General features: G+C 41.9%; 2 protein-coding genes across 2 annotated transcripts; one reads left to right on the top strand and one right to left on the bottom strand.

Moving 5' to 3' along the window:
- The first annotated feature begins 47,094 nt into the window (after nucleotides 1-47,094).
- Nucleotides 47,095-81,789, top strand: MED14 (mediator complex subunit 14). Its single transcript, XM_021546150.3, has 31 exons — nucleotides 47,095-47,285; nucleotides 48,529-48,555; nucleotides 52,851-52,956; nucleotides 53,552-53,725; nucleotides 54,146-54,275; nucleotides 55,949-56,077; nucleotides 56,444-56,551; nucleotides 57,410-57,542; nucleotides 58,068-58,218; nucleotides 60,700-60,811; nucleotides 61,439-61,564; nucleotides 62,345-62,423; nucleotides 63,979-64,138; nucleotides 64,523-64,717; nucleotides 65,276-65,410; nucleotides 65,843-65,919; nucleotides 67,431-67,591; nucleotides 67,868-68,014; nucleotides 68,106-68,197; nucleotides 69,461-69,613; nucleotides 69,799-70,068; nucleotides 71,282-71,437; nucleotides 71,960-72,071; nucleotides 72,724-72,855; nucleotides 73,877-74,059; nucleotides 74,732-74,967; nucleotides 75,633-75,812; nucleotides 76,011-76,118; nucleotides 76,557-76,682; nucleotides 77,296-77,485; nucleotides 81,185-81,789. Exons 1-31 carry the CDS (start codon nucleotides 47,110-47,112, stop codon nucleotides 81,256-81,258), a joined length of 4,338 nt encoding a protein of 1,445 aa, XP_021401825.1. The 5' UTR covers nucleotides 47,095-47,109; the 3' UTR covers nucleotides 81,259-81,789.
- A 15,100-nt stretch (nucleotides 81,790-96,889) lies between these two features.
- On the bottom strand, nucleotides 96,890-107,977 carry ATP6AP2 (ATPase H+ transporting accessory protein 2). The gene is made up of 9 exons (XM_021552962.2): nucleotides 107,888-107,977; nucleotides 105,079-105,209; nucleotides 102,733-102,855; nucleotides 101,300-101,395; nucleotides 100,984-101,121; nucleotides 100,605-100,658; nucleotides 99,131-99,280; nucleotides 97,986-98,102; nucleotides 96,890-97,195 (listed from the first exon to the last, which is right to left on the bottom strand). The coding sequence occupies exons 1-9, from the start codon at nucleotides 107,964-107,966 to the stop codon at nucleotides 97,001-97,003; spliced, it is 1,083 nt and encodes a 360-aa protein (XP_021408637.1). The 5' UTR covers nucleotides 107,967-107,977; the 3' UTR covers nucleotides 96,890-97,000.
- Nucleotides 107,978-144,179: the final 36,202 nt, after the last annotated feature.

Genomic DNA, 144,179 nt, shown 5'->3' with positions numbered 1-144,179 from the left:
CAACAGTTCTTAAGGATTTTAATTCGTGACTACACATCAATACAAAAGACTAATTCCTTATTCTTCTCAGGTGGAGAACCCAACTGAAGTCCACAGATTAATGCCTCTAATAGTATTAATTTCACCAAGTAATAGTCGACTTTGAAGTTTTCCTTGAACCTTAATTCAAGGAATGTTACGAGTATCAAAACCATATGGCTGAAAGACTGGCAGACTGCACAGCTCCAGCCTCTACTTAGTGGGCTAAATCCATCATAAGTCTGTCTCTATTTCAAAGGACAGTGAGGCTCCTAACATAGCAAATAATACCCATTTCAGCTGTATCCATCTCGCTGGGTTGTAGCCACCTACAAATAGGGCACCTTGTCAGAGGTGGCTCCCTGGCATCTCTGGGCAGACCACGGGGACAGGCAGCACTCCCTGAGCACAGCTTGCCCCATTCCACCTTGGCCCTCCACAGCTGCTTTCCTTTCCCCAGTAGCTGCAGAGAAAAAGTGAATGGCTACGTAACTTTCAGCCTGACCATGTCAGGTGGAATAAAATTTGGTTCTCAACAAGTGGGGTGTCTGCCCAGACGTGAGTTTTGCAGCTGCAAGCAAGATGAGCAACAACCCTGTGTTTGTGGGGCCAGGTTTTGGTACCAAGGGGCTACAGGGGTGGCTTCTGTGAGAAGTTTCTGGAAGCTTCCCCTGTGTCCTGTGGAGTCAAAATCAGCTCTGAGACAGATGAGCTGGCCAGGGCTGAGTCCATCAGCAATGGTGGGAGCACCTCTGGCACAACTTAGTTAAGAGAGGGGGAAAAAACCCTGTAGCTCAACAGCAGCCAAAGAAGGAGTGAGGAGATGTGAGAGGAAGAGCACTGCAGACACCAAGGTCAGTGCAGAGGGAAGGCCAGGAGCTGCTCCAGGGGCTGGAGCTGGGATTCCCTGCAGACCATGGAGGGCACAGGGATGCAGAGATCCACCTGCAGCCCATGGAGGATCCCATGCTGGAAAGGTGGACACCCAGAGGAAGCTGAGACCCCATGGGAAGGTGCACTGGAGCAGGCTCCTGGCAGGAGCTGTGACCCCATGGAGAGAGGAGCCCACCCTGGAGCAGGTTTGCTGGCAGGACTTGTGACCCCATGGGGGACCCATGCTGGAGCAGACTGCAGTCCCAAAGGACTGCACCCTGAGGGATAGTCTCACAGGGGAGAAATTCATGAAGAACTGAAGCCTGTGGGAAAAACCCATGTTGGAGCAGGGGAGAGTTTGAGAAGTTCTCCCTCAGAGGAGGAAGAAGTGGTAGAGAAAATGTGCAGTGAACTGACTGCAGTCCCCATTTCCTATCCCTCTGCACTGCACAGGGGAGGAGGTAGAGAAGATCAGGAGTGAAGCTGAGCCCAGGAAGAAGGGAGGGGTGGGGTGAAAGTGATTTTTAAGTTTTGGGTTATTTCTCATTACCCTACTCTGATTTGATTGCTGATAAATTAACTTCCTGAAGTTGAGCCTGTTTTGCCCATGACAGTAACTGGTGAGTGACCTCTCCCTGTCCTTATCTCACACAAAACCTTCTGGCGTATTTTCTCTGTCCTGCCCAGCTGAGGAGGGGAGTGACAGAGTGGCATTGGTGGCACCAGGCACCCAGGCAGGGCAAGCCCACCACAGTTTCCCCCAGAAAGTGTGTCACAAAGTGCCTGGGCCACAGAAAGAGAAATGTGCTGCCCACAGCATCAGAGGTGCTCAGGGGGCAGATGGAATGACTGCTGCCTGTAGTGGGCTTCATGACAGCCACTGTTTCACCAGACATAGATGAGGTGCCACAGCAGCCAGCGAGAGAGAGATGGGGTGAGAAAAGAGATGTGATAATGAGAGTCTGACCACAAATGATTCTTTCCAGGAATGGTTTCTTTAACTTATCCTAAACAATGGGCTACACTGTCCAAGTATTACCTACATAGTACTTGAAAACCCTCATTCTAATAGCAAACAGCTGTTTGACTGAACCACATTTATGCCCTTTGCTTAGTGTTTGGGGATATTTGTGTGATTCCAGCTTTGGTCAGCTGTTCTTTTGGCTAATCTTCCAAGTGGGTGTCTGTCCTGCAGATGAAGATCCTCACTGCTCGACTTCACTATTGTTCATTTCTCTCCTTGAAATTAATTCATTTTATCAGGGAGTAGAAATTACAAGACAATCATTGCTTCGTGTGTAAATTGAAAATTTTCTGTCCAAATTGTTCTTGGGAGCAACACATAAATTTGTTCTTCAAATAATTGCTTAAAAATTTTCATGTGGACTCTGGAAATGCAGGGCTTATCACACTGCACACATTTTTCAGGTGTAGAGTCTTGGAGTTGCTCTGAGAATGCTAAATTTAGATGCTGATGGTGCTTGCAAGAACAAATAAATTACAGATTGGTTCTGTCTCATATATGTGAAGAATTCATCAAGATCATACCTGTGGTTTTTTTCAACTTCTACATGTGGCTGAACAGTTTTTGCATACTTTTAATGATGTGCAAAGGTCATCCTTCGAAGTTATACAGATGCTCTTAATGTCAAAATTTAGTATCAACTATTTTAAGCCATACCATTCTATCTTACTATCTGGGATAAGTACCTTAATAACTCATAACCCTCTGGAAAAGAGTTTTCTTAATCTCTATTTCTTTATTTTCCAGAAGGAATATTGTTTCCTAAGTATTTAATCTCATAGTGAAAGACCAAAATGGGAGGTGAGAAATTGAAGATTGCTTTTGTGATGCTACTAAAGTTAACTTGGAGCACATTTACAGAATTCATGTTATCTTCATATTATATGGAGAAAGCAACAGAAGCAGAGAAACAAGAAGGAATACATTGTTTCCTTCCTCATTTCCCTTTCTTGTGTTCTTGAAAGACAATCTAAATTTATGATTAATAATATTTACACTCATATTGGCTGGATACAAAAATGTGAAGTAAGAAAAAGTTGCTGGTTTTCAATGAATAATTTTTTGAATACCTCCAATTTCATATACCAGGACATGACATGCTGAATTTTGAATGTGCTAAAAAGCTCTGTTATTCTTGCTAAATCCATGATTTCTTTATCTGATGAAAGAAAAATACAAGCTAGAAGTTGTAGCTTATATAAAATCTGAAGGTTAATAAATATTACAATTACCTACATAAGTGTTTCCCACATAGCTGTAATACACCAGCATATTTTCCTCTCTTCTGACAAATCTCTTAAGGAAGCTTCTCTCACTAAAACCTACTGGGGAGTAAAGGGGAAAAAAATTACTTACCATTAAGTGCATTACTCACCTTCTATGAATGCAACATTTTAAAGCCAACCGTCTTGTACACACAAAAAAGAGTCTTTTTCTTGCCTAAGCAAACACCACATATTCACTTAGGAAACAACTGCATATTAGTGTGGAAATATCATTTAAAACACATAGCAAAAGAAAGTGTATAATCACCCTTGCAGCTTGTCACAAAGCACTCACTGCCTGATCAGCTCACCCAAGATGTGGAAAATTTCAAAGACAGGAAGCAACTTCTCCCAGATTCTCACTGCACTAATTAGTTTTGACTTGCTATTCCTTCCATGTATGCAGAGAACTTGGAATTCATAGAGATCCCTAGCACTGCAAGATGAACTAATCTGTAAATTCAGTTCCTTTGTACAGCAGAAATGGGTTATGTATTCAACACAAGCAAATTACAGTAAAAAGATGTATCCTATGGTAATCAAAATATGAGCTGTGTCAATTTTATTAGAAGTATTAAATAAATATGCAGAAGTGTTTAATGCAGTGGTACAACCACACAGCTGTTCACATAGGAATAAATGTGAAAAAACCCACACAGTCTTCAGTGCCTCCCTGTCATACATGTGTATGCAGTGTATTATCAAATGATGGACATATTGTCCATGCTTAATTAAAAACTAAGAAATGGCTGTAAAGTATGGTATGGCTTTTCTAGCACCTTAACAAGGCATAGATATATTGATTGTGGAACATCAGATAAAGGTAGTGTGGGTTATTTGCTGCAGCTATGAGGCTTGTGGGGAGAGGAAATAATTTTCTAACATGCTAACTGTCAGAGTTGAAGAATTCAGAAAATATCTCAGACACACAAAGCCCTTGTTCTGAAATAAAGGCAACAGATTCCAAAGATCTGGGGGTTGGACTGGATGATCTTTAAAGATCCCTTCCAACACAAACTATTCCGTGATTCTTTGAGTCTGTAAGATAAAGATGAATGGAGGATGGTGGTTCAGGGCTTAGATGGGTATGTACCAATTTGTTTACTTGGGTTAGTTATAGTGCTTAATAGTGCAGGTGATGGGACCCTGTGAAGAATGGGACTCCTCACTGCAGGAGAGAGGGGGATGCATGGGATATGGGGAAATTCCAGGCTTGCTCCCTCCTGGGGCAAAAAAATAGAGAGACTTGTACTCTATAACCTATACAGCATGGAGAGGTTAGCAGTGGAAAAGAGAGTTTATAAAATATAAAAAAAAATCTCTGAAAATCCTCTTATTTCTGGGTTTGTGCAGAGTTATAAATGAGTCCATAGTTACCAGGCTCTTCCTCAGGAGGTTCCCCCTGAGGGTCCAGACTAAAAGATTAGGACAAAATTACCCTTTTGAGAAACAACCACTGACTGCCAAGTAGGTGTTTCTTCCCCTACGGGCATTTTGTGTGAATTCTTCCTGAGTCACAATGTTATCTACTTTACTTTCTCTCAGTCATGCACTGGAGGAAACATGTCACATTCTTGGACGTTCAGGGATAGGATCCAAGACTGTTCTGCTGTAGTTGGTATTTCCTCTGCAGTGGTGATGGGCAGGAATTGCTGAGTCCCACATTGTTTGGCTGGGTGCAGTCTGGATGTGACTGGTTTACTTTAGACTGTGAGTTTTCTTCTGCTCACACCCTTGGTGGGAATGGAGAATGGTTTGAAGGCAAGGATGGACAGCTCTGCCCATCTTCCCAAGTAAAAGCTTCTCCTCTAAGGAATGTTAGAACTTAATGCTTTTCTGCATAGATTAGAAGGCAAGGTATGCAACAGTCAGAAGTCCTCACACTGTCTCTTTAAAATAAAACTTATTACTTTAAAGAGCTATTTCTGCTTGAGACTGAAAGTAAAACACAGGAGTTTGCTTAAAACCACCAGCTTCACTCCTGCTGTATTTTTGTCAATGGTGAATCTATGAGAACATTACATAACATGAAAAAAGTAACATGAAAAAAGTTCACCTTCCCAATAAGGAATGAGATAATGCAGGAGAAAAGCTCATAGTAAGTAACTAATTACAAGGGTAAGTATCTCTAATGCAACCAGCAAAGTTTGTTTCATTTTTCCTTATCCTGGAAAATTCATTCCAAGATCATAAAAGAAAATGCACCAGGTTTTGCCTTTTTATTAATAAAAGCATTAAAAAAGCATAATATTATGGACTTGCAGATGACAAAATTGCCTTTCTTAAGACAAAAAAGCTCAGAATTTTGGGTACTAGGGAAGAACAAACAAATAAACACACAAATAGACAAACAAACAAAAAACCCACAGCATGACTCTATATGCTGGAGCAGGGCTCTCAGTACCTTGGTCTGAAAGTGGATGAACATTTGAAAGATATAAGAAGTCTTAACAGATGGTATCTGGCTTGGAAAGAGGAATAGTATTATGAAAATATAAATGTTTAATATTTTATGCTGTGTTAGGAGTGCATTCCACTTTAAACAAAAATTCAAATGGTCTTCAACAAATGTGCAACAAACAGATCATGAAATCAAACTCAAATAATAGTTATAATTTTTAAAAATCATTCTCTGGATTCATTAATTGCCTCTAGGAAGGCTGTTGTATACATGCATATGTTTCTCATCCTTAAAGGCCAGTTTAAAGTGCTATGTTGAGAAAAGCTGCTTAATAAAGAAAAATATCTAGAAAAGAAAGGGTTAATCTTTTTCTTCTCTGTTGATAAAGATAATATCAAGACCTGAAAAATTTGGTTTCTGACAGTCTGACTGCTAAGATCATTCAGTCCCCAAAGCCCATGGGAAGATTATTCAGCCATGAGTGGACTGTGTCACTGGTTTCACATCTTATCTGTGAGGAGCCAGCTCGACTCATGAGCACTTGAAAAAACTGGAATGTGCTACAGGGATGCCAGAGTGACTCTTGAGTCTCCAATAGTTCTGCCACTGGGTTTTCCTGTCTGTGGTGTCAGGCTTGGGCTGTCTTAGGTAGTGGAGAGCTAGTGGCATAAGGAATATATCATGTGGATAATGGTGGTTCTATTAATCCTCTTTTTATTATAACCTAAACCCCATAGTATTATCTGACATGTGCTGAATGATTCCTGATCTGTTAATCTAACATTTAAAGGGATGATAAAAATAGTGTCTTGCTTTACAGGCATTCATTTATGGAAATAAACTTTACCTAGTGCACAAAAATTAGGGTGGATAATTCCAGGCTTACATTTCATACATCCCAGTTCTTAAAATTGATGTATTTTAAAATACAATATTAAGATGCTGTGATTCTATAACATGTTGTATTTGGTGGTTTTACTGAATCATTGCAGTAAATATTGCTTTAGGCAATTAAGTCTCCCAAGATAAAATTAGTCACTGAGCAACAAACTTTGCCTACAAAAACAAAATCAGATGTATTTAAAAGTATAATAGAGTTTGTGTTAAAGGTATAGAATGGTAGTTTTCTGATGCTTTATTGACTATTTTTATTCTGTTTGGAGTCTGGACATTTCAGAGGTTTTTGTAGGAAGCTTAGCACTGCAATGAGGGCCGAGCTAAGTCCCTGGCTCTTTGGGACTTCAGCTGCTTTGATTTTCAGATGTGACTTCCTGGGGACAATCTGGAGGACAAAGGTTTGGGTTCTGCATCAGGACCATGCTGCCTTTCAAATCTACCAGCCATGTCCAGGACATCCTGAGAACACCACTGACACAAAACCAGGAGAAGATTGTTATAAACTTGTTCTAAAGGGGTTACTTTTCATCCACTGACACATGAATGAGTGAATATTTTAAATTGTCATAGGTGAGCACTTAAACATGTTATTGGCCTTTGCTGGACAGTTTTATTAGTGACAATTTATGCTCTCTGCTATGAGCAATATAAATATGGCTTTTTTTTCTTTTCTTCAAGAATAACCATCTTTAGCATATGTTAGAAATGGGGTGACAAGTTAAGATAAGAACCAACAATTCTCAGTTTCTGTATGTGGTGAAAAACTCCAAACAGGCATCTTTGCTTTTAGCCTACTTTTGTCTGCCTACAAAGAACTTTGCTTGTCAAGAATTGTAGTACCTACTCTTCAAGTGGAAAGAATAGCTGGCCTCCAGCCTCCCACAGGGAGAGCTGAAAATTAAAAAGATCTTTTAGAGAACCTAAGAATGGCTTTAGCCCCTCCAGCAGCTGAATAAGGTTTTATAATAGAAGCGCAAATGCACGTGCTGCAACTCTCAGTGAAAAGCTGTCATGATACCACATTATTTGCAATCTAAACCTCAGCTTCTCCAGGCATTCTCCTGCACTTTATAAGTGACTCTGATGTACAAATAATTTCTGGGATAGCTCTTGATAATTCTTGACAAATATTTGAAAATTATAATCTCCTGTTATGAATGTGAATTAAATGGGTGTGCTGGGAGCTTTCCCCTCAGTGCACAGCAGAATGGGCAGGGGCTGTCTCAATAAGCCACAAAATTGTTAGCAGTGGCCATCACATGTAGGCAGGTGTGCACCTGGCTGCCTTGGCTCAGTCGAGTTGCTGGGTGCTGCTGGAGGTGGGGGCCTTTGTACATGCACATGGCAGCAGCTCCTGCCAGTGCCAAACCCCTCAGCGTGAGCAGCAGCAGCTTCTGAGCTTCTCTGCTGCCCAGAAGAAAGAGTCACTACTCAGGACACGTAGGTTTGTACTGCCAGGGCAGCATCAGCCACTGGATGTGTGTGCAGGTCAAGGAGCTGTGAATCCATCCCAGAGAGCTGTGAAGGCCACCACCCAAAAACCACGCTGGTCTTTCCAAGGAGATCTCATCACCCAATTCTTCCTGCATATTCTCCTCTTCCTGCAGTCCTGCTGGCTTCACTTTGCACTTGCTCTTCTCTTCTCTGACCTTCAGTGACACAATTTCCTCTCTCTATGTTCATGATAACTTTATCTCCCATTCTACCCTCGCCCTTGCTTTGCACCCTTCTGCCTCTACCCTGTGTGGTTCACTGGAGATGCCTTTTCTCTCTTTGGGTTCTCTTTCTTCACTCCTGCTGCCCTGGACTTTTAGTTTCTGATGTTCTTCTGTTCCCCCTGTGCCAGGAGAGGGGCAGTGCTGGAAAGGTGTGCATGTTGGAGAGGACAAGGGACAGTGAGCTTTCAGAATGATGTTTTCAGGATTGAGGCATTTAAAGCATATGTTTTGTATAGAGTCAGGAGTACCTCTATCCCCATTGCATGCTCCTACCTTGTCTTCTGTCCTGACAGTTTGAACTGGGCAAAATTTCCATTTATCCACATTGTTCATCCCATATATTCTCTGCCTGGTCCATCTGCAGTCTCTCCCTGGGCATGTGCACATGCAGCCAGAAGTTGAGGGAGCACAACGCAGTTTCCTGCTTGTCTGCCCCAGGGAGAAGAGAGGAGAAACTGTGACCAGAGTGACTGCACAGAGGATTCAGTCAATTCCCAGCCTCCCAGGCCTTCCCACTCCTCCCCTGTTCCAGGAACTCTCCAGCTGGCTTTGTGTTTACTTCTGCCTTCCCTGTGACATCTTCTTATAGTCTCAGTTCCTCTTTTGCAGGCTGGAGAGGATGTTATCTGCAGTTCTCATTTTCCTCTTCTGATGGACTGGGCATGCCTGGGCTCCTTCAGAGCTCTCATCCTGCCACAGCAATGAAAGATGATGCATTCACTGCTTCCCCTCGTTTATGCCATCCTTAACAACAACGACAACAACAACAAAATCCTTTCCATCCCAGCCTGGTTCCTCTGTGCAGTTCTCAGCTGACTTATTAGTAGGCCTGTGTTTGTCATTTGTGACATTGACTGCACAAAAACTGTAGGTGTAAATTTAATAAAAATACATCTGTAAACATTACAGCACTCAGCACCATGGTTTTATAAAATGTAAAGTAAAACTGGTTGTCCATATCGAGTTTTGGGTGGTAGCTAGCAGGGCTTTATTTCAAAAGGTTATGTTCCTTGATCCTTTTCCAGGTGAGACACTAAAGAAAAATACCCATGAAATTTCTGAAATTTCCTTTCTCTTCTCAAAGGAAGAGAAGAGGCATCTCAGTCTGTTGTGGTGCCCTGTTGTAACACTCTAACAGGATTTTTCAGAGCTAGATGAAAGAATGATAAATTGGTGACAGGAAGGGTCAGTCAGTTGCAGGGGGGAAAAAACCCCACAAACTTTGCCCTCCTGGCTACATTCATGGACTGGATGGCATTCCTGCTGCATGACAAATGTGCAGGCATCATCTCCCCAAGCTGGAAGAAGATACAGCAAGGATGTGGGAGAAACCAGAGGAAGCCAAGAGCATGATGGAAGGATTTAGGAAATTAACTCCTTCTTTAGGAAAGGATCTAGGCTACTGATAGGTATCCATAAGGGGAGTGGTGGTGAGGGAACCAAAGGTGCAAAACATGTCAGGAATGCTGAGGGGAGGCAGGACAGCAAGACATAGGATGCAGGCCCCCTAAAAGACTTGTGTAAGTTGGTTTCTAAAGGCTTACATGACCTTTTACAAGCCTTTAACATAGACACTGCTAAATCCACATTGCTCAAGCCTCCATGCTCTTGGTTTTGTCCTCTTCCTGTCTTTTCTGGGCTGTCTTTGATGCTTTGGTGTTAGAGGAGGAAAGCAGCCTTGTTTATGGCTTCCACCTTGCAGTATTGCTGCCCAGCATCTTTACTCCTCCACCAGTCCTGACAGCTTGTCCTGTCAATAGCCAGAGGTGCCATTTCTGGCACAATAATGGCGAACAACTGTAGTGGTGTGACAAAAAAAATGAGGTTTCTAGAGCTTTTGTTCCATTCACTCTTGAGAATCTCTGCATGGCATCCTGACCATCTGCCTGCATGAGCTTGGCAGAGCCCAGGTGAGTTGTGGGATTAAAGACCACACAGAATAAAATAAAACATCTCAGTTCCCAAGAAGTAGAACCTAAGGAGGGGCGTACAGCAGATGTAAAGAGTGCTGAAGATGCTTCAGCTGGATTTGAGCCTATTCTACTTCCCAGTACATAATGGATAAGTGGGAAGGCAGCTCACAGTGGATATGGAGTCATCATTAAAGCAAGGCTTGCAAGTTCAGCTTCTGCACATCTCTAAACAAGGGAGGGCAGCAGCTTTTTTGGTAGCTGAGTTCAGCTGTCTCACACATCCCTGTCTCACCCCTCCTCCCACTCCTGCATCCTGAGAAAGACAGAGCTGTGCTCCTCCAGAGGAAGCTGGGAAAGGAGGCAGGTTGATCATTAGGCTTTCCAGATTCTTTATTGTCAGACCCTCCAGAATCTCTCTTGAGCAGCAGTCCCTCCTGAGCAGCCTTTCTCCAAAATATCTTGGGAAAGCTTAAGATATGGAAGCAAAGCTATGGGAATGCATGGAAATACACCAGGTTGTGCCATCTACACTAAAGGATCCTTCAGGATGAGTTTGGCAGTTTCAGAATCATGCCTATCCTTGACAAAATAAGCCCAGAAAGGTTTTCTCAATTTTGTCTATCTCCCTTGAGAGGCTGAGTTCACTGTGGCAAGGCCAGTGCACGATGTTCCCTGGGGCTCTGAAAGAGTCCAGCACGCACATGCAAATGGCTTCTACTTTCAATCTGATGAAAATTCTGGAAAATGTCTACCCAAGTGATAGGCAACTGAAAATTAAGTTATAATGGACAGTTTCAGGCAATCATCATGTAAATGTCCATACTACTTGGCATATATCTACAAATAACATTTACATTTTAAGCTAACTGAAACAAAGTGCCTACTGGAAAAAAGTTCAGAAACAGGCAAGAAGCCCCTGAGAGCTGCACCAAGCTGGCCTAGTGGAACAACAGAAGATTTTCTTAAGCTTATTGGCAATTGACCCTAAAATAAAAAAGTTACAATCAATAGATTTTAGCAGTTTACAGACCACAATAGAAAAATAAGAAAAACTTTCTGTCTATGTGCTCAATTTCCTTGTTTACCACAAGGCTGTATCTTGAACAGTCACATTTCAGCTCTATTTTTAGGTAACATTCATGGAGAGGAACCACAGGATCCAGAGCTCCTATGAGCTGTGCGTTTCCCAGGGAGACCTCGGGAAGCAGCTGATGTCTTGTTTGCTCTTCCAAAGAGGGTGGCTCTGAGCTCCCTCTTTCCTGCCACAGCCTTCTGAGACAGCCAAAGGAGGGCATTTCTTCCCCACACCCTTTGGGATGTGTTGGGGCATCCTCACGGATGGACAGTGCTGCCAGCACTGACTCTGCGCCACATAATCCCAAAAACAACCTGCCAAGAGCTGCTGGATGAAGCAGAAATTGCATGCTGCAAACTAAGCCTAAAGTTTAATCATTCCTGAGGTAATGTACATAAGAAGGAAATGAAACTCCTCTCTAGAAAAGTGATATGTTTGCTTATTGTCTGAGGAACTAAATACTGTGAAAAGGAAAACAGAGTCTGTAAAGTGTTTTAGCTGGTTTTTGTGCAGCTCAAATAGCAAAGCCTTGCTTTTACTGACTATAGACATAATGATAGAAACCAGACTGAATTTAAAATGGAAGAGTTGGTATGATAATACCATAAAATTCAGTAATTCTGAAAATGAAAGCAAAACCCGTGAAGGATTTACATGAATCCTTAAAGGGACATTAGCTTCAAGAAAAACCCACTTCACTTTGTCAGCAAGCATTTCAGGAGCAGGAGGATTTAGTGCTGAGGAAGCACAGTTTATTTAAACTTTGCCTTCAGCAGCTGTAGAGGGGCTTGGAACATCCCCATGTCCCCTCAGGGGCTCCTGGATGAAGGGGGTGGGTTCGGTTCAGGAGCACAGGGGAGGTTCAGCTCTCATCACCCTGTTAAGAGGAATAATCTGGGGATGTTTATATTGCATAGCTAACACAAATAAATCAATATAGCAAACACTGCTTTCCCCTTACCCCTAAATGTGTTCATGGATCCTGTGCAGCACTTACAGATGTAAGGCAGAGCAGCTGTTTCCCCCTAATAATTTTCCATTTTCAGTCACACTTGACAAAACTGTGGCTTTTCTCTCCTCTTGGAAAGACTAATGTCTGATGTCTGCTCAAATTTACTGAGTAAATAAAACATCGGGTGATGCCCCTGTGTACATTTAGGAATGTAAAAAGTGGCAAAGTAGGATTGTTTGGGCTGCTCTAGACTAAGAGAAATCACTCCCATGGCATCCACCTCTGTGCTGCCTAAAGGCAACCAAAGGGCCTCTCTCTGAAAAGGCAACACATTTACCTTTGGACAGGTGAATCTCCTACCTTTTAGCTTTTATTCCATTTGCCCCCTTCAAAGGTAGACCAAAGATGATGATTTGCTAATAAGATTAGATTATAATTTTCACCTGTTAAATAAAACCTGTACAAATACAATATAATGGTTATAATTATGAAATATAATTTAGTATCATTATTATCAATATGTGAAAATGGAGCTGGAATAATTTCTAGTATGATCAGCAGCAGAGAACCCATGTATCAATGCTGAGTCTTCATAATGAAGATAAATTGCATTTAAATAGTTTCATGGATGCTTCAGCGTAGTAAAGCCAATTTGTTGTTTTTTTTCATCTTTGAAATAGTAAATTTCTGTTTGTACCTCTTACCTCTAAAATGAGTACATACAATAAGGATGTCCATGAAACACTGGGAATTACATAACAGTCAAAATTCAATGACTGCAGATTTACATTTGTTAAGTTCTTTTCGCATTGAGGTTTATCATTTAATGTTAACTTCTGGTGATCCCAAAATAATTCACAGCTTTTTAGGGTCTTCAATAGGGCATCAAAGCAGATCCCAGTGAGATGAAGAAAAACCACCTCACAGTAAAAGAAAACAACCATTGTTGTTACTACTAGATAACTAATTGTAGTTGATAGCTACCAGAAAAATGCTATCAACTACAATTAAACTTAGTATGATGTATGTAGATGCAATTTTTGCAAAAATATGGGCACCCCTACCTATTTTCATATATTTGGTTATAACACTCTTATAACTGGTATAGACCCCCAGATGTATTTTCCCTTTCCTGGTGGTGCTGTAGCTTGTCTGGTTTTGCACCTGACAAGCTGAAAGCATCTACATTCTAACCTTGTCCAGAAAGAAGATTGTACCAATTTATCTCAATCTTTTCTAAATGGAGTAGTTAAATTGATACGTTTGTGTGCGTGCAGCTGATGATGTTGATCTACACTTCTCTTCCAATTAATCTCTCTGGCAGTTGCAGCAAATCCTGCCTACCAACCAGTCCCTGAGCGTGCTTGGGAGGAGTTCAAAGACTGCAACTAGAAAAGGACTGGGCTGCAAACGAGCCAGAGCAGAAGTGAAACTGGAGTCCCAGTGTGTTTTGCTTATTGCTCAGACCTCCTTTGCAGTGCGACGTCTCCCCGTGCCCCAGATTAGGAAGTTTGTCACCAGGGACTGTCTGAAGCCTATTTGATAGACCACATTTTCTAATGCTGCTGGAATATATTGCTCTTTCCAGAGGTGCAGTGAAGAAATAAGTATTTGGCCTTATAGGACTCAAGCTTAATAACCCCCTTTAAACATAGCCATTCTCACCTTTCTCCTTAGGATTTAATTTGACCAACATTTAAGCATATGGGTTCTGATGCTCCCATCACTTTTAAGGGGTTCCTCTCACCACCAGCATCTTGTCCCTGTCCCTGGGCTCCCTGATTCACCAGGGTATTGCAGATATTTGTGCTGTTCCTCTGGCAAAATAAAAGGGAAGAAATAAAAAAGTTGCTTTTAACTGTATCTACTTTTCCATGTGGATGTAGAATCAATTTTGTCAGAGAGAGGAGGAGGCAGGATGGCTGAGAACAATGGCTGGGAGCAAGAGGAGAGGAGGACACCACCTTTCAGTGGCTGTGCTGATTTAGAGCATTTGTCAAGCTGCACACCCTTCAATTCAGCCTTTTATTTCACAGGATGATGTCTCCTCCTAAGGAATTCTTTGCTTATATTTGACATGTTGACTAAGTAATTCTAGTGGTGCCTCACCCTAGGAGCTGTGTGTGCCTGGGGCTGACTCTCACTGCCTGGGATGCCACACAGGACTCCTGGCTGCTGGGGTTCAGCCTCAGTAGTGTCAGATATTCAGTGACACCAAATGGGCACCGAGACTTTGCTGTGGACTGTCTGAAAGACAGGAGTAAACCCAAAGCTTATTTGTGCTTACCTGGGCCTGTAATTAAACCTCTAAAACACTCAAGTCTTAATCCAATCGAAAGTTTTTTGATTACAGCATTTAAAATTGTGCCTTCATTACAAACTCAGCAGGCCCAATTATTTTGCAATTATGAACATTAATAAGTGGTATAGGAAAATCAGGACAGCCTGGAGGATTTGAGGATGGCAACTGCTCCAGAAAAGGATGTGGATGTGTTGCTCAGGAGTGATCAGAAGCTGCTGCCAGGCAACGAGGGACCTGAGAGGAACCTCCTGGGATGAGGGGCAGGATCTAGATCATCTCATCTTCCAGAGGGAGCTGGGACTTGCAGGGGCCTCTCCACTGCAGGGATGCAGAGCAGGGAGAGGTGCTCTTTTCCTCAGGGCTGCCAGACAACCAAGCGCTGGCCAATGACTTTGGTTGAAGCTCTTTCAAGCTGCCTTTGTCACATACATAAAGATAAATTGGGACATCTCATTTAGCAAGAAAAAGGACTCAACCCATGGCCTTGTGTTGGTCTCCTTGGATCAGGGAAGAGAAGTTGTGGTGGTCATGAAAATAATCATGACAAAAGAAGCTTTTCTAACTCAGCATGGTGTTTATTCTTACTTGCCTTTTGTTGAAGCCTTATCTGAGAATCCTGGGATATGTTTTAGGCTTGACTTAACTAAGCTCTGGCTCTTGAAGGTAGTTTGCTCACAAGCTGCTGGGCTGGTCCATTGTTGGAGAAACAAGAAACAGGAGATTAAAAGAGATCACAGATTGCTGACTATTTCAAGTTACAGAAAATAATCAAATTAATCTCCTTTTATAATGCCAAGAATTAAAAGATGGTGCTAAAGCAACAGTTACTTGAAAAGATTATGGCTTAATCGTAAATTACTGTTAAGGGCACTAAGAAAACCACAATCCACTTTGGTTGAAGACAGCTCTGGTGATCACAGCTACTTCACTGCTCACGCTGGCTCTGTGTTGCCACTTTGAAGGCAGGTGGACTTTGAGGTGACAGCCTAGGCAAGGTTTGAGACATCTGTCTCCTGTCAGTGCAGTGTCTCCTGTCTGAAGCAGAAGAGGCAGTAGATGAGCAGGTAAAAGTCTCAGGGTTTTGAACTCTTCCTGTTATCTCTGCCTTAGAGAAGAAGGCTACCCATGCTTGATGGAAGCACATCTAGGACATTAACAAGCAGCATTTCAAATGAAATGCTCTCATGTTTAGGAGCTGGGAAGCACAAGTTCATGGTGAATGTAAAGTTACTGGAGTTGAACATGTTACTTCTCATCACCCAAGGTAAGGTAAGTTGTCCTGAGCAAGCTTCATCTGGAAGGTATTGAGCCTTGACAGAAAACTTCTCCCTGAAGGTTCAGCCAGAGCAGTCCCTGCCCCTTCCCACCCTTGTGGCCTCATCTTTGTCTTCCTGCCCTCCCCACCAGCATTCCTTAGATACTGATGTGAGCCAGACCAGCGAGACAAAAGGAGAGAAAGAAAATCCTTTCTTCTGAAGGGTGAGTTTAACTGGCTCCTAAGAAAACTCCCAGTGCCAGCAAGGAGGAGGAGGAGGAGGAGGAGGAGGAGGAGGAGGAGGAGGAGGAGGAGGAAGGGTGGGAACAGGTGCTGGGCACAGCAGAGGGGGAGTTTTGAGCTGCACCAAGTGGTTAGACAGGCTTTTGCTGTAATGTCAAACCACACCTGGAGTTACACCAGCACAGAGCTGGGCGCTCTGAGCATGTGGGACAGGTGACATGGCCTTCTGCCATTGCCCCACTTCATTGTCACACTGTTAGAGCAGTGGCCTTCCCATCCAAGGCTGGCATTCCCTGCAGCCTTAAAGGAAGTGTTCAATTACCAGGTGAACCCCGTGAGCTGCAAGGGTGGCCCTGGAAAGCTGAGACCTCTGTGCTGGACAGACAGCAGCTGGGTTCTTGCCAAACACAGCCAGAGATGTCAGATGAGAATTACAGAAATATGAAGCACATGGTGAGCAGAATGCCTGTGCAGTGCTGTGACTGAAAAGGCTGATGTGGAGGGACATTTTGGGATAAAACTGGTCTCTATGGACTTCAGACTTCTGCAGTATAGACAGCTGCAATGGCATGGCTGGCAAGGCTCCCTTTGGAGTCAACTGAAGAGGAGCAAGTCCTTTTAGGATGCAGTTCATCCCATCCTGGTGTAGATACACACAGCTAAAGGTGATAAATACTTCTCTGATATTTTAAAAAGCCTAAGTTATCCATATTTATTTATTTATTTATTCTCCATATCTCCAACTATTTTTAAATGAGAGGGTCGTGCCCTATGAGGGCCTGCTTTTTTCCATGAGACACTGCAGAAATCCTTTGGAGGGTTGCAGGAGTGCACACTTGGCCAGAAGAATCCCACTGTTTCTCTCCCAGGACCTGAAGGATGAGGAAATGTGAGTAACATATTTCTCCATGTTTGCAGAATCATAAGCAATTCCCCTCACAAAGCAATAACTAAAAATTGCATCAGACTCTGAGGGAAAAGTAGTGATGAAAGAAGGAACTGCATTCCATTCTCTGAAAACCAAAAAAGCTTTTGAAAGAAGAACAAAACTGCCACAAATTCAGCTTTATTCTGGACTGGGGTAGATATTTCTATGCAGTGTGATGCTGACCACAGAGCTGCCCCTTTGCAACTAAGCCGCGACACCTGTAATGATGTCTGTTTTGGTTTGTCTTGCCCTTAGCATCTTCAGATGTGTTCTTTTGTTTAACAAAATGTTATTTGGCCCACTCTAAAGCCAAAAGCAGGTGCTACTAGAATTTTTTCCTGAACATCAATCTACCTTTAAGGTTGTGTAAACCCTCAAAGCAATAATTGCTCAGAAATAGACTGGACTGTTCAGTGTGGATGCCCAGGACGCTGGGACAGAGTTTTGCCAGCTGTGAGGAACTGCCAAGACACCTCCTTCTCCTGGGGGTGAAGAGAGGCAGAGCTGCCCCTCTGCTGCCAGAAGAAACCCCTTGTGCAGACACAGACTGGCAGCACTGGCAGCACTCCTTCCCTCCAGGGGCTGCATCTCTCTGTAGCAATGAGGAACAAAAGTTGGTCCCTTTCCCTGCAGCAGGGATGTTTTGGCAACCGAGTGCACAGGTTGGGCTTTTGAGCAGCAGAAGTGGTACCTGTGTGCTTGACCTTGATGTCTGTGCATTTTATTTCTTTCAGCAAAAGGTTTTCACTTCTGATTTTGACTCACTCATTCTGGGGCTGCTGGTGATGGGCTCTTCAGCATATTAATGGGAATAAATGCTGCTCAGCGAGTCACACTTCATCACAGATTGCTAAACTTCCCTTGCATTATCTTACTAAATAATATGCATCTATTCAAATTACATTTATTCTTAATATATCTGAGATGCTGATGGAAGTGTAAAATAGATGTTTAACAACAAGTTCTTCTCCCTCCTTAAAGTTTGGTTTCATTTGCTGTTTTATTTAAATGAGGGGTCACAACTGGCCATTGAATAACAACATTTACTTGATTTTCTAAAAACCATGCCTTCCTGTAACATCTTTGAAAGGAGGCATGCATATACTGACAGGTCCTTTCTCTTTAAGAAGAATGCATATCCCTTTGCCTCTGCTTCTTCTTGGGATGAGAAAACGTGCAAAACACAATGCTGTCATTTAAACCAGGCTGCTAATACCTGATCCTGCAAGGGTTAAATGGTGTCATTGCAGTTTCACTTCCTCTCAGACAGAGAGAACTACACTGTATGAAATAATTTGTTTATATTCCTTTCCTGTTCCAGACAGAGCTAGCAAGCACGTTAATATGACCACTTGCATTCCTTTCACACAAAGCAATTTAAAATGAATTTTTTGAGCAAGTTTTCTTTTCTTCACCTCTCCTCTAAATGAAAGTGATCCTCAGAAAATTTTTGCATTAGGTAAGTAATTGGCCTGGATAAAAGCCTTTGCCTTCGAGAAGGATTTTCAAGTGTTTGGAGTGATAAACTCCATGTTTAGGGACCAGTAATCCAGCAGACTGCTGTGATTCTGTAAGTGGCAGACCTATTGTATAGATGTGCAAGTTCAGGTATGCATTTCAAGAGAATACATCTTGGCTGCTATTACACAGTCACTGGATAATGCAAAGAAAAATGCTTTTAAAAAAAAGTTTTATTAAATCTATGAGCCTGTTCGATCACAGAAAAATGACTGCTTAAAAAAAAGCTCATTGACAACAGCATGTGAAACCAGGCTATAGATAAATTCAGTATGAAGCACCTAAATGGGGACAAGAGGGAAAATCCAAGATGTACAAGGCTAATTCCAAACACTGGTGTACAATGCTCAGCCTTCTTGCTCAGGCTGTCATCTTCACTCAGTTGCACACGTAATGGTGACAAGATTAATGTCAAGCTACCAGAACTTTTTTAGGTTATTATAAGGAATGAAAGCAGGATAGAAGAGTCTGGGGAAAGGTATGGGAAGGGAAAAGAGACATGAGAAGCAGAAAGAAGGATTTCTTCTACTATACTAACCTTTTCTTCTCTGTAGTCTTCTTTGGGCAGCCTAGTCTTGCTCCTGGGAGATCTGCACAAGCTGTAATTTGACACAAATCCTTTTGCCTGACACTTTTATATTCCCTGCTGCCTTATTTCCTCTAGTCAAAACAAGCAGGAAACATGTCTGCAAGAATTACATGTGTATTTAAATGGTGCAGATGATGATCCTGTGGAGCAAATGGCATTGTTTCTTGACTCCACCACTCTTCTCCTTTGCCATGGTAGGTCATCCACATGTGCTCCTTCAATGCTGCTCCTCTCCCGCATTTTTTCCTCTGACTGCCTTGATATTATATCAGACAGTACCCTGGCCCAGGACAGCAGGCTGCCACTCAGTTTTTTTCTAGCAGGAATTTCACTGGAAGGTGGAAATTAACTGTGTGGCAGGACCAGAAAAAGCTTTTCAGGTAGAACAGAGGCATTGCACCAAAAGTTTCTTGCAAAGAAGAAACACTTGAGTATTCTTAATTCCAAGGAAACTGCTGGTAGTTTACATGGGTTGTTTGCCAAAGATTTATTATGCATGTGTATTTAAATAAAGGCCATGATATTTGCCTAGCAGCAGGAGGACATTAGTGTGTGACAATGCTGCCCTGCATCCATTCCCTGGGATCTGGCCAAAGCAACCTGCCCATGCAATGTATGAACAAAACTCCCCTGAGTTGACTTTTCTTAAACATGTCAACCCAAAACTTTCCTCTGTAGTTTATTGCAATGCTGTTATTCACCCTCATGCTCATTTTCTTAATTAATTTGCAAGAATCTGCCTTTCATGTGAATGATCTTAGCCTCTGAGGCTGAGGCAAGTAGGAATAGAGAGTCCTATTAGAGTTCTAGAGTCTCCTAATAGAGATGTGGCATGAGCTCAGTTCCTCCATCCTAGGAAGATGCTCCATGCTCCACAGGCACAGCCTAAAACTACTGAAGGAAGGGAAGTAATTATTAAAGTCCATTTCACATGATGATTCAATGGCTGAGAGAAACTCTGGGAGCTAAGAGGAACCCTGTAGAGGAGAAAACAGAGACACGGAAGGCTGATGATTTACACTTAGTATTTGAAAGACATATAAACAAATCCTAGTTAAGTCCTTCTGATAAGTGAATCACTGCCACCAGTTTTAAAATGTCAAATGATCCTAATGTTAAAAATGATTGCTGAGATGGCAGTTCTTTCCTAAATCTCTCTTTTCAGTTGCTCCATATCTCACCTTTGGAAGTGAAATTTTTCCATTAGCCTTGACTTGGAAATGAAAAATTGTGCACTTTGAAAACTCAATTTCAAACAATGCTACCCAACATAAAGTAGACTCTGTTCTTCTGAAAAATGTGTGGCTGCCTGGCATTTTCTAGCAAAGCTGCTGGCTTTATAATATTCAGTTTTACGATTCTGACAGGCTGGGAAAAATGTGCAAGGAGAAATACTTCGCAGATATTAGGGCTTAGGAAAAACTGCTCTCTATTTGGCAAAAGTTGATTTTCATTTTTTATGTTCAGAAACAAAGGAATTACTGGTGACACAGATACTCTCAAAGAGTTTGGAAACCATTCTTTCAGCTACAAATCACTATCTGATTTTATTAAAGGGATTATTCGGACACATCATACAGCTCCTGTGTAGGTACAACAGTACAAGTCTTGCATTCTGCAAGAGCTCTACTGCCATGAAGCCTGCAGCTCACCTGACCCACCACCACCTGGTCACCTGTGCTTGGGTTTGTGGCCCTGGAGCCAGGGGAAGGCAAACACTTGGGGTGTGGTGGAGACAGGAGCACAGCCCGAGCAGAATTATTTGCAGGCTTCGTGGTGATCAAAGCTCCAGAGAATGTGCTCTCCATGGCCTGGATAAGAGAGCTCCAAATGGAATTTTAAAGAATAAGGATTTTTTAAAGCTCCATGAATATTTGGGTGAAGGAGAGGAAGTGCTCTGGTTCCATGTCTCTGCAGTGGGAAGGGCTGGTTGCAGATGGTGACTCCACAGACTGAAAGTTTTGCCTGCAAACCCAGCTCTAGGTCAGCAGCTGGACTGTGGCTACCAGGCAAGCAGAACATTTGTAACAGAGCAGGTACCCTGGAGCAGGGATTGTCTCTGTGCCCTGCAGGCTCACTGAGCTGGGGAAGGTGAGGGTGAGAAATCACTCCCTGCTCTGCTGAACCTGATCAAAGTATTCCCAACTAATGGCTTGATAAAACAGGGGGGCTGAGAGAGACCAAAGGCTGATGGGGGTCCACTTTTAAAAATCACAAATCATTGCTCTCACAGCAGAGGGGTGTCTTTAAACTGTATTTTATACAAATCCCTTTTATAAATGGTTAAGGACAAGTGAACGACCAGTTCCTACCTAGGCAGCAACCTCCCTCTGGCACAGACCCATTTCATTTCTGCAAAGTGCTTAAGTACATGCTTAACTTTAACCACCTGAACTGTCCCACTGGAGCCACGGAGATGACTCATGAACTAAAGTTAGGCCCCTGCTTGCGTATCCTGCTGACTGTGGGCTTCTGCAGCATCTACTGCCAGATGTTTGGGAGAGGAAATGAAAGAAACTCTGTAGTGGACAGTTAAGGGAGTAATCAACTAACAGAGGAAATTTTGTACGGCTTCCAAATATCTGAAAAGTGATCTAACATGAGAGTTGATATTTTGGTAGTCCAGACATAGTTTTAAATAATTTTTAGTCCTATTCATGCCTTGATCTTTTATGTTTAGTCTCCTGGATTCTTCTCTAATGCTTCAGTCAGTCTGTCCACGCTGGGCTTTATCAACTTGGTGGTTTTATCCTGATTTAAATATGCATTAATATTCTTCATTAAATACAAAATTGTAGGGTAAGAAGGAAGAAAAATGCTATGCTCAATGGATGCAATGCTTCACTGTAGAAAGGCTAGAGCAGAAGATAGTGGGGGTATACCTACCATCCAGAGGTATACTCAGCATACCTCTACTTTTGCAACCTATACACTGGTTTTATTTTCTTTTTTTTCCTTACCAGCATACTCATCCTTCACTTGGATTTTTTTCCAAAAGCTCTTTATGAGAGCATGGCACAATCTCTGCACAAACAGCACAGTGCTGGGATAGAGTTAACAGGAGACTTCAGCCTGAAAATCAAACAACAATTTCCTATGGCACAAGCAGCACCCATCACAATAAGGTCTTTCACTGGGATTATACAACCCTGCACAATGCCCCACAGGGCAGCTCCCACAGCCAGAGCCCAGTGTTAAAGGCAACCCTTCCCAGAAACCCCACATTGCAGGATCCCTCTGGTGTATTCCCCATAGGACAGACCAGGAACCATCACTTGCAGGACCTTGTGCATTTTGTGAAATGCTGTTTTTCTAGCTCTGGGTTACGTGGAGGTTCAGAGAAAAGTGTTGCAGACTTGTGACAGGCTGTCACGGTCTGAGAGAGAGTGTGAGAGATTTATTAGGGGAATCTCCTTTGCCTCAAACACAGCTTTCTTTGAGAGCTGACCCTTCATTTCTTCCTGGTGGCACCTTCAAGGGCTCTAATTCCCCAGGTGACAGCAATAGAATAAAACTCACCATCTTTGTGTCACCATCTTTGTCACCAGTCTGGACTTAGCCCATTGCTTCCTGAAATTGCCCTGGACCATCTCAGATCCTACCTGGGGCAGGCTGGCTGAGCTGCTGTTCCATGTGCTGGCAGCTCCTTGCAGAGGTCAATCCCCAGCTGGGTCTCACACTTCCTTTAAAAGCAGGCTGCTCCAGCACAGCCCTGACAGTCTAGAAGGGGACTGGGCAGGAAGTCTTGTCTGGATAATGCATGGGGATGGGTGACTTTATTCTGGAATAAATTCCTCTGCAATGAAGGCATGCAGGACAATCCTTTATGTGATCACCAGCTTAGTTTTGAAAAGCAGTGGAGAAATAGCACACAAGTGGCCGCACTTGAAGTGAAATCGACTGCTTCAAATTCCTTCGGTGTGAGTCCTGCCTTTCTGTAACATCCATGGGAGCTCTGCCAGTGACTGCCCTTGTGCTACAGTTTCTCCCTTTGCATTAGCACCCAGCAAAGCCTGATCTCCACATCGACTCAGAAGATGCCACAGCACTGATTTCTAGTCTGAAAGAGCACGCAGAGGTGTTTTGAATATGTACCTTATTCTTAACTTTCATCCTATATGACAGCTACTTTTAGTTGTGTCATACCCTGTACAGTAAACCTCTCTTCCTTGCTAACTCTGGAAGGGAAACAAAGGCTTGTTGTTTCTCTGAAGTACTAGACCTACTCTTAATTTCCATCCAGAAAAGCCCTTCCAACATTAATTCTGTCCAGAAAAAGATCATAGATGGCAGTGGGTGAAACACTGACTGATATTTTAAGAAGTTTCTCTGCTGCTCTTCTAGCAGAGGAGCCAGGAAGGGTTAAAGTTCTAAATAACTAAACTGAATAACTAAAATTCTTCAGTCCCACTAGGTACCCCTAATACCTAAAAAGTCCTTAGGGTGTATATTTTTTAAAATTATTGCTCAGAAATCAGTCTCTTAAAAGCCTATATAACATGCACAGCCACCATCAGTGCTGTTCCACACTGAGTCTAGAATATAATTCAGGACAAAAATCAAGCACTCGGCTGGGCAAGGGCATTCAAGAAGGTCCTAAGCTGTTTTCTCTGGTGGGGAAGGAGGGTTTCTGCAGTATGTGATTCCTCTCTTTCGTGTCTTTTGAGCAGAGTTTGAGCAAGGAGCCATCCATCTGGGGCATTCTCGCCTCCCCCTGGGCAGCTGCTGTCAGGGCTGGCAGCTCTTGCACAGCAGCTTCTCCATCTGGGAAAGCAGAGTCCCCATTCTTGGTGCCAAGCTGTCAGTCTGCTTGGAGTTCTGCAGTCTGGGCTCACACTCCCAGGTAGGTGGGTCAATAACACTAAGAACTTCTATTAAAAACTACACCAAGGCTCATTAGTACACACCGATATGAAATTATTTTTGGGGCACATGACCATTCAAAATGTATAGCCTTGCATTTGGCACTGCCTTAGGTTCAGTCTGTGGAAGTACCCACGAAACCTGCAGAGCCACCATTGGTGTTACTTGTACTGGACCAGCAGCTCTCACCCTGCTGTGAGTGAGGAGGGAGGAAAGGGAAGGACACACAAACCCCTCAGCTCCTTGTGCAAAAAGCAGTTGCAGCCCAGCCCCTGGATTGGGCTGCTGTTGTGGATTTTCCCTGATGAGGCTCCTGTCCATGATGGCTTTCTGTGTGCTGCAGCAGGACACTTGCACTGATCTGTCTCACTGCTTGGCAAGAAGTGAGAATGCCTTCATAAAAACAGCTGCAGCTTTCTAAATAGTGCTGCAGCTCCTATTCTGGACTGCATCCTAAACCTTGCTGGGAGGTGGGTCCAGGGCAGCTGCTGTCCCTGTACCAGGTCCTGATGCCAGCTGGATCCTTGGCACTGAGGTCCCAAGGCACCTCCCTGGCCTTGGACACGCCCTGCCAGGGGAGTAGGTGGCATCATTTTGGGAACCTCCCCCTTATCTCAATTCCACAGGTTGTGACAGGGAGTTTAAATAACATTTGCCACTGTGGTTTGATCAACAAACCAAAGTGTTTCCAGTGGCCCCTCACCTTTAAGGAGGATTGGAAGAGTGATGTAGAGAGTCTGGGCTGTAGCCAGCTCCTTCCGTCCATTCAAAAAGGGGATTCTGGATTTGCATGGCAAATACTTGACTTGCAGGTAGGTTTAACCACAATATCTTCCCAACTCCAGCTCTTTGCTGCAGATATGTGACTTTGCTACTCTTTTCAGGCTCACTCTATTTTGGTTATTTAATATTACCATGTACATTTCTGGGTGAATTGTTTCATATATATTTCTGAGAAGAAAATTTGTTTTTATCAACGCATAGATGCATATAGCAAATTAAACTGGTAAATTAAAACTAGCATCATCTCATCCAAGTAAAGAGACAACATTACAAGACAGCTGTATTGTAAAAGTGCCTCGTAATACCCATTTCATTCTTGTAAACAATGCATCTCTTTAAATGTGGACTGCAAAAATCACACACAATACTTTGGTTCAGGAATCCACTGGCTGATTTTCTGAATCACTGTTTTTAATATAGGGGATGTGGGCGTCTAAAAAGCCTTCTATATATAAATCTGAAGAGCCATCTCATTCTGTTTCTGCAACTTATTTTTACCAGTTTCTCCTGATTCATTTTTTAGTGAATGCTGAGCATTTTAAGACTAAAGACTGAGCAAAAATGCTCTACATAGATCATTACAGTTTGCAGCTCCATGACTTCCCAAGAGGTTATTTTATCTCAAGCAGTGAGAAACAGCTCTCACTGCGTAAGAAATTATTCCATTGTGTAATATTATTCAAGCAATTAGAAATCATACTGTGTACAAAATACTGTATCTCTAGATAGCAATTTTGGGTGTTGTACCATGCCTACTTAAGTATGTAGCTACAGCAAAAGAAGTACTATGTTAACAATACAACCATTTTTAAATCAAAATACTAACAAATTCATAAAAACAACAATATACTGTAACTGAATTGCACTGTTTCATTTGCTTTAGACATCAAAATTCTCAGTTCCAGAGTCTTCTGGATTATTGATTTCTCCGTCATTTATAAATTCCTTATCTGGCCAAGGAGGGTGAGCAGTATTTTATAACATGGAGAAGATGTTCACAGGAAACAAGAGGTAACTTCCCTCTCCTTCCACAGCACTCCTGACTCTTAACTGCTCCAAAACACCCCAAACCTGGTCTCGCATTTTTCTTGGCTAGTACAACATACTGCCATAAGACTAAACAGAACATTTTAAAGCATTTCTGAAGACCTGTAGTCAGCCTTTTTTTTAGAAAATTAGATTGTGTCAGCATATTGACTTGAAGCATCATGTTAAACCCAGCTTTGCAAATTATACAGATGTGGGCTAAGAGGGCCAGAGCTTAGCAATTACCCAGCTCTTAGGGTAGATCTCTTTTATAGACAGAAGTAGAAAAAACTAATTTATTTTTGAAGTCAGCTAGGATGCTTTTATTGTTATTGGCTTCATTTTATAAGCTCCCAGGTACATTACAGTGCTATTGATGAAAAAAAAAGTGGCACAACATGCCAGTGAGGTGTGGAGCTGCAAAAGCATGATTAATACCTACCTAAAATTCACACACTCAGGGCCAGATGTGACCACAGGAGGAAGAGCTCCCATCCTGAAAGACCCTGGCATATGGCTGCTTAAAGAGGAAATGTTTTGAGTAAAGAAGCAGGGGATGTGTGCTGGTCCAGAGCTTGGAAACCCCCCACCAGCTCCTGCAGACAGCCCACCACCACACTCTGAGCTCAGGACCTCCCACCCCATGGCTGTAACTCCCTGCATCCCTGGCGAGGCAGGAGTTAAGTCTTAGTGCTCCTTCTCCACAGCTGTGAGCTTCAGATATTGCTGAAGGACCTCTCCCCACTCCCTGAAGTGGCCAGGCACTCTGGAGGGCTCGGGAGCACTGCAGGACTGGAGGATCCAGCACTGAAAGCATCCTCCAGCAGCACGGGACCAGTCGGGCCCAGGGATCCCAAGGTTTTGGGAGTCTCTTCAAGTTGTTGGCTGACACTGGGCCTCCTGCTATTCAACCATCCACAAAAGCCCCAGGGCTGGGGGGAAGGAAAGAGTGAGTGTGAGAGAGGAAGGAGAGCACAAACACCTCTGTACATAATGTCTGCATTTCATAAGACTTTCTGTTACCATGGCAATGAGCATGGTATAAATACCCAGACAGATCTCCCTTGTGGCAGTGCATTCTGCTGCTCCCATGCTGCAGGGCCTGTCTGTGTACAGACATTTTGATGGGCATCTGCAAACCCTCTCTGGTAAAACTGTCAATGATTTCGTTCAATCTCAAGCCTATAGTTCACTGAGCAAAAGTGCTCTTTCCACTTCATTCACCTCAACTTACTTTCTGGCTCCTACAAACAAGCAAATAAATTCTTTCAAAACTCCATAACGATGGAGTATTGCATCATCATTAATTTGTATTTAGGCTACATAATCTATAGGAAGAATAAACATTTTAGTTGCTTTAGTTATATCTGGAGTCAGACTCAGCACAAGCATTTCCAATAACAATTGAGTGTGATGAAAACTACTAATGCTGTTGAATTTTGAGTTGTAATGGAGTTATAACAGATACAGGTTAGCCATTGACAGAGAAGCATAGCCTTAAGCTGAGTGCAATAATTAAAAAATAAGTGCCTAGGTTTCATAACACAGAAACCCTTCAAATGATTTTTCCAGGATGGGCGCAGTGTTGCATGAGATGCCGATAGAAATAGGTGGATTTTGTTATAAAAATCAAGCATGATCCTTTGTATAGAATTTAAACATCTTATTTTAAGAGGTTCACTGCCCCCTAATTAATTTACAGACATGGCAATGGCAGTGACCAGATTTTCCAGGACATCTCCTTTCCATTCACTCCCCGCATTTTGAGTGTACTATTGAAAAGAGGAAAATTAAATGGCAGAAGGATATATATGTTCCTTTATATCACATCTATGCAGGAGGACAAACTACTTCAGAAGGAAAAAACCATGTCTTCATTTGGAAATGAGATTTGCTTTTATGCTGAGGAAACTCAGTCAAACTCAAATTCAAGCTAGAGCAAGAGAACTGGTATTTTTCACATAAATTAGCTGGGTAAATTACATATGGGAATCCCACATAGGTTAACCCAACCTGTTGTGTGGAGAACCAAATAAAAATGTCAAGCTGCCTGATTTTATCTTATGACAGTTAACAGAAGATCAAGCCAAAATGGAAATGAGAGAAATGTGCCTTGAAAGAAATCCATACTAGAATTAATTTCTTCCTGTATTCTTCCTGGTAACAAGCATGTAATATGGAAACAAATGGGGCTGGGAGCAGGAGGAGAGTCATGGAAAGCCAGGCAATGGGATGAAAGAAGCTTCCTGCTACCAACACTGCGTCGCTTCTGACACGTTGAAATTTTCCAGAGCAGCATTTATTCTCGCTTTATGCTCTGAATAATACAGAGAAGAGGCCAGTAGAGCCCAAATGTGAGGGAGGAGGAAAAAAGAGTAATTGTCCCTTTAGCATAACTGGGATGGGTTTGCACTTGAAACCATGAAGAGTAATTCTTTTTTAATCCCAGTTCCTCACCCTTTGAAAATGAATCTATGCTTCTTCCTCCAGTGAAAGTGTAATTTCCTCCATCTCCTCACTTTTTATTTCTAAGCCAAACAATTAGAACTAACAAGGAAGAGCAAGAGAGAGCACTAAAGGAGTTTGGAAAAGGAAAATCTGTGTTGGCAGTGAGAGCTCGTCAAGATGTACACTAATCACATTTTGTAACCGAGACAGTTCTAATAGAATTGTACTGTAATCCCATGTTAAACTGAATCAGAGCTCATACAACTCTTCACACTAAATAATGTCACGATCCTGCAGTACTTTTAAATTGAAAACTCTTCCAAGAACTGAGAAATTGGTTTGACCTTTCCTTGGACACAGGTGAGGTGATTCATGTAACGACTGGAGGGGGAAGGGGACTTTGCATGAGTCACTTCTGTTTGTTATATGACAAACACCTTCTCCTAACTATTTACTTCACCAACTTTCATTTCCATCTGCTGCCCTTTGACCATGACAGAACATGTCATCCCCAAGATGTGGCTTACATTTGCTACTTAGTGCTGAAATAGATTACAGAGGCTATTCAGTGGACCCAACCAACTTGAACAGAACAGGAAATTCTTGTTTGTGCTGAAAAAAAAACTTGTCAGCCACTGGCATGACTCTGGTTTGGGACCCATCATTGTGGATGAAGCCAATGGAGGTGCAAAAAAATGCATGAAAAATCGTTTGCTGATCAGCTGGTTCTTTCAGGCCCACTTCTAATAAAAAATATCCCAAAATAACAAATATGACCACTTCTAATAACAAAAATCCCACTTGGTTAGACGTGTAGTCTATCTAACTCAGCAACTCTTTATCCAATCTGGCCGAACCCAGATGCTTAGAAGAGTTTAGAAGCAGAGGACAAGCGTTTTTCCTCATTTCCCTTTTTTCTAGAAGTCAAGGACTTGCCTGTTCAAAGATTCCTGAGACAGATTTCCCATGCTTTTTTTTACAGGGACAAATATCTGCCTGCAAGGACTAGAATGCCCTGTATGCACTTTCCCATGCTGTTCTGAGGATCAGAGACAGCTCTTGCCAAAGGCAAATGCTCCTCTGTAACTCCAACTGTTCAACAAGTGATCCCAAGTGACTTGTGGGGACTTCCCCAAGCCATTTGCCTGATGACAGAGAGAGGGCTAGTGGAGGAAAAAAACCCCAAAATTCAACACTTAAAAAAAATTTTAGACAAGTACTACAATTTTAAAAATGTACATTTGGTGGATGATAAATAGAAAATACTAGGAATGGGCTGAAAGGTTACTTTTTAACATTTCCCTTCCATGTGAGCAGAATGATAATTCTGTCCTTGATGTGTCAATATCAGTTACAAACTGAGAGAATTCTTTCAAGATGGTTTTTTAGACTCTTAAATCAGAACACATGCACCAAGGTGCACGTACCATGGAGGCAGGAGCATTGTCACTTCCCTAAGAGTGACAGCATCACCGCTGTCTATCAGTGACACACTGTAAAAAGGTACAGTCTTCCATAAAAGCCTTCCCAGTAATTTTGGGAAGCTGCAGGCAGGATATCCTCTGATGTCACATACTCTGATGTGCCAACATCAAGGCCATAACCCTGAGGATGTCCCAGATATGGCCCTGTGTGAGCCTGGGAGCTGGACAAAGTTACTCTCTGCGGGCTTTGCACATCTATCAGAAAAGGGACGTGGAGCCCTGGAGTGTGTTACAGACAGGGTTACAAACAAGCAGACAGAGATGCAAGTCCTTCCTTTTCTCCATTCGATTTCGGGACTGTGGGTGAGTTGGGCATGCCCTGCCATGTTCTTTACAGCGAATAAAGGCATTTTTTCTTCTGCTGTTATCACTGAGAGGTGATATCCGTGTGACTGCTCTGCATTCAGCTGGCACCTCTGACAGTCTCGCCTGCACGCTGTCCACCAGCACTTGACAGTGGCCTGTAACCTCAGATTAAAGGCATGGCTCTGAGTGCCTGTGCATGCTGCTGCCCATGGATAGCTGCTCCATGCCTGCAGGAACGTTGTGGTAGCCAAGGAGACAATTCCTACAGGTAGATAAGCATATTCAGGTGATGATTTGGGGGGAAAAGTCAGGACATCCAGCAGAGCATCTGCAGCAAACTAGGACTATACTGATGGGGATTAATATGAGAAACATTTTGCCTAATGCCAGAAGAGATTTTAAATTGGACAGAGGAAAAAAAAAGATAAATATTTTTGCGAGATACTAAAACCTCAAAAAAAAAATAGCAATGATTATTTTGCAACTGGATCCATAAAAATTTACTCCATAATCCATGGAAATCTGGTACAGTTCTCTGCTTACTGTGGCATTACATCCCTTGGTATTAACTGGAGAAGCATCAGTGTATGTGTGCATATGAGTGTGACAGCACTCAGGAGGATAAGAATGGAGCTTTTTTTCTTTTTGACTGCATTTTAATGAATGAAAAATTAAAAAGTCAAAGCTTTGCCACGTGATATTCATCTCCACATTCGGCATCTGGGATTAATTCTGCAGGCTTGCTGTGTGTGGATGCCCCTCCACATCTTTAACACAGAGACCAGGAGTGCAGCATCCAGCCCAGGGTGCTGCTATGTCCTGCTTCCTGGGGATATTATCTCATCACTGCCAGGAAGAAAAACAAAACAAAAATCCAAGCAGGCATCTGCAGAATTGGCTTATAGACTTAACATTCAGGATAGATTACAGCAACACCTGACTACCAAACTATTGCATTTCCTAAATATTTAAGCAGACAATGCAAATAATTGCAGCTAAAACCATTTCTTTGTGAGAAAAGAATATGGAGAGACAGGCCAGGATCCTGTTTGGCTTATGCTGGGCATATTAAATTAATCTTAGCTGGTGTCGGTAAATCTGTCAATCCACAAGAGGGGGAAAATGCCTTAAAGGAAATCAGCAGAGCAGGAAAAAGGAAATCTGTATTCAGGACAGTGCTCTGGGTACTGGATTGCAGCAGTGATGGAGAGAGCGGAGGTGAAAAGGAGAAGCACATACTATTCCATATGCTGTCCTGATTATCAGGCAAGGTGGCTGAGGCACTGGGAGTTACTTGACTGGGAATAGGTGTGTAAATAGCAAGTAAATGTTATCTCTGATCCTTTTAAGGTTTCTAATAGCTTTTTTAGATTCAAATGCTGAGAAATGCACAAGGAAGCTGACAATAGTATGCCTGGAAAAGAGTGCAGAGCAGCCACCTCTGTCATTTCCATGGATGCTGTCTTCAACACAGGGACAATCCTTACCCAAAGGTGTGGTGGGCACTGACAGGGTGGTTTGCTAACACCACTTCTTTTCCTCTAGCTGAATAAGGGAGCATTTTAAAAAGCATTCAAGTGCAGTTCTGGTTGAGAAGCCAAATGTCTGAGTTAAATCCATGTAGTGCCAGACTTAATATCCCCTGCTGAGAGGCAGGGCCGTGTTTGCATAACTGTACAGGCTCCTGCACTGGAGCTGGACAGGAAAACTTATTTCAGAGTTACTAAATGCTGCACAAAGGTAAATATTTAGACATCTACGCATACAAATGCACACTTGATAGGCTTACAAATGTGCTTATGTAGTTAGGCACCTGCTCTTAAATCAGTGTGAACCTTAAGTAATGAAATTCTTCTGGAAATCCCACCAAGTGTGGTGTTTTGTCTTCCCCTTTCCATTCTATAAGATTCAGCCCATTGACTGTCACTGAGGCCTTATGTACCTATAGGGCTCAGTTCCCTCTGAAGATGGAATGGAGGCTTCTGCATCATGTAAAAACCTTTTAATTTCTATTGTTTTCAGCCACCTGAGAAGGAGATCGAATAGAAGATAAAGTGCAGAATCTCTAACAGGGCAGCACTTGTCTGGCTGCCCACATCAGCCTATGGCCACAACCCCCTTCCTCATCCCCTGCTTCAGGACTTTGTGGAGTCAGGAAGTTTTGTGCCTCAGGACTGTGAGGATGGACAGAAGATATCCAAGGCAAGGAAGGATCCAGAAAGGTGGTGGCATTCCCATGGTGACAAGGAGCACAGCTCCTGCATCAGTCCTGGCCATGGCCTGGTGTTACAGGCTCAAAACCACTTGGAAGGGCTGGAAATGTCCTGCACAGCCCTGGCACAAAATAAGCTCATGCAGTTTGCCAGAGATGTTGACCCCTCAGGTCCTACAGGGAGCAGTATTATCTGGAGGAATGGGGGACAATAATGTTTGACCTGACAGGGATGTTCACAAGTCATTCTGGAGGCTCCCAAATTCACAATAATGAGGTTTCTGGTGCAACTGCCCAGATTTTCCTTTTAATTTTCTCCTTCTTCTTGAGTTAACTTAGGTAACCTTGGACTTACACATATGCAATAAGCTCTAGACTCAGTCAGGTGGTTGACTGTGGCTGTCAACCACAGTCAGGTGACATCCTGGCCTACTTTATATGTGAACAGCATCTTGCAGCTGAATAAATGGTTGATTATGAGCAATCTCTGTAGAGCAATCTGTGGAGACTGATAGGCACACTATGCCTTCCTCACCACCTAAGGGATTTGCACTTGACCACAGTTACAAGTGTATTTATGAATTCCAAACTTTGTTATTGTAATTCCCTATTCCTGCATATACAATTGCCAAGTTTAAAGAGAAAATCAATTTACAACATCACATCTCAAAAGCACAGCCTGAAACCAACAATACCTCATCCTCTATATCCTATTCTTAACTCTGCTGCTACCCTGAATACTGAAAAAGAAACTGAAAAATCCTATTTTCCTTTCCTGTGCTTTTCAGGGGAGTGCATAATGTACCCAAAGGCTGGCTGCACTGTGTGTCATTTGGCTCTCCCACAACACCTCCAATGGTCAACTCTAAAGTTTGTGGCAGAGCAAACTTTTAGAAGAGAACAGGAACAAGCCACACGTGACTTGAAGAGAAATTGAAGACAATTTCTCTAGTTCTAATCCAGCTACTTATGGCTACTTATCATTTAGGAGGGATACCTAGACTCCCGTGATGAGTGCTAAAGAGCCACATATTTTTAAAAGGTGAGAGGAAACTGTACATATATAAAACACACAGGTATGGACACACATTTCCAAGCATTCTTTAAAAAGCTGCTCTATCTATCTTATACCATAATATACCTTATCCTCTGGACATATCACACAAAGGGAGGACTGCTGCAAGGTCAGGAGCACTGAGTACTAACTGCAAACACCACTGATAATTAAACCACTTTTTTTTTTTTTTTTTCAGAATTTGTCCATTTAATAACACATTTAATGCCTTTCTGCAATCAGTTGAATTCCAGCTGTATATGCCTCATTCTGAAAGGCAAAGCTGTCAGCATAATGGGCACATTTCATCTCTGAGGTGAGATGTGGCAAATCTCAAACGAGCATCAAAGTCCTTCCTGAACTGCAGAGTTCACCTCATGCTCCCATACAGAAAAGTCTCAGGGTCAGTGATGTGGCAAGGGGCCAGTGGCTCAGCAAGTGTCATCCATGGAGAAAAAGTCATACCTGAGAGGATACAACCAATACAAACTCTGAAACTCCCTTCCAGACTTGCTTTTCCAAAGGGAAGTTTCTCTTGCCTTACATTATCTGAAGCCCAGAAACTCAGTTGCACAGAGCTTTGAGGGCCCATTGATTGTTTTAAAAGGCTCCATTAAAGGTAATTATCAAAAGATTCATTATGGGGGAAAAAATTCTTGGGGATCTGAAATCTGAAAAAACAAAGGATAAAAGTCACAGGTTTAGTCTTCTGCCTTCATCCTTCTTGGAAGCCTCTACTGGCAAGGTCTGGAAATGCTTTTGATTATCTCCAAAAATGATAGGAGATGAAGGAACTCAGCACCTTGCACAATCAGGTACTTAATGTCCTTACCCTCCCTGGGGCTCTGCTGCTGACAGCAAATGAGCTGATAGCTCCTGCTGCTCCCACCAGCCTGGTTCTCTGTGTCATCCACCTACACACACACACACATTCATTCTCTCCCTCATGATTTATTCATTCAATTTATTTATTTATGTAGGTCATTTTCAGTAGTAGTTTTACAAATAATGGCAGAAGTGAAAAAAGAGCGAGACAGAAACAAAGTTAAGGAGAGGGCTGGTGGCACGCAGGGAATGGCACGGGGGGGGGGACTCTGCTCTGCTGGAAACAAGATGTACACTAGAGGACTGCTCCTCATTTTCTCCTGGGCAAATTCCAAGTGACATCAGCTTCACCAGCCTTTGCTCGACTCCGACTCCCACAGCCAATCCACCTGGTGCTCGTGCCCTGCTCCTTGGGCTTGCAGGGTCCTTCTGATTGCACTTGGTGTCTTTTGGAGCTCTGTGAAGGCACTTCTCCATTTCGAGACAACCGATTTGGTTTTTCAGGCATTTAGTCATTAACTGTGTTTTAAAGCTTTGGTCACAGGGGTCTTTGTAGTAAAGAACAGCCTATTTATATTGCCTAACCTATGTGCCTAAATTAGACTACTTCCCTTTATTTCCTTTTTATCCAACCTCTAAAGAAACTCCTTTTTCTACACTGAACCCACAGGAACTCCAGGGAAATCACCTTCCTAAGGATATAATCAGACATGGTAAGCTGATCTTAAGGCTTTCTGTCACTGAAAGAAGCAGTCTTGTTCCTTCACCTTGTGTGCTTTTTCCCATCTTCCTCCTCTTCCTTCCCCTAATCCTACCTGTTTCCCACCCATGTTTCCTTACTTTTGACACTTACATGACCCCTCTCTGAGCTGATTCAGCTCATTGAACTGACAGAAAATAAATCAAGAGAAGTAAAAAAAAAAAAAAAAAAAAAAGTGTTCTGATGGGTTAATGAGCTGCATCAGCTCAATGAATATGAAAGTCAGCCCAAGGGTGAGTCAGGATCATGTAGGAGGGAGTGTGAAGAGCAAGGAAGATTGACCCTTTTCACAGTGGAAAGTGATCAAAAGAGCTCAGTTTGTCTCCACTAATGGTATCCTTAGGTAGGAATATAAAGTAGATGCCTGGAAACAGACAGAATTTATCCTTGCTGCTCTGGCTCTGCAGTAATGAATTTATATTTCATTTTCTTTCCCTTCTACGCTCAGCTGGCATGTTCTAACACAATTCATAACCTGAGAGTGTTATAGAGACCCACTTCCAGCACAGCAGCTCTACACTGCTAAGAAAATCTGTCTCTCAGATGTTTCACAAATATAAGAAGCACTGAAAACCATTAGGTATCAACTATGACCTGCCCTGTTAGGGAGTATAGTGGAGAACCACACAAGGGGAGCTAAGAGCAGCACAGTTGTCAGACTGTGAAAGCCAAACTGTGACAGTGAAATGAAACCTTGGCTGCTCCATTTTTTGATACCTTCACACCAAGACTGGGCACTTTCCTCACGATACACTGTGCCAAGCATAAGGTACATAACATGTTCTGCTCAGAACGCTGTTAGTTTAGTGACACTGAATGTTCTGTGATATATTGAAGGTCAAAGAAAATAATCTCCTATTCCATAAATCTCTAAAGCACTGACTACACAAAGGGAAAAACATATACCAAAGCAAGACTTTTTACTTAATGAGCACAACCAATTCCCATTGTTCTTCCAAAACAAAGAGGACTTCTCCCTGTGTCTTTCACTTTGGATTAGTAATCCTTATCCAACAGGAGGAGAGCTCCTTTTCTTTTGATCTGTGGACATGAGCACCAAAGCAGCAATTACAGCAATTGTAGGTGTCCTCTTTGTTTTTAGAAAAGTAATTTTTGAATGCACATGTGGCATTCTCCTAGCAAGGTTCTGGAAATGCTTTTGTCACTTCTGCTTCTCCCATGGTGTAAGAAATTATGTGCTCTGTCCCAGACTTTCCTGTTCAGGCTGTGATGGAAGCACAAAGCAGAATGTGCATCAAAGGGTTACATGCCATGTGGAGACCTTCAAGGCCCTGAAAATGTAATCTCTATTCTGATTTTACTTCAACAAGTCTCTCAGCCTCTCTTCATGGGTTAAGAAGAAATATTTTCATTTCCTATCATCATTATCACTTTTTACATTCAGAACACATGCAGACAAATCCAGTCTGAACTACAGACATTAAAGTGGTGTTTGCTTGCCCTAGCAACAGTCTGTATGTCTTTTTTTAAAGAGTCCTTTTTGTAAGATTCCTTGAATCAGAGTCATCCAGTGATCTAACCAGTATACTAGCTAGCTTTCATCCCCATCAGTCATGACAAGTTATGGATTGCATTTCTCCTGCCTCAATTTAAAACTAGTCTGGCTTCCTAAAGTTCCTTCGTTTCTCTAACTTCCTTTTTTCTATGACTAACATTTGTTTTTCTGAGTTAAAATTTTTGATAGGCTTCTACCTACAGTCCAGGACTAGTGTAAATAGTGACTCTGGTTCTGTAGCAAGTTGGTTTCCTGTTGCAACATCACCCACACTAAGGAAACCACATCTGTTCAGAGACCCATTTTAAGAACAGTTATTTTTAGGCTGTAGAAGATTATCAGTCATTGAGACAAAGGGCTCAGGTGAGTCCTTAAAAAATTAGGAGATTAGGGAAAGCCTTCTGATATACTGAGATAGTGGAGGCAGATGGGAGAAATACCATTTGCAGGTTGCTCTGCTTAGAGGAATTAAATTAATCATTATTTCAAGATAGTATGAAAGTTTTTGTGTTTGAAAATGAAACAGTGCTCTGACAGGAAGGACTAAACAGATTAATGAGTGAAATTGTTGTGGTCTACAAGACAGGCTTTTTTACTTCAGGGTGGGCAGGGAGGATGACATCCCCCATCTTCAGTGCTCTTTGCCACTTCTCCTGCACATTCTGAATACTGTGATTTATGGCTCTTATCACTGGAGAGATGAATGCCCTGGCCAGGATGATCCCTGCCTGCTGCTCTGTGCTGTGAACACAGATGGACACCCCCAGTGCCTGTGTGTGTGCACAGGGGCTCTTGTCACATCTACCCGGGCTGGAGGCAGCTCAGAGCACGGCAGGTAAAATACCCAGAGCTGATAAACACCTGCCCAGTCATTCACCTGGTCCCTCCTCACCCCTCTCCAAGATGTGGAGATACAATTTGCCAGCACAGTGAAGCCCTGGCCACGATTTCCTCATGCAATGCAGTATTACAAACAAGGAGGTGATAAGATACAAACCTGAGTTGGGAACCTCTTCAAAAGGGAAACTTTGGGGTGAAATGAAGGGACAGCTCCAGATAAGAGCTCAGACTCAGCACTCTCTGGGGAAGTCTTCATTGTTTCCTGTCACATTTTAGACTGATAAATACCTCTTGTGCACAGGGATTTGTTGCTCTCTTCTGACTGGATTAGCTGCAATTAAGAGAGACCATCTTTGCATGGAGAAAAGCTCTGACCAGCTATTCTGGCAGCAGACATTTTGCACTACAGAACTACATGGTCTCTTTTTACCTGTTAGAAACAGATTGACCTACACTGCAGAAGGACACTGTTTGTACAGTATTAAAGGATCTATCCAGGGAGAGGTGCAGAATAATCAGCTTTTAAGTACATATTTCACTGATTTTTAGCAGCTTTTCCATGTACACAAATCCATCCCTAGAAATATTAGGTTTTTTATCTACATTCTAGCAAGTCAAAGGAACAGGAATTTGTTTTAGTTTTAATTCCTTATTTTATTCCAGAAAATCTTCACTTCTTATCTCTGGTATATATACTGGTATTTTATGTACTGTACCTCTGAATAGGGTTCTACAAGATGCTAAAGAGAAGGAGGATTTTTTATGTCTGTCTTTGTAAGAAAACATATTATACACTTATGAAAAAAGAAAGATCATCAAAAACACCGCTCTGTATTTCTCTCTGCTCCAGAGCAGCCTTAACACAAACTACTGATAAGTCTAGTTCATATGCTTGTGCAGGGAACAGGTTTCCAAAGACCTGTTCCAGAGAGCCCTGATTAGATAACACATAACAGAGAGAAACCATGGGCTAGAGGACTTTATTTTCATTTGCAGCTCATTAGAGGCAGTCCAGAGCTAACCTAAGCCTCCTGGCTGGGAGATACTGGATCAGGATAAAACCAGGCACAGACAAAATAGCACTGTTTACACTTGATACAGCTGTACCCTGAGTTCCCACACAATCAAAAAATGATAAGCCACCAAAGGAAGAGGCACTGTTTCAAAAGCCTCAAAACCCATGCACACAAATTGCTGCAGTCCAGCACTTGTGGGGGTTCCTGCACAATAAAGCTGGCCAAGAAAAGCACCCTTAGTCTATGGAGGTGACTTTACCCTCCTCCAGTTTCAGATGGGAAATGAGACCAAACTCTTCTCCTGCTGCAGAGTATGACGCAGCCAAGTGGTGGAGGCAGGTCTTAATCTGTTCCACCTAGACTAGTCTTAGGGCTCTCTTAAGCCAAATTAAGAATGCCACATTAAAGGGGGGGGAGAAAGAAGAGTGTCCATGTGTATCTAATATTGTTTCTAAATTCATTTTGTTAAATCAGGATGTGTTTTGTGAGCAAGGCTTATTGTCAGAAAGCTAATTCTTAATTAAAATGAGAAACAGAGTGGTGTCATCAATTACAAAGGAGACATGGGCTGAAACCACTGCTGAATTGTGTGATGCCTTCTAAAAATACCAGAATGCAAGGATTAGGTACAAGTGAGTTAATAAGGTGTTTCATTCTGAAGGCTGCTTAAAATTAGCTGTGAATGTACTTTTGCTTGTCCTAAATGTTTTGCAGAAAGACAGACTTTTTTTTTCTTTCTCTCTCAGTCTTCCTTTGAGCTGTCATACTCTGAGAAGTCTGGGTCTGTAGGCACTAGAGAGAGAGATATTGCTCTGTTGTTGCTCTTCTTTCCAATCTTGCTCTTAGGCCTGAAGGAATAGGTTCCAGTAAGTGACGTTCTGAGGTGAAGCACAGTCATTTCCCCACACAATTTGTTTTCTTTGCACTACAGTGCCATTGGGCACTGCTGTGCTTTCTGGTGAAAGCACATTTTCACAAAAAATGCCCACTTTCAGGATCAAATAATTTCCTATAAACCAACCAAACAAAAGATAGAAGGGGAATAGAAGGGGCTACAGCCCTCCTGAACCCCAATTTGAAAATAAAACATTGCTAGGATTTACTGATATTCTACTGTGTCTTCTGCATTCTACAGCTGTGCAGAAAGGTAACAGTTTTTAGCATTTTGCACAGCACTGCAACTAGCCACAGGCTATTAATTACTTCTGCAATCAGTAGGGCAGGGAGTCTTCCACGCTTAACTGTAAGCAGCATGGATTGTGGGCTACATGCAGTTCTCACGATGTGGTGTGTGCTCCACAAAAATCTCTAAACAACTCTCAGCCAGGTGTTGCCTGGCCCCATGCAAAGGATTTCCTGTCCCTCTGCCACAACAGGCTGTATTTGTTAGGTGTAAGGAGTTGGTGCTCCCAGGTGAACTACAATCCTTGAAGAGAGGCAATTCCATCCTCAACCTACAATTTCTGATCTTCCAAAACTGGCACTGGCCAAAACTGCTGCCTGCATGGAAGCTCCTATAGCATCTGAGAACAACCTGCACCTCTTGCCCATTAGCAAAATACCTTATAATCTACTAGAGGACCAGTATTCCTGCATTGCTACAGATATGGGTTTGTCTTTTTACCATACTCTTCAATTTTAAGGGACAATGAATAGTTGCTGGAGTTCACTAAGTCAACCAAGTTTGCAGCCACATTTAAACATGTGATCAGCTCTTCAGCCTGGAGCCAAAGCTGTTCTGGCATTCCCCGTTGTCAGAGCTGGCATCTTGGACCTTTGTGACACAGGCAGTGCTTAGATAAGCTTCTAACTGCTACAAAAAATGCTGGTTTATCCCTTCTGGGGAAAAAAAATATCCCAATCTAGAAGCTGTGCAAGAGGGAAGTTTCCTGGATAGCATCTTAGCCCAGAAACCTCCTTCACACCCAAAGTCTGAGCGGAGGATGGCAGCTCAGACACAATTCTGCATGTCCTTACTTCTGAGAGAGAGGGTCAGCATTTAAACCTCATCTGACCACAGCTGAGATCTACAAAGAATTTGCAATTAAGCATGTTCTGGTACCCACCTTTGTCTTTAGAGGAGCGTGAGAGTTTGCACTGTCTAAATGTATTAGCCAGCAGCAGTTAAACACAATCGAGCTGTCTACTTCTAAGGTCAGGACAGAATACTTCACAGCTGCAGTCCTTCTCCCACTGGGTATGACTAATCACATCTACTTCCCTGACATTCTCTCCATCTCTTTTAGGTGTTTGCACAGATAAATTCTTTTTGCCCCAAAGTGCTTTCATGTTGAAATAAGGGCTCACTTTGTATTTTTTTCGGCACACATGTATCTCTTTCAAATACTGAGTAACACCCAGGGATGGTTAGACAGGGAGAAATCACAGGGTTTGGAAGGTATTGTCAAATTGTTCAAGTCCAAGACTGAACAGTGCAATTCATCACTTTACCCCCTTGTGCCAGATTGCCAGATCAGGGGCTCTTTCTCCTTTGTTAGCTTTACAAAGATGTGGGGTTAAGAAAGGATATCACTGTTTTCCTCCCATTTCAGAATTGTGAACAAAGCATTTTTTATGCACAGAAAAAAAATGCATCTTCTATGGTTAAAATAGTAAATTGAGTTGTAATTAACTTAATCACAATAATAATGAAAATACAGTCTTTTGAGGATGGCATGGCTTTTAGCTGGCTTTAGTTCCAGTCTGACAGAAATAAATCAATTTAAAATTTACACTGGATATCAACATTGTTAGTAAAGAAGCCCCAAAAGAAGCTCAGAGTAATACAGCTATGTTCAGTATTAAAAAAAATAATCCATTTTGCCTTATAATAAGAAAGGGGACTTTTGTAAATTCAAGTAAAATCAAAGATTCTATTTTATGACTTGGAGAATGTTGCTTTTCTTAAGTTGTTCACAACACATAATTAGAACTGGGGTGTACTTTACTACGCACCACACAAGAGATTCTCTGTCTCACTAACCAGAGTGACTGATGGAGAGCTCTCAATCTGTTACCATAGGTCTCTTATCATTCAAAAAAACAGTTGTCAAACTTAATCCCACAGACAAAGCAGATCAAAAAAGAGACATAAAATTATAATTTTAAAACTTATAAGTTGGAGGCTTTTTCTTTTTTCAGTTGGTTCCCTTTGTGACCCTTTTAATAAACAGAAAAAAGCAGAACACATGTAGTAACTCACTACAAACCCTCTTCCTTTAACACACACACACACATACACACACACACAATTTTGCAAAGAATGCTTTATTTTTGGTGCAGTAAGTCCTGCACAAATCACAAAACAGTGATTTGTAACTTGAAGTACTGGACTGTCAACAAATTAAATTAATTTTAAAATACTTTTAATTAAAAAAATAATAGCTAATAAAGATACAGGACATAAAATCATTTATGATTAAAAGATCATTGATATTATTCTACTGGACCTTCAGCATAATGTTATAGAAAAAGTCTTACATTCATGCAAGTGTTATAAGGGAAAAGTCTAATCTTTTTTCAGTATTGGTATGTGTTTGACCTAATATTGACACATGGAATCTCATTAGAATTTAAATATATATCTTAACTTCTATTGAATTGTAAGCTCTGTAAGTTTATAATATGTAGCAGTGCAATTACTGATACTATATGTGGGAGCTCTCCCACACAATATCTGATTCTCTCATGTCTTCTGAAAAGAATGAAAGATATGAAACTCTTACTACATTTACATGGGCATTTGGATATAACACTGCTAAATGGCTCAACACTGTATGAATTAAATGATTAACAAGAAATCTTTGCACTATATTTGTGGTATTATTATTATTATTTTAAAAAAATATTTAAATGTCAAGTCCAGGAGGTGCCTGTGTGATTAAACATTTCTCTGATTTAAAATGGAATGACCATGCTCTGAGCCACACAAACACAGGACAGCTCAGAGCCTGCCTTGGAGAGCACAATATGGTCTGGGCTCCCTCGCACTGAACATTCACCCCAGGGCTCCAAGAACAGTAAATGTTTAACTTCCCTAGAAACAGAAAGTCATCTGCTGTCCTTCCCATTAGCTCTATAGCCCTGTCAGCTCCACAGTTAATAGCAAAAGGTTTTGATCAACCAACAAATCCCTTTCTGAAGTCAGGCTTCTGGGCTTCCAGTAGGGCTTTTTACACACAGAGGAGTGCAGTGACCTAGAATCGTGGAATCAGAATAAGCTGAATTGGAAGAGATGCATCAGGATCATCAAGTCCAACTCCTGGCCCAGCACAGCACACCCCAGGAGTCACATCATGTGCCTGAGAGCATTGTCCAAACACTTCTCAAGCTCTGGCAGGTTTGGTGCTATGACCACTGCCCTGGGAAGGCTGTTCCAGTGCCCAACCACGCTCTGGGGGAAGAACCTTTTTCTAATAACCTGCCTTAACCTCCCCTGACACAACTTCAGGCCATTTCCTTGAGTCCTGTCACTGGTCATGAGAGAGAAGAGATCTGTACCTGCACCTCCTCTTCCCCTCCTGAGGAAGTCATAACTGCAGTGAGGTCTCCCCCAGTCTCCTCTTCTCCAGGCTGAACAGACCAAGTGCCCTCAGCTGCTCCTCATATAGCCTCAGACCCTTCTCCATCCTCATGTCACACAGTGGGGCACACACTGCACCCAGCAGGAGCTGGCCAAGCTGATCCAGAGACTGGTGCAAAGCTGGGCCATCAGCCCCATCCCCTGTGTCCCTACCACACCCTCCTGCCAGGCAATCCCCTGCTTCCATGACAAGATGAGCCAGTCAGAGCTGCCCATCGAGATGGATGCTTTCCTGTGAGGGTGTGAGGCTCTGGCACAGGGTGAGCACAGAGGTTGTGGATGCCCCATCCCTGGAATGTTCAAAACCAGGTTGGATGGAGATCTGAGCAACATGCTCTAGGGAAAGATGTCCCTGCCCATGGCAGGGAGACTGGAACAAGATGATCTTTAAAGTCCCTTCCAATCCAAGCCATTCTATGATTGTGTGTATGGGCCAGCCAAGCCTGAACATCAGGTCACTCACAGGCTCCTCTGAGTGTCTGTGTGAGGGACTGTCTCCCTGCAGGAAAGCCTGAGGTCAGAGCCAAGGCTTGCATGAGACTTACCAGGCCTGTTCTCTTCCCATTGCTACGAGAAAATTTGTCACCAGGTTTAAATGGCAGAAGCTGGAACCTGCTGAATGAAGAGAATAAACATAAATAAAAATACAGTAGCTTTTGCAAGGAGCCCCCTCTACCCCAGAAATCTTGCTACTCTTTCCAGCACCCCACTGGCCCAGCTTTCTCCTTCATGCAGTTTTGCTTCTTCCACCTCAACAGATTTCTGGAACATACTTCCTGCTAAAGTTTTGAATTTAGGCACAATGCTCATCCTTCCTTGAAGTACTTATGTCAAAGAATGGTAGCACTGCCAAACTCAGAAAGGCTACAAGAAGCAGGAAACCTAAATATTTCTTTTACACTACTATTAAGTAGGCCAGTCAATTGTTTTTGAACTCCTAATGCTCATCTCCATCAGTTAAAACAACTGATATTGCCAAGTCTCTCAACAGCACAATTGCTTTGGGGATAAAACCCATAAGCCTTGAGCTTCTGAAATTCCTCTGTAGCTGCTCCTCCTTTCTTTGAAAACAGTATCAAGAGCTTCTCTTCTACAGAGCCTTGTGAGAGGAGAGCTCAGCACAATCGGTGCCACAGTGCTGATTAACTTCTCTCCAAGAAGTGTGGAGCAAGGCAGACACATTGAGGACTTCCACCTGCCCAACCAATGCTGGAAACTTCACCAAGAGCAGAGCTTTTCTGAGGAAGGATTCTAACTGCAGCAAAGTTAAACTGCATCAGAATTTCCTACCTGCTTTTTCATCAACAAAGTCTGAGCTTGTGCCACTGAAATCAATGGGAACTTAATTACAGACTAAATCAGAAGAGATGGAAAGAAAGGGGGAAAACAATTAAAAATCCTGTATTTCTAAGTTACAGTTCTTATAAAGAGCGTAATCAGATTCCTGTGCATGTAAGTCAGTATTTTCTCCATAAGTGCAGCTAGTTGGCCATAAAATGAGTACACTGCATTTATTCATGCATCTAGAGTGAAAAAAATAAAAGATTTTCATACATTTGGGAAAAAAAAAACAACTTTGAAATGGGCAGACAAGAACTTAAAATACATTAAGCCAATAACTTATATCACAACATGATCCAGAGAGTATTTATCATTCTATCCTTTATAGATCCTTCAGAGATTAATTTATATAATCAGAACAAATATTTCTTTCATCTGTATTGAAAAAAAAAACCCTCTCAACTAATAATAAAAAAAAACCACAGTAAAAAAACCAGCAAAGGTTAGGTATAAAAAAAGTTAGTGATTTTAGGAGTGAAAAATTCCCAGCCAACAAACATCATCCACCCCCATCTCAAAGGTTCATCTTACTGTGACTGGAGCAACCCACAAACCTCACATGGCTCTTAGCTGCAGCAATACTGCCCTTCCTACCTGGATGAATGATTGCTATTGTTATTATTAAACTAATCACACACATCTCAGGTTGAAAAATGCTTCCTTTACTATTTAACTTTTCTGGAAAGATATGTGTAAGAGGAGAGGTTTTTTTTTTAAAGTCTGCACTTCATACAAAAAAATAGGACCTCTCCTTCTTTTTATTAAACTTGGAGGAGTTTGGGTGTTTATTGTGTTTATTTCAGGGATTTCTTTGTAATCACAAGGCAAGAATTTATGATTTAACACTTGACTGAATTATGACAGAAAACACACAGGATTTATAGTTTCCCTACACAGTCCCCTTTGGTAACCACACCAGACATCAATCTTCAGCTGTTTACAGACCTCCCCTCTCCCTCCCTCCAGCAGTGCCGTTGATCTGTAAGACAGAAATATGAAAAAGTTCTCAGTGCTTTGTGTTTATCCCTGAATCCCACCGGATGCTCTGCTGCTCATGGCTCCCTTTGCCCTCTTTAACAATGACCTCAAAGGATGATGAGTGCTTCTCATCTGGATGGCCCCCAAATGTCCTGCACTTCCTGAGTCGTTAGGAAGGGACTGGCCAGCCTGGGGTCCAGCAGAGCCCACTGGTCCTTGACAGCCCCAAGTGCCACATCAAAGGCACTTTTGAGGCACCAAGCCTATAATCTGTTTCCCTTTACCCGGAACTTCAGTAACATCAGCAGATACGGGGGCAGGGAGGATCCTGTGAGCCTGGTGAGCCCTGAGGATCACCTGGAGTGCTGTGCCCAGCTCTGGGCTCCTCAGGACAGGACAGACTCGGAGCTGGAGCAGATCCAGTGGAGGGTGACAAAGATGATGGAGGGACTGGAGCGTCCCAGTGAGGAAAGGCTGAGGGAGCTGGGCCTCATCCCTGTCTGCCAGTGTCTGCAGGGAGGGTCAGGGGATGGACCAGGCTCTGCTCCGTGGGGTGGTGGGACAAGAGGCAACAGGCAGATTGATGCACAAAGTTCCACCTGAACGTGAGGAAGAATTTCTCTCCTGTGCAGTGACTGAGCACTGAACTGATTGTCCAGAGAAGGCATGGAGTCTCCCTCACTGGAGATACTCCAGACACATCTGGACACAATCCTGGGCCATGTGCTGTGGGTTGACTCTGCTTGATCAGGGAGGTGGGACCCGATGGCACATTGTGGTCCCCTCCAGCCTGACCCATCCTGGGATTCCCCGGTCCCGCGGCACAAGGGCAGCACCATCCCCCGTGTGTCTGTGTGTCCCGGTTTCCCTGCCCGTATCCCCGGTGTCCCTGTCCGTGTCCCTATGTCCGTGTCCCACTGCCCCTGTGTCCGTGTCCCGCTGTCCCTGCCTCCCTGCCCGTGTCCCTGTATCCGTGTCCCTCAGTCCCTGTGTCCCTGTCCGTGTCCCTCAGTCCCTGCCTCCCAGCCGTGTCCCTGTGTCCGTGTCCCTCAGTCCCTGCCCGTGTCCCTGTATCCGTGTCCCTGTGTCCCTGCCTCCCAGCCCGTGTCCCCGTGTCTGTGTCCCTCAGTCCCTGTGTCCCTGCCTCCCAGCCCGTGTCCCCATGTCCGTGTCCCTCAGTCCCTGTCCGTGTCCCTCAGTCCCTGTCCGTGTCCCTCAGTCCCTGCCCGTGTCCCTGTGTCCCTGCCTCCCTGCCCGTGTCCCTCAGTCTCTGTGTCCCTGCCCGTGTCCCTCAGTCCCTGCCTCCCTGCCCGTGTCCCTGTGTCCCTGCCTCCCTGCCCGTGTCCCTCAGTCCCTGCCTCCCTGCCCGTGTCCCTCAGTCCCTGTCCGTGTCCCTCAGTCCCTGTCCGTGTCCCTCAGTCCCTGCCCCCCAGCCCGTGTCCCTGTGTCCCTGCCTCCCTGCCCGTGTCCCTCAGTCCCTGCCTCCCAGCCCGTGTCCCCCTGTCTGTGTCCCTCAGTCTCTGTGTCCCTGCCCGTGTCCCTCAGTCCCTGTCCGTATCCCTCAGTCCCTGCCGTCCCTGCCCGTGTCCCTCAGTCCCTGCCTCCCTGCCCGTGTCCCTCAGTCCCTGTCCGTGTCCCTCAGTCCCTGCCGTCCCTGCCCGTGTCCCTCAGTCCCTGCCTCCCTGCCCGTGTCCCTCAGTCCCTGCCCGTGTCCCTCAGTCCCTGCCTCCCAGCCCGTGTCCCCCTGTCTGTGTCCCTCAGTCTCTGTGTCCCTGCCCGTGTCCCTCAGTCCCTGCCCGTGTCCCTCAGTCCCTGCCCCCCCCGTCCGTGTCCCTGTGTCCCTGCCTCCCGGCCCGAGTCCCGCCGCCCCCGCCGCGCGCGCGCTTCCCGGAACGGTTCCCCTTCCCGTTCGCTTCCGGTTCCGTGCCCCATGATGGCGGCGGCCCCTGCGCCCGGCGGGCTCTGAGCGCTGCGGAGCCGCCCCGCTCCCGCCGCGCCTTCCCCGCTCCGTCCGTGCGGGGCGCGCCGGGCGCGCTGCCGGCGCCGCCGGGAGCCGTTCCCGGGCTGCCGCGCGGCTCCTGCCCGGGGCCGAGGCGCCGCCGCCATGGCGCCGGTGCAGCTGGAGAGCGCCCAGCTGGTGCCGGCCGGCCCCGCGTCCGCCCCGGCCCCGCCGGCCCCCGGCGCCGTGACAGCCGCCGCCAGCCCCGGCTACCGCCTCAGCACCCTCATCGAGTTCCTCCTGCACCGCACCTACGCCGAGCTCACCGTGCTGGCCGACCTGTGAGTGCCGCGGATCGCTCCGTGCCCGGCTGGCCGCGCCGCCTCGCAGCATCCCGGGAGGATGCGAGGCCTCGCCAGGGATCTGTCCCGGAGCTCATCCGGGGCTGGAGTGGGGGGAGGTGGTCGCGGTTTCCCATTCATAAAATGATTTGGTTTTGAAGGAACCGTAAAGATCACCCAGTTCCAGCCCCCCTGCCGTGGGCAGGGACACCTTCCACTCACCGGGTTGTTGGGAGCCCCATCCAGCCTGGCCCTGAACCCTGCCAGGGATGGGGCAGCCACAGCTTCTCTGGGCAGCCTGTGCCAGTGCCTCACCAGCCGAACAGGGAAGAATTTTTTCCTGATATCTAGTCTAAACTTACTCTTTTTCCATTTGAACCCATTCCCTGTTCTCCTGCTCTCATAAATACCCTTGCCCAGCCTCCCACCCGGGTAGATGCCTGTGCAGGCAGGTTGGTTTCTGCATCAGGCTGTGTCCAGGGGCACAGCGAAGGCTGCTGAGAGATCTGTCCTAAGCAGAGAAAATTACTCTGAGAACTAAGAGCAGCTGCAGATTGGCTGATTAAATGCTTAACTTTGCCCCCAAGTTATTGCCAAAAAAACCCCAGTTTTTGGAGTGCTGGTAGTGATACCAAAATATGTGAAACTGGAATGTCTGAAACAGATATTTTCAGATGCTGCAACTCCTTGACTTACCTCTGTAGTTTTTAAAGTAACATGTGATTATTTTTGGGGAATAAGTTATTTACGTTTACTTAATGATTTGCTGTGCTGATGTTATTGTGTTTGAAGTGGCAAAACAAAGGGATGTTTTTGGGCCAAGAAAAACTTTCCTGAAAGCATTTGGGCTCTGAATAAACCTGTTTCCCTCTTTCTTTGTTTAACCATAGAGGTTCTTGTGGGGAAGAAGGCTCAGACTCTGGAAAGGACAAGGAATTTTAGAATTTTCGTTCACAGTGGAAAAAACTCCCAAAATATCAGTCAAGAAGTTGTTTCTGTACGTTTATGGCATGTGTAGAATAATTGATCTCAGCAGCCTTCATCAAACTTTTCAGTTAATTTGACCAGTTCCACTTTGCCTGGTACAGAGTAGTAACGGGTGATCCATGGTACTATTTTTTGTATACCTTGTAGTTGTGTAGAAGTTTCTGCAACTGAAGGTGTCTAACAAAATTTCTCACTGTCTGGAATGTAACAGAATGATATATAATACTTCTCTTTTTTCCCCCCTTCTTTCATATAGATTACCAAGAAAGACTGATATGGAAAGGTGAGTTATGATAAGAGAATCTGTAATAAATGTTAAAATACAGAACTTGATTAGGATGTTAATATTGATATACTGTTGTTAAATAAAATCTTTTTCACCTAAGTTTAGATTTTTTGCAAGAAAATAAGCTTTGTTTGTCTTGCTGTGCCTACCTAGTTTCAAGATTTTTTTCAGCATCAACAACAATATTGGGTTTTGTTGGTGTTTGTGTTTGTAGTCTTTGGGCTTTTTTTTGTTGCTATTATAGTAGATGAACTCTGTTAAGGGTATTTTTCTCTTCATGAATCTTGAAGCAATGAACTGACAGTAAAGCTGATGTGAAAGGGACTTTAGAATTTAAGTGGATTTTAGTTAATGTGATAAAGAAATGTTTTGTTCAGAAGAAGCAGTTCAACAATGACAACAAGTTAAAAACCTCTTTTCTGTATTTTTCCATGTTACCTGGTCTTTCTTATCATGAACACTGTTTTGTGCTCCTGTTCTATGTGGTTTTGAAATGTGAAAATTATTAGAGAGCAAATGTGTAAGAGACCAGACCTGCTGAGATGAAACAAATCCATTTACTTTCCTGTTTCTCTTAATAAATATTATTAAATTTGTCAGAATATTGTTCCCGTTATTTGTGCTGACATGTTAATTGACTTAAATTTCTTTAGAGAGATACAGAAGCTATGATATTTCTAAGAATCTTAATAAAGAATTCTGTGTATCAGGGTGATCATTAATTGTTATCTCAAATATTCCAAAGCTCTCATAACATGTGGAATTAATCCCATTTTCATGGACTCATAACCTGGAATGATTACTTGTACCCCTTTTCATTCTGCATAGTATTTTATTAAGAGAAACAGTGTGGGTGTTGATTTGGTTTAGTTTGGGTTTTAAATTATCACAGTATTTACTGAAGAAATTACTTCTGTCCTGGGTGTAGAGCTCCCTTGTGCTCATGGGCAGGCTTTTCCCATTTGATATTTAGCATTTCTAAGTCAAGTTGGATTCTACTTTGTTGGGCACATGGGTGTGGGGCAAAAAAAATCCTAATTGTTTAGAGAAAAGAAAATGAAACAACCGTCAATGTACAAAGAATGTCCTACGACTGAAATTAAATGTTGACATCCTTTTTAGCTTTGACTGAGAAATCCTCTTGGTGAAATGGATTTCCAGTTCTTGGAGGAGCTCATCTGTAGGAATATGGCTTAATTATCTGTATTTTCTCTAGCTTTGAGATGGCTGATGGATTCTGTAGTTGGGTTTCAAGCTCTGTTTCTTGGAGCTAGAGCCTGGTTACATGAAACATATACCCTCTAATAAAGTTCCCATAAACTATAACTGCTGTACTACAATACCTATTTAAAAGGTGCTGGGGTAAGAAAAACTGAAGGGAAATTATGCATCATAGTATAATATAGTGCTTTTTTTTTTAGGGCCATTTATTAGTTATCAATTGTAGGAATAAATAACTCTTGCATGAAAGTGGTTGGATTAAAAAAACATTAGTACTGTGGTGGAAAATTAATAGTGCTGAGTTTCGGGGGAAATCCAGGGGCTTTCTTCTTGGTGATGGAGACTTGAATTTTGCACAGTATTGTTGTCTTTTTCTGGTGACCTACTTCAGTCTTTGGCCACATCACTGTGTTTGTTTGTTTTCCTCACATCTAGCTAGTTTTTCACTGGTTTAGTTTGTAGCTGTTGTACCTTGGTCTTTCACACTTTTGAAAAGTGTCTGGTTCCATCTTCCCTACAATACCCCTTTAGATACTTGAAGATGTCAGTAGGATCTTGGTACAGCCTTTTCTTCTTAAGCAGGAGCAAATTCAGCTTTCCCAGCCCATCCTTGTATTCCACGTATTTCCTGCAAATGTAAATCCATCTTCTGGTCTCCCCCTGATCACAGAGCAGTTCATGCTATAGAAGGCAACTTGTTGATTTTTTTGGTGGTTTGTCCTTGGCAAATTTCTGATGATTGTTTCCAGACTAATTTTATGCTTGGTATTTAGCAGGATATAGCTTAGAGAAAGATTTGTCCTATGAAATTTTCTTAACTGAACTTAGGCAAAGTGACCTATAGGTCCCAAGATCCTCCTTTGCCTTGCTGAAGAAGGACATGGTGTTTGCCTTTTTGTTGTCATCAAAACCTTTGATCACTGTTGACTTTGAAAATGATAGAGAGCAACTTTACAGTGGCATGGATCATCTCCCTCAGAATCCTTGGATGCAACCCATCTATCCCAATGGACTTTTTTATGTCAAGCTTGTTTAAGTGGTCCTTTAACTTGATTTAATTCTACTGTAGCTAATGCTTTACTCCCCAGACTCAGCCATTAGACTGAAGGATCTTAAACCTGAGATCCAAATTTAGCAGTAAAGACCAAGGGTAAAAATTGCACTGAGCAACATGTTTGTTAGACAGATTTTTAATTTTTGTTTCTTGTTCTTTCCTGAAGTTTCATCTGCCTTGAATATTTATTTTTTGTGTAACCAGCATGAGGTCATGTACCTATAATGAAAGGCATTGTAGCAAATCTGAAGGCCTTTATGTTTTATTAGAGAAGTAGATTCCCAGTGCAGTTGTCATTCAGGGATGCTGGAGGTGGTTCTGGAAGCAGGGTTCTGTCAAATCAAAGTAACAAGTCTTCTCTAACTTCATTTAAGTGGTGTTAATGGAACAGTTGCCAGAATACTCTGTCTAGATTTGTCAATCATTTTCATTATTAAATCATTTTGCCTTTGGGGAGCTGTTTTTTAAAAATTTATTTTCAGTCACAGAACATAAATTTGAATTCTTCCTGCTATCATGCTGCTTTCACCATAGATGTTTGACATAACGACTGGATTTTACCAACTTCCATGTGGAGTTCGTCTGAGAGATTAGATTGCTGGCTTTCTAAAGTCTCAATGTACTCATCTTTCAAATCTCATACAGTTTTCCTGAATCTTTCAAAATTCTCAACATCTTGTTTTCATGGTGTGGTTTCTGTTAGAGCAGTGTGTACGTATAGCAGCTTGTCCACCACTTGAAATCTTAATATCAGGCTGAATGCCATTCCAAAACATGTGCTCTAGAACAGAGAGCGATACTGGCTTAATGCCCAAGTTCTTGGATGAGGTTCACAGTATGTAATGGGAGAAACAGGACCAGATGGTATTAGTTGTGCTTCTGGCCTTACATGTTCATCTGCTACAAGCAGATAATGCTTGCCCAAAAGAGTTAACCTCATTACAACTAGCTCTCTCAGCAGAATCAGGCTCTTTTTGTGTTATGAGTTTGTGTTTTACAGATTGGGATCAGAAGGAGATGCAGCTTCTGTTTGGTAAAGGCCAATATCTTATGCACTAATTAATGTTCTTTTTGTCCAAACGCTTCTGCTACTTTAGAAAACCGTATCAGAAAAACAGCTTACGTTTGGGTTTTTTCCAAACTAAGTAGAAAACCATGGTGAAATTAGTAAATTGAACACATAGAAAGGGAGGGAAACCTCTATAAACTGTTGATGCAGTGACATTTCAGAGTATATGGTATTACATATCTACACAGTAGATGTGTCTCGTCTGATGCATCTCCAATGTAGATCTGTAATAAAGCATGAAAATCTGCCTGTGCTCCTATTGCATTCTCTTTTACAAAACATAACTCTGAAGACATGCAGGCATACACTCCTTCATTTTGACTGGCTTGTACAAAAATGATGGGAGGAATACTATGAGTCAGTAAGTTCTTAACCTTAATTTCTTTGCAAGGCAGGAATGGAAAGCAGAGTTAAAGGATGGGGTTTTTGTGGTCTCTGCCACCACCCTGTTTCCATATTGTAGCATACTGTCTAAAGATATTGTAAAAATGCTAGAATGATATTTTGTTTAGTGTCTTATTTATTTGTTTGTTTATCTGTTTGTAGTGAATATAAGTGTATTGTTACTGTCAGGTCCTGTAATCCTTCGGTATGTTGCCTACTTTAAACTTAATCTTAAGCCTCAGGGAAATCCTATAAAAGGTGTAAAGATAATTTCGTTGAGCTCACTGTGGAATCGTTTCTCTTACAGTCAGTCATTAATTCCTATGAATCTGCTTTTTGTTTCCCCAGTCATGATTTGTTAGAATCCATGTATGTTGTTAGGTATTCAAAACGGAGACTTTATCCCCTATGCTCTTAATCAAACAAGCCACATACTACTGGTGCCTGCATTAACACAATTAGAAATTAGCATTACAGCTCTTTTTTTTTAATTGGTACACAGTTAAATTCCAGCTTTATTATATATCTAAACACTGGCTTAATGTGCCATTTATTTTTTTCCAGAAAAATAGAGATTGTGCAGTTTGCAAGTCGCACTCGTCAGCTGTTTGTTCGTTTGTTAGCCTTGGTCAAGTGGGCTAATAATGCTGGGAAGGTGGAAAAGTGTGCGGTAAGTCAGACACAGTCTGGCATGAAACAGGCTCTGAGGGATATGGGATATTGCTGCACCCTGACTTCTTCTTACTACAGAAATTTTAAAAAGAATTCCTGTTTAGAAATTGTATAATCTTGTTTTTTAACAGTTCATGTTTCCAAAAACTCATCTGTGGCATAAAGTGAAAGCTTGTCTGAACATAATGCCAGGAGCGATTGGGTTAAGATAACAGGACAGGGAAGATGGTGATCTGAGTGTGTTAGTTCTTATTATCACTTTCATGCTGATCTTGGATAAATAAGAATAAAGTCCAGAATGCTGCAGAAAAACAAGCCTCTGCTGATTACAAACAAGTATGGTTGCATTCCAGTAGCAATCAGCAGATAAAGAGCTGTGAGCTGTGCAGATCCCCCACGGCAGCAGGAAAGGCATGTAGATTTTAAGTGTCCTTGCATGTGAATGTAAGCAGTGGCCAGAATATTCATTCCTTCTTTGTTTTGTAAATGCAGTTGCTTGAATTGGAAGTGACAGATATACTGAATATAAAGGGCTATTGATTTGTGCATTTTTTTTATTTGCCTTTTTTTTTTTAACTCCTTGTCCTCTACAGATGATATCAAGTTTCTTAGATCAGCAAGCCATCCTGTTTGTGGACACTGCTGATCGTCTGGCATCGCTGGCTCGGGATGCTTTGGTTCATGCTCGGCTGCCCAGCTTTGCCATCCCATATGCAATTGATGTTCTGACAACTGGATCCTACCCTCGGCTGCCCACCTGCATTAGGGTAAGTAACTGCCATGTCTGGGGGTGTGGGAATCCCCTGTACAGCATCAAATGCACAGTAATCAAACTAATTGTCTGTGTGCAGATGGAGCTGTAGCTCAATACAGGCCTAGTGCCAAGTCTGTAGTGTCAGTTTCTCATGCAGAACACTTCCTGTTTGAACAAGTTATGCTTTCCCAGTAGAGCATTCCCTCCATTTATTTAGTTCCACCAAATTTAGTGATTTTATTCCGTGGTCAGTCTCGGGTAAAATGTAATCAGCTAGAAAGCAAATATGAGTGTAAGATATAAAAATTCACTGGGCAATGGCCTGTAGCATTTATATTTTCAGACTTCTGGCCTGGCTGGTTTTCACAGTTGCTGCTATGAATCTGTTATACGTATTTGAGATAGGTAGACTTGCTTGTGTTTGTTGTAACAGGATAAAATAATCCCTCCTGACCCAATAACAAAGAGTGAGAAGCAAACCACACTTCATCAGCTAAACCAGATCCTTCGCCATCGACTTGTGACTACAGATCTCCCTCCACAGCTGGCAAATCTTACAGTAGGTAAGAACTGCAATTTTTTTTTGAAGGCTACATTATTGCAGGCTGATATAAAGCTGCTGTTTTAATGCTAAAGCAAAGTTAAATGGTAGCTTGATTGAGACCATTAAGAATGCTTCATCTATTAAGACTGGATCCTGTCTCTTTATGACATCAAAATATGTGGGTTTTTTCCCTGTTTGAAAAATGAGAGTACTGATAAAATTGCTGAAATATTATTTATTTTCAAGAAGAAATCCTGTGCAGGTAATGCTACAATCTTTTAGACATTGTTTTGCTCTTTCAGCAGATGTTTTGTGAAACAGTCTTTGGGCTACTTCATCTTAATTTAATTTTAAAATTAGTTGAACTGTTATGTCTTTCTGCAGAAACTCTTTGAACTTGAGTTTAAACAAGTCACTCGATGTTACTTTTTTAAACTGTTTTGTTGTTCATGTTCAGGCACAGAATTTGTTCATATTTATGCATGCCCTTTTTTCAGTGGCTCACCACAGTGCAAATCTCTTAAACTGTTTTGAGATCTGTTTTCATTTAGCCCAAACATTTAAGACAACCTTCTGTACAGGAAGAATGGCTGTAAACTGGACTAGGTTATTGCAGATTCACAGAGAATAGGGTGGGAATGGACCTAGTCCATGCTTTTAACAAAGACAAGGTTAGCCATTTGTAAACCATTCCTGACAAACTTAGATCGAAGATGTTCCTGAAGCATCTTAGTGCTAGTTTTCTGTAGTCCCTGTGTGAGTGCTTGTAGTATCAGTTTTAGAGGTATTTTTGTCTAACAGAAGTATATATATGTAATTTGTCTGAGCTCTTAAGTTTTCAGTTAGCTAAACATTTCAATGACTATAATTCTCTGGTTTGGAGTTTGATTTGTTTTAAGAGCATGTCTGGGGTGCTCTTGAAAATGAAATTTCCTGGGTTAAATGGTTACTTTTTTGCAGGAATATTGCTAAATGTCTTTAATTGTAAAGGTATATAACGTAATTTATTAAATTATTGAGAAGGTTGACCTGCATGTCAGAATAAGGACTTGTACTTACTTGTTTGCTCTGCCTCTCATTCTTCTATGACCTTGCTTGCATAGTTTTAAAGTCCTTGTGGAACAGATAGCAGTGTTCACAGGTGTGAGGATGTACATGTCAATTAGATAAATAATGTGCATAAATTTTTGCTTGTTGTGTATATATAAATTCTGCAAAAGATTATCTTCCTCACATGAAAATGGATTTAAAATATTCTAATAAATGCTTTGCAGTGAGATGTGTTTTCAGGGCTGGATTTCAGCCTGGGCTGAGATCCATGTTCTGAATGTCATTTGAGTATTGCTGAAAGCATCCATTGTTGATAGTAGCAAAGAATAGGAATATTTCAGCCAGATGTTTTGTTGGTTAGGCTGGTAGTCGGCTCCGTGTTACTCTGTATTACAGAAGCACAAGTGTTAACAAGTTATTAGATTTAACAAGTTAGCTTCAGGACAGTTTGTACAGCTTTCAGCAGTGCTTATTGACATTGGGTCTGTTGCAGACTGTAAAATGTTCACAGTTGCACGGAAACATAAGCAACAGAGCAGAAATTATCAGGAAGTAATCCATTATGAGTGCCAGGAGCTACCACACTTATTTTTCAGGCATCTTAGGAGGCTGAGTGAAATAAAACATTCTTGTCTTCCTTAGCTAATGGCCGTGTGAAGTTCCGAGTTGAGGGTGAGTTTGAGGCCACCTTGACAGTGATGGGTGATGACCCTGACATCCCCTGGCGCCTTCTCAAGCTGGAAATTTTGGTTGAAGACAAGGAAACTGGTGGTAAAGAAAAACTCAAACCTTTACACTTTGTTTTTACCATGATATTCCTGTCTGACAGTGTATAAGTCTTGTTTATGCTGGGTTTTCTGCATAGCACCACTTAAGAGAATGAAGTTATATGTACTTGTCCTGTTTTGATACTTTATAGGCTTTTAATACCTTAACGAAGCTATACAGTGACAGTGTAGTAAAATGACTGACATTTCCAGAATAAACCAAGAATTTTGTTGTTTTGTTATAATATCTGGTATGGAAATTGCCCAGTACAGTTGAATCTCTTTTATTTTTAATTTATCAGTTTACTGAATTATTTTAAATACCTACTTTCCTAATGGCTAATGTGACTTATTTTTCATTTTGCTAAAGATGGTCGAGCCTTGGTTCACAGCATGCAGATCAACTTCATCCATCAGTTGGTCCAGTCCCGGCTGTTTGCTGATGAAAAGCCCCTTCAGGACATGTACAACTGCTTACGTATCCTTCTGAAAGGGGCTTCTGAGTTAGGTGTCTGGTGTAGCCTTGCTCTTAGTAGCTGCAAGTCAGGAAAGATGGATTCCCTGCTAAGCTTGGGGGAAATGTCTGAACACAAAGTTATGGTGGCCTTGAAATAAATGATGGCCTTGGAAGCTGTAATTCTCAGGTGCATGTCAAATTAAATTCTACACACTAAATCAGCAAAGGTGAAGGTGAGGTATTCAAGGCAGCAGGTTGTGTGGTAAGTCAGTGCAGCAGCAGCAGCTAATTTTGGAGGTGAAATACAGAGCTAACTTGGAAGTTCTGGGAGCTGGCATTCTTGCTACCGAGAGCAGCAGTAAAGTGCAGCTGATGAGGATGTGTTAACTCTATTGTATTTTTATGAATAATGAGAGGAGATACAGCATTTGCAGTGATTTTCCACTTGGAAAGGGCAGATTGCCTGACAACGTGAAATGGATTTCAGTGAAAGTCTTTCTGCAAAAAGAGTAAGTTTTTTTAGGGTGACCACTGGAGATGGGGGTTAGAGGTAGCTATAGGGTGAGTGGAATTTCTTTGTTAGTAATCATCTTTTCAGGAAAACATGATGGCAACCAGAAATCTGTAAAACTGGGCTGTGACTCTCTTGTCTATCAATCTGTCCTAGGCTAGAGTTTAGAAAACCACAAAAATAAACCCCTTTGAGAAATACTGGGTGCTGTTTATATGTCTTTATCTCTGGATTAGTACATTAGTGTGTTTTCAGACAGCGTCTTGTGTGACTTAGATGACAAAAGTGTTGATACAGTATACAGGAAAAGGTTTGTGTAGTACACAGACTTTCTGGACATCTTATATTCCCTTAGCTCCATGCATTAGACTCCTTCTGCCTGGCTCTTCAGCTGGAAGTCTTGCATTCACAAACACTAATGCTGATCCGAGAGCGCTGGGGTGACCTTGTGCAAGTGGAGCGGTACCATGCAGGGAAATGTCTGTCACTCTCTGTTTGGAAGTAAGTTCATTTCGAAAGGACTGTTAACAAACAATACATTAAATAACAGGAGGGATTGTATTTACCAAGTTTGAGCCATAATTTTCAGAATTCTGCTTTCTTTTTGATGCAAAACTCCTAAATTCTTGTTATTAAGTACTTGTGTTACATGATTTGCACATTAATGTACAGAAGAGCAGTGGATGCAGTTATAAATGAGTTTGTATTTACACAGATATCTAAAAATTGATTAGATCTCTGCCAGACTTCTACTGTATTTATTGCTTCTCCTGTATTTATAAAATTTTAAAAAGCAATCCAAGTACACTTCTGATTGTGTTAAATTTGCAGTCATCTAGAATTCTTCATGTAATTATAGTTTACCAACAGTTCTGCTTTAAAATGTCATCTAAAACAAATGCCTTTTTCAGTTCAACTGACATAATGTCGTTTTTAACCAGAGCACACAGAATCAAGGTTTAGCTACTGAAAAACATATTTTCTGTTCTTCTAGTTGTGTGGTTTAATTATTCTATTTATTTTAAGTCAACAGGTACTTGGCAGGAAAACAGGGACTGCATCTGTCCATAAGGTCACTATAAAAATTGATGAAACTGATGTCTCAAAACCCTTACAAATATCTCATGAGCCTCCACTGCCAGCCTGTGATTCCAAACTGATGGAAAGAGCCATGAAGGTAAAGGTTGCTTTGCAGGAGGCATCTAATTTTGTGAATCAAAAACTCAAGTACTTTACACTGTCAGTTTGTTCAACTTTGACTCTATTTAAGGGGCTGTTTCTAAGATTTCTAGTAAGCATTTGCTGTAGGTTGTGTAATGTTTATGTGAGGACCTCAAATTGTTGTTACAAATTATTGGCCTTGACTTAATCTTAAAAATTGCACTTACTTCACAGTGCATTATGCCACTTGTGAGATGGAATGGTGAGGCTGGGGGAAACAACAGCAACATATCAGTTATTATTAGGGTTTGGTTTGAAATGCTTTATAGAGACACAGTTCTTCCCTTTCCTGTCTTGGAGCTTCTCTGAAAATCAGCTTCCCCTTATCACTGGAGTTGGCTACCTAGCAGTGCTATGCACTTTAGAAAATCTTACATTATGATTTGGAAATCTTGTGCTGAAGAGCTGGTTTGTTTGTTACAAGTGTTGGGTGAAACTTAGTTTTACATTATCACTCACCAGATTATATTATGTGGCTTATCTGAATGTTTTAATTCCTGTATTTTAAAGTTGGGATTGTTGAAATTATCCAAAATGAGTAACTCTGGTCAACTTCCTGCTTGGATCATGCTTCACTAGGGATAATTCTAGATCTTGGTTAAAGATAGTTAAGAAAAATTCTGGGTATTATAATAAATCCTCCGCAAGTCCCTCAGCAAATGTGGCTTTGATATATCAGGATGTCTGTTTGTCATTATTTCTTTCAGAGTTTGGGTTTAGGAGAGTTAGTAAACTGGAGGGAATGATGTAGTCTTCACACTTTCAGTACAGTTTTTCCACAGGGAAAAGCTCCCCAGCTCAGATCTTTCACCTGTCTCACAGAACTTCCTACTGATGGTATCCTCCACCTCCTGTACATACGTTGTATTTCAGCCTCTTGGCCCATCATGTTACCTGTGCTGACAGACAAGTCTGTTTGGTGAAATAAGAACTACCAAGGTTTCAGCTACAGAGGGATGTGGGAAACCTAGTGAAGCATGGTAGCCTTCTACTCTACTTCTAGAGTAGGAATTCTACTGTTAATATAGTAAATATATTCTACATTTACTTATGTAGCTACTACATATAGAGTTGATTTAGTGAAGGTGCTGTATTTATGTGTAAATCTAAGAACATGCTCTTTATCTTCAGCATCTGCTGAAGATCCACAGCTGACACAGTCTAAGTTCACTGAATCAAGTCTGCAGCCTGTAGATTAAGATATGAGGCCACTGTAAATTTGAGATGTATCACAGTTAATGCTGTCTCCCTTTATGAGGACTTGCTCTGAGCTTAAAAAAATTATCAGCTGTGGTAAATACAGTGCTGTTGTAGTGTTTGAATAATGATTTCAGCTGTAATGACGTAGATGGCACACTGGGATTCTGTTTGTTTAAGATACTGTATAAAACAGTGGCACAAACAAACATGTTTGTCTGAGCAGGTTGCTCTGCATTAATCTACAGAAAATTGGATGGAGCTATAGAACATACAGTCACTTTAACCCATTGCAGCTGCTGAGGTGAAATGCTGTAGTGGATAAAGACATGATTTTTATGGCCTTATCTTGGAAAGCTTCTCTTTAGGGGAAGGTCTTTCTGGTATGCAAAAGCTTGCACTGAATATTGTATAATTCTGTGGTGCATGAACCTCTTCTGCATTTATCTCCTACGCTAGAATAAAAATTGAGTTTAATTCAGCTTGAATAGCTTTCAAAGCAATGTGAGGTTACCTAGAAAAAAGGTTTAGCTGTAATCTGGAGCTTTGCTTATGCAAAATATGTAAATAATGTGACTGGAATGTGAATGAATGTGAATGTAAATGCTTTAATTTAGATTGTACAAGTAAGTTACAGTGAATATAAGTGGTGGCATGAGCTTCAGCACTGGTAGAGCAACAGAATGTAGATGAAAGCCCCTAGATACTTCTGTATTCAGTAGGGCTGGCCATACTCAGTGTCTGTCCCTGCATTGTTGCCGTGTTATCAGGACTTAAACTTATGGGATTTCATGTTACAGCTGCATGTGTGTTTGTGTAGGGGCAATCATATCCTAATGAAGTGTTGCTTTGGGGTGTTACGTGTTTGGAGTCTTTTAGCTTAAACTAGTTACCAATGGCTGAGAAAAAAAAGCTAAGCTGAAAATGGACCAGCCTTGATCCAGAACAAGTAGGTCTGCAAGGGAGTGGCAGCAGTATAATTTGTGAAATGTCTTTTACACCTTCTTCTAATCTTAGCTCAAAACTCCTCCCACTGCCTCTGCACAGATAGAATCTCATGGTAGCTTGTTGTATTTTATAGTGCTCCAAATACTCAAGTTAATAGTCAATGTGGCCACCACAATACTAAGCAAATTATTTCTGAAGTGATTGTTTCATTAAGTACCTTTGTTCCAGTGTGCTAATGCAGAAGCTCTACACATCAAATATAAGCTTACTCAAGTATTTTTCTTTTTTACAGATTGACCACCTATCAATAGAAAAACTCCTAATAGACAGTGTCCATGCAAGATCTCATCAAAAACTCCAGGAGCTGAAAGCCATTCTTAAGAGCTACAATGTTAATGACAATTGTATGTGTTTTCTAATGAAGTTTTTCTGGTTCATTTGCAGTTGTGTCTAGGGATGGTTTCCTTTTCTCTTTATGTTTCTTGTTTTCATTAATTTAAATTTAAAAAACTAAAGTGAAACATGTTCAAAATTAACAAAACTTAACTTTGAATTATTCTGCATTGATAATTGTAAAATACCCATACATCTAAATGCATGTAATAAATGAAGCTGGTAGAACACTGTAGTCTGGTTTGAAGGATTAAAATTTACCTACTGTAAAAGTTGCTTGTGTTCAGAATTGAAAGCAAATATTTCACCATTTTGAACTAGTTTTGAATGAGACTTTCCTTAAACTGCTGTTAACTTTTGGGATTTAGATTGATAATTATGAAGCAGTGAGTTAAAAGATTAGTAATCTGAGGATTGGTAATCTTCAAATTTGGTCTGCCTTTTTTTGTTGGTTTGTCACAGAGAAATTCCTATATTCAGATTCCTCTCTATGTCAACACTATAATAATGTTCAAGTAAAGTTTGTTTCTCTAAAAATATACAGGTTTTTTGATTATAATTGGCTGAGTTTTAATGTAAGCTTGAATAATAATAAGCTTGAATTTTGAGTGAAATTATTTATACCATTTTTTGTTTAGCATTCATTGAGACGGCTCTCCCAACTCTTGTAATTCCAATATTGGAACCATGTGGTCGATCAGAGTGCCTGCATGTATTTGTTGATCTCCACTCTGGAATGTTTCAACTAATGCTGTATGGTGTTGGTAAGTAGGCACAAAACCAGGAAGTATTTCATATCTTGCAGGAATTCTGTGCTGTGAAGTAATTTTGTGGGAACAGTTCTGTCAGATCTGCAAAGTTTTGTGAGCAAATGAACCCCACACTTGGGTCAAAATCTGGGTATTGGAGTTAAGGAATAGAACAGAGGATCTTAGTGTTTAAGTGTCACAGTTCAGTTAACATTATTTTAAGAGGACAACAGAGTAATTATTGTTGGGAGTAATGCAGTTCATATTCTTTATGACTCATGGTTCCTGGCTTGGCTGTTAATGGATGGAATCATTTCACATGGATCTGAGTGAGAATTGTATGATGTGACCTTAAATATATTGAGTTACTTCTGTTCAAGTCTTAGCTTCAGGTTTCACATTGCTTGAGAAAAGAAAGGAAGTTATTTTAGTTTATTTGGTTAATAACAAGCATTACGGATCATCTGTTGGTACAAGGGACAACAATTACAAGTTGCACCAGAAGTTTCATCTCAACATGAGAAAGCAATTCTTTACAGAGAAATCAAACAATTCTTCTAACAACCCCCTGAGAGTTTTGGTGGAGTCTTTTGGGAGATGTTCAAGATGCAGTTAGATCATCTCATCTCTGTTCTCTTTCCCACAAAAGGCTGGACCAGGAGATCCCCTTTGAAGCCCGAACCTGGGCTGTTATATGATTATGAGATAATTTAGATGAGACACTTTCAGTGTAAGTTTGAAGTTTTGTTTGAAGAACTGGTGCTAAGACCATTTTCCCACCTGATGTTCTTGCAGATCAGCTGACACTCGATGACATAGAGAAGTCTGTTAATGATGATATGAAGCGAATCATTCCTTGGCTTCAGCAGCTCAAGTGAGTGACTTGTACAATTCACTTAGTTTGCATTTGTGTTCTGGATGAGGACATTTGCATGGCTTTGTGTTTTACACAGCAGGGGTTATAGGGGTTTCTCACTGTTGTAAGCAACCTTGAGTATTTGCCATCTCTTCTAAGCAGTGAAGAAAAGTCTGGTTTTGTTTGGAATTGATCCCATAGTCCTGCTTTAATTTTCCCCCTTATATGTAGCCTTATGCATTGCTGTGTGCACACTTTGCTTGAAGTCTTTTCACTTTTAAGTAGCACACCGCTTGCTTCCTGAGAATCTTTTTTCTGTTCATCTTCTATGTCCTTTATTCCACTGTGTTTCTACAGCTGAACTCTGCTTGTTTCTCAACAAGAATGATCTCACTTCTCACAATACAGAAGAAAAACCAGGAAGTAGCCTAGGATGATTTAAATAATACCTGTTTATCTTCTAGCACTTCAGCCCTTGCTGGTTTAAGTCTCTAATCTTCATTCCATAAAGCCCTGAGATTTAAGCACAAGATACATTTGGCTCCCATAAGAGGTTGTAGCAAATAATACAAACACAGTTTGCATCTGCATGAGAATTGAGTTCCACCTGCTCTGTCCTTTTGGAAATTCCCAGTGCTCTGAGTTAATTGCAGGGTGAAATCTCTATTTGAGGAATTCTGCTTCTAAAAGAAGCTTGATGATGCATGAAGCACTGGCACCCTGGAGAAACTAATCAACCTCCCTTTGTTATAAATAATGTACTTGAGATAATGGCTTGGGTAGTGCTGCAGTTTCTGAGGAAGCTCAGCAGTCCACAGAATGTCTTTTAGGACAGCTGTATCTGACATGTATCTGTGACAATAAATGTGGTGTGTTGTGATGGAGAGGTGCTGAGCAGCCACACTTCCCACTGCTGTTGTCAGTGGAAGTTTGTCTGAATACCCAAGCCATGCATTTTGGAGCCCCTTTCAAGCCTAACTTATCTCACTGGCCTTGCCACTGTAGGCAAAATCTGTTGGAGTGGGACAAAGTTTAATTCCAAACATGAGAATAAATTTGGTGTATTGCATGTAGCTCTTCATCTCCAAACTTACTCAGATGAATGAGTCTGTTTATAACATAGCTTAGAGTGACATCCAGCTTCAGTGATTTTTTTTTTACTGTATTGCTTAGCAGCATATGGGAGCAAAGATTTTTCTGTCTATACCAAAACATAATTGAAGATTCCAGATCGCTAAATAACTGCAATCTACATTTTTTAAATGTTTTCCTCCTGTGTTTTATAATGTTTGTAATTTCATATTGTAGTATATAAAAATTTATTCAGCAAATAATTTCAGGGCTTTTCATCTTGAACTAACAGCTGTCTGTTAAGCTGAAGACAAGATAGTGATAAGAAAATAAAAAGTAATGAAATTTTCTATGTGATTTTTCTTTATTTAAATTATGCTGCAGTGATAGATATTGGCTTAGAATATGACTGACTCTTAATTTGACACTAATACTCTACACTGCAGTGTATTTGAATCATAAAGCCAGTTTCATGGTACTAATACCTTTATTTCCATGCAAGGTTCTGGCTTGGACAGCAGCGCTGCAAACAGTCTATAAAACATCTGCCTACAGTGAGCAGTGAAACTCTTCAACTAGCTAATTATGCCAGCCACCCAGTGGGAAACCTTTCCAAACACAAACTGTTCATCAAACTCACCCGCCTTCCCCAGTACTACATTGTAAGTAACTGAGAAATGCTTCTGTCTTTTGCTCCCCGTCATGGATATCCCAGGCAGTTTGTTGTACTGTTAACTCTTCATATTAGCAACCAAGTGATTGATGTAATGCTTAATTCTCTCCTCCCTCCCTTCTCCTATGGGTTTGCTAAATCACTCAGGCTTGTACAGAAGAAGGCACATACAGATTTATTACTCAGCAACCTTCCCATTCTGTATGTTTCCTGAAAGGTTTGGTATTTCTTCTCTTTTTGGAAGCCTTTCCTAGCCACAGTATCAATACATTGAAAAAAACTAATGTCTGTTCTTTGAAAAGGAAAGGATAGGAACTGAATTAGACTTACTCTTAGCTTGAGAATCTTCTCGATTTGTTTTATCTAAATATAGGTTGTAGAAATGTTTGATGTTCCTGGCAACCCCACAGAACTAGAGTACAAGTACCATTTTCTGTCTGTGAGCTATGCTGAAGGAGATGACAGCCCTGCCACTGCACTTTTACTACAGCAGTTCAAACCAAACATTGAAGAGTTGGTACTGGACACAAAAAGTGGCAAACAAATGAAAAGTGGTGTCAAGCGCAAGGTACGTGTTCCAAAAGCCATTGGGGTGGTTACAGTGCATGAAAGCTCATCACAGTCTCTGAGCATCAATTCCAGCTTTAGTATCCATGTTTCCAGTGTTTGTATGGCTGAAATCTTACTTGTTGTGGTTCTTTGGACTGCTTCCTTAGGGAGATGCTGGGAAACTGTTTTGTAACAGTTGTCCTTCAGTTCATGCCAGGCCTTCTCTGCTGCTCTCAGAGCCAAGGCAGAGCTCTGTGCAGAGGAGTGTGTATATACTGTACATGCAGAGTGCTGCTATCTGTGTGATACACTTTGGGCTATGTGTAGATTTAGAAGGACTTGCAGAGGCTGATAAGAGTTACTTCTTGGGGCCAGGCTGACATGGCTTAGTAATCTACAAGTACTGTTTTAAGGACAGACTTTAACTGAATTGTTTCAGTCCTGAAGTGGATCCTTCCAGGAGTTTGTGCTCAGGGTGTGATTCATTTAACACTTAGATTAATTAGGTTATTCCCTGACATCTCTTTAAAGTGTTTACTCCAAATATGCACATCATTTGTCTTTATTTTAATTCTAGTTATCTGGAGATCCATGTTCCATAGAACACAAGAAACCAAAACGGTCGGGAGAAATGTGTGCCTTCAATAAAGTGCTAGCTCATATTGTAGCCATGTGTGACACAAATATGCCCTTTATAGGGCTTCGGATAGAGGTACGTATTAATTTTTTTTTTTCCTTCTTTCCCTCCCCTGCTCTTGATTCTGGTGTCTAGATGTGAGTATTTAGCAAATTTGTGGTCATGTGCTCACTCTGGAGTTCCCCTGCCAGCTAAGCCTGGGTGACTCAGTCTTCTGCGCTGTGTTGCTGTAGTCTAACTTGTTAGAGCTGCTTCTCTTAGTAGAAAGCACTGCAAAAAGCTTGAGAAGTTGAGGAAAAAGGGAAAATGAGGATGAAAGATATACTTGTGGGAAGGGTTGAGAAACAACTTTATACCAGATTGGCACAGACTGTTTTTTGGCTTTCCAGTGCTTGAGGATGTGAAACATCTGTCACCCTCAGGGGGAAATAAAAAAATCCTTGAAAATGTTACAGGTTTTTTGCTTGACTTTTTGCTTGGAATAACATTTTTCTTGTTCACTCCTAGTTATCCAATATGGACATTCCTCACCAGGGAGTACAAGTAGAAGGAGATGGCTTCAGCCATGCAATACGTTTGTTAAAGTAAGAGGATATTCTCTATGTTTTGTTTTATTACTGTTCATACATTTGAGAGAAAAAAAAGGTTTGTTTGGAGAGTAACAATAAGAATATCAGGATAGCAACAAGATTTTTGTTTTGGGGTTTTTTTCCTTTTTTTTTGGAGGGGTGTTATTACTGTGTGTCATGTACTTGAATGTGAAGCAGTGCTAGAGAAAGGGGAAAAATAGAGTAGACTAAGAGCCAACTACAATTCTTTTCTTTCATTAGCCTAAACTGAGGGGCTTTGAAAACAGTGTGACAGTTCTCAATCCTTAAATCCAGGCAGTGCTAAGGAAGAAGTGGTGATGATTCATGAAAATGCAATTTTAGATCAGATCAGAGGCCTACATACTCCATATGTTATTTGACAATTATGTGAAACTGCAGAGGAAAATCACAGGATTTCCAGAAAAGACAATTGCATGGTAAAGAGGTTGTAGAGGAAATATCTGAGAATCATACAGTAATTTAATAGGTTATTTAGGCCCAAGTGCAGGACTTTGCATTTGTTTTCATGGAACTTCATAAGGTTCCTGTTAACTTGTTCCTCCAGCCATCTGTGATCTCTCTGAAGGGCAGCCCTAACCTTCATCATGTTAAGTGCTCCCTTCAGTTTGTCATCATCTGCAAATTTACTATTCTTCTGTATCATATAGGCTACTGAAATAGTTATATTGAAATTCTTAATAGCAGGCCAATAGTACCTGCCTCTATGTTAACCCTGAGGAATGCCAGCCATAACCAGCCACTAACTGGACCTGCAACAAATAAAGTTTAAAGCAACAAGCCATAAACCCCAAAGACACCTCCTAGAGTAAAACCTTTGTAACTCCTGTTCTGCAGAAATGTAGAGTGACATAAAGGCACTGCTGTCAAATCAGGCCCTACCTTTTTAACTTTGCAAATGAGCAGAGAACTTGTGAACTGAAGTTAAGGGTGGAACATGGGATTTCTGGCTAGATCCTCAAGGAATTTGTAAAAGAGTTTGGCTTGTTTTTACTTAAGTTTTATTTGTCTGTCCCCTGTGCTCAATTCACACATTGGGATATGAATAAATTAGTGAGTACTAAGGGAACTGCCAGGTTGTTCATTGCATGTAGAACAAGCTTGTTCTAGAAGGCAAATAAATTCAGATAGCCAGAGAACTTAGTTATTTCCATGTTTTTTGGGTTATTTCTCTATGTAAGAGCTTTATATTGGTAAGCTCTTAGTTCACCAGGAGATAAGGACAATTCAGCAGATCCTTTAACAGTCTGTAATTTGCAGGTGTTGAATCCATATAAAAAGTGGTCTTAGCTCAGAGTGCTTTTGTGATACACTTACTACAGTCCTTGAAGAGGAATGGGTTATCTCGCTGTGCAGTCCAGCTGCCTCTGCTGTTGATTTGTTCATCCTTTCATGTCCAGACTTGGGAGTCCCTCAGGAAATACTAGAAGGTAGTATACTTGTGGAGCTGTACTGTGTCTAATGGAGATTGTTTTTGTCATGTACAGAATTCCTCCCTGTAAAGGTGTAAACGAGGAAACGCAGAAGGCTTTGGACCGATCTCTTCTTGATTGCACTTTCCGACTACAAGGTAGAAATAATCGCACGTGGGTGGCTGAGCTGGTGTTTGCAAACTGCCCACTGAACAGCACTTCATCCAGGGAACAAGGCAAGTTTGATTGAGAAATGCTGGTAAATTTTGTTTCTTTGTAGTTTACATTGTCTATTCCAGTAGTTTTAATGTCTTGGTTTAAATGGACAGCTGTCTCTTCCTAAGATTTCTGATAAACCAGTGTACGTTAATCAAAATTCTGGCTGCTGAGTTGATGCATTTTTGTTATTTCAATGTGTTTCCTGGTCACTTGCCACAGTTCACTCTCAGTCTGTACACCACAGCTCAGGAACCACTGGGTTGATCAGTATTTCCCATCTCCTCACACTGCAGGACCAACCCGTCACGTTTACCTGACGTATGAAAACCAGTTGTCTGAACCAGTTGGAGGTCGCAAGGTGGTCGAGATGTTCCTCAATGACTGGAACAGTATTGCTCGGCTGTACGAGTGTGTCCTGGAGTTTGCACGGTCCTTACCAGGTACAGAAATCACCTCCTTTTTGTCCAAATGATGGGCTTACAGATGACTGTGATTTTCTCACTCTGGCTCTCTTCCCTCCTCTCTTCACAGACATCCCGAACCACTTAAACATTTTTTCAGAAGTTCGGATCTACAACTACCGAAAACTTATCCTTTGTTACGGAACTACCAAGGGGAGCTCAGTGAGTAACTCCTAAATGGACTTCAAATGTATGATTGAAAACAGAATGGGTAGGCTTAGACTTCTCAGAATTTTGCTGCACAATTTTTCTTTGTAGTGGAACTAATATAGATGAATGTAGAAAAGAGAGGGTGCCACGTTGCTGATTTGCTGGGTTGCTAGAAGTTCAGTATTTTTGAGAATTTCTGTTAAATGCTTTATATTGTGGGAAGGACAGTTGTGTGCTTCTCAGTAATGAAAGCTGGTGTGGCAGCCTTTTTCTGAAAAACTTTGTGTAAGTATTGTTACTGCTCACTGCCATACTGGGATATATGGATGGATATGTGTAAGCTGAATGTCTAATTCTGCCTTAAAAGAGAGGACTCTAATAAAGTTTTAAATGTGGTGCTGTGCTTTCAATGAGGTCTTCATTGATTATTTTGTAGCAGTGCTGTTCTCCTGTTCAGAACTCTAGCTTCCTCTGTAGTATTTGAATTTACAACTTATTAATTACTTAAATAACTAGGTACTTGCTCACATCTTTGTGTTAGGTGCAAGGTAGAGGAAGAAGTAAGAGCATGGTTATTTCAGATTGAGAATGTAATTTTGTGTGCAGCTGATGCGAAGTAACTTGAAATTTGCTTTCTGTGAGCTTTGTGTGTTCATTTTCTAAGCTGAATTTCTTTTAAGTATTTTTATGTGCATTTTTGTGGGAAGTGTAGGAAAATATATATATATATATATATATATGTATACATACATACATATGTATGTTATCTATATGTAAGTAGCCAGAGCAGCAGTATGGACTTTGCATTTAACTTCCTTACATATTGTCCAGGACTCGTTTTTGTTAAGAAAACCAATCCACCTCCAGCAACTCACTAATCAGTTTTCCACACCATGAATCTCACAAGTTTAATTTTCTCTCTCTCACTTTGGCAGAAAATATTATTTTGCTTTTTGGTTGAGTTGCTGGTATAAGTGCCCAGTTCTGTAGTTGCCAACAATCCAGGCAGCTAAATTGATGTTAATCCTGAGAGTGCTTTTTCTTTTCTTCACAGCCTTAGCAGCTTTTGAGGAGGGTGAAATATGTATCTGTTGAGGTTTGATAGAAAATGGGGGGAAAAATTAAATCTGATCAACTTTCTTGTTATGTCTTACTATAACCTCTTAGATTAAAGGTTATTACAATCTGTAATATAAGAGTAGAATAAGTAAGTAAGTTATTACAACCTACTTGTTCTAGCTTCCAATGTTTATGTTTATGTTTGTGACATTGCAGATCAGCATCCAGTGGAACTCCATCCTCCAGAAGTTCCATATTTCACTGGGAACAGTTGGCCCAAACTCAGGTTGCAGTAACTGTCACAACACAATTCTGCACCAGCTCCAGGAGATGTTTAATAAAACACCAAACGTGGTGCAGTTGTTACAGGTAATGTTCTAAAAAACATCTGTCAAGAAAATTGCAGGACACTAGGGAGCTGAGTTCTGATTAAACTGAATCTCTTCAAGAGTGTTAGGATTGTCTATGAATCTCATTGCCAGGAAGCATCTAATTTTCCCTGACCTTTCCTTTTGGATAAGCTACCTGACCTCTCAATCTCCGCTCTCTCCCAGGTTTTGTTTGACACTCAGGCTCCACTAAACGCCATCAACAAACTCCCGACCGTGCCCATGCTGGGGCTGACCCAACGCACCAACACTGCCTACCAGTGCTTCTCCATCCTGCCCCAGTCCCCCACGCACATCAGGCTGGCCTTCAGGAACATGTACTGCATCGACATCTACTGCCGCAGCCGCGGCGTGGTGGCCATCCGCGACGGCGCCTACAGCCTCTTCGACAACAGCAAGATAGTGGAGGGCTTTTACCCCGCGCCCGGGCTAAAGGTGAGCACCCCCGTGTTCTCTGGCAGCTTGTAAATAAATGACCTTCTCACTTGGAAGCATGAATCTGAGGTGAAGAGCTTGGTGCAGGTTTTCTTTGTGGAGACCTGCAGTCCTTCCAAAATTCTGAGCATAGAAGTTTTTGATTTATTGGTAGATCTGTTAATTAATTTGCATTAAAACATTTCCTTTAAAACAAATAACATCAAGTGCTAGGCCATTTTTTAAATCTGTGTATTCAGGCATCATTTTGTTGAAACTTGAAGCTTTGTGTCTAGGCTGGATGTGTGCTCCAGGATTAGCCTCAACTGCTCCTCACAAACTGCTTTGTGTGGCAGTACAGTGCTCCTAAGTTGCGTGTGGGACAATAGTCCATGTCAGATGATTCTAGACAGAAACTTCTCTTTTAAAACAGTTCCCATCAGCATGTGGCAGGAGCTTGTGGCTTTCCTTCTAAATGCAGTGCTGGTTCACTCTTCCTTAAAAATGAATCTCTGTACACTGACAGAATACCTTAGGGCATCTTGTACCAGTGCTAGTTATGCTGAAATACTGTAAAATGGGCACCCTTTAAGAAACAGCTTAATTTGCTTTTTTTTTTTTTTCTGACAGTTGCAACTGAATATTGATTTTCTTGTATTACATTTAACTGATCCTGAACATCTGCCTCTTTAACAAATGCCAAATGAAGGGCTAATGGAAAAAAGAAGGAGATTGTAGATACAAGTGTAAAGTGGTAGAAGAGAATGGAAATGGGAAGGTAGAGGAGGAATTAATTCAAAAAAGTTGGCAGGTTCCTCTGAGTACAAGAGAATGCTGTGGAGCAGATGACTTAGATGTTCTTAACCAAACAGGGTCGTTGTAGGTTTAATACATCAGCCCTGTAGGTTCTGTATATTCAGGAGTTGTTCTGGAACAGGAATTTCCAAGTGTAGATTTTTCCTTATCTTTAAGGAGAGAAGAAAAATGTTGGTATTTCAATTTACTGGAAATATTTATTGTTATAGAGCCAAGTGTCTCTGTTTATTAATTGATATATATTGCAGGCTAACAATATTGTAATTAATGAACGTCCACTAGTATGTAGTTCCAGAGACTTGCCTATTTCCTATGTGCTGTAGCTGATAAAGGTAGTTTTAAAGCTTAGCAAATACTGCCTTCATTGTATAGTAAAATTTAAATGGGCAAACTGCTAACAAAACTGCTTTTTCCACAGACATTCCTGAACATGTTTGTTGACAGCAATCAGGATGCACGCAGACGATCTGTAAATGAAGATGATAACCCACCTTCTCCTATCGGAGGAGACATGATGGATTCTTTGATATCACAGCTCCAACCCCAGCAGCCACCACAGCAGCCACAACAACAGGTACCCTTCAGGCAAAATAAATGTTTATTGTCTTCCACAACAGTAGATTTCTAAGAACTTAACGTTCTAAAGGGATTAACAGTAACCAAATGGAAAGGGAGACTATAAGCCCACTCTGCTGTAGAATTCCCCTTCGGGCAAAATGTATTAATTTATTTTACATTTCTCGTTCCAGTGTAAACAGCCCATAGCATATGAACAGCAGCTTTAGAAGGTCACATGAGACTTGCTGCCTAGAAGCAAAGGACTGAGGGAGGGAAAACAACTGTTTAAGATAAAAGATGGGAGGGAGAGTCAGGAGGCTTTGCTGGTACAGGGTGGCAGATAAAGGGAGAGAGGTAAAGAGATATTATGTCTTTAGAAGAAACAGAAAAAAAAAGTAAGCACTGAACAAGATAGTATAGAAAATCAAACAACTGTGTGGATGAACCTGTAAGAGTTAAGCCTCATTAGTATTCTCCTGCATATACTTAACTTTTGTTTGGTACAAAAGTTTTCATTGTCCTGTGTTGACAATTTCAGCCATTTGCAAAACAGGCAGGAGCCTCAGGAGCGTATCCTCTCACCTCCCCACCCACCTCCTACCACAACACAGTGACACCCTCCCCATCCATGATGCACACACAGTCACCAGGTAGGATGGCTGGGAGCTGGTCTTTGTGTATGTGTGATTTTCTATTATTTGAGCTGTATTTAGCCCCACATTAGCCAAGAGAATGCAGTTTACACTCTGGGGGGGAAAAAAAGCGGGGTCCTGCTATGCATGTTTTGTAAAGTACATTTTGAAGCTAAAAAACCCCGTTAAGTAAAACTGTCATCTTTAGCTGTGTAATATTTGGGGCTATTTCATCATTACTGTTTATAAAATAAAAACAGTACTGTTTTGCTAAGACAAAAAACAGTACTGTTTTGCTAAGACAAAAACCTTGTTAATTTTCAATACCTGCTTTTTCAGAAGAGTTTTTTATCACCAAAGCTCTGCTGTTCTACAACAGCTCCCAGCTGTTGTAGAACAACAGCTAAAAATACTTAATTTTGGGCAGGGCTGGGCAGGGGGGAAATGCCATTCTTCAAGCCAGGTATCATGGGAAGTTTCCTTTGTGTGGTAAATCAACCTGAAAAATATAACAGTCACACATGTACAAAATAAAGTCATTGAGTGCAAAAACAAATTCTCTTGAATCTTGTTTGCTGTCTCCCTAAAAAGAAGGGAGCAGTTGATAGAAAAAAATTGGAACAGAAAGATGGGAAATGTGTATATCAAATGATGTGATGTCTTTGATCAGGAAATTTGCATGCTGCAAGCTCACCTAGTGGGGCTTTAAGAGCACCATCACCAGCATCCTTTGGTCCAACTCCTTCACCTTCCTCTCTTGGAATCACAATGGGACAAACAGCTAACTTTGCCAGCCCACATGGTGAGTTCTTTACTGGCAGGTATAGATGTAGTGACAGGGAGGGCAGATTTGCCTCTTAAAATTAAGTTTTTCAGAGCAGACTTAAGTTAATTGAGAAAAAAATCATGCTTTGTAATTGGCTCAAGTAGCTGTTTTCATATATGTGAGTGTTAATTGTTCACAACAGTCAAAAGTAGCTGCATGGCATGTCAAGGTGTTCCTAACATGTTAAAAATTGACTCTCAGTCACTCCTTTCTGCTTACTAATCTAGGGAAATTCAATGTGGTCTTGTAGCAGAACAGTGGCTGCAGCTTTTAATGAATATATTCTTTTGTTAGATTAGTTAGTGGGTTTTCACTGCTTACATTTCCTGGAAAAATAAGTGGAACAGGTTAGAAATTCACATACTTGCAATTTGGAAATGTTATCAAAGTCTGGCTGGTTTGACATATCTGTATGTGAGTAACATGCCTGTGGTTGTTTCCTTTATTAATTTGGTTGGTTTTTTTGGAAAGCTGCCAAAACAATCCTTTGTATAATCACAGTACGTTGGAAACTGTTCTATAGATCACAACAAATGAAGAGTGTTTTGACTATTGAGATGAACAAAGTGAGAAAGATGTACCACAGAGTAGGTTTAAGGTTCTGATCAGTCTGTATAGCAGAGATACCTTTGCAGCAATAACTGTAAGATACTGAATAAATAAGGAACTGGCTGGCTGAGGCTTCCTTTGCTAAGGACCAGTAGAAGTCCCATTCTGTAGGCAAGAGCTCCTTTTGGTTTAGAACCTATTACTTGTTGAACATGACAATTTTCCTTAACATTCTACTTTTTAAAAAATACAACCTGGAAACCCTTGAAATCTGTATCTTGATTTTTTACTCTCTGCCCCCACTTGTGTGTTTTGTATGGTTGTAAATATTGTGAAAGCTTGCAGGCACTTTTGTGTTTTACAGATTTTGGTAAGCCTCTTTTAGATTTCTCTATTAGAAAGCCTTTTACTTTCTAAAGAAATAATAATGGTCTTGTAACATCTGTAGGTACCATAGACCCAAGCTCACCATACACCATGATGTCACCCAGTCAGCGTGCAGGGAATTGGCCAGGATCTCCCCAGGTCTCTGGTCCATCACCAGCAGCACGGATGCCTGGAATGTCACCAGCCAACCCTTCCCTTCACTCACCTGTCCCTGATGCTTCTCATTCCCCACGAGCTGGAACAAGTAGGCTTCTTTATCAGTGTTACAACTGTGAAACACTCATGTTTAACACTTGTACTTGTGCTCTTTTTGGTAGTTTTTGTGTCAGTCTAACAGTCCTTACTGTCCTTGTGCAGTAAATGTCTAAGGAAATTAAGCCTTGATTCTGTCCTACTTCAGATCTTCAATAACAAATTATAAAAGTGAGCTAGAGCATACAGCATAAATGTCAGCAGGATTGATGATAGCTTTTGTTGCAGTGCAGAAATCAGTCTGAAATTATTGAACTCCATGACTAAGAGAAAAGTCTTCAGAGTGAAAGCAATGATAGGCACATTTGCCAGCCCAAATACTAACTTTTCACATAATAGATTTGTAATGCTGCTCTTGCACGACTGATTTAGCCATCTTTACATCCCATTGAGTTTGTTGTGCAAACCTGCTGTCTGCTGGCATGCTGCAGAAAGAGGAAAAGGGAGGAGGATTTTAATCTAACTGAGATTCTTTGCATGGGTTCAGGGTCAAAACTAATTCCCTGTCTGTCTGATGCCTATCACTAGGCAGGCAAACTCTTAAATAAGAAGGATTGAGCTTTGTCCCAGAGGACTTGTTGATGAATAGAGACAATTGAAGTGAATATCTGTCTCATATTTCAGCTTCAATCCTCCCTAACTGCAAGTCCTTGTGTCCCCACAGGTTCCCAAGTCATGCCCACAAGCATGCCTCCACCTCGGAAACTACCTCAGCGCTCTTGGGCTGCATCCATTCCTACAATCCTCACCCACAGTGCCTTGAATATTCTGCTCTTGCCCTCTCCTACCCCTGGGCTCGTGCCAGGACTAGCTGGCAGCTATCTGTGCTCCCCTCTTGAGCGATTCCTTGGGTCAGTGATTATGAGGAGGCATCTTCAGAGGATCATTCAACAGGAAACGGTACGCTTTCAGTTTGAAGGGACCTGTGGGTATGTGACTGCTCTGTGTCTTTCAAATCAGGCACAAACTGAAATGCTTCAAATAAAATAACTGTTCGCTGTTAGACTTGTGCTGTACTTCTGATTTTTGCCATCTAAAGTGTCAAAATTTAAAGAAATCATTTAATTCCACTTCTTTTCCACACAAAATAGATTTGGTCTGGGGAAATTGTGTAACTGTTAAAATAGCAAGTCTATGACCAAGTTTCAGATCTAAGTCTATGATCTAGATTTCAGATGCTGTGGGTTCCTTGGGTTTAACATGTCCATTGGGAGTTTACTGGAACAGCCATGGGATTACTGTGGGTAGCACTCCTTGGCAGGATTGCCAGAGAAGTGAGTTAGTAGTTAATGTTAACTACTCAGTTGGGAATGTTACCTTAGGGATTGGGACAGACAAATGTGCCTCTTCACTTCTGTGGCATGGATTCAGTGACAGAGAAAGAAACCAAATCTGGCATAAGCTTAATTCTCAAGGCAAATTTACCTGTATTAAAATATCATGTGTTTCTTTCTGGAAAGAGAGATTGATCTCTACACTTTTGGGAGAGAGTGAGAGAGAGTGTGTGTGTGAGTTCATTCCATTTAATGAATGACTAATTGACTGTGAATCTCCTTTTTATGCAGCTACAGTTAATAAACTCCAATGAACCAGGTGTCATTATGTTTAAGACTGAGGCACTGAAATGCAGGGTTGCTCTCAATCCCAAAACCAACCAGACCTTGCAGCTGAAAGTAACACCTGAAAATACAGGACAGTGGAAATCAGAGGAGTTGCAGGTTTTGGAGAAGTTCTTTGAAACAAGGGTATGTACTGAAATCAAGAGTGTTGATGTATTTGTGCATTGCTTTTAATGTCTGGTGTTGTTTTGAGTGATCCTGCCGACTTTCACTGGCATGTGTAAGAACTGCAAAATATAAAGTTGACAGCTGTGCATGCTGGTTGCATATTAAATTACATATTTATTATCTAAATAGGCACTACTAAATAGTGTCTTTCTTTAGGTTGCAGGACCACCTTTTAAAGCAAACACCCTGATAGCCTTCACAAAGTTACTCGGGGCTCCCACGCACATCCTCAGGGACTGTGTACACATCATGAAACTGGAGCTGGTAAGTCAGCTGTTCCATTTATTCAGTTCACCCAACTTTGATTGTTATATTTTAGAAAAAAGCTGATGTGTCTATCTACAAACACACAAATTACTCTAAATTTATACATAAGTTATTTAATGTTATTGGAGAAGTTTTCATTTTACTACTAGCTTTCCTGGAAATGCTCAAAATTTCTCATTTAAACTGATAACTTTAAGGAACTGCAGACACGTTACAACAGGCACATGTACAGATTGACTGGAATCTTTCTGATTGTGTTACTGTGCTCAGTTCTTTCAGAGTTACTCTGGTTTCTCTAAACTTGGCAACATCTGCATCTAAAGAGGCACATTCTGCTTTGTGGCACTTCCCAGTTCCATAGCTGTGTATGTCACTGACATTTGCATATGACACTGAACTTTGCTGTTCTTTCTCTGCGCTGCTCTCTCTGAACAGTTCCCTGACCAGGCAAGTCAGCTGAAATGGAACGTGCAGTTTTGTTTAACAATCCCTCCCAGCGCTCCACCAATTGCGCCTCCAGGAACACCCGCTGTTGTGCTGAAATCCAAAATGTTGTTTTTTGTAAGTAGAGCTATCTGTTTTAAAATTCTAACCCTGCATGTCTCTGAGATCATCACGAGTTCGTAGCAAAACATAAGCCCACTGTATTTGACAGCTGTAATAGCTAAAAGTGTTGTGCTGTTTGGAATCCTCAATTTGCTTGGATCTCTTTTGTAATGACTTCAGTTCGTATTCCTACTCTCCTTCCTACTAAAGCACAGCAATTTCTCGTGTTTCGTGTTCTTGGAGAGATGTTGACAATATATAAAGTTCAGTTCCCTCTGGGTTGCATCTTCAAGTGTTCCCCTTGTGGGTGTTTAGTTCTTCTTTGAGGCACTAACCACCTAGATCGGGTGACATGCACATTAGTGGTACTGGGAGAGGAGAGAGAGATGAGATGTTCAGAACAAATCTACCTTAGTGTTGTGCCCAAGGCAATGCTCACTGTGGGGTGCTTTTGAGAAGTCAATAGTCTCCACCTGGCTGATAATTTCTCTGTTACAGAATTGATGTCTGAAAACGGGGGGTGGAAGTGCATGCTGTCTGTAGGCCTGGAGTGTTTAACTGTATCAGAAGTTGCACTGAAGTACATGGTCATTCCATTTAACACTCTTTTTGGGTTGTTTCCCCACAGCTTCAGCTAACACAGAAAACAACAGTCCCACAGGAAGCTGTTAGTATTATTGTTCCAATTATTTATGATATGGCTTCGGGTACAACGCAACAGGCTGACATTCCCAGGCAGCAGAACTCTTCTGTTGCTGCTCCAATGATGGTTAGCAATATTCTAAAGAGGTTTGCTGAACTGAATTCACCACGACCAGGTACTGTACATGTCCAGTAGATATATTCTCTTCACCCAGACATCTGTGACAAATCTCCAGTGTAAAACTAAACCTCTCTTAAGTCTGAATTCTTCTTGGTTTCTATCTTACTTCTTTAGTGATTACAAACTCCTGATGTGACAGGCAATACATAACTTAATAGGAAGTACTGGCAACACAGCAGAAGGTTGCACTGATGATTCAGGCTGGGTTTTGCTGTTCTGCCCAAATGATAGAATGCACCCACCTCTTGTTGGCCCAACTCTTGCTGCTCAGTAAGAGTCACAATTTTTGACAAATGGGCCTAGAATGAGTCACAAGAAATATGCTATGGCCAAGTGTCAGTTTTCATGGTTAATTATGAAGTTACTTAGCTTAACAGTAGAATATAAAGGGATGTTAAAATAGTTGTCAGAACTTGTCCACGTGCTGTGAATGATTTAAAAGTAATTGCAGTGGTTGTATACTCCTTTGTCAGTGTGTCCACTAGCAGAGGTGCATACAGTTCTGTCCACCAGGTGTGCTGTGAAGTGTTTGAGCTAGGTTGTTCTGAGTGTTCATTGGCCTGTAGGTAGTGCACTGTGAGCAGCATTGTGCTTTGCTTTCCCTCTTGTTTGTCATACCTTTTATTTTTCTTTTATTATCTAAAACATGGAAGAACAGTAGCAGGTTCTTTGGGCAGCATGTTGTCTGTAAGCAGTGGTTTGGGGTCCTGGTACACAGATGGCTCATAAGAACAGTATCTTTCAGTTCTGAGGAAGAACATAATTTTTCAAGTAACCCAGTGAATAGATTGAAATTGTGAATCCAGAGGTTGAGTCTTATTTCTCTTTTGTATAATTATTCAACTTGTTGTTATGCAGTAATTTTAACTATGCTTGATGGATTATTTCAATTGGTAGAACATGAACAATGTTTACCTTAAATTGGTGTGGATATGCATACATTTCTGAAACTTGTGATGGGATTTAAATTAATATGCACTTTCTTTTTAACATGTAGTAATAGTGTAGGTAAATAGGAGAGAAAATAGCCTTGAGGGCATGTGGAGTTCCCTGTAGGAGTTCTGTATGTGGAAAGAGCTGTTGTTTGTATAGCAAAACAAGAGCTGTTGTTTGTATAGTTTATTTCAAAATACATTAAGTGAACTTCAGGTGTTGCTTTTGGAAGGTGCTTCCCCACAGAGTTCCCGTGGTGTGGGGAAGGGTAGGTTCTTGCTTTGCTGTTTGTTATTGCCCTGGGTTGTGCTTTAAAGTAAACCCTCCACAAAATACCACAGGCAGAGCAAGTAACTCTCAAAGCTGCTCTGGAGATGTGTGGTGAGATGTTTTCTGATGGCCACTAGATAGATCAAAATGGACAATTTTTGTTTGTCGTGCAAGTTTTGAAGCAGTTTTGGAATCCAGTACAGAGAGCAAAGTATAGACAGAGGGGGAAAAAGCCTAGGAAAAGCATTGGAGCTACAAGCAGAACCCTGTCCAGACCAAGGAAAATGTAGCTGGCTGAGCAGAGGAAATTTCTAGTAGTCCTTCCTCTAACTTCCAAAAGAAAGGATGAATCTGTATGATTTTATTTATTTCCACCATCACCCAGCAAAAGTAGGATCTTCCCTGAGGACACTTGAAATGCAATTTCCTCTGTTCTTATTGTCAAAACATACATTATTACAGCTGATCAAAGAGAGCAAGAATGCCTTCTTTTCTTGACTATTGAAAGGGAATAGGAGAGCCAACAGATACAAGTAGATAGCTGGGAGACTTTTCTTAAAACAGCAGTACGTGGGAGATCCCAGATGTGTGTCCTTTGTCGTGTGATGCTCCTTTCTCTTCTGCTGCTCCTGTGCTGTACCCAGGATTTTCCTGACTTTCCTGCCTGTTAGCTCTCTGCTGCACTAATTACAATCTGCTTGGTTAAGGGAATTTTTCACTGTTTGAGTCAGGAAAGGAGCAGGGCCTCCCATCGTGCACAGCTGATGTTACTGGCACTGTCGTTGTAACCTGGAATCAGTGTTGCCTTGTTCTGGCTGTATCTTTTTTTACCTTTCTCTCTTTGTGAGAAAGTATTTTGTATTCAGCTTAATTTTCCTCTTAATAAAATGGTAGTGCCTGAAAAGTAAGTTCTTTTGAAAGAGTTTTCTTTTCAGATCTGTGGGCAAACACATTCTGCTGTGTTTAACAGTAAAATGTTGACTCATTGTGAGTACACGTTGTCTAAGACCACTTTACCTATGCCTCTGTGGGAGAAAATACTTTACTTTGGGGAAATACTTGTATGAACTGAAAACAAGCCAATGCCCTGGAAAAATAAGTTTAAACTTGAGCTGTAATTCCAAAGCCTACAGTATGTAGTGGACATCAATCTGGTAAGGAAATTAAAGTCCCTATGGATGCTGGAGGTGACCCTTAGAGAGGAGCTCAAGGGACTCATGATGATTCTTAAAGCACTTCAAAACTAAACATTTTTCAGTTTCTGTTTTTCAGTGATGCAGAGGATGGTATTTAGCCCAGATTTTTAGCTTTGATATGATAATGACTCGCCCAAAATAATCTTGGGAATCCCTAGTCTGTCAGTTAAGATTAATGCATCCCAACAGGCTCTGCTCTTATCTCTGCTAACACTGTTGCTCCTTTAGCAGCAAAATTCAATGTCTTCTAATTGATATTTCTTGAAATATGCAGGAAAAATTCACCTCACAGTGACCAGGGTACAACAATGGCTACTAATTTTATTCTCTTAGTAGGAAATAGTAAATGAAAATCACAGCTGCCTGTTGCTTCATCTTTTGTTGTTCTTATTTAATGCTTTTGCTTCTGTTAGTTTTAACCTCTTTAAGCTATTCAGAACATGTGTTTTTTTGTCAACAAGTGCTATTTAAAACTTGGGGTAGCTGTGGCTGGTTTTTCCTCTCAGTATTGAATTTCAGCTGTTGGAAACAGAAGTCCACCTGCTCTGTATTTAATTTTGCAGTTTAGATGTCAAGGGTAGAGCCAGAGCAATTTGGTTGAAAGAAACAGATTCCTGACTGTTGCCCAGTCTTGGAATTAGAAATGTTTCCAAGACTAAGCTTAGGACAGAAAACATCTTCCAGCTGTTTCAGACTTGAGTCTTTCAAAATGCTTAGTTTCTGCTTGCAATCAGTAGAAATAAAACTTGAAAAAGTTGGGTTATTTTCTTCATAAGATGAGGTGCTCTTAATTAATAACATACAGAAAAAACTAGACCACAGTCCATTTGGAATCAGTTCTAGCATAGACTCAATCTGACATTCAAAAGCAATTAAAAGTTAAGAGCTACTTGCAATTCCATCACCAGCAAGGACAGTCCTGCTGGGAAAGCTGGAGTACTTCAGCTGGTAACTCCCACAAATCCCAATGTCCCTGGAGGCTGCTGGGTTTGGGAGTCACAGCCTCTGCACCCTGGGCTGTGCCCTGGGGGCTCAGTGAGGAGGGGCTGTGGGATGTAGGGCCAACCTGATTCTTTTCCCTGCTCCAGAGGGAGGAAGGGCTGTGGGGTGTGGGGCTAACCTGATTCTTTTCCCTGCTCCAGAGGGAGGAAGGGCTGTGGGGTGTGGGGCTAACCTGTCTTTTCCCTGCTCCAGAGGGAGGAAGGGGTGTGGGGCTAACCTGTCTTTTCCCTGCTCCAGAGGGAGGAAGGGCTGTCGGGGGCGCGGTGCTAACCTGTCTCTTTTCCCTGTTCCAGGTGAATGCACAATATTTGCAGCCGTTCGTGATTTGATGGTTAATCTTGCGCTGCCCCCTGGGGGGCGTCCCTAGACACTTTTAAAAGAAGGCTGAAAGTGAGACAAAACAGCAAAAAAAAAAAAAAAAAATTAAAAAAAAAATAAAGCCTTCAGTTAAAAGAGGACGTTTTAATTTTACCTTTTTTCCTAAGAGCTAACTATAAACTGGCAAACTTTCAGGGATGCACTTTCATCACATGAGTATCACCACGACTTTTGTATAGTGCTGTTGTATAGTGTGTTTTACTGGGAGACACTTCAGACTAGGTAATAGATTGAAGTATCAGCTTGCTGGTAATAGATTTAATATTCTGTTTTATACTATAAAGATTATGAAAATGCCAAACTTGTTTGTTTTTCTGTTTTTCTTATGTTTTGGTGTAATAGTCTTTTTTTAAGGCAGGTCTGTCATTTTTGAATACTGTAAAACTGTGACAAACTTTATATTGAAGCTGTATTTTAATATGACTGCTTTGAATCCTTAAACAATTTATTTGGGCTTGTTGTAAACATGTCCCCAAAAAGCAATATTTAATAAACTGGATTAAAAAAATCTTAAACTGGATGTTGTATCATCTTAAACTTTATTCCTCTGTAGCCACTGATCAGATCTCTTATGTTCACACTTCCTGCACTATCTCTGTATGTGATCTTGGTCACACACACACGTGCTGCTAACTTAAAAACCCAAACAAATCTTTATGTATTTATCTTCTGGGTTCCATTTGTTCCAAAACAGAGTAGAATAGAGTTTGTTCATTTTCCTGGTTGTAAAAATAACCAGTAACTACTTAAACTGGTGCTTCATTTCTTTCTTATACAAGGAACTACATCTTTTCTGTCCCAAAAATAAAGCTTTTAGTGGAAGAAAGTTTAGTGGAAGAAAGAACCTTTTGTCATCTGTGATGGTGTCTGTAATAACAGACTCTTGTCTTATTGTAGAGGCAGGTAAGGTAGAAGCTGGACCTCCTACCACAAAATTGGACAGGCTGATCCAAAAAAAGAAACAACCTCACACTTAACTACCTGAATTTGATATTTGTAGATAACTTGTCAGTAATGACTGAAGGCTCCTGTAATTGAATAAAATGTCCATCCTTAGGCATTACTCTGTCATTTAACCATTTGTCCTGATCAGTATTTTCAAATTTTTATGGAGTTGAAGTTTCCTGACTTCCTACAACAGTGACTTTCAGCTGTGTTGCCTCCCTGCCTTTGCAGAGCTCTGGCAGCTCCCTGTTCAGCTGAATGATACTTTAAACTAATTTTAAATATCTTTCAGTGAATGTACTCCAGCCTGCCTTGCTGTCTTCAAGGCTGCCCATTGCCCCTACGACTGTCACAGTGCTTCTTTCTCTGAACCTCTTGCTGCTAGAAATCACCTTTTGCTTGGTGCCCACCTCAGATTTCAGCCTTGGGCCTGTGGTGTGAGAGTGGGTTCTGTGTCACTGCTGCTCTCACCCCTGTGTATCTAACAGATGGTCATACAGCTCCTGCTCTGAACAACAAACTCATCCCCTGGAGTGAAAACCTGCAGTTTTTAAATGCTGCTGCTGCTCAGTTGGAAAGAGCCCGTATTTCTGCCTTTTTACAGCTAAACTGATATATTTTAAAATTGAGAGGTGGCACAAGGATGTCTGAAAAACACTATCTGTTATTCTGGTCACTGGCCTAGTTTTGAGGTGGGAGCATTCCCATGCCTAAAATCATCTTCCTGACCAGTACCTGCTGCCCATTGTGGGAAGGGGCAGGGGATGTTGAATGTGGTGGCAGCAGAGCTTCAGCACTTGGAAATAAAAGGGATGGGAGAGGCCTCCCCACAAGGCAGAGAAAACAAAACATGGAACTACTGACAGATGGTTATGGATTGACACTCCAATTTCCAGGTGATGGGAAGGTTGAATTTTGTTTTATATTATATACAGCACTCATACACCTAAAAAATTAAATTCTTAAGGTAAGCACTACTAGTAAAAGGATGCATTTCCCACTCACCAGAGACAATTGTTCCTTTCCATGCAATAACTGTATTTACAATTGCAGTTTTAAGTTTTGTTTTTCATGTATATTTACAAGTTCAGTTTTAAGTTTCATTTTCCATGTGTTCAGTCCCTTTTCCTGGCAGTCAGATGATGTGACCACCTGCTGCATTGGGACTATTTGTAGATTTCTTCCTTATGGTGGATTTCTTTGTCCATTTATTTCACTGAAAGTGCTGCAGTTACTCCACATCACTCAGTATTTCTAGAGGTTTCTAAGTTTCTTATGAAACCACCTGTGGGACAAGGATGAGTTAATGAATGATTGAATTATAGAGAGTAAAAATAGTTGTTCTGAGCTGATCCACACTTCTGGCTTGGAAATTTTAGCCAGGGTCAGATGGAAACACATTTTACGTGTCCAAAAAGCCATTTTCTAGCTTTCCAGATAACAAATACTGATCCTATTAAAGATTTCTTCAAGACAGAAAATAAGAAAGAGACTTTGAGCCCTGCAGATACTCAGACAAGGAGCAGAATCAAGGTGAGGTTCTGGGCGGTTTTGGTTTGAAACTAACTTTTAATTCTTTATTTCCACATTTGAGTGTTCCACGGATCACCTTTGAGTCTGAAGATGTTTTTGGTTTTTTTAACTGAGTTTACAAAAGCTGCAGGGAAATAAGCTCTTGATGATAAACTACTGAGACAAAACAAAGCTCCATAAAACCAGAAGCTGTTTTTCTTTACGAGCTGCAGTTTGTCTTTAGGCCTGTGCTCAGTTTCATCTGTCAATTGGAAGTTACTCTGGTTCGCAGGCATTTTAAAGCAAAATCTTCATATTACTAGGAGAATATTTGGGTCATTTTAATCAGATCTTTGATTAGTCTGTCAAAGGTGTCACTTCAGAAGTTGTGCTACACTGGCCATTTCAGTTCAAGTGATTGTAGTTGCTCCCCTGGCCCAAATTTTCCATCTACCGCAGAATTTCAGAGGTTTTTAAGGTAAGAATGTATTTCAATAAATTAACGTGTAATTGAAATGTATTAACCATATGAAGCATCGAGGCTGTAATTACCGAGCTGTGACTCTCTGTAACCCCATAATAGCGATGTAATTGAGACTTTCACATTTCGATTCAATCACGCTGACTTCAGCTACGCCACCCTTTTCCGGGGGTGCTCCAGCACCGCCGGGACTTTGCCGCTCAGCGGGCGGATCATTCTTTCAGGGAATGATTTTAAGGCTGAACTTTGGCTGCGGGAGCATCGCACGCCCGGGAAGCAGGTGCAGGGCTGCTCCCTCAGTGCTTTTCTGCCGCGTACTCCCAGCTCCTCACGTTCCTCCAGAGCACTCATCCCTTCTCTGGGAAATGATGAGGGCCTGGCAGGAAGCGTGCGGCGCTGCTCCGGGAGATAAGGGCTGGCTGGAGGCTGTGCAGAGCGGCACGGATGCGGCCGCTGCAATCCCTGCCCGTGAGAAGGAGCTCGCAGGGGCCTCCGGAGGTGCTGGAGGCAGAGCCCCTGGAGCAGGGCTGCTGGAGAGCCAGGCTGACAGCCAGCGCTGCGGGAAAACCTGCTCCTGCTACCCGGACAGGGCTCCCACAGCGGGGAGAGCATCGTGCTCAGCTGCTGGAACTCAGAATGTCTCTCAGACATTAAAGGTTCCAGGCCTTGGTCAGTGTAGTAGATAGGGACAGGCGAACGGAAGATCTCAAGATGTGACAGAAAGCAAAAACCCTTCCCCCTCACCCTGCAACATGTTATCTATTACCCCCAAGACATAACCACACCTAACCCAGTAGTTTTCCACTCCTTAACTAATCCCAGAAAACTCTACCTTCTCCCCCTAACGTAGCAAAGTCCCTCTAGGCTATTTAACCCCATGAAATAAAATAATAAACGCCATTTGACCATCCACCACATTGGTGTCTGTGCGTGTCAGTGGCCCAAGTGGCCCAGGCGAGGCTGGGCTGCCGTGCTGTTCCTTGCAACCAGGTCGCCTTGCCTTCCCCTGAAGGCAACAGTCAGAAGCATTTTAGACCCTGCCAGGCAGCTGCAAACAGCTGTGATTTTGAGTTTGAGCCATGGAATGAGTTACCAGCTTTGAAGGTGGAACAAGCAGTCACAAAGGGTTAGATAGTATAGTAAAAGTAGTTACAAAGTAGAGGGGGAATTTTTGTAGTATTGTACAGGGGGGTTTTTAATTTGTACATGGGGGTCAGAAGTTCTAAGATGGAGGAAAGTGGGCTGACCCTGTTCTTCCTCCTTCTTCTTCCTTACCTCCATATTCTTGGTGATGTTGGCACTCACAGATTGGTTTAGAGTAGAAAAGCATTTTGTAATATAGGTAGTAGGTATTGGGGAAAAACTGTAAACATGTAATACGTAATATATAAAAGATAGCAGCAGCCCTGGGCAGGGGGAGAGAAGAAGCAGTCGGGAGTCAGAGAGGATGTCAGGGTGTGTCTGTGCCTCTGCTTGAGCTGCTGAGCAAACACCAGCAGCTCGAGAAGAAAATCTTTTAGATAACTCACAATAAACTGCCTTGAGACCGGACAACAAGAGGTTGCAGAGTTTTTCTTTGGAAGCACGGGTTGGAGGAGAGACTTCACCACCACACAAGACCCCAGACCAAGCCCGGGGTTCTCACACTCAGCCTTGCCACGGACTGGCTGCACTCCTGCCATCCCCACCTCCACCTTTGGAAGGAATTCACTGAGGCTCCAGCGGTCAGAGCACCAGGGGTGTCACCTGCACCAGGGGGAGAGCCTGTCAGGAATTACATAAAAGGGGATGTGGATGCTCCAGGGTGGGAAGGGGTTGCTGACATCCCTACCCTGTGTTAGGGAAGGCAGCTCCCCGGGCAAGAAGGGGTCTCCTCCCTCTCCTGTGCGTCCCTCATGGATGTCTGACCCCCTCAGCTGATCAGAAACAGACAAGGAATCCTACCCACCCTCGGGAAACCTGCCCGAAGCACTCAAATCTCCACGCTGTCATGGCCTGGTGTGTGTGGCAGGGAGCCCCATGTCTGACCTGCAGCCCCCCAGCCCAGCAGCCTCCCGGCAGCACAAAGCTCCTTTCTGCATCTTCACTCTGAGCCTTCCCCCGTGAGGAGCACGCTGCTGAAAGCAGCCAGCAAGCTGGCAAAGCAGCGTTTAAAAGAGACAGAGAAAAACACTCCTGTCCTTTGGAGCTGATTTTGCAGCAGAAGGAGGGAGGGGGCTGCAGGCCAGGCTGGGCCTTGCTGTGCTTTCAGCACAGATCTCTGCGATGTCGGTCCCAAAAAGCAGGGACAGAGCCAGGCTGGCACAGGGCTGGGAGCTCTGCTGGTGCTGCTCTGCACTGGAGCTCCCACCTTGTGCTCGGGGTTACAGAGGAGAGGATAGGATAGGATAGGATAGGATAGGATAGGATAGGATAGGATAGGATAGGATAGGATAGGACTATTTCAGTTGGAGAGGACCTGCAAGGACCTTTTAGTCCAGCTGCCTGACCAATTCAGGGCCGACCAAAATTTAAATCACATTGTTAAGGTCATAATCCAAATGCCTCTTAAACATTAGCAGGCTTGGGGCATCGACCACCTCTGCAGGAAGCCTGTCCCAGCGTTTGACCATCCTCTCAGTAAAGAAATGCTTCCTGATGTCCAGTCTAAATGTCTCCTGGCAGTGTGGGTTTGAACCATTCCCACGCATCCTGTCCCTGGATCCCAGGGAGAAGAGCTCAACACCTCCCTCTCCATCTCCCCTCCTCAGGAAGCTGCAGGGAGCAATGAGGTCCCTCAGCCTCTCAGCCTCTTCTTCTCCAAAAGCGACAAGCCCAGAGTCTTCAACCACTCCCCACAGGACATTCCTCCCAGCCTTTTCACCAGCTTTGTTGCCCTCCTCTGGACACATTCAAGGATTTCAACATCCTTGTTAAACAGAGGGGCCCAGCACAGAGCACGGTGGGATAATCCCTGCTGGCACCTCTCTGTGCCATGCCTGGTGCACCCCGGGATGGGCTCTGCACTCCTGGATGCTGGAGCAGCCCTGACTCCCCCCAGTCCCTTTCTGCAGGGCTGCCTCCACCACTCCTCTCCCCCTTGTACTTACAAGGCCTCTGCTTGTGAAAATGCTGAGATGTTGTAGGAACTTGTCATGGTTTCCACACCCAGCTGGGAAACCACATTGCTCACCATGCATGTGCCCCCACAGAAGCCACTGCACAGCCTGACACTGGGATTATCCCACTGGTGCTGTGGAATAACACTTTGGTTTGCTGATCTGTGTAAACATCAGCCAGCAGGACAGATACATCTTGTTTACTTACATCTGTGCTCTGTCCTCCCATCAAAAGGAGGACAAGGACAAGGCAAAGAAAAGAGGTGTTTGTGTACATGTGCCATCAATGATCTTGAAGGAAAAAAAAGGAAAAATGGATGTATGCTTTAACTACTTGGACAGCCTATAAAGCTGACTGGTACCTAGGGATTTAGCTATGTGCAAATAGCTGTTTTGACAACAGTACTGTGTGAGAACTGAACTGTAGCTCCAAATACTACTGAGACATTCTCCCCCCACACTGAAGCAGCTGGTTAAGCCTAGCTCAGTCCTGCTTGGCTGTCACCTCAGTGCCCAGAGCAGAGCTGCCAGCTCCAAGCCGTGACCTAACCCATGTTTGAACCCAGCTCTACCCTTTCCACCTGCTTTGCTCTCAGCGGTCAAGCTTTCCAGTTCAGCTCTCAGTTTAGGTGCCAGGACACCACACCAGAAGCTGCTGAGTGGCTCTCCCAGCAGAGCAGCTGCTGTGGAGAAACAGCCCTTAAGCTCTCCATCATCACAGAGCTCCAGCAGCCAGGCAGGAGTCGGCTGAGAGCCCAAACTCAGACCTTGGCTTTTGCCAGGTGACTTGGCAGCCACAGTGGTCCCACATTAAGTTTTCTGCTTGGCAGGGGTCTCCAAAGGGTGTTTGGGTATGTTCTCCTCTGCCAGATAAAGTGGGCCAGGTAGGGGACTCGGGCTGCAGGACAGCAAGCTGGTTCCACGTGGGATGCTCCAGTGAGATCTCTGCACGCTGAAGTGGCTCAGGGTGGCTGTGGAAGTGTTTGGGTGGGAGTCAATCAGGGATGTTTGTCCCAAGGTCCCACACTGGCTCCTGTCCCTCGCACTTTGCACTGTAGTCCTTTTCACAAAGCTCCCTGATGAATGTACAGGCCTAATATGCACATTCAGGGTAGCTCTGGGTGCTTGGAAACAGTAAATTCCTTATGATTTCTGTGGGCTGGAATTTACCTTGGGAGCAACTGTTGAGCTGGGTAGTGCCTTTCCTTCCATGGTGTCTCACAGACAGGGACCAGGGCAATCTTTAGAAATAAATTAATTCTTTTCTATGCTCTAGGGTGCCCAGATCCATCCCCAGTTGGTCATAGTCAACTTGAATTTGTTTTAGATTTGAAAACATGCTTGGTAGCTGTGGAATCAGGTCTGTAAGTTGCTTTTCTTGACACACTTTTGCATTTGTTTTTCTGCTTTGTTTTGTTGCAGATGGGTGCCTTAAAAAAACCCAGAGTTTGCCTACACACCTCCTGCCTCTTGCACAGCTTGGCACAGCGTGGTACCATCCATGTGCAGCTCTTACCCAAGAGTCAGCTGCTCAAACAGGGAACGATTTATGAAGATTTTCAGGGATAATGTTGAAGGAATCAACCTTTTATTCAAACACACCATTGTTTGCAGCATGCAAATAGCACATCCTGGGCATCCTGGAAGAGGATTATTCCAGGTTGTTTAATTTATTTCAAATTCCAGTGGCATTCATGGTGGGGTGGTGACTGCAGACAGTTTGCTGAGGCCCGAGATGACCCATCAGCCATGTGGGTTTTGTTGTGCAGATTTAATTGGCTTGTGGGCAGATGAAAGTTTTGGGCAGACATCAGCAGAAAGTCACAGACGTGCCCCTGACCAGAGTATTTCCCAAGAGTCCTCTTTCCTTTCACAACACACAGCTCTGCTCAGCCCCACACTGTGCAGGGTGCTGGTGAGCTCAGCACAGTCAGGGCCCTGCAGGGACACTGCTGCAGCTCTTCCCTTCTCCCCAGGGCATTGGGGACCTCAGTGAGCTGCAGGTTCCTCAGAAATGGGAGTTTCTTCTTCCTCATGGCCAAAGGGATTTGGGAGGCAGACATGAGATACACTGTGTGCAGTGCAGAAGGTGCCACTGCTCAAACAGCTGCAAAAAGAAAAATAAAACAAGAGGTTCTGCTTTACATTCCATAAGAAATGTAGGACTGGCAGTGCCCTCCTATGTCTCCAAACCCAGATCCATTACAGGAAAATGCTGTAAAATGCTGTTTTATAGACTTGGCAGTCTGTGTCTTAATTACAGGCTTTTACCTAAACTCCCAATGCCTCCCTGAATCCCCAGGGAGGGAGGCTCGTGGAGATCCTCACTGCTCTGAGCTTTGTGGTGCACTACGGAAATAAAGTCAGCCAGAGAAAGCTGTGAGCATGAGGTGATATTTGTAAGGATCTATAAAATATCCTGCCCTTTCCCCATCTTTCTTAGTCCCTTTGGGCAGAGTTAGGACCAGAGTTAGGCAGCTGCTCTCAAGTTGTGATTTTAGAAGCATCTTGCTTCTTTCTTTGGCAGAAAGAGCAACAACAAAATCCACACAGCCACGGCTCTTTCGAAGACTGTTGTTAAAGTTAAGGAGTGGAAGGGGCAGAGGGAGGAGAGCAGCAGGGACTGCCCAGAGGTGCCCAGTGTCCTGCAGAGGGCTGGAGAGAGAGAGAAAGACCCTGGCTGCTTCTTCCCTCCTTCCCCATGGCCTCTCTCCCAGCCCTGGTGCTGGCACATCCTCCCTGCAACTGAGAGGGCACCAGAATATCTTTTTTCATCACTGTTTTCCTTCAGTGCTTTCCATACCTTCATTTTAAACTAAAGAGATCAAAGTCTTCCTTTGATTCTCTTCGCTTTTCCAGATTTTCCTCCCCATCTGAATTGCATGGGCATTCAAATAAATAAATAAAAATAACCTCCTCCATCCCATCCCTGATCTTTGCCAGGGTGTCCCATGCTGCCAATGCAGGCTCAGCCTAGTTCAGGGAGTGGCAGAGGCAGCTTAAAGTTGATGAAATTAAGATCACCTGAGCTGTGCAGGAACAGGTCAGCCCTGGAGTGAGGGATGTCCTGAGGAATAATGTCCTATGTAGGAATACTTATTTCCATCAGAATAGTCTTGTCCATTTGTGCTACTCTAACAGTGGCAGATTATAAAGGACTTTTTGAAGGATTGGAGTGCAGAGGCTATGATGCTTTGAAAAACAGAAACGTGGCCAAAGCCAAATTTTAACAGAGACCAGAGAGGAAGAGCTTGAGGGGAAAAAAATGGAGTTAAGAATGCATTTGTGTTTATTTTCCAGCTAAGATTAAGCTGCAATAAAATTTGTCATTATTTAAAGACTTCCACTTTTTAGACTATTTTCTCCTCTGCCAAATAGTTAATTTAGGCTACAGTAACCAATTACTCCTACACAGTGCTGGAAATTATGGCAAGTAGGACTTGTTTCACCACTTCCAACAATCTGAATATTTCAGCAGCTGTGGAATTTTTAAAGAATCAAGTCTGTGGCATGGAAGTGGCTGAACACAGGGTGGAAAGAAGAAATAAAGGTGATTCCTGTGCTGATGAATTCCTGGGGACCTCTGGGTTAACAGAAAAAAAAAATCAAACAAAGAAACAAAACAAGAAGAAAAACAAAACCAAACCAAACCATAACAAAAGGGAGGAAAAGGGAGCAGAGGAGGAAGCAAACTGCAGACTGGTTGTTTGTGCAGTTCCAGTCTGGACAGTGTGTCCCAGACAGGAAGCTGGTCTCATGACAAGATCATGACTCCAGTTGGGACATGTCAGAGGCTGCTTCCCAGAGCAGTGCTCCCGGGATGGAGTGGTTTGCCTGGCAGCTATCCCCTCACCAGGAGACTCCAGCTCTGCTCTGGGGTGGCCGGGGAGGCAGACTTGGAGGGAGCACTGATCTGAAATCACCTTCTAAAATGTCAGGCTTTTCAGCGCTCTTTGGGTGCTGGGGAAGTGTGAGGAGTCGGCCCCTCTGACTCCCCTTTAGTGCTGACTCCTCCATTCCCTTGGATAAAAGACAGGGACAGAGGTGAAGTTACAGTGACCCTTGTTACACTCTGTCACTGCTATTTGTGTCCTGCTTATTTTCCTAATTCACTTGTGCTTGATGGATTGATGGATTATTTTGGTTTTGAGGGACGTTTTTTTGGATTTGATGAATTATTTTGGTTTTTTTCCAGAAGAAACACACATCAAAGACAGCTTCTGGTCAGCATCACCTGTGGGATGATGGTTGCATAGGCACAGTTTTCCTGCAGATTTTTTTCTTAGACATCCTTTTTTAGGTGGATGTATTCCTATTCATCTTCTAAGTTTATAAATCCTCATTTTTACAAAATAGTGAGTGTACTTTTTTAAAATCTTCTTTAAAATATGGAAAGAGCTTAAAAATATTTCCACTTTTTATTAAAAGTACTGTTTTTAAGAGGGGGAGGAAGCTTCTCCCAAGGTTTCATTTGTAAAGACCCATATAACACTGGGTGTGTGTGCACACAAACATGCAGGAAGGAGATCAAAACCATTTCATATATAGAGAAAGCTTATCTTAGTTTGTGCTTTTTCCAGTTAAGCCTCCTCACCCCATCTGCTTCTCTGCATGACTGACAGCTGATTGCACTTCCTATTTCTAGCTTGTTTTCCTGTCAGGTTACCCAGAGCTGCTGCCACTTGGGTGCCACCAGGCTTCCCTGGGGAACACGACCCCATTCAGCCATGGAGCAGAGCCTCCCTGCTCCCAAGGAATCCCCACAGCCCAGGACACATCTCCCTGGAGATTTCCAGAGGGGAGAGCTGCACATTCACCAGCTGGCACAGGTGGATCAGACTCGTCTATCCCAAAGGAGTCAGAGGTGCTTTGGAGCTGGCAGCTCTGCTAAGGTAGCACTGGCAGCAGAATGTGGCTGCCTCTTGGCTCTTCAACCTGCAGAAAAGTTGGCATGGGCTCATGTAAAATAATTGGTACAGCTGTTTTTATGTATTTTTCCCTTTTTTCTTTTTTTTTCCTACAGCAGAGTCTAAAAGTGACAGAAATAGTTGAGAGCCAGCTTTTTTCTTTCCAAGCTGATGCTGTACCACAGTCAGGATTTTGATTGATCACCTGCTGTAGGGTGTGGTTGGAGCTCCCATTTAGCTCGCCAGTGTTCCAAATGCTCTCACTGATCACTAGGGTGTTGCAGCAGATTTTTTTTTATATCAATTTATTGGGTACTTGAACCATGCCATTGTAAAGAAGTATTTAAAACACAGGGGTTGATCAGGTGAGTAGATTGGCAGCACTGAAGTCACTGAAATCTTTGACTACAGTGCTGGCCATCAGCTACCAGCTAAAATACTTTGAATTTATTTATCTTAGCCACTGCTTCTGCGTCCCTGGCCTAATAAAAAGCATGTGCTCACTAGATTAAGGACATGTAAATTTGTCATCATAAATTCATGCACTGGAGCATAATTAAGTGGAATTGACTGCCTTTGTAATTTTGTGCAACCATCAATTTTGTTCCCCTTAGAAACATTTTAAATATTTTGTGATGAGTATTCATGCCAAGACCTTAGCTATGTATTTTTGTTGATGTTGGGTGACATCAACAACAATACTAAATTTGACTGCCAGAGTCCTTTAGTGTGAATCTATCCTTCAGCAACAAGAGGAATTTCTTTAAACTCTGAGAGCACACAAGCAAAGCAAATCCCTGTTTAGGGATGGGAATAGGTCTAGGTGCTGTCCTTAGCCAATACAGAGTAGAGATGCAGTACATGCCTTTTTGACCTATTCTAGAAAATATTTCATGAGATCTGTTACAGAGATTCAGGAGAATCTCTACACTTCCAGAGCACTGGAAGTCCCATGTGTTCCTGGTTTTAGACAGCCCCATCTCCTGCCTGCCACACACAGACACATCTGTGGCAGCTGCTTTTCCAGCAGTTCAGGTAGGAGAGGGCACTGGAGCAGACCCTGGCTGTTTGGGTTTGTGCCATGCACCAGTTTCTGCTCTGTTTATTTGAGAGGAGTGTGGTCACCTGGGCTTTCTGTCCCTGTCCCTCAGCCCTGGGCAGGCAGGACACGTTGCACAAGTCTGGGCAGAAACACCAGGGTGGTGATTTCACACCATGAGCTGTAGGAGCCCTTTAACATTCAGCTCCTCCACAGCAATGCTCGGCACTAGTGGCACAACAGGACAGGAAATAAACTTCTGTGGTCCCCATTTTTTTCTAGTTTCTTTTGTTGTGACAGATTTGAAATCTGATAGTTCCCCTTTCCATCTTCCTTGGTCTGGCTCCATTTCTGTCCTGTGATACTTGTGTGGAAATGTTCTCCCTGCTTCTACAGAGATGAAAATTCCTAGAAATATGGCTCAGGGCCTGCACAGGGGAAAATAAAAAATGCAGGAGCAAAAAAAAAAATTTTTTTTAGAGAACATTTTTGACTTTTAGCTCAAAGCACCCATTTCACCATAGCCAAAAACTGTGTCAGTATAGGATTCAGAATGTCGTTGTTTTGGAGGGTTTTTGTTTTGTTTTGAGGGATGCTTATCTCCTTACCTAGACTCTGGCAGTGTGCTTCTTAGATCCATGAAGGGTGACCTATAAATCTCAGCAATCACTTGCCAGGTTGCTCAACATTTGCATTTCAATGTGGTTTCTTCATTTCCACGTCCTTTTTTTAGACGTAACATTTACACATTTCAGATCTGCTTTAGGCTTCCCTTGCCTGTGTGTTGCTACAGCTGCAAGAACTCTGAAAGTTGCCATTCCTGCCACAGAGAAGTCTGGAAAGCTGATGCAGGCACAAAAGCTGATTATACCTCCCTCTGCCAGGTTTACACTTTGGGGCATTATCTAGAAAAAGCAGCATATACTGACTATTCAAAGACCCCTTTATTTGTATGGCTTATTTTCTCTTTTTAACCTAAGTATCAAAAGCAACTCTCAGTCTTCAGTTCTGACTTAGGATTCTTTCCTTCTTCAGAGATTTCAGCACTTCCTGAGAACAGGTTAGGTACACCCCAAGCCAAAGAATGGACAACATAAGACCAAGGTCTGAAGAAGAGCCCTTTGTGCCAGAGGGCAAGCTCCCACAGAAAAACTCTTTGGTGATCAGATCACTCCCCCTGCTGCAGTTGCATCCTAAATCCCACTGACAGCACTCCGTGGAGCCTGTCCCAGCCTGCTGAAAGCTGCTTGCTGCCAGATACTGCAAAACCACCCTCCTGCCCTCTCACTTTGGGCACACAGGATCCAAATACCAGCTGTTATTTTCCTTGCACCCCCTTCCTGCCTTGGCTTCTCCCTGTTTCTTCCTTCCTTCAATGGTTTCTCTGCTTTTGTCATAGTTCTGTGCACAAAACTTATGATTTTTACCATATCACATAAATCTTTTTACCATTTATAGTCTTGGAGCATTTTAAAGAGAACAATCAAGAGCAGGTCTGGTAGTGTTGATGGCATTTCATTCTAATTAACTTAATTCTAAGTATGAAAAGGCTATTCATGTAACTGCCTGTTTAATTGGCAGTTATGGACCAATATTGTTGTATAATAAAGTGTGTCTGGCTTTCCTAACTCAAACTGAAGTACAGGGGCTCTGGAGTGGTTCAGAATGCAGCCTGTGCTGCACAAAGCATTTGGTATTTAAGACACAGCACACATGACAGTGCTCAAAAGCACCTTTAGTACCAGCTGGAGGTACTAAGGAACAAATGTGGTACTAAAAGGAGAAGTGGGAATTGCAATTCACCCTTCAAAGTAGTGTAAAACCAGCTTTAAAAAGTAAAATAGAGCCTACAGCAGCAGCTGTGAGAGAACTGACACACAGAGACCATCTCAATGGCAGGTCCTGCATTTAAACAAATTCTACACTGCCAACTTCACACTGACTAAAATACAACTGTTAAATAGTTACCATTAATTACACAGTCCTTAAACAACCAGCTCCTGTAAAACTCTGTACCAGTATCTGAAGTGGACAGCTAATCTGATCAAACCTCTGAATCCACTGTTAGAGATGACAGAATTGTTATTTAGATAGTGCACTGGGAATATTTAGATACTGTATTAGCAATAAATCTAATCATAATCATTGACATAATCACCGTGTCCTACTTCTCACCTGGCTGAGAGCCTTCCCCTTGAACTACTCTGACACAGTGTATTAGATGTTCAGCAATTACATTCCTGTCTGAGAAACTGCCACTGCAACTCTTCCTTTCCATCAATCATCCAGATTAACTTTAAATACCATTAAAAGTAATTTCAAGTGATTGCAACATATACTGAATTGGATTTATTTGACTCAGGTAAACCTGCAATTTGCTCATTTTGACCTGAATCACTGTCCAGGATCTCCAAGACATGAACAATTTCAATGCCCCCAATTCAGACATTCCCAGTAAATGAAACTAATTCAGTGAGAACATCTTTTCTGGAAGTGGAACAATTATCTCCTAACAGCAAGGAAAGTTCAGCACATCAGAGAGCAAGACGATAAAAAAGTAGTTTCCATTCATGATGCTGAAGTCTGGAAGATCTTCTCTTACCACAAGAGCAAATGAGCTTCTAAGGAGGTAGTTCTAAAAAAGACCCAAGCCAGAGATCAACGATTTGCTTTAACTACACTCACTATCTGGTTTAGGAAAATCTACACAAGACTTTCTTTCTTTTGAAGGATAGTTTAAACCAAACTGCTGCAGCCTTAGGGCCACTGTCACACATCAGATGCAGCCACAGCTGCCCCAGTCACCTGAACAAATCCTGAACAGAAGGAGCCACACCTACAAAGCCACAAGGAATAAATGCACTCCAGAACAACTGTTCTTTGTTTTATTGAATGGTTGAAGCGGGACTATAATCCAGGTATATTTAAATCAAATGTTGGTCCACTCTTATCATCAAAAATAACTAATTTTTTAAATAATAATAACATTAACACAAATGGAAGGAACATGAAGCATCATAACAGGAACTTTCCAATGTAAGTGACATTAGACCACAACCAGACTGGTGCTACTGCAGGATTTACAGACTGCACTGTACAGACCAGCCACACCAGTTATTCAGCTCCCAGCCACTGAGGTTCAGGGGAAAGGATCCTTCTGTGTACAGCTCGCCTCTGAGCCATCAACATGAGATCAAAATGCCATTTATGCTATAGAGTCCTAGGCTGAGAGAAATATTTCTATATTTAGTATTTTACTGAAGAATATTTACTATCCTCTCTGAAGTTACATATAACCATTACAAATATTTACATCAAACATTTACAGCTGGTTCATAATATACAACACAACAATTTAGCTATAATTTTTGATCTTCCAGTGCAAAAGTTTCAAACAACATGTTGCTATCGTAATTTCAATTTATCTGGTTTGCACAGGCAAAGGCAGTACAGGGCATTTCAAAAACTCATGTTACAAGATAAAAAAAATGGAATGGTGTCACTTTAATAACAATTACTCCAGGGAGTGTTGTTTTGGTTTTTTTTAAACAAGCACATTTCAATTTCTAAATTCCATCTGGTGCTACTACTAACATTTAGAATAGTCTCAAAAGGGGGAAAAATTACTTAGAAATAAATACATCTTTAAGAAAACTTCCACAATTAACCATGTCAGGACATTTGTTTTCCACACAGGCTAAAGGAGACCTTGCTCTTCATCATCTTCCTGTGCTGAAATACAGTGCAGTTCAATCCATTCTTATCTTCTGATTTGTCATCCTATAAATAATGCTGTCATAGCCAGGATCCATGTTCCAGAGGTTGTAGGAGATAACTATCACAGCTAAAGCAAGACCTATCATCATCCACAGAACAATGTTGAAGATTACAGAGTAGTCGTAGTTATATGGATAGGCAAGGTTATATGGATTTTCAGTTTTACTCTGCAATAAAGAAAATATTTGTTACTTCAAAGCAAGCTTGCACACCAAACATCTTGACTCCATCCAAAGTCTGAGCAACCTAAATAAGAGAGATGCATTTTGTCTAGACTAATCTGATGTAAGGGCACAGAATGCAAAAAAGTGATTATGTGAGTGACATCAATGGACCCAAAAAGAAGAAGGTGGCAGGAAAATGAAATCCAAAGTGCTGAACCTGGGGCAGAACAACCCAGGTGACAGCACAGGCTGGGCACTGAGCAGCTGGGCAGCTGAAAGAGGGACTGGGGCTCCTGGAGGACAAGGGGAATAGGAGCCAACAGTACCTCTGGAATGACACAGGACAACTGCATCCTGGGCTGAGCCTGGAGTTCAGCCAAGGAAAAGATGTTTTCCCACAGCTGGGAGGCAGGACTTGCCTGCACTGGGGAGACAACACAGAAAGGCAAATTCTAATAAGGCACAAGGGAAAAAGTTTTCACCATGAAAGTGGTTAATGCTTTGGAGCAAGAGAGGCTGTGGGACTTCCAGGGATGGACTTTCCAAGAACTTGGCTGGACAAGAACCCTAGCTCCTGAATTAGTCCTGCTTTGAGCAGTAGGTTGGACTGGATGACTTCCAGAGCCCTCCTCAAGTGAAGTTACTGAATGACAAAGTGAAGATCAAGTAAGTAAGCTGCACCCACACCTAAGTCAGAGTCAGCATTTCAGTCCTTAAAGAAAAGTGATAGGTGAACTGATTTACTTTGGATCACTTCTAATAAATGAGAGGTAGTAAAATGTGGTTCTGCTACCTGTGAAGCCTGGAGAATTGAGCGAGTCTTCCTTGAGAGGGGAGAGTTAAACTCCTTCACAGCCACCACTTCTACTACTGCATTCCCACCATACAGATTAAACATCTCATCTGCAAACTGGAAAAGAAAGAGTGTTTTAATTAAAAGCCTACACTGTAGCCAGGAATTAAGCAGAGTTTTGTTAGCAAGATGTAGCAAAACAAAAGATGTCAGCTTCAGAAATAATTATGGAAAGCTATGGAAATTTACACTATTTTAGCATTTCTTTAAGTGTCAACCTTCCTCTGATTCACAGGGCCTTGTTCAAACCCCCAGTCAGTGTTCTGCAGACTGTGGCTTATGCCTGCTTTCTGGGCTGAAACTTACTCTGTCATCTCTTTTACAAAAGGCCCATCCCCACAGCATTTCTTAACTGTGTGTCTTCTCAGTTCCAACAACATATTTAAGTTCTCAAACTCCCACTGGGAAACTATGAACCTGAATATTTTCATCTGGCTCAAATGCTAATATGTCTAATATTTATATTTGCTTAAGGTCAAAGAGGCCAAAGAGCAATGCTTAGAGAAAACAAGTATTTGATTTAACAAATTGATCTTTTTGATTTTTTTCATCACTTTGGAAACTCTCAAAAGTGACTGATCTTAATAAAAGTTTAACTAATGATTATGTAAGACCTGCTGAAAAATTACTTTCTTGAGCACACTGATGGATAAACAGCAGTTATTTTGAAGTCTTAGAAATTTACATTTACATAGCTTTGTGGGCAAGGGTAAACTAACCACTGCATCTTGGGATAAAGATATTTCCAGATTTCCAAGAGCCTCTTTTTGTGAGACATTCTGGCGCTTTCAAATGCAAGGTGTTTGTTTAAGCAAAACAAACATATCAAGCCATGTTGATACAAGGTTTCAGTACACCCCTACTCCTTTATTCAAAATATCTAAACACATTGTAGAATTTTCTTACTTTCCAGAGAGGCAAACTGTAATATTCAATTTTGTAACTAAACAACACCATTTTAAAAACCAAACAACAAAAACAAGCATTAGGCAAGCAAGCACTAATGAAGTTACTTCTTTGTAGTTAAAGTAAAAACTATTTTCTTAGTATTATCATGAGTTTTGTTCATTAGGTAGGCAATATACCTTTTGCAAAGAGTCTACAAGAATTTGAGAAGCATCCTTGAACTGCTGAGAGTCTTCCCCATATCGTTTCCCAACCTCTTCCAAACCAGACAGTTCCAGGGAATAAAGGTCTGGAGAGTGATCTTTGGCTAAGTGCTTGTGTCGAGACAGCTTTGGCACAACATTGAGAGCAGAAAGAAATTAATTCATACACAGGTTACTTTTAAAAACACGTCGCACAAAATCAATTTACTTGGACTAAGCCAGTCTCACTTTTTACAGTCATATTCCATAATTAGGAAATTGAATTCTTGCCAACTTAACTAGAAGATGTTCATAATTTTCTTTTTTTTAATTCTACAGAAGAAAGCAGATGAACATTATATAGCATCTGTTCCTAACACGAGGTTACATCCACGTAAGGGAGTTGTACTAAAAAGAAACAGAATACTTATTGACATCAGAGTCTTCTTTCTGTAATTGCCATGAAAATAAAACTCACAAGAAAACAAAAACATAACTACAAGACTTAGATACTAGCATTCCCTTGTTTGAAGCAGGCCCTTGAAAAGCTCAGTAGGTTGCAGCTTCTACCTTGTGTTGTCCATGTACAAAAGTAGTTTATTTGAGAAGTATCATCCAATACTTCCAAAATTCAGAAAATCCAACCAACACAATCCAAATTATCTCAAAAAAGAGTAGTGACATTCTTGCACTTCTGCAGGTGAGAAGATGGAGCACTGATATTTGCCTGCACAAGACAACAGCCTCTGAAAACAAGGAATTTAATCCCATCTTCCCAGTTACTTAAACTGCAGCATTTCTAGCCTGCAAAACAAAACCAAGCTGTTCTACCTCTTTTTCTCAAGAGCCCCATTTCTCTCCACTAACCCTTTACCTAGTGTGAATTTTTGAATTTTTCCACAACTCTTTCTTTCACTTCAGTAGTTAGGGGTTTCAGATTAAAGGACACACAGAAAAAACCAAACCAAAATGAAACAAAAAGACCCTCACACCCACTAAAACAAACCCTAAACCACAGCAACAAGACAGCAGCTTCTTAGTAAAAAGATCCTCAGGATAAAAAGCTCACCCCTCCATTGGAGCATTTCTACCACCATCACTGTTCATGGCACAAAAGTCACTCCAGTCTTTTCAGATAAAGTGAGATTTTGAAGTAAAATGGTGGACAGGGCAAAGAATATGTTGTTAACTGCCATTATACTTCTCAAGTTAGACACCAAAGAAACCAAATTCTTCACTGAGTATTTCAGAATTATCCCTATTCTGACCAAACACAACACAAAAGAAAACTACAGATGATTAAGGTTCCCATTCACAACTGCAGTGATGAGGCTGATACAAATAGAATGCATTATTCAAACTGATGGAACCAGCTGATGACACTCTGGCTGCCATGTATCCTGGCTATGGCTTCTCTACTTTAAAGATCTCTGTGACACAAGACAGGGGAGAATGTTTCAAAACACCTTACCAGGCTTGCAATATCATGTAGGACTTGAAGTTCTGACAGAAAAAGCAAGTCAACCTGAGGGAAGAGGCAGAAACAAGTATTTCCTTTGATGAAACCCAAGTGAGGGAAGTCTTGTTTTGTTGCAAGTGTTTTATAGCAGTTGTCTGCTACAACATCAGAACATGCTAGAAGGAAATAACATTGCTCCAGCATCAAACCATAACACTCTTTTAGTACAGTTACTTAGAAAAAAATGTTTGAACTTAGTTTAGAAAAAATTAAGAGTGGCCTCTTAGGCAAAGTAAAAGGGAAGAAAAAGCAGGAAAGGAGAAAAGCACGAGCTAACTAAGAATATTAGAAAAAAAACCCATAGAAGCTCCCACGGATGAATGTGCCTTACCTCATTGTTCCTGCTGAGGGAGTTGAGAGGGAGGGAGCTGAGGATGGAGCTGTCCTGGAACAGGCGGTTCCGCAGCTGGCGCAGGGTGACAGAGAGATCCTCAAACACAACGTTGGCCTTGCCCACCATGTACACCCTCTGCAGGGACAGCCACGGGTTACTGGAGCACAGCCCCTGCTCAGATTCTCCAGCCACACACTAACAACCAGTCATGCCTGCAAGCTCCAGAATTTCAATTGGGTTTCCTCCAGCCACACAGGTGGAAGGAGGTTTCCCTGTTTGGGACACACGGAACCAGGAGTGAGGCAATACTCACTTCCTCACTGGGGGCCAGCTGCAACACCACGGGCGTCTCCTCAGAAAACAGAGTATGGATGGCATTTGCAACACTGTCCAGATTGAAAGGAACGGCCTGGAAGACAAAGTTTGGTCGGATTTTTGGGTTAAACAAGGGCTACTGATCTTAACTAAGAAAGAAAAGGGTATATATATTTCCAAAGTGATAGTAAGTCGTAAGAAGCTACGTGCGAAACAAAACATCACCTGTGTATCTATGAACAGGCATTTTATTTATGTGGCAAGACACAATATACTCTGAAGAATTCCAAGGGACCCTGATTGTGAATTAAAAGGATTATTTAAGCTTATCAGTCTTGTTTATCAGTAAAACAAGACCAATAAATATAGGAAAACAATCTCACTGCAAATGGAAAGTTATGAACGACAAAAAAATCATGGGTGAAAATATACCAGCAGAAAGACCAACTGCTGAAACAGAAAAAGACACATATAAAAAAACCTACTAAAATAGAAGAAATGTTAGCACAGTATAGTGTCATTACTGGCAAGCTAATAGAACTGTTAGTTTTTTAAAATAATTACTTGTGTGTTTTATTTAAAAGACACAGAATGGCACATTTCCATTCACTACTTAAAGTGGCAGAAGAGGCAACAGCATAGATTTAAACCCAGGAAATTTTAACTTAACACAAGAACAAATTTTTTTACTCCAAGGGTGGTAAAATACCGGCAGAGGTAGCCCAGAGGTCATGGAGTCTCCATTTGTGGAGATGCTCATATCCTGACTGAACACAGTGCTGGTCAGCCTGCTCTGGCTGATCCTGCTTGATCAGGGTGTTGGATGAGATGATCTCCAGAGCTCCCTTCTAACCTAAAGGATTCTCTATTGCTGTAAGAAGCCTGAGAAGCCTTAGCAAAGATAGATAGTGATAGGCAAATGTAAATGTTTGTGTTGATTTCTTCCTGATACAATATAACGGGATGGTGTTACTAAGTGCTGTATTTCAGTCAAGTACTTGAGGAAAACTCAAAAGACCACTCATTGGGTGATAGAGTACATAAAAAAATCAACTCCATATAAAATGTTATCACACACTCAGCTGAAGTAAAAAAATTAACAATTCTGATTTTAAAATATTAAGTTACCATGGGAATAAGTGGATTGGCACAAACATTAAAGTTAGCTGTCTTTCAAGGAGAACATGCCTTGGTCACACTAAGCATGTTGAACTGAACTCAACACAGGAAGCCCTGGGTGATCTCAAGAGCCTCCTACCTTGTACAGAATCCTGGCTAGGTTAGTGATCTGTCAGTTATGGGGATATGCAAACTTCAAGTGAAGTGGGAAACAAGTGAAGATCAGGGATTACAGCAGAGAATCGTGTACTTGTCATTAGACCACAGGAAAGTCCCAGGAATCACATGACAGTTCCAAATGTGGATACTCACATTCTCAATGGGGTAAGAAACCCCTTTCACAGGCAGCTTGTCCACGCCCTTCACTGTCACCAGCACAGTGGCTTGTGGCCGGTGAAACAGATCACCCACACCCAGCCCGGGCCAGGGGAGGTCCTAGTACAAAACAACAAAAACAGTTGTATCTCACAGGCAAAGGAAGAGTTCTTCCCACTATTAAAGCAAAACAACTTATTATCCTGTTAATGCCTCTGTGCAGGACAGCCTGATAGAAATTTAATGGGGAAGTAAGTTAACACTGCTTTCATTTTGAGTAATGCCTCCAGTCAACCATGAAGGAACTGTTAGTTTAAAAGGTGCCAGTAACTTCATAACAAAGTCTACACTAAGAAAACATTATATATAATGGATATGTGAGGAGTTAAATTATAAATTAAATTATAAATACTTAAGTCTGTATTTAGTGAGTGAACTTAAAAAAACCCACTAATATGTTTATATTTTCAGTACAAGAAAGAAAAAGGGTGAAAGGAAGGGGAAGAGAGGGATGTGTCAATCACAACGACACATAACTAATCTTAAATGTACAAATTTGCACAGAAATATAAAAAGATTTCTTAGTAGCTTACTACAATTACAAATCAGTGAGAATACAGTGGAGGCTACTGACTGGTTTATTCGGGCACAAAACAGAAATTCATCTGTCTAGAATAAAGACAAATAGATTTCCCCATTTGTGTAAATGACGTAACTGCCCTTTTTTTTTTTAAGCCAAATTAATTGCGTTTTAGAATTAAACATCATTGACACTATGATTTGTATCACCTCACAGAAACAAAGGAAAAACCCTTTAAAGCATCATCAGGGACAAAAATGGACTTTAGTTGTGTTTTCCTTTAACAAGGGAAGAATACTGAATGATTTTTTCTGAGAATTCCCAATGTAATGCACTAAGAATTCCAAATTCTCCACAGTGGCATTGCTGCACTGTCAGTTTATGCTCCTGGACTACATCTTTGATGTGAGCTGGAAGAGAAGTGCCTGGGCCCTGCAGCACTCTCCTTACCAGGGCTGGAAGCTGCCCACACAGTGACCTCTGCCTTATGGAAGCTTTCAGGAACTCTCAGTTCCAGGGTTGAGCTGAATAATCAAACACTTCTTCCCTCCCTGCTTCTAGGATTTGAATTAATAGTAACAGAGAACTATTTCTAAAGGATGCTACAGACCCACTGCAACAAATTAATCCCAAACTGTGGCAAAGGCACTGAGTGAGTACTGAAACACTTCCTTGATACCCATGACATATCTCTGGATGACCAAGATACCAAATGGACATAACAGGCCAAGCCCCACTGTTTTTCTGAGTGTCTTTGTATGCAACACACACAATATTATTCAATATATTGTTTTTTCCTGATAAAATAATCAACATTTACTCCTTAGTCATACTACTCATTCAAGTTTGTAACTAGTTTGATGACAAAAGTAGCAGAATTAATTGACAGCAAGGTATTTTCAAATTCCAAAACACAGGCTAAGCAGCCTTGCATTCAAACCAGCCTTATCAGACCTCTTCCCTAGTTGATGTATGGAAGAAATGAGAACTGGCTGCCCTTACCAGCACTGTGAGAATGCCTCAGGCTGCAGATTTCAGTATCTGGCTGCACACAGACACTGCCAAAGATATTTGGCTATTACACTTTCATCTACTGCTTCAACAGCCACTCATCCCTGCTGAAGCCCAGCAAATAAATTCAGTAGGCAAGATGGCATCAATCCAAGTGCTCCTGCTCATGTGTCCCATTTTAAACATTGCTAAAGTGGTATTTGAATGCTTAATGTGGAGAAACACTACCACAAATCACGTTTCCATGGTTTTGTATTATTTTCTAAGTAACCAACTTAGGTTATTCTAACCAACCAGAGTGATTCTAACTCTGCTCAGCAGATAGGCTTGCTGACCTGACAAAATGCCTGCCTTGCCAAGCCATTTCTCAGGCTTCAGATTACTCAGGAGAGAGCCCTACAGAGAGCTTGTGTGCAAGAAGTGACAGTGGTCCCACAGATTCTCAGTTTGTGACCATGGATGGGGGGATATGGCACACAGTCCAGGTCTCAGAGGAATTGAGGAGCAGCACTGGAAAGCCTCTGCAGGCTTCCTTCTACAGCTGGTGACTCAAATTAGCCAGCTAGCACAGCTTCTGGCTGCTCATACGACCCACACAGCTCTGTCCTGGAAACCACCTCTGTAAGTCATGCATTCCCCAAGACAAACAGGACAATGTTTTATATATTCCAGCACATGACAGGAAGATTTGCATCTTGAGTGAGCAGGTCTGCAGCTCTAGAGGCATTTCACAACCAAGACCTGGAACGTACTTCTTCAACAGAAAAGCCCATGGTCAGTGCAGCAACATCTGGGATCCGCTCGCCCGGGATCGGCCAACTTCCATCTCGGAAAATGACCGACTGAGGGGATCGCAAGACACTGAACTCGCCACCACAGACACCTAAAAACAGACATAAAAAGCTGTCAGAGCTCCTGCAAGCTCTTCCTTTACCTAAGGATCATATTTGACCTTTCATCCCTTCTTCCTCCCTCCCATGCCTATCAGTTTATGGAAAGCCAGGAATGAGAACGGCTCATTTGAATGCTCAGGAATACAAAATAAGGTTTCCATACAGCAATGACGAAGAATGAACAGATCCATATTAACAAAAGCAGGACAATTATTCAAACAACAGCAGAGCACAGTTCTGTGTAACAACTTACAAGCAGTCTCACAGTTCAGACCTGGTAAAGTGAACTCTCCATGGAGCCAGGCAGACTCCAAAATCCTGTTAAGCCCACAAAGCACCAACACAGCTCTGTTTGCTTCCACAACTGCTTGGCACAACACCTCTGCTCATGCAGGCAACAGCCAGAGTCACTGAGCCCAAAGCCAGGAAGTCCAGTGGAATTTGTCAGTGCTGGCTTAAACCAGGTAGTGCCAAGATAACCTGGCTCCTGCAGAACAGCTCTGGTGTCCCTCCTCTACATCCTCCACCTCATGACACCGTGAGATGTTTGTCTTCCCTGGATGCAGCACTGGACCTGAGCTGATTGTGAGGAGCCACAACCTACAACACTGGGTTTCCACTCCTCTAGGATGCCCCTTCACTCTCTTCCCCATTACCTTGCACAGCAAAGTTCACTAAAAGCATATTTCTAAACTGTTCTATGATAACAGCAATTTACTGCATCATAAAGTCAGAAAGGACTCCACAGAAATAAGATAAGGGCTTGTTCCAACCTGGCTTCCTATCTTAAAGTCACTTAGGCATGGCTGCAATACACCAAAATTTATCTAAATAAATTTTGAAACTTCTTTGGTGTATATAAGCAGTAACATGCACCATGCACAAAATTTCAGGCATATGCTCCCCAGTCAGCAATTTGAGTAGGTTGCCACCAGAAAACTGATTTGATACAAGAAAATCGAGCAATAGAGTAATAACTATTTGCAGGCCTGTATGTTCAAGTACAATGAATCTGACTGCATACCTCAAAATTACATGACTAAGATAACTGTCTAAAGGAAAGAGAAGTATTTATTCATATGATCACTGAAAATTGGTTACCAATCCAAGCAGTGATATAAAAGTTTTCCAGGGCATCTACAAATCTAAAGGCTATTTACAAAAACAATGCAACAGTAAACTGATGTGTTGTACAGCTAAAAACTTCCCTAATATTAAATTAACTAATGTGACCTTGAAGATGCTGTTCCAAAGCCTGGCTCATGCATATAAATGTTGACAGTAAATCTGAGCTATGTTATGATAAACACACCAAAGGACAAAGTTCTGAGATGCAGGCTGCAAAGGGGGGCAAAAGGAAGGAAAGAGGACAAACCGAGTGATATTCATGGAGTAGATTCAAGAATTTATTTAAATTTATGTGTTCCTTGGGTGCCTGCTACCAATTTTAATGGTGGCTCAACCCACATTTTGAAGGGCAGGAATGTTTCCAGACCAATTTCTTTAAGTAAGAATTTACAAAATGGCTACAAATCCATAGGATTTCACATGCTGCTCTCCACAAGGCTGCTACAGTCACATTACTTAGGGCAAACTAGCTTACCTAGGACAATATTGCTCAGGTGGATAAAATCAGAGCATTAACCCTTCACAACTGAATTTCCCTCACTAGACTTGTTTCAAGATTACAACTATTAAAACTAAATTTGTAATTGGGAACACCAGCAGATTCCCTCCAATTGTCTATGGAATAGCAAACCTAATTCCTACACTGCCAAAGCTGTACCTCAGGTTCTCAAAAGCCTTTATGAACCTGGAAGGCTAAAGAACATTGAGTAGGAAATATTTACAGGGCCTGGAAGTGCCATCACGAGCTTGACTCAGAGGGGGTAACAGTGACCACAGAAACACCTCAGCAAAACGTGAAAATTCATATAAAATAACAAAATCATGTGTGTCTATCACAGAACCATCAGAGTTGGAAGAGACTTATAAGACTATGGAGTCCAACTATCAACCCAGTAGTGCCAGGTCCAGATGCCTCTTCAACACCTCCAGGGATGGTGACCCCATCACCTCCCTGGCCAACCTATTCCAATGCCTCACTCTGGCAGGGAAAAAGTGTTTCTGGTCTCTGATCTGAATCCCTCTGTCTCAGCTTACAGAATTGGATTTTCATGTAATTTGTACACCTTATAAATTAATTTAATTAAGTAACACACTACATATAATTATACATATGCATTATAAAAATACACTAAATACTGTCAAAACTTATGTAATAATTTAGTGTCATAATTACAAAATTAATTTTATATAACGAATTTACACAATAAAATCATAGAAACGTATAATTTAGTATAAAGCAGCCCTTGTATTGAAAGGGACCGGATAAAAGGGTTCGAGCACCGTCTCTGGAGGTGGATGGGGGTGGGGCAGGGAGCTGCAGCACAGTGACAGCCCCTCACTGGCACCCCTCGGTCCCGAACCTGGCACCCACAGACACAGAGAGCCCCCTCAGCGCCACCCCTCGGTCCTGAACCTGGCACCCACAGAGAGCCCCCCTCACCCTTCCCCTCACCTTTCCCTCCCCAGCACCGCGGCCCGGCCGCTTTCCCGCAATCTCCCCCTGCAGACAGCCCTCCCCGGCCCGTCCCCGCTCACCCACCGGCGACCCAGGCCGCTGCCAGCAGCGCCGCCAGCCGCAGGCCCCGGCCGGCCCCGCCGCGCCGCCCCATGACCGCCATCAGCCGCCGCCGCCGCGCCGCCGACAGCACCCCGCCCGCCGCCTGACGGACAGCCACAACAGCCAATCGTCGAGCGGGATGCACGATGAGTGGGCGGGACTCGGCAGAGCGGACCAATCGCCGGAGCGGAGCAGTCAGCTGTCCAGCTGAGGGCGGAGTCTCTGTTTGAGTGGCGTTCTCGCTTGGCCAATCAGATTGCCAGAGGTCCTGCACCATTTTCCTCCCCGCGCTGTAAACCCAGAGGCAGCGGTGAGGAGGCGGAGCCAAGTGTCAGCGTATTCAGCCAATCGGAGAGCGAGGAGTAGGGGTTGGCTCCGCCCACTCCGTAAGCCTGACAGCGAGGGGCGGGGCAACGCTGTGACTGACAGTCGAGTGCACCAATCAGAGAGCGAGGGCGGCTGTGACGGGACCGTGGGCCGTGAGGGGCTCCTCCTGTTCCTGGGGTTGTCCTCGTCCTTCCCCTTGTGTAAAACGCCAGTCACTTGGCTTTTAAAATTTTTAATCGTTTAATAATAATGAAATGGTTCTAAAAATAGTAATACAATTAATGTAATTAAATTTAGAGTTAGGACAGTTACAAGACAATAAAAAGCAAAGAATTACGGATGTCCGGATGCTCTTGGACACTAAGTCACGAAAAGGATCCCTTGTGAGCAAAGGAGTAACCTTAAAAGCAATAGCCTGCTGCATATATCTCATGCATGATACATAAATTCCTTGCAAATTAAGAACTTTTCTGGTTTTTGTCAACTTCTTCTTAATCCTGTTGGTTCCACAAAGACGGAGAGAAGGTGGAGGAACATTTGTCTTTTCTGATAAGGAGGCTGTAACTTTTTATGGGCCCCCTTCGCTGATATCTCTGTGAAGAGTTTCTTGATTATCTCATCTTCCTGCTTGAGCTTGTAACAAATACTATATCGCAGAGTTTCTATTTTAACATTATGTTGTAACTTAAAACTACATTTAACACACTACTTACAAGAATTAATACAGCATAACTTTCTAACATTACACATATAATATTCATTGTAATATTTGCAAAAAGCCAATCATAAAATGTGCATTTTTCACACCCTTGTCTATGCCCCCACCATCAGTGGTTTCTTCCTTAAATTTTGCAGAGAAAGAATATCCACAAATTCAGTGACTGCCCCAGCCATGCTCATCTCACTTCTGGTGTGTGATAGAACAGGCAGGTGGGGCACTGTGGTTAGTGTATGTTTAATATTCCTGTAATATGGGTATTCCTGTAATATGCCATGATCATCACAATCAAGGGAGGAGGTCCTGCTCCTCAGCCCTGTGAGGATCACCTGGAGTGCTGTGCCCAGCTCTGGGCTCCTCAGGACAGGACAGACTCGGAGCTGGAGCGGGTCCAGTGGAGGGTGACAAAGATGATGGAGGGACTGGAGCGTCCCAGTGAGGAAAGGCTGAGGGAGCTGGGCCTGTCCAGCCTCGAGAAGAGAGGGCAGAGAGGGGCCTCATCCCTGTCTGCCAGTGTCTGCAGGGAGGGTCAGGGGATGGACCAGGCTCTGCTCCGTGGGGTGGTGGGACAAGAGGCAACAGGCAGATTGATGCACAAAGTTCCGCCTGAACGTGAGGAAGAATTTCTCTCCTGTGCAGTGACTGAGCACTGAACTGATTGTCCAGAGAAGGCATGGAGTCTCCCTCACTGGAGATACTCCAGACACATCTGGACACAGTCCTGGGGGCCATGTGCTGTGGGATGGCCCCTCTTGACCAGAGAGGTTGGACCAAATGACCCATAGTGGTCCCTTCCAGCCTGACCCATTCTGTGATTCTGTGAAGTTCTGAGTATGCCTTGGGGTCTTTGTACATTTTTAGGCTCCAGGATTTTGATTAAGCTCTCTGCAAGTAAAGGCAGACAAAACCAGGCTTTGAGGGTGAATTACCATGTAGGAGGTTAAGGCCTCCCAGTGCATTGGAAGTAAAACTGTGTTATGAGCACTTCAAATTAATACTCACTCGTTCCTTACTCTGTATCATGCATCACAAAGCCAGAAGCACATAACAGCTTTTGTGAAATAAATGGAAATAAATGCTTGATATTATCTGATTCACAATAGTTGTTTTCTGGTGGGCTTTTTTGTCCTGGATTCCTTGGGAAGCATTGTGTATGAGTTTACACTAAATGCAGAAGTGCTAGGGAATGTTTTATCTGCTTTGCTGGGAGACAGCACCTATGCCACATCCACGTGGTAAGACAGTATTTATGCGCAGAACATGCCAAGGATTACTACCCATACAACTATTTGGGCAGAGGTATCCTTCTGTGTTTTTAGAAATTCCAGCCAACTATAGAAACACTTTGAAAATGTGCCTGAGCAATATTTCTTCACTGGGAAAAAAAAAAGTTGTCTAGAAGAATGAGTGAGTGGGCACAGGAATGCAGGTAGTAAAATGAAAGTGTGTTTACAGCAAACAGTATTTAAGAAAGTAAAGTTATATCCTTGTCACTACCACATGTTAGTATGTGACAATTGGCTAATCATTTAAACTCAGCTTTTCATAGGTGGCAATAACAATTCCTCCCTTGTCTTTGAGTTGTTTTGCATAAATTAGGAGGAGCTCCTGCTCATCCTGCTGCCAGATAGAAACTACATTTTGAATATGAAAATCATGCCAGATGCATAGGGTACTCTAAAACTCAGCAGCCGAGCAAGTTATGAGCACTTCAAATTAATACCCACTCATTTCTTACTCTGTATTGTGTGCCACAAAACCTGCACTGTATAATAGCTTTTGTGAAATAAATGCAAAAAAAGGTTTGTGAGATTACCTGAATACTGTGGCAAAGATATGATCAAAATAGTTGTTTCCTGATGGGCTTTTCTGCTTTCAGAGCAGGATTAGAAAAACACATGGGAGAGAAGGCCTGGATCAGTGAACAACAAAGATATTGAATGATTGCTTTTCAGTGAGCCCAGCTGGTTTGTGCAGTGAGCAAGGCATGATGATTTTGAAATTCTGTATTGTGAACTGATAATGCTGCCACAACAGGTAAGCCCATGGATTAAAGTTCTGTGGGTTACCTTATTTTTGGCATTTGCTGTCCCTTGGGCACTTGGCTTTGCAAGTGTAGTGTGCCATTTACTGCATATGTTTTAGCATAATTTCACAAATTTTTGCCTGTCTAGGAAAACATGGTTCCTGCACCTTGTAGTCTGAAGTACAGATGAACTGCAGGTATGCTTACCTTATCCTCCCTTCAGATTGTGTATACACCCAAAAGGTGCATAGAAATAAGGCAAGAAGAGTGACCCAAAGCAGTAAGTTTCTGAAACTACTAGAGGGCATTGGGTGGGTGTGGTTCTGTCTTAGATGAAAACGTAGTGGGAACCAAAGAACAGGAAAAGGATCCTATGAGGGAACAAGTTTCTTCATCTAAACTAAGGATTTCTTACAAATGTGATGTGGAAAAAAAGGTACCAGAGTGAATAAGACTGTTTTGAGAAAGTTATTTCTCTTATAACTGTTACTATCTCTATGTTTCTTATCTGTGCATGTTAGCAATAATTTCAATTTTTAAAACTAATTTCTTGGCACTCTTTTGCATAAAGCATTCACTCTGAAAGTCATACAACAACAAAAGAGTATAATGTTATTTTTTTCACAGTTGCAGAAGGAATTGTATTTTTGAGACTTTAGCTTTCACATTCTCATTTTCTTTTTCTGAACTTGTGGTGCTAGGAATACTATAATGTAATTCTAGAAATAGAAGAGAAATCAGAGTTCTGTATTTGAAGAGTCTTATATTCCTTCTCTGCTTCTCAAATTGCTGTTCTTGAAATCACAGTGCAAACATGGTTTCTGAATTCTCCATCTTATGTTTTCCTGTTCTCATCTTGGTTTCTTCTTTGGGAAAAATAATAAATAGAAGCAATAAATTTTATTATGAAACAGTCAAGTCTCACAAACTCTGTACTGGTTTCTAGTGCCCACTGGGTATATCTGTGTGTCAGTGAAGCCCAATATAAGAGAATAATACCATCACTTTGTAGGCTGGCACAGTTCTAGCTATTTTCTCTAGGCTTAATTTAGATCCCAGCTGTGCTTTGAAGAGAGTGAGTTTTGTAATCCTGTAAGCAATACTTGTGACAAAAATCTACATGCAGTAAAATTATTCTATTTAAACTGATTTCATTTTGAGCTTCTGCTCAGGGCAAGTGAAAAAATGAGACAACATGCACATTAGGTCAGAAATAATTTTTATAAAGCCATATAGTGCTAGTAGCAGTCACAAAATCAACGTGCCAGCTGTAGGCAAAATACCAGCATTCCCTGGCTGTTTTAGGAGTGTGCTGTGCAGAAATGTCTTCAGCAGGAATTGCTCACGTGGCACTTGGATGCTGCCTTTGCCTCCAGCCCTGTCTGTACCAACAGCGTTATGGGTGAAATGATGGTAGAAGAGGGAATATGAGGAAAAGGCTGAGTCAAAGAGCCCACCATTGGTCTAAACTGGACTGCTGTGTTCATTGTGTTACTACTAAACCCAGGCTGGTTGCTAGCAAAGTAATTGTCTCAACCATCATTTCCAGAATGATGCTTTAACTGGAAAATATTTTCCTGGCTGCTGTGATGACCGAGCCAGTTGTATCCTACTGGAAAGAATGAAATCCCAGTGCCAGGTGCTGCTTGGAATTACCAGCTCCAGAAGAACACAGGGTGGGCAATGTCCCTTTTGGTACTAGGTTTTACAGTCTCAAAGGAAATTTATACACAGAGGTTAAACAAAAGATTTTAAAATAAAATTGAGCAGATGAAACTCTTTTTTCTATTATGTTTTCTGATCTTGACACATTGGTTGAATGTGAATAAACAATACAGTTAGCTGGGCAATCCCTGTCCTGGTGTGGTTGGGGAATGGGACAAGGGGACTGTGTTGGGCAGTTAATTTGCTGACATCCTGGGAGGTGAGAGATGAGACATTTGAGCCCAACTTGGTGATTTATACTGGGTGGAATTTATACAGTTCTTATGTGAAAAGTTGTTTTTCCTTGCTGCTGAATTGCTTTGTGATCTCCTGATTCCTATCCCCATTTGCATACTCCATCTATGTAAGCAGAAACAGCTGTTTTTGTAAATGTGGATACCAAGGCTAAATAAAGCAAAGACAGCTCAATTAATTTCTAAAGGACTCAAAAATAACCCTCAAAAACCATTAAAAACCCACACCAAACCTGTTGTTACTGAGCCAAATCTTCGGCTGTTGCCAGAGCTGATTTCCTGAGGACTCAAAAAATAAGCAAAATGTGAGTTCTGCCCTCTCTAAAAGGCAGATTTGTCTTATATATTTTTTTTATTTTTGAAAGGAGAAGTACCTTTCTCTTTTTCTTCTGTCAGTCAGTAGCTGTCTTAAAGAGGATTGCCAGTTTTCTCTCTATAGAGCTGAGCTACAGTTAAAGCCTCCAAATATGGGCACAAGAAGCCCATTTTAGGGTTCTTTTTGCTGGGTTCTATATGCACATCATATAAAGAAAACTATTTGTGTCTTTTTGTGTATCAGTACAAATGCCACAAGGTAAAAATTGTGATCTTCTGACGCAGCTCCTGTAGACTTTTGGCATTTTCTAACAGTTCTCCCCATGGCCTTGTTTGTGACTTTGCCTGCACGTGTGGGCTCGCTGGAGGTGAGAGTGACCCTGTACATGTATTTTGTCATAGGCAGTCCCAGTCCTGCAGAGTCTGCAGTGGCTGGGCCAGAGTATTGATGAGGGGACTGATTTACCTGAGGTCCTACCACAGGTTGGTGGGAAGACAAGGAGAACCTTTCCTCTGTGACCTGTACTTCAGCCTGTTCTGCCCTCCCAGCCACACTCTGCCTTTAGTGATCACAGCCGATTTTTAGAAAGAGATTTTACATTTTGTTCTAGATTTTACATTTTGTTCTAGAACACAACACAGCAGTCTGCTGTGACCGTAATGCTGGTGTAACAGTTCTGAGGGAGATGGTCATCTGTAATTCACTTAATCTTAGTGGCTTCAAAGTCAGGTTAAACTCTATTTTTTTATTAAGTCAATCAAAACATATTTTAATGTATTTTAATGTCATTGAGGATAGAGGATGAGTATGGTTTTAAGGGTAATTGATATCATTAAAGGTGCTCAGCTTCTCTATGTTGACACTGTAGCGCTAATGAGGAACGAAATCCGTGAGAAAGAACTCCTGAAACTGCGGAGAGAAACCCGCACGTGTGTGATGCGCATGAATGGCAGCGGATTCCTTTCCTTTCCCTCCGCCTTTTCCCGGTGGTTTTGGCAGCGCGGGCTGGCCCGGCTGTCCGGGCAGGTGGGATCGCGCATCCCAAACCTGGGCGCTTTGGCACCATCGCGTGGTCTAAGCCGCGGCTGCAGCCTTTGTGCCGCGTCCGAAACTCAAAGGAAGCTCCAAATTTTGGGAGCGCTTCATCCTCTGTCCCCTCCGCAGATGCCCGTCGTATCCCGCTACCCACCCTTTCTGGGAAACAGTGGCTAAGAACATGCACGGAGTGGGTGGTAGAAATTGAGTCAGAAGTGTAGAAGCCCAGAAGATAAAGGGCTAATGTGTACGTCTCAAACGCTGATAGCCAGATGGCTGTGGAGCCAACCAAGGGTTGTTGGTAATAGCACACAAGAGCTCCCGAAGAATAGGTTGTGGCTGGAGAAGGGGCCCTGTGGAGGAAGGGCAGCATTTTTCTGGACAAATGCCCTTGTTCTGTCTCCTGGAGACAATGAGCTTGAGAAGTAGGTGTGGACTGTAGGGGGGATCAAGACCAAAGAAGACCCCAAAGCCTCTGACTCATTTACCGAAAGGCCTGTAGGAATGGGCAGCAATAATTACTTTGCATGGAAAACTAGAAACTTCTCTCCAGGGCAGAAAAGACTTACCTATAAATAGATATTCCCACAAAGCCCAGTGACTTGCTCTGCACCTGCATCCCAGGATCCTGGACACCACATCTAGATCAAAACTGGAGCAAGGACTAGTGATCTCTTGTCCTCTCTTTTCTTTCTGCCTCTTCAATTAATCTCTCTTTCCCTCTTCCCTTTCACCTTATCCCTTAATCCAAAACACACTGCTTATACTAGGAGGTCTGGGACTAACACTCCAATTTCCATGCCAAGTGTGTAGTTTGCTAAAAAATCTTTGTAAGCTTTTGCAGGTACCCTCTGACTTACGTCATTCCATTTGACCACAAGGATCTACAAATCTTGGATGCTCCCTTCCCATTAAGGGAGAAACATCATAACAAGGAACCCCCAATTTTTGGTGGGAACTGGGATGAAACTGAAATTTGCTGTTTCTTTCCATGTCAGCATAGAATTTAATTATTCTGTCCCAATTGTTTGAGCTTACATGGTTTCATAAGAGGTAAGAAGGCAATTCACTAGTTTACTAGCTTATTATGAGGGAACTTGCCTTCAGTAGTGCCAGGCTACATCTTACAGACAATCTGCAAAACCTCATAAGCTGCACTGTGAGGAGATTAGCCACTTTAGCCAACAACACTTGAGGTATCTCTGCTCCTAATTCTTGTTAAAGACTGAAGCTGGTCACCCAAAAGTTAAAAGAAGAGCAGGAGCATTATCTCCTCTGTGGATGCAAGAGCAATACCAAGAACATTATCCCTTCTCTGACATAACTGCTTAATATTAACATCAAAACCCAGCTTGAGCCTGTAGGTGTAGGCCTGTCAGCCACTTGTCACACAGTAAGTGGGGGAGTGACTCTCCAGCAGGTCAGAAACTCAGCAATAACTACCTGTGTCTGTACTCAAACACAGCTGTGACAGCAGGGCAGGGCTTTGGCTTCATTTCAGTGAAGGGTAGAGCTAATTTACTCTTTCTCCATAGCTATTAGGTTTAAGAGTTGGCTTCTGAAATTTGCCTTCATCACTTCTCCAACTGAGAAGGACAAAGGTGGTCTTTTACACTTTTGGTTAATGAGCCCTCTCTGCTGTGACCTTTTGTGTTTTGCAGCCCCACAAACCTAATATCCTGTTGTGACTACTCAGCCTTTCTGGAAATGCACTTCTTCTTCCAGTTTGAGAAGATTTAGGATGTGGTGAGAAAGAGAGAGAGTTAAATTTTACATTCTTCCCCCTATGGTTGAAGAGATTTAATTGAAGTTCACCCAGGGGAGAAGTCACTGCCAGCAGATAAACACCTTAGCTTGCTGTTTCTACTAAAACGATTAACAATGGAGTAGTTAAGACTTAAAATATCATTTGTTGCCATTAAGCTTTTATGTTATCTTCATCCTGAGCTCAATAGAAGCTCCTGTTGAAGGGTCCAGGTGCCTTTGATATTTCTATATTCTGGGGGTAATAATTGCAACCATTAGTGTGAAGATTGCTGAGCTAAGCTGATAGCTTCTTGCTTTTGAGAGGGGTGGTGGTGTCTGTATTCTCTCACAACTTTGGATATCCCCCAGACCTCTGTATTGCATGGGCTGTGGGTATCCTCTCAGCTTACTGAAAAAAAGCTGAGGCTGAGAGTCACTGCTCGGTGGTGACAGCTCTGTGAGCCAGGTCATGGTGTGGCTGTAGGAACTTCGATGTAGCAAGGCAGGAGCTGCTGCCTAGAGGTGGAACTGCCTCAGCACCAGTGCACATTCATACCTGAATTAAGTGATGATGTATCCATGGCTTTAAGCCAGATTTGCCTCTCTGTGCCCTTCAAATTAGCCTTCCAAATGAGACAGCCAAATACAACATGCTGACCGTTCTCCTGTTAATCACACTTTCTTTAGTGGCAGTGCCAGTTCCACTCAAACATAGTTGTGCTGTCTCCTGGGTCTCATTTGTTACTGATACTTGCTGTGGGAGGACATCACATGCTTGAGAGCTGAAGGGATGGCATTATAATAGTTACCATCTGCAAAGGCAGATGAGGGAACTTCAGGGAGATAGGAGGATGTTTTTGGCAATATACCACATGAGAAAATGACCCTTTTCCCATTGCATCTTTCCTTGTGGAATTTGAAACCACAGTGTAGCTGCATACACCTTTGGAAGGCTAAAGAAGGATGGAGCATTTCAGCTGCAAGCTACAGAAAGGCTTTTCCTTTGTCTCATTTAACAATTTCTCTAAGTATGCTTTTGGTGCTTGCTTTGGGTGCTTTCTCTAGTGGTCTCTCAAACTGATTATAGACTTGCTCAGCTGATTTCCATCTAAGGGTTTTCTGTCTGTCACTGGGTTATTGGAGAGCTGTTGTCAGATTTAAAACAACCATTGTAAGGGTCCCCTGTGTTAAAAAAAAAAATCTGTTCATAAAGTGAAAGAAAGAAACTGCTCAAAGGGGCTCTGAGCTGTGGGTGAGGAAACAGCCTGAGCAATGGAAAATGCAGGGCTTTGTCTGAGCAGTTGTGTAAAAGAGCTCTCCAAACCAGCGTGGACTTGGGATAAAACAGATAACCTCAGTGGGGTTGAATGGAGTTTACCTTTCAGTGGCTTGAAATGAAATACAAAGGTGATGCATGAAATGTATTGTTCTCAATAAGCTCTGTGAAATGTCAAACAAAAATGTCTTTCGTATAATGGCACGACAGAAGTTGAAAATCATGCAGGAAGGAATAGAGCATTGAAGTAAACAATTTGGTTTCTAAAACTATTGGAATAACCTGGAATACTGAGGGAAGGGATTAGAAAAGAAAACATCCAGATAAACCATACAACCTGCTTTGTGGGTGGTTAAAAGATGCTTTAGATTGACCTCTCTGATTAAATTTTGCTTTTTCTATTTCTTAAAAAAATCAAACAAAACAAAAAACTACAGTAAGACCTAGGAAAACAAGAACCTTGCTGATAGAAAGTTACTTTTTTGGGGACTCTACTCCTATTTTTATGTATACTTATCTCAGATCTGAGACTCAGTTATACATTTGCAGAATTCAGTGTATTTTTTTTCTTGAATCTCTATACCATCCTTTCTTGGAGCACATTAAAAATATTCACCTCTTTATAAACCATTTGAAGTACAAATGAAACCCAAAGAACTGCTCAATCCAGTAGCAATGGGGTAGAAATGTCATCAGCAATGCTAAGTCATAAAAGTCCTTGCAGTGTTTCCCTGAAGCAGCTCAGTTTTTCACTCCTGCTTGCCCCAGCCAGTCAGCCTTGACTAAGAATCAGAAAAAGCACTTTCTCTTGACATTGAACAAGGAACTTTGTTCAATTAAAGGTTGCCTCCAAAACTACACTGTCTCTTTCTCTGGAAAGCTTCTGCCAAGAACATTCTTGAGTCAATAAACACAACATTCCAGCATAGTGATGCTGCAGTGACACTGCATGGCACTCTACTGACTCTGGCTCTTAAAAAGGGACATTGTAGTGGGAATAAATCGTAGTACTTGTCCCAAACACAAGAGCTCATAAAATTCTTGCTATGATGTCTTAGGTTAATGCTCTGGAACACTGCAGTGATTTTTAAAAGTTGTTTTGGTGTTAGTTAATCTGCAAATTACTTGTTCTGAGATGGCATTTTTGTAAAACTTATGTAATAAAAATTAAATAATGATAATGTTTTTTAAAGGAGAGGTATTAAAAGTGGCCTATTCTGCAGACCAAAGCAATAATATGTTGGGCAGCATCAAAGCATTAAACAAGATGGTTTGCATCATTAACACTAAATGAAATGGCTTAACAAGTCAATAAATGATGAGAATAAAACAAAGTTATCACACAATACAGTGCTTTAAAGTGCCAGAAACAAATTTTCTGAAGCAAATAATTTTCCAATAAAACTAGATGGAATTTAAAGGAACATGTTTTGCTGATTGTTGAGTGCATGATCAGTTAAATACTATTTTGCATATTCAGTGTACTGTGTGTATGGTCTTCATAACATCCTAGTGAAGCAGAAGGGAAGAGGGAGCAGTGCTTTATTCTGTAAATCAGGCAAATAAAGAAATTACATCAGGAAGACCGGAAAAAAAATTGCCTCTTTCTGAATCCATATGGTGGTTAAATCTTTGAGTGCTGTTTTTCCTTTATTTTCTGTGTCTGCAGAAAGCCTTTACATTCTGCATTTCATAAAGAAAGCTATGAACACAACAGTGCTTATTGAAGTGGGGGGCATTTTGGAGCCTATAGTGTTCCACTATGGAAATTTTAGGTTGTGCTGTTTTGTGTGAGGCAAGGATGGGAGATATTTGCTGTTGACTGGTTGTGACCTGTGACTGAATTTTGTGCTGTGGGATTCTTTTGATTTTTAGGTAAGGAAAGTGGTAATGGGGCTAGACAGTGTCTTTGACCCTCAGTGAGGAAAAGCCCATTCCTGAGCTGATGGGAGGCTGGTCAGATTAACATTCTTCTCATTTCTGCTTCTTATCTGCATGCATAGCTACAGTCCTGGAAGCTAAATATTTTTCACATCCAAAATTTATTACTCTTGGTCTGGAAGATAATTTTCCCTGTGCTGCTAAAGAGTACAGGATGGCACAGATGAACCTGAGAGATTTTATCAGACTCATTACTGCAGAACCTGCACATGGCGTTCTCAGACACTGAGAATTTATCTCACTATACTAATTCTGTCCTTTTGACATTCTTGTGCTTTTAAAACAAACCTTTCACATATGTGAAGCTCAACCAAATTCAGCCATGGCAGTGCCAGGCCTTCTCCAGTGACTTCAGAAGGTTATATTTAGAACTTGACTGCTATATACAATTTTCTCTTCCAAACGCTGATCAAGGAAAACCCTTGTATAATTATGAGCATCTGTTAAATTCCATGGTGTAACCACATCTTCTCCAGAAGCAGGAGGGTGTGGAATATTTCTTTTCTTTTTTTTTTTTTTTTTTTTTTTTACCAATGTAATTTTCTGAGGGGGAAAATTAATTATTTTGGCCCACTCCTAGAAGAGGAAAATGAGAATAGATTTGGTATGGTGATTTCTTGGATCAAGTTAGAAATAACTTCATGCAAAGAAGTACCTGGAAAGACTCTTGGGAATTTTGTGGATTATACTTGCCTGGGGTTAATTTTTATTTTGTATTTAACTTCAGATTTAGTACCCATTTAATGTTTTGCTGAATTTGTTCTCCTATCATATGTTTCTCTCATAACACATTATATTGAAAGGAATTTTGGGATAAACCCCTCATAATTCCCAAAACTCCTCCAAGCCCTGTTCTTATATGATTTGACTGATTTTGATTGTTCATCACTTCCTTTTCACAGAAAGCCCCACCCTCCTTTACTGATGGCCAGACAATGCTCCAGAGTCCTTTCCCCTGACAGAAACAGGACTTGGAAAATAATGAGTGCAAATTCTGCTCTCCCTCTGGCTGCTGTGGACTGGGCAATAGGCTGCTCCAGTTCTCTACTGGGAGATGACTTTATCATAAATCCAGTACCAATGGGGAGACTTCAGAGTTATTTCTCTTGCTGCAGTGGAAATCCCTGTGGTGGAGGTGACTATTTTTTCAGAGAAGTCCCAGTAGAAATTGCCTGTTTCCTATGGATGGGTTCAGACCATAAATGTTTTTTCTTCCTACTATCTTTCTCTGAACTGTCATCATGATGCCAAGCACTTTTCCCCTCTTCACTTATGAGGGGCCTAAGAAGCACAGAGATGGATTTGGGCAAGTGTAATGATTATTCTCTCAGGTTATGGATGCAAGCAGCAAAATTTCAAATAAATAGAGAAGACTAAAAGCAAGATTAAAACTAATATGAAAAATAAAGCTTTAGGAAAGAGTTTCACACATGAAATTTGGCCATTTGTTGTGTTTTAGTATTTTAATTGATGTTTTCTCAAAGACACATCAGAGGCCACCAACCCTTACAGCTATGACATCTTTTTTCTGATTACAGTGAGAGCTTTGAGTCAGGTCCTGAAGGTTTGAACCTGCTCTTGCCTGTCCTTAAAAAAATGATGTATCAGTTGTCAAGATGAAGAGCAAAACAAATGTGGCTTCTGGAGATCCCTTTCCATCCTGAGTTAATCTTCCAGAGGTGCTCAGCTCCTGCTGGTGCCTGCCCATTTTGGTCAGTGCTTTCATTGCAGTGTCCACACTCTCTTCATATTTTGGTGATTTGTTGAGTGCAGTTGAGCTGGATTTTGTAAATGCTTGTAGGATCTTGGAGCATTGCTGGACAGCCTTCAACAGCATGTATGTGACAGCATGAGCATCTGGAGGGTTTGTGTGCAGATAAAGCATCTGCGATGCTGGGAAATCACTGCAGTGTTTTTGCCAAGCTGAAGTTGAAATGTCCATATCTAATTGAATGGCAGCTTTTGAATCACAAACCAAAACTTTCTGTGCTACAAATACACACATGGATCTTATGGCAGAAAAAATAGTTTCCAAATCAACACAGGGAAATTATGCAGCTAACTCCCTAACACAATTAGAGAATACTAAAGGCAAGTGAAAACAAAAGTCATTTTTAAAGCTAACAAAATAACCACGGGTTGAGGTTTTCCATAGCTTTATAAAATGAAGCCAAGGATCATTTCAGTGCCAGGTAAAAGTTTCAGTCCATGAAGAGCAGCTGTGTTGTGCTACTTTGCACAAAACAAATAAGCCAGTAAAGTTTTACAGGGCATGGTTATACTAGACTCAACATGCCTAACAGAGAAGCTCTACTAAAGAAAAAAAATTTTTTTTTTTCTTTCCTAAGAGAACTTGTGTGCTTCTGTGCTTTAGGTAAGATGATTTAAGGGTGGATGTCTTCTTGCTTATGCTGTGAGTTCAATGATCTGAGAGACAATCTAACACTGGAGACACTGCAAGTGCTTGTCAGCTGATGGATGAAGCTGATGTAATTAAATTCAGGTCATCATAATGTGGAAACAGTTTCATTGAGATAAATAGTGTCTGCATACCTCAGCCTTGTGGACTGTTGATTATACATCCCCTAAAGTTCCAATCCAAGCCCTTGCTCTAGCTGAGCTCTGTGGAGTGACTGAAAAGGCAATCATACTTTAAAATTAAACACCCTTGGTGAATTAGCAATGGTTTGCCCATAAATCATTCATACAAGCTTTCTGCAAAGTTCCTGGCCCTTTCCAGCTTCTGTCCACAAAATATTGAAGTTTGAGCCTGTTTGGTAGAAATGGGGAAGAGTTGCTGGAACTGTGCTTAAAATCTGAGGTTGCTCTCACTACAGCATTTGCAGGACTCCTGCATTTAGGATGGAAAAATGGGAAAACTCCAAGGTCTGTCTGGCTCTTGTGAGTGCTGAACAACAGTCAGGGCTCATTCTCAAGCTCCTCATCGCTTTTGGGCTGGTCAGTCTGGCAGTGGGGATTTCTCAACACACCAAGGGAAATTAAGTTGGAGATGGAGAAACTCCACTCTCTTGGCACTTAACTGGCTCCAGCTCTGCAGGGACCCTGTCCAGCTCTCACAAGGTCAAGCACTCTGTGATGAGAGAGGCTGGGCAAGGGCCAGCATCATCCAAGAATCAGCACAGGCTTACTAGCATCCCATCCTATCCCTTCTCCTGGGTCTAGCATATCTTGGAACAGGGAGAAGTCTGGCCCCCTTCTCAGAAAGCTCATGTCACTTTTCCATGTCCTGGGTTGGCTGAGTCCCTCCCGAGTGAGCAGGCAGGTCAGCTTTGCACACTGTGAGCCATTTTCTCTGGGTTTCTCAGAGCAAGACTGTGTTTCAGCTGAATTCAAAGCAGCTGGATAGTCAGGAAAAAACATTTCTTCTTGTCCCTTGTGTCTGTCTAGATCTGGCAGTCAGTGTTTTAGCACATTATTATCTTTTAATTCTCATAGTTATTGGGCATTGTCCAATTCATAAAATGTAGACTTATTTGGATCTGGGGTAAATATGGTGAAAATGTGAAGAAAGACAACTGAGGGGAAAGGTTCTTATTTTTCCTGAATTGTAGGTAGTTATTTCAGGTTTGGAATAAGGGTTTCAGTTGATTCTTTTGTTATCCAAGTTTTGTGGGGGGAAAAAGGAGTTTTGTTGGGCAATTCCACAGAATTATTTTATTGCAATTAATGTAAACTTTTACATCTTTATTCCAGTATTGAGAAATAAACAAGATTTAAACTCGGGGGAAATACCACTTCTCTCTGTAAAAGCTCTCCTTCCCTGCCCTATCACCAGCCCCCTCACTGCTCACCTCACTTCAGCTCCTTGATGGGACAATGGACATCACAGAAGAAGGTGGTCGCTGTGTGGCTTTTCCTTTCCTTTCACTGTTTCTTGTTCCCTGCTCAAATAGAACCTTCTGTTGAGGTTCCTCAGTGGGCCACAGTCTCCACAGAGCTGTGCCTGCTCCTGAGACTCCTCACCCCTGCTCCAGCTTTTCCTTTTCCTCTGCCCTTCTTTGCTGTGGATCGTTCTCCCCTTGTTTCTCCTTTTTCTCAGGTCTCTTCCCTGCTCTGGCATCTCTCTTGCCCCTGCTTGTTCCATGCCAGCTCTGGCATCTCTCTTTCTCTGGCATCTCTTCTTGTTTAGTGGCTGCTACCTTACTTAAATATGTTTTTGCAGAGGCACCATATGCTCCTCTCACTGGTTTGCTCTGGGGCATCAGTGGGTCCGTGTTGGCTGTTGCAAAGCCAGCTGGAAATGTCCATGGCCAGCACAGGGCAGCCCCTCATCCCCCACACAGGTCAGCCTGCAGCCCCTTCTCCTGCCAAAACCTTACAGTTATGCCCAACATAGTGAATCATCCCAATTATATATGTATTTAATGTGTATTACACGGGTCCCTGTGAGCACATTAATTCTCTTGACTTCAAGTGCATATGGCTGTGGTGCTCAGCACCTTTCAGAGTTGAGCTGTGAGTGAAAATTACTATTGTAGCAATTCTAATAATTTATTTTGCATGTACATATACTTAACATACTTTATTTTCTGGCAAACAAACCTGGGAAGTATCCATAGATAAGAGCAAATAAATTAGAATATGTAAAGCAGTTTAACACAAATGTGAGTATTTTTGAGATTTGGGGAAGCATGGCTAATTTTTAACATTAATTTTTTGCAATCCTCTAACTTCTGCATCTGTTCAGGAATTTCGAAGGCAAAGAGCATCAGTGACATTTCTAATTTAAACAACAATAAGAAATGTATTATATGAGTATATGTGTTATTACAGAAATATGAAAGACCAGTGTATAAGGTGGAACTCTGGGTTATTTGATCAAATCAGACTTGAATCTTTGTGTTGAACACAAGCCAAATTGCTAGGTCCATATATAAACAAATACCTAAACTATTTCTGGGTGATGAGATACCTTGATGCCTGACATGCATTTAGCAAATCCTGTGGCCTGCTCTCATCTCCAGTTGCTGAAAGTCTGTTTATAAATTCCAGTGGTCCTCTCTGGTGTCCTCTTTTCTCCCAGCCACTTGGATTATGTTGCAGTCTGGGGCATGGCTGTACATGACAAGGAAAAACAAGTTTGTGAGACCTTAATAAAGGCAAAAAGTGATAAGCTATGTGTGTGCCCCACATGCTCTTCATTTTATAGCTGTATATTTCAAAGCTTTAATCTTTTATTGTTCCAAGGTGGGTATAAAAAGTTAGACCTGCAGAAAGGGTATAAGCCACCACAAGGCACTTTAGGTGATTAAGTCTGATATTTAGAGCCTCAGCCAGAAACTTACTGAAACAAGACAGTGTTACCACCATTGCTGCTCTTCACTGCACCTCTCCTGCACATGGCACTGGTGTTCACCTCAGTGTCCCTGGAACAGCAGACACCCCAGGCAGTCACCAAACCACTGTTCCCTTCCCTGGACATCACCCTTAGAAGAACCAACTTGATAATGCCATAACTCTTGAGTTACCTGACACTAGCTCACAGCATTATCTATGCCACTGAAAAGTGGAGTTCAGTACCTGCCAGAATTCCTGAATATTATCACCCGAACAGTCTAATTCCTCAAATCATTTACCTTAGAAAGATAATATAATATACATATATAAATACCTGGGGGCTTTAAACTCCTATAGATTTAAACTCCTACATCCCTGCTCATTGAAGAGTACCTTGAAAGGTGCTTTGCAACCCAAACCATTCTATGAGTCTGTGATTTCATATCTGCTGTGGTGGAGGCAGTTGCATGCGAAGCTAGCACAGCTCTATTGTCCCAAAATAGCCCTATCCATGCTGTTACTTATTTTAGGAACACATATGGCCTCTCTTTCTTTAGCATCTCATCATCTCACAGTCCCTGTGAGACTTCTTTGCTATTGTCTCCCATTTTGCACATGGGGGACTGAGACACAAAGATGGGGTGACTTAAAACAGTGCAAGGCACTTAGCATTCCCAAGGAGGAGTTCTGCAGATAATACAAGTACTGTTCTCATGCTTGTGGTAGGATAGGGAATGGATGCTGGCCTTCCTCAATCTGGCCTTGCTGCTTAATTTCTTGACCACACTTTTTTGTGACAAGCCATTCTTTCATTTTAAACATACATTACAGCAAGCTAGCAGACACCTTCTGAGTGATTTTAATCAGCAGAAACAAAATCAGATTTAACATATGTATTGCAGGAAAAGCATCCTAGTTGCCCTGGTTAATTCCAGTGTAGAGAGTAACAGACCCTTCCTGACTAAGAAGTAATAGGGAAATCATTCCTCCCCACTCCACATGCATTTGCAGATGAATCCATAGAAACATTTTAACTCCGGATGAAAATCCGTGATCCCATCTTGGGCCTCCCGTCTTCAGCCTTGCAGTGGAGTGTCTGCTCCAAAAATGGTGTTCTGCCTTAGGCAATCTGACTTGGGGAGCTATAGACCTAATGAAGCACAGGACCAGCCAGAATTTCTGACCTCTGCTTCCCCTTCCTTCGAGGTCCAAGGGGCCCCATGGCTCTCGCAGAGCTCTCTGCCCCCGTGTCCCATTCCTTTCCCAGCAGGACAGCTGCAGGGTGCTCCGTGGAGCAGGACCCCTGTGCCTGCACTTTCCTGTTACATTTCTATGAGAAAAGTGCAGCTCTGGTTGGCAAGTGCTGGCCAGGGGCCTGGAGCTCCAATTCCCTCCCTCTGTGCACCAGGGACCTGGCCTGCAGCCACATTCTCACATCCCCCAGGCAAGGGAGGGCTACTGGCCTGGGAGAAAACACTGGCCACAGACCTGGCTTCCGATGTCTTTTCTGTGAGAGAAGATCATTTGCAGCCAGGTCAGTTTTATTCTGAATTAAAAATAAGAACTAGAAAGCACAGATTTATTTATTTATAAATTGTCTCAAATACAGTCCTCTGGATATGTATAGTACTCCCATCTCTGTATCAGAAAGCACCCTGTAAAGCATTGAATTAATTAAGCTTAAGAAACACTCCAGGGATACTGAAGTATTATTACCCATATTTTAAAGATGAGGAAATGGAGACAGTAAGAGGATAAGGGACTGGTGTGTGAATGCAGGCTGAGTCACTTGTAAACTCAGAAATTAAACTTAAATTCACGTTTTCATATCTTTCTCTCTTGCAACTAGAATTGGTTAGAAAATGTCAGTTTTCACCAATAAAAACATATAACGCTTTCTATTATAAATATATTAAATTAGAACATTTTATAGACTGGAATATGCCTAAAATTTTCTGTTATGGTCTCCACAAACATCATTCAGTTTTTTGATATCCATAAATCTGAAGTGTATGTTCTTGTCTAGGCAGTGAAAAGAGAGTCAAGCTACAACTTCCCCTGGTTCTAAGTAATAGCACCATGTTTCTCATAATAAAAACAAACCAGATAAAAGTTTATGTAGGTCCAGAAAATTCAATTAACACCTGTCAGGGGTGAATATAAGAACAATGGATGCTTATTTCCTCTTATACCTACAATTTCTATCTTACTTCCCAAGAGGTACCTTCTCCTAATGACTTTCCTTGCTCATGTTTCAAGAATTACACTAAGCTCTTTTTGGCTTCTTATCATTGCTCATAGTAAAATTCCCCAGGGGCATATTAATTAAAGATAGAAAATAGAAATAAGTTTCCAGTTATCCCAGCTGGGAGGTTCTAGAAGAGTGTCCCAGGAAGACTGGAGGTGGCAAACAATTTTGTTTAATATTAGACTATGCTTGGTAACTTTATGGAAGAGATTTTGCGATGTAGTTTCTATGATAAAGAACCTCAAATTCAATGACCCATGAGATCTTTTCTACTCCAATGATGTTAACAGAAATGTTGATAAAGAAAGACTTGGGATAGGAGTTAACTCCTTTTTCCAGATCAGAGTTTTTTCAGGTGTTTTGAAGTGTTTGGTGAGCAGCTGTTCTCGTCTGATAACAAGACAGATACATCTAAACCCTGGGAACCAAGGACAAATGCTGAATTCTGGCTCTGAATTTCCTGGCACTGCCTTGACTAGGTGTGGAGGGCAGATGTGGAAGCTCCTCTCCCTCCCTGAGCCCAGCCTGAGCCCTGGCTTCCATGAGCAGTGGGGCAGGGACTCATTCATGGTGGTCTCCAAGACATCCCTCGGGAGCAGCTGTGGAATCTCAGTGTGATGGTTTGGTGCATGAGGAACAAGAAAAAACCATTTTTGCACAGTCTTTGTTCTGTACTACTTCTACACTTAAACAGTCCTCAGTTTTTTGAAACACATAGTTAACCAGTCAGAATAACACTCAGGACATGAGCAATGTACGCATTGGTGAAGTTATGCTCAGTATCCAATAGCAAAACTTAAAGAGAACAGTGTAAGGACCAAAGATAATTATTGCCTTAGAGATCTCCCTTTTCATTTTGCTAATTAATTAATGTCCTTCTGCTAATGTGTATATAGAAATAAACCAAATAAAAATAAAGATTAGGAGATTATTACTGTTTTAACATAAGTGCTGAAAGCACTAATTTCAGCTCAAAACTCTGCTACTCTTCTCACCTTCATTAGCTTTGTTCTTTTGACTTAGCCTAATGTTAGAATGAAGTTGGTCCATGCAAGTGATATCATTCTATAATCAGACTTTTACTGCTTTAAAATTAATTTCAGTTGAATGTTGGAAAAAAGCTTTTTAGTGTCATCTTTAACTGTGGAAGTATTTAATTCGTGTTGAGCTAGATATCTCAATTAGAAGAGAAAGCGCTGCCAAATGAGCTGGTTTGTGGGCTAGACCCAACCTGTAAAATGTGGATTTGAATCCAGATTTTAAATGCTAGAAAGTGTCCCATTCCTGTCTTCATACAAAATGTATTAATTAATTTAGAGAAAAAAAAAAAATTTCTTTTGAAAGCTATCAGAGTCTGACCCAAGTAGTCAGATTTCAGAATTTGATCCAACATGTTAGAAAAATAGGTTCTGTGCAAAATGCAATGCCAGGTTTAAATGCACCAAAGGTTTGAAAGTTTTTGTGTAATGTTTGGGGTTTGAATCTAACCCTATGGGTCCATTAGTAAATGGCTTCACTTTACAGTTTCAGGACCCTCTATGTTGTGGTGAAGGGTAGCTAAAGGCAAAAAATGACCTGTATTAATCTAAAGTTCAAAGCCTGAAATCCGCAAGTAGGGGAGAGGAAAGATGTAGTTTTCTCCATGGTAACATGGATGTGTACGCACCTTTTCATCTGTGAAACAGAGAATGGCTTTAAATGCTTTGGAGAATCCTCCCTACTTTGGGAATGTCAGGGTTTTCTTTTTGGAACAGTGGGCACAGATGTGTTGATTGAACCATCTTCCACCATTTCTCATTGTTAACCCTTCATAGCTTCGATTCATGTTGGGGGTGTAGAAGCATTTCCCTCCGAGTCACTGGACACTTTTTTCCCAGCTAGCAGCTTATGTAGCTGAATGCTCCAAAAGTAAATATGATTTCTCTGGCTAGCTGACCTTTCCCTGAGTGAGATCACAGGAGGGACCATGCTGTTACTCTGCATGCTGAAGCTCAGTGAAATATCCTTTTATCAAATGACGAGGACAGGATCATCAGCACTTCATTTTATTTTGCAAATAATTCTGTCTCTTCTGTGCGACTTTCTCTGAAATGAAACCAATTGTTGATGTTCAGCTTGGCAATTTGTAATAAAGGCTTATTCATAAACTTGGATGCAAAGTTTATGTTGTATATATACTGTGTAGTGAAACAAACATGACAGTTCTTTATGTGCTCTGTTTTCTTTTATTCTGTAAGGTCTTGAGCCCCAGTACTGTGTGCTAAACAAACCCAGTATCTTGTGAGCACAATGTGTTTATTTACACCAGGTAAGTGTGTTTGTGCTTTTGCAGCTACTTGTAGGTATTTTGCGTTTCTGTAAACCAGTGCATCTGTAAATATAGCAGCTCACATACATCAGGCAGACTGGCAAGAGCAAGATCTTCCATTCAGGGTATCTGATGGCTTTTTTGCTCAAATAACCCTGCAGTCTACTGGAATGCAGACTTGCCTGGCATTCTGCTCATTCCCAGCAGAGGAGATGCTATCACAAGCATTGTTTCCAGCAGCATTAGTTGGCAATGCTGCCTTGTAATCTCCTCCCTGCAGCTCAGGCTCACTTTCATTCTGCCCCACCAGGTTCCTTCCTGAAAATCCCTCTTGTAAGCTGCTCTTGATTCCTTATTTGCAATGAGCTGGAGTGAAGCTGCTGGCCAAGGAGAAGCCCATGCTGCTGGAGTCAGGGGTCCAGAGACCAAACATCCCAGCAGTGCCATCGAGTAATGACATGAGGCTTGGCATGGATGCTGCCTTGGATTATTCCTCATTTATGCCAAATCTGTTCCAAGAGATGGCTGGCTCCCCCACCACACTCTGGGAGCCAGCCATTTGGAGAGTGGTTTCAATAAAACCACATCATCCCTTTTGAAGGGAATATTCCAGTTCATTGGCTTTTTGGTTTGAGAATTCAGCTGTTACCTCTGGATCCTCTACCTTCAAAGAGCTATGGGAGATAGGCTGGTACATCACACATAGAGGCAAAAAAGGGGGCATTCATTTTATTCAGCTGTAAGTCTTTTAATAAACCACCATCACGTGTTTTCATATTACTTTGACGTTTTTGTCCTATTTTCTGCTTCTTATGCATGTAGCTATGTGACAAAGACCCAGAAAAAATACTTCATTTATATAAAATCTGATCCTCCGATGTGCTGAGTTCTTATTAGTTCACAGGCATTTTTCCAATATCACCAAAATAGATTAATGTAGGGATATTAGTCTGAGCAACTATCAACATAATATCCAAGGTCCTAATAATGAAGATATTACAGGTGAAGCAGGTAGTAATTTTTTCACTTAAACTCACCTGACACTTCCCATTATAACTTTTTTTTTAGATATTTAACCAAACTTTAATTGTCAGAGGCTGACTGATTTTTGAGAAAAAAAAACTTGTTTTTTTTCTATGTCAAATAAGAACTTCAGCAGGAACATGGTATTGAATTGAGAAGGTGCTTTCTGTGGCAAGTTGGACTTTTTTTATTTCGCTGTAACAGTCACATTTGGCCAACTTAATAACTTGTAAATCTTTTGTATTTTGGATCTGAGGTGTTCTAGATTGTAAAAGGATGTGCAAAGTTGAATTTTTCATGTAAAATATTCAGTGAGATCGCTTTGCTTTTTCTATGGCTGGGGTAAATAAAATGCTTTCTCTGCTTCCTGAAAACTTGGGCCTCCAGTGTCCAGAAGATAAAATAGGTAAGAATGACAGAAGAATTTAGAATATGGAGATGTCAAATTTTTAGCTTACGTAAAGATCAATATTTTAAATCAGTATATACCCCACCAAATTAGTGGTAGATCTGAAAAAAGAATCCCAAAGATGGTATTGTGATGGATTACAGTTTATCAAATACCTGGGAAGGAAATGTCCAGGAGATCCTGCACTGACTGATCAACTAGAAAGATGACTGCAGCTGAGTGTTTTAAGGGCTAACTGGAGAGAAAGGAAAAGGGAAGAGCAGAGGTCATTAAAAGTCTTTACACTTTAGTTTCTTCCTTTTCAAATACGAATAAAACTCCAGGTTACATCAGGCTTGCCTTTATCCCATCTGTGCCCACACTAAAGAGGATTTTGTGGTGCTCCTCTTGGGCACTGTAGCCAAAAAGAGATTTCTTTCTGAATATATGCTGTTTCACCACTTCTTCTACTGCTTTCTATCTGTTGGCAATCGCATTTCCAAAATAAAGCTCAGTGTCTTTAGCTGCCACAGGTGGGACTGGCTCTTCACCATGAGAGAAGCTCCTGCCAGAGGCCAGGAGCTGCTCCTTGAGCTGCTGCCCAACACCTTCCATGTGCCACACGCCAGAGCTCGTGCACGGCCACCCAGCTGAAATCTGCCTAATGACTCACTGTGGGCCTGGATGTTTCTGGCAGAGCTGAAAAACTGCCTTTGCAAATGTGCTGGGTGAGTTTGTTTATTTGATACAACACAGGGCCACAGAGAGGCACCCACAGCGGTTTCCAGAGGGGCTGGTCGGACCAGGTGGAGCTTTGCAGTGGCAGCTCTGCTGCCCCCTCTCCCACAGGACTTTGGTGCCTGGATTAATGCTGGAGATCACCCTAGGTCAGGGGTGGCTCTGTGTAGTGGAAAAATCTCTCCCCCAACCCGTGCTTTCAAAGAAAGACTCAGCAGTCTCCTGTTGTCTGGTCTCAAGGCAGTTTATTGCAAGTTATCTAAAAGATTTTCTTCTGGTGCTGCTGTGGTTTGCTCAGCAGCTCAGGCAGAGGCACACACACACCCTGACATCCTCTCTGATTCCTGTCTTCTTCTTCTCTCCCCCCAGCCCAGGGCTGCTGCTATCTTTTATATGGTACATTACGTGTTACATGTTTATATTTTTTCCCCAATGCCTATCACCTATATTAAATTGTGCTTTTCTACTCTAAACCAATCTGTGAGTGCCAACATCACCAAGAACATGGAGGTAAGGAAGAAGAAAGAGGGAGGACAGGAGAGGCCCAAATCCCTCCATGTTAAAACCTCTGACCCCCATGTACAAACCAAAACCCTCCTGTACAGCACTCAAAAATTCTTCCCTCTACTTTGTGACTACTTCTACTGTAATATCTAAACTTTTGTGACTTCTTGTTCTTCCTGCAAGGTTGGTAAATCATTCCATGGTTCAAATCCAAAATCACAGCTGTTTCCAGCTGCCTGCCAGGGTCTCAAATGCTTCTGACCAGGGCCCAGAACCTCCAAAAATGTTTTGAGTTCCGACAGATTAGTAGGAAAAGGAGCTTTAAAAGACTCATGAGCTCCTGCAGAGCTGGGGAGTGCAAGGGGTACCTCTTCCTGTCAACAAGTGTGGTTCTCTCCTGGCAGGCTTGATCCACCCGCCAAAGTCCTGTGCAGAGAGAGGCACTTTTTGTTCCTGCTGAGCATTCCAGGAGAGCCCATTGAGGCAGGAAAAGTTGGGTGTCCATGGGGGGCTGTGCAGGCTGTCAGTGCATCTACTGGCTGCCTTCAGCATGCCCTCCTCCTCCTTGGCTGGCGTTTGCTGGTGGGTGTTTGCCAATCCCTCACTGGAATCTGGGTTTCACATGGATGGAGAGCAGCCTAAGTGGGATTTCAGAACAAGGCTGCTCATTAGCACGTCAGAAATTGCAGTGGGGTGGGCTGGAAGATAACCTGCCTATTAATCTCCTGCACGCTCTCACTGTGCTGACTGAGGTCTGAGGCAACTTGTAGACAAGATCCCCACCATTTCACATGGAGTTTATTCTCTTTTATTGTGGATAAGAGTTGGTTTTCTGGTTTTCTGGCAATCAAATGCAGTCTGACATTTTCACTTCCTCTTTTACTGATTTATTTGCAAGAAGACATCATTCTGGCTTCCAGAGCTGAAGGATACAGCATCAGAGAAAGTCTGAGTTGCACTCTCCCTGTTTTTGCAGCCTAAAAGTTAAAATTGAGATATAGGCTTTTTAAATAAAACAGATGCTGTTGTAAGATTGAAAATAGAAGCTTATTTAGAGGGTTGCTTCCTCAGATAATGAACTGCTCCTGTGTAGATGTCTGTCTCTGATACCTGAAGCTGAGGCTCTCAGAAATAACACACATTGGAAACTTGGAGAGGTAAAAGTAATGTTTCTCATGGATTCCATAACCACAAATGGTGTTTTCAGCGCATTGTGGATTTTTGTTTTCAGTGTTCTAAAAACTGATTTGTTCATAATATTTTGTATCTCTTAAGCTATTATCCCTCCGTTAATTGCCCACGCGTTGCTCGTCCAGAAAACAGGAGAATGTAAAAGTCAGAGCTGTGCTATGTAGAGAAGTGTTAACTGAGTGTTAATGAGCTGCCACGTCGGCTCCAAGCCATCTCTGGAAGGCAGCACAGTAAAACAGAATTTAAAGGCTATCAAGTCCATTTCATGGCTGCGAGTTCTGAGCATGTTTTGCAGGGGAGTGGATGTCCTTGTTATCTAGATGCCAGCGAAACGCTGCCAGCTTAATGCGTGCCCGAGAGAAGAGAAGCTGCTTTTCTGTGTCTGGAGCGATTCTGGTACTGATTCTGTTACTGATTCTGCTACTGATGTTGTTACTGATTCTGGTACTGATTCTGTTACTGATGCTGTTACTGATTCTGTTCTGAGCACACCTCAGCCAGGCACTGCTCCTCATCTGCACCACATCTGCAGGCTGAGGAACAGTAAAAGCTTCTGGTTCAAGAGGAGGCAGCGGGAAGTGCAGAGACCACCGGGTGCTTGATGTGAAGCAGCTACAGAACACAGGGAGAGAATGGCTGGCGTGTGGTGGTGGCTAACAGCCTTCAAACACATCTAAAAAGCTCTTTTGTCTCCGTGTGGAAGAAACGGCTCTTCAGCTAAAAGTGAGCCGTGGAAATTCTGGAAACGGTGATAGTGGAATCACAAAGAAGCCCCGTTTGCAAGCAGTTTCCCCTGCACATTATGCTGCTGACGGCCCCATTCTGCAAAACACTGTGGAAGGCAACTATGTCTATATTCTTGTGAATATCTCTTCACTTTTTTATTAGAGTGGGAGAGGTGGGAGAGTAACTTCACCAGTAAAAAAATAACGTAGTGAAAGGCAGTAACAGAAAGGAAAGACAAACAAGTTGCTTTCCTGGCAGCAGAAATTAGGTAGTCATTAAGCAGGATGGCAGTAATTGCCCTTGAATCTCTTTCAATACCTGTGCTTCCTCTTTACAGTGCTCCCCTAGGATGCTGATAAACATGCTTGAGGGACCTACACAGGGTGAAATTCTCCCTCTTACACTGCATGAGTTAAAAAAAGTTTAAGTTCTTCCTCTCTCTGTGGAAGAACTCATTATCCTTGGGGAATAACCAAAATACAGACACTTGGTGAAACTGATGTACAGAGCTCTCACATCTCAGTTTTGTTGTGGGCATCACTCATGGCAACATCATGGCATTCAGTGAGCTGTGGGTTACATATTCAGCCTGCTACCATCCATAATATCCATACAGGTAAGAGAAGGTCACGTGGAGGTGTCTGAGTAAGCTGATAGGCATCTCTGCCAGCTTGTGTCCAGAAATGGTCCTGCCTGGCTGAGAGCTGAAGAGTGTTTGCATGGACTCAGCTGCATGAAAATACAACCATGCTGGTTCTCTCTGTTACAATACATGTTATCTACACATCATAACACCTCAGGTCTTTAGCATCCTGGAGTTTGATGCCCAGTGCTCTATTGAATAGGACTCTTCAAGTGCCTGGGGAAGCTGAAAGAATTTACTTTTGGAAGTTGGAAGGATCAAGAGCTGAGCTGTATCATGTGTGAGTTGACTTCTCCAATCCACTCTGAGTAAGCAGACGTGGGATGTCTGCCTAGGCTCGTGACCCTCTCAATAGCCTTCCTGGCTCAGTGCCTAATTTAGTTGGCAAATTTTATTTAAGAGGCAACTGGCCTCTTAGTATGCTTTTGCTGCTACACTGCTAGCAGAAATGCTATCACAAAATTTTACCTCTCTTCTGTGAAGTAGTTAAGCACAAATACATCTGACATTGAATACTTAAACTTAACTTTGGTGCCTATTCAGATCTTGTTATTAAGATTTTTGTGTTGGGTTTTTTTTCACTTTCTTGCTGTATATCCATCAAGAAAATAATTTAGTTTAAAACACTTCCAAGTAAAGGGCACTTTGAAAAAAGGGTTGCAAAATCTGAGATGTAAAATCTTAGGTAAATACAATTACTGAAATTCATCTTTTCCATTGGGAATGGATATGGTGCTTTACCAGTTGGGGTTGAGAAAACAACACCCTTTATGAAATCTTTCCAGAAAATGAAGGATTAATCTTCCTTTCCCCTTTTAAGGAAAAAAAAAATAATTCCAGCCTGAAGAACCAGTCATTAATTCTGTGTCAATCAGAGATTTCCTACAGAAAACAATGATTGAAGATTGCTTGTACACACACTGAAGAAATTGGTATCATCTGGAGGACAGTAAATGAAAAATATTTATCTGCCTTTTGGCCCTTTGGGCTATGATTTTTCCTTACCATCAAACTATAATTCTCAAATGATTTAAGAATATAAAGCAGTTAAGGGTATGATTCAGGAATATATTTAAGTAACTGTATGCACTTTACTGAACACAGCTGGATATGATTTCAAGGAATGGTTTTATACCTGTCCATGGACACAGTACTGAATTAGGGCCTGAGGCTCATTTACATAAGACAGTCAACTTAATTAGTACAAATTCACTTAAATTAGAGATTGAAAAATGTGTTAAGCTCTATACAAAGCTGAATTAAGACTACTTTAATTTTGAAAAGTCTTTACAGGGTTAAATGCACTTTACCTAATCTGCTTTAAATTAAGCTCTTAGTTAATTTGGATTAATTTCCTGAATATCTTTGTGAATACCAGCTCAGAGTTAGGATCCAGTCTTGCAAATACTCACAGAAATACCTCATATTATAGGAATTGTTGCAATAGTAGAAGAATGTGCATAATGTTAGGTATGCAGCAAGGTCAACACAAGCCTAGAGGGCTTGTCTGGAATCAGCAAAGAATATATAGTCAGATTACTTGTTTCTTAAGTGCTTGAACACATGTACAAATGCTTGGGCCCACAGCCTGTTTGGTATCATCTCTAATCTGTAAATGGACCTGGAGAACTGTACTGGAGTATTTGCTGCATGCTAATTTTGTATTGCCTTCTGATGCTCTGATGTTTGTGATAACAAAACATTTCATTTCCACATCCTTACTAATGATGAGTTTAAGTAATTTTAGAAAGAAATAGCCAACCTTTTGACCATGTTCTTGATGTTATTGATGTATTCTTGGCCTGTTTGCTGTGTTGGATGGAAAGGATGATGTCTGCTTCCATTCAAGTCAAATACAAAGAATTTCTATTGAAAATGTCGCAGCAGAAGGATTTCCATGAATAATTTTTGGTCTAGAGTTCATCAGTAAGGAGCTTATGACAAAGAATTTGTTGCTAGCTAGTTTTGCTTCGAACATTAACATCACATTTTCATGTTTAGGCTTAAAAGGGTTGTAAATTTTACAGTAAGATGTGCTAGGCAAAAAAATTCTTTCCTCTTTCCAACAGGTGACAGAGGTGTTCAGTAAATTGATGTTTTTCTAGAGCAGTGGGAAGCTTCTCTTCCCTTTTCCTCCTGAAGGAACAGTAGGGAGCATGAGGACTCTTCCTCTGCACCCATCTGAAGACCCCCTTACCTTGAAAGGGAAAAATGTGTGCCTGTTCTTGGAAGTTCATCTCCTGACTTTCAGATTTGGGCTTGCCAATGTTGTCCCTATGTTCCTCACATATGCCGGGAAAGTGAGAAGCTCACAGTAATTTTTAGGAATTAATTTTTCCTGCTCTTCAGTTGGCAGAGCTGCTGCACTAACCTCAAGGCAAGAGAGTTTGCCATGCCATGCTTTTGGCTGCTCCTGACCTTTGTGGCAAAGCACATTCAAGGATATGATATTCTGAATAGCAATAATTTTATATCTGTGCTTGGGCACAGTACTGAATGAGGGCCTCAGGCTCATTGACTTAGGATATTCAACTTAATTATTTTAAATTCACTTAAATTAGAAATTGAAAAATGGATTAGGCTTTGTACAAAGCTGGGAAAGATGGGAAAGCATCATGCTCCTGGCTGAGCTTGAGGGCACCTTCCAGGGAGGAGAGTGGAACACTCCAGGCCTTGCAGACTGGTGGTTTCCTGCAGGTCCTGCCAGTGATGCTCTCACAGCTTGCAGGCAGTGCTACAGGTTTTAGGTTGTCCTTGCAGTGAAAAGGAGAGAAGTACAATTAAAAGCTAAATGGAGATGCCAGAACACAGTTGCATAGGAACGACTCTCACAGCTATGGGACTGCAACATACATATATATATAACACTCATTCTAGTGAAATTGTAGCTGGCTTTGTAGCAGAAATTGTATGGGTTAAGCTGTCTTAAAAGAGTATTTAAAGTCCTGTTCTGGCTGACAAACGCAGTGCAACACTGGCTCCCCACCCCTTGATGTGTATCTCCTGTACAGGAGGGGCTCTTTCTGGCTCCTGCCATCCCTTTTGGTTGTTTGGGCAGCTCTTTGCTTTTCTGCTTTTCTGCAGTTTTAGTGAGTTCAGCACGGCATGGACAATACAGAGGTCATGTGCAGAGCAACTCACCCAGAGCAGCCAGGAGCAAAGAGAAAAGGAGAGAAGGAAAAGTCACCACCATCTGTTTGAGGTAAAAGAAAGGAGGATCTGTGGAACCTCGCTGCCTAGCAAGAGATGAGATTTGGCTCTGGTTGGTGCTTGTGTGGCTGCCAATGCCTCACCAGCTGTAACAGGAAGGATCTTCCTCCTCTCTTGCAATGAAGAAACCTGCTCCTGACTCCGTGAAGTTCAGTAATTTCTCTCTGGGATGAGGAGGGGATGAGGAGAGCAGAAAGCAGCTGCAGTGTGTTATATGGCCTAACTCTTGAGCATCAGCATCACCAGCATCTCCCTCTGTAACTGCTCACAGCTGCAGAAGCAAACAACCCTGATGATTGCTCCTAATACCTGACAGATCACAGACCTACCCAAATATGCACAGGGTCCATAATAATTTTACAGGAAGATATTGGCAGGAAAAGTACTATGGGATGTTTCCATTTATGCTATCATGACAGAAAACATGTATTTGTATATGTAGCTCTGCTGCAGATTGATAAACAGCACATGTTGTTTCCAAGTGAAGGTTTTCAGGGTAGGCAACAAAATCTGAAGCTCTTCTTTGAGAATCTATATTGATAAGCCACTTAATGCTGAAAAAATATGGAGTGATATCCTACTTACAAGTGATAGTAAGGAGATTATAATGTTTCTGAATTTCTAGAGCCTACCAAATTCCCACCCCACAACCTTGTAGGCCATATGTATTTAACTTGGCTTACTTAAATAGATTTACAGAAGCCTACAATTTGCTACATTACTTCCTTTATAAAACCTGAAATGCTCACAGACTTTTTTTTTTTTTTTGCTCTCTAAGTGAGAAACAGTTTTACTCTTGTGGATTTTGAAGTCTTTTTATGAAATTGATGATATAGGAGAAAAGATTATTTTTACAAAGCCAGGGTCCCTTGTGTTGCTCTGGTTTTGATTAGTGTGTGAGCTTTGAGACAGACTTCATGGTGAGTGACTTGTTTAAATGCTACTTAGTTTTTAATATTTCATTTGTTGCCTTTAGAGAAAGTGAGATGTCCATAGGAACTATGATTACCATTCTTTACTGTGTTCCCAAAAGGCTTACTTCTGTAAGAGAGATTATTGATTATGATTCTTTGAAGGAGAATTGGCCAAAAATAATCCTTCTTGACAGGATTTCTTCTTGGGATAGGACATGAGAGGGGGCAGTTTAACAAAAATAACAAACACAGTCACAAATGAAACAGAATTTGTTTCAATCTCATGAAGGAATTCTGTGGACTTTGCTAGTTCTAATAATACATCACCTTGCTGTGCAAAGTCTGCCTCTCACCACAGGGTGGTAGGGGAAAAGCTCCTTTTTTCATACCAGGAGCCTTTTACATCAGCAAATACACAATATTATGTTCTTTAAGCATTAGTGTTTTGTTAGGTTGACAGAGGAAAGAGGGGAATTAAAGTTCTCTGTCTAAGGACAAGGTCTACTTTGATGAATCACAAATTGTGGTAGATTGGCAGAATTGGCCTGTGAAGCAGAGGCACAATGTTCAGAGCATTCAATTCATTTTCATATGTCATTATGTGCACTGGAGATTGTCTTGAGAGATCTGTTCAAGGTAGACAAAGTTCTTCCTTCAAAAATACACAATAAATAGTGGCAAGTAGGAGAGGGTTGTGGTTTTTTTCCTTCAAAAGACTCAAAGGACTGGCAGAATGGTGAGCAAACTCAAATCCCTTGAGACAAAAGGAGACAGAACTTCCTAATTTCTTAACATTATGCACATTTCTGAAACAGCAAAATCAGGAGAGACCGTGGAATTAAAACTCCCACCTCTGGGTCCAAGAGGTGTAGCTTGTCCTGAGCTAGGTTAGCACCATTATAATGATTTCTTTAGACTTACAAATAATGTCTCAGATACTAATGTGTCTCCCCCTACCCTTTCAAATTATCTGCAATAAATAGCACAGGAAAAGTGCTACAAATCTAAGGCTAATTTAAGCTTTTTGTGACACCCACGGGGAGGAAGAGAGGAGGAAATCCAGGCAAATGTGGAGGTGTAGTATCCTAAAATTGAGTTTCTGTAGCTTCTGTGAGAATCAAACTCTGCTGTGAATAGAAGGACAGCCCAAGATATCAGTTCTGTGCCCTGAAAAGGGCTTGGGCTCTGCACTGGACTCCACGATCCTACACAGAGGTCAGCTTGGGCACCACGGGAGCTGGGCTGCAGGAACCACTCTTTTCTCAGAGCAGATCACAAAAGATGCCAATAACAGTGGCAAAGCATTGATTACAGGCTCTGAGCTTCCAAATTTTCGAAGATTGCCCTCCCAGTGGAAAAGCCTCTGAGTGAGAAAGTTGTGCTGTGTGGGTTCTTCACACTGTCCTTCCCATGCAAGGATGGGTTTCTAAGAATTTACTGGACATTATGAAGAAATCCATATTCAGAAATCCATAATCCAATGTGGAACATCTTCTTCATAGGCCCTTATTTATTAGGGGGACTGTACACTCTTATTCTTTTGCAGTCCTACCTATTGCAGGCTCTGCTAAAGCAGGTTTTGTGATTAAAAACTATTTTTCTGAGCTCATATATTTTAGGTAAGAAATTGTCCAGTGAACATCACTGGGTAGTTATGGTAGAAATGAGTCACTCCCACATATTCAGTAAGTGCAGTGATTTCCCAACCCAGGCTGGCAGAGTATTTTTAAAGTAGGTATTTGCCTCTTGTTTGCATTGGGTTTGGTTAATGTTTACTCTCCTTTGCCATATGAGCACAAGAGAGGGAAGCAGATGCTGTGCATGTATCTGAGGCCTTTTTATCCCAGGTACACCAGAGAGAAACAAATCATTACAGTTCAAAAGGACAGATCACTTCCAGCAAAGGCTTCAGCCTGCCATCATGTCTCTGCTCTTGCCCAGAAGGACTTGCTTCACCTGCCCTCACATAACCCATTTCTAAGCTGTTTCATGAAATCCTGGATCTTATTTCTTCCTGATTCTTCACTATTACCCTCACTCATTCCCTCAGTAACTCCCAGTACTTTCCATCCAATCCCTGTTGTTTACTTTGGATAAATAACCTCCAGTTATTCTGCTCACAGAGCTCTGTTCCATTTAACCTTTCCTTTCTCCATTATCACTTCTCTCTTTTATGCTTTAAATTGGTCCCTGAAACCTGTGGACAAGTCTATTGCAGGGAAGAAAAGGAATACTTTGTTCACCAAATCTGGGCTGTGGTGGGCAGGATGTAAGGGTTTTAAACTAGAAGCAGAAACTTCCTCCCAGCCTCATGCTAAGAGGTCAGCACACAAAGAATTAGAGTAGATTACTTAGGGAGGTAGGTCTTTAAAAAATAGAATTACAATTAAGAAAAAGAACAAAGACAGAAATTTTGAGTCCTGGTCCAAGTATAGATCTCTTATGGTTTTCTCTTCAACCCTATTTTCTGTAAATCTATAATTCATCCAGAAATACTTTTCAATTTCTTCTCGCCTGCTGTGAATTCTTTTTTTGCACTTTCCCCCAATTCCTTGTGGCCTGTTCAGTATATCTTTTGTGGCATTGACTGTATCTATACAGTCATATGGATTTATTATTATAAATCCTTGCATGAGACTAACACAATACAAAGCTTTTATATCTGTGAGTAGCAGATCTTTGATTGATCAAGAAAATAGCGAGATATGTTACAGGAAGAAGAAAAATCTGTCATTTGGTGGAGATATTTCTAGGTTTTTTAATAAAATATTTGAGTCTTTCCATCACTGGCAATAAAATTCTAATCTACTTGTCTGTTAAAAAAAGCATTTTAAAAAGACCAAATTAGCAAGATCCTTTTTTAACTTCTACTGACAGAACCCTTTAAATACTTTTTCCTTGAAATTTATTGCTTCAACATTTCTCGTATTCTGAAGTCTTCACCTAAAGCTACTTAAGAGTATTTATGATTAAAATAATACTAGAATGATATTGAAGTATTGAAGAAGGAAGCAGTGACTATTTTATATGCATATATGCGATTTTGAAATTATTATGTGTACAGACTAACATGGTTCTGTATGACAATATAGTGTAATGATGCATTGCATAGAAGTTATTAAATGTACTATACTTTGCTGCGTTATTTAATACATTTACAGAACATTTGTGTAACAGTGATAATACCTATTTGATCCTTGAATCTTGTTTCCATTGTCACTTATGCCTGGTATAAATAAAATCCTTACTCCATTGAAAGTAAGAATTTTTGGTCAGCTTTATTCAAATGTTTAAAATCCATTTCCACTTGGACTCAGGATGAAAACTGAACAGAAATTAATTTTTCAGTGGGACAGAATACCCTAAAAAATTCCTACTTGAAGTCTCTAATTGCAAAAAGTCCTCTTAAAAAGTTTGGATATTCCTGGTCTGAAATGCTTGGTTTGCCCTTGTTGAAGGAAGATGACCTGTTGGCTCTTAGTTCTCTGTGACATTAATCTCAGTCTGCCTGGCAAGCTGTGGGACCCCATGGGACACGTGTTGAGGAGCTGAAGTTCTCTGTTCAGCCCCTGGCTCTGGGCAGGACAGCCTGAACCTCCTTGCAGTGCCTTGGATCCTGATGCAGTGAAAAGCCAGCATCACATCTCACATTACCATGGGGAAGGTGTAGCCTGGCCAGCCTGTTGACTGTGTGATGTGTGGCAGCCTGGCTGGGTCAGGGAAGCATTCTTGGTTAAAAATTACTATTTTTGTTCTGCTTTGTGTTGTTGCATTGGTTATTTTGAACCCAAACCAGCTCTTCAATCTGCTTCACATAACCCTGTGAGCAGCTGTTCTGGCACAGTCAAGGCACAGCCTGGTGTGGGAGAGGCAGCAGCAAAGTGAGGGAGCTGCCTGCACTGGCACCAGGATGGAGGAAATGGTCATCAGACTCTGACAATGGTTTCCTTTTCTTCCAGCAGGTTGTTTGTAGAATAGGTAAGGGGATGAAGGGAGATTAACTTGAATTTTAACAAAGGCTGGAGTGCTAAGAGTTGACTAAAAGAAATAAATAAAAGACAACTTCTGTCTCATGCCTAATCCCATCCCACATCTTGAATGGACTTTGGAGCTAAGAGAGGATGTGGTGGTGGTCTTTGATCACACTTTTACATTCTTGACACCTTGCGGGACACATTTTCTGTCACTAAGTAAGAGGGTGGCACACACACAGTATCAGTGGGCTTCTCAGTCCCAGGCAGGTGTGATGAGATCAGTGTTTCCTTGAAGTCAGTGTAGTGAGCAAAGTGCATGAGAACAGCACAAACCATCTGCAGTGGTGCTTCTCTCATCTTGCTTTCCTTTGGCTTCTCAGTGCTGGCCAATGACCTTTGGAGCAACGGGATCTGGAGAAAGAGGCTGTGCTCCCAGTCCTTGCCTGTGTTCTTCCCAAAGGGTGGGAAGCACAGGAAGAGAAAAGCCTCCCAGAGAAGCAGCAACAAGGAATTGCCTTCGAAAAGCCAACTCTGAAGTCTGGAAGTTTAGTAAATATTTGCTTTTGTACCTTGAGGCCAGTGATCTTTAAAATGTGAAAATGTTTTTCTTACCCTGAGGCCAAAGAGTTTGTGCTTTGATTTTAACATTCATTCTGGTTTGTATTTAAGCCACCACAAAGTAAACTATCACACAAGCAGGGCTCTCGAGAACACTCATTGTGCATCCACCCTCTGGCTTCTATTTTATCACAAGTGATGAAGGACTGGAATTTAATCAGGGATAAGCTGTGGAGCTGGCCCAGAGGGTGAGCACAGCCAGCTGGGCTCCGAGTGTCTGTAAGAGACTTTCACCCAGCAGGTTTCTCAGAGGTTTGGAAATTCAACATCCCTGTGCAGCAGTGAGGAAGCAGCACAGATAAGATCCCTAGGGAGCCTCCCCCAGACCCTCACAGGCAAGGCAGATTGCTATTGAGAGAAACCTTTGGGAAAAAGATATCTTTTCCAGCCAAATGGAAGATAAAAGATATCTTTTCCATCAAATAGGAGTGTGTTTGGGCATTCCACCTGGTCCTCCTGCAAACCTGAGAAGATCCATTCCTCATGCACAGTCCCTCTGCCTTTCTGAGGAGCTCCAGAGCAATAAATACTGGTTGCAGCCTTTGAGTTGCTCTGGGTTTTATTGACCTTAAAGAAATCCCTTTGACTTCAGTTGTGATGTCAGATGAGTGCTGTAATTTCAAAACCCTCTGTGAATGTAGCTCTGCATTCCTGAGGCAGTAGCCTTGTCTAATAGTTACAGTAGTACCTGTGTGTCAAAACTGAAGTGTTTTATAGGTCACCTATCACCAGCAAGTGTGGGACTGACTCTCTTCCTCTATTACAGCATGCCCATTTGTAAAATGGGTAATGTTTAGTTACCTCAGGAATGGTTTTGCAGGACTGATAAAATGTCTGCAAAATCTTTAAAAAGAAAGATTGCTCTTTTTAAAAAATTTTATTAAGCTGTTTATCTATTATTCCAGTTCTTTATACACTCGGAAAAAAAAAAAAGAAAGGGAAAAGGGAAAAAGCTCTTATCACTTCTCTACCATAGTTCTTAAAGCTTCAGTGTAAAAGCAGGTCTCTTACATTAACAGGAGGAAGTAGAAAGCAAGGAGAAGAATTGTACAGTGGTGAAGACTTGCACCATCACCAGACTGAAATTAAGCACTACACTGGGTAGTACTGGTGCTGTTTCCCTTTTAAATCCAAGCCACTGAGAAATT

The sequence above is a fragment of the Lonchura striata genome, chromosome 2, assembly GCF_046129695.1.
Source record: "Lonchura striata isolate bLonStr1 chromosome 2, bLonStr1.mat, whole genome shotgun sequence".
NCBI lineage: Eukaryota > Metazoa > Chordata > Aves > Passeriformes > Estrildidae > Lonchura > Lonchura striata.
Note: the sequence above shows the minus strand (reverse complement) of the source record. Positions and strands in the feature narration are given on the sequence as shown.

Bases quoted from the DNA above. Each gene is read 5' to 3' on its own strand.
- MED14 (XM_021546150.3), top strand. From the start codon at position 47,110: ATGGCGCCGGTGCAGCTGGAGAGCGCCCAGCTGGTGCCGGCCGGCCCC. The intron at 56,078-56,443 runs GTAAAGAAAAAC...ATTTTGCTAAAG, and splicing joins TGAAGACAAGGAAACTGGTG to ATGGTCGAGCCTTGGTTCAC. The intron at 68,198-69,460 runs GTGAGTAACTCC...GTGACATTGCAG, and splicing joins GAACTACCAAGGGGAGCTCA to ATCAGCATCCAGTGGAACTC.
- ATP6AP2 (XM_021552962.2), bottom strand. From the start codon at position 107,966: ATGGCGGTCATGGGGCGGCGCGGCGGGGCCGGCCGGGGCCTGCGGCTG. The intron at 100,659-100,983 runs GTAAGGCACATT...CTCTTCCCTCAG, and splicing joins CCCTCAGCAGGAACAATGAG to GTTGACTTGCTTTTTCTGTC. The intron at 98,103-99,130 runs GTATATTGCCTA...TTTCTTTTCCAG, and splicing joins TTGTAGACTCTTTGCAAAAG to TTTGCAGATGAGATGTTTAA.